We start from the raw sequence: 139,838 nt of genomic DNA, 5'->3' as shown, positions 1-139,838 counted from the left end.
GTGATTTAGTTGCATATACGAAGTTAATGTTTTGTAGGATAGAACAGTCAATACAAATAAAAAATAAACATTGACAAAACAGTTGGTAAAATTGTCCGGAATGAGAAATATTAAAGACAGACCAGATCCATTAAGGAAAGGATAAAGGGGAGAAAGAAACACAATCCAAAAAAATCTATCTTCTACAGTGAGCAAATGAAATACAACAAATATAATTATGGAGATTCTGTCCAACACATCTCTAGAGGAAAAAAAACAGAATCTAAGAGAAATATGTTGGAAAGATAACAAACCATATTATAGCACCAGCAGCTGCAACTTTGCCAAGCATGCAGAGGCACTCAACCATGGTTTGCAAATACCTCACATGAAGCGGAGCATCACTCTTCTTTATTGTCTCCTACATATAATATAACACCTCAAGCTTCATCCTAGAACATGAGAATAGCAAAACAAAACAGAAAATGAGATTGAATTATGAGAAACCTTACAAGAAATTCATCTGGAGTGGAATTCAAAAGCCATATTGGTGTCTGGCGAGGAAGAGTTTTGGCATCCTTTAGATTACCATTTCCACCATTGACCCCAACTGACGACATATGCCCATCTGAGGCAGCATCTTCCAGAGCACCCTCCTCATCATGGTCATCAAAAGAGGAACTGCAAGCACGTTCTGATGTATATTTAGAGGGGGGAATTTGCACATGCTTATCAGATAAAAGTGTAGCAAAACTCAAAGTATAGATTAAGAAAAAGGAGTAGGTCAAATATGGGTTAAAAGAAAGGTCGTTCAGGAAACAGATAATAAAAGAAACAGCACAGAGAGACAGTTAAATAGTACTGTGCAATCTTACCCTCCATCAACAGAACTCGGCCTATATGATCCATCTGTTTGGAAACCAAACTGGTTGTCACCTTTCAGTAGCCTGGTTCTTTGTGATAGAGATTGTGAATTATCCACAGATAACACAACAGCCGTGGTAGTTGGCACTTCGTCATCTCTTTCATATATGCTTGAGGCAGCTGAGCTGCAGGATATAGCTTAAAGGCAATAAAGTTCATAAAGCAATGGCTGTTAAGAAACAGCGGACATTGTAACTAAGAAACTTATTTTTGATAAGTTGTAACTGAGAAAAATTGTGGTCCCAATGATAAACAAGTTCACTATTAAACCTAAACGTAAAAATCCTTCCAAAGAACAAGCCCCGCACTCCTACCACTAGCTTTTTGTTAAAACACCAAAAGAAGACTAAGGGCTTGTTTGGGAAGTAAGATGATCTCATCTCATCTCCTTTTCTCAAAAGTTCTCATAATTTCCTTCCCAAACATCACTCAAATACTTTTCCATTTCAAATCTTCAACCTTTTCATCTAATCATTACAAATTGCAAAACTTTCAAACAAAATACAAAAACAACACAACTTTTTCAAATTTCAAAACAAAAATTATATTAAAAAATGGAAAAATCTATTTGGAGGCTAGTTTTCCACAGCACACCCGTAGACCGGGTTTTCCACATCATGGTTCAAAACCAACTTATTTCTCGCCCCCCGTTGCTTCTCTTTCTCCCCCATGCTTCTCTCTTCTCTTCAAAAGCCAACTTCCCTTTGCTAAGCCGTTGCTTCTGTTTCTCCTCCCATGCTTTTCTCTTCTCTTCAGAATCCAACTTCCCTTTGCTAAGTAAATAAGCATCTTTATTTATTTCTGTGTTTTTATTTTGCCTTGAGAGAAAATTGGTCCGGTCCCTATGGGTGTTCGGTCCGGTCCGGGAAAATCAGTCCATCACCCCCCACCGGACTGATTTACACCGCAGCACAATAGCTAGAGTGAAAGAGAGAAGTATGGAGATGCAACTGCCAAGAGAGAAGTAGGAATGATGACTAATGTTGGACCCCATTGTGCAGGCTTTTTCAAGTTAATAACTAACTGGGAATTTCAAATTCGGGAGAAAAAAAAAGATGTGCCAGACACAGTGTGCGGTGTACAAGGCTTCTTTATAGAAGCGCTCTTAAAAAATTATATTTTAACTAGGGCTGTATAGGAACCGAGAAAACCGGCTGGCTCCGACTCAGACCGGCCGCCGAAGCACAGAACCGGCCAAAACCAGCAGGGAACCGTTCAGCATGCGGCAAGAATATATGAAAACCGATGTCGGCAAGTTTGGCGCTAGTTTGAACCAGGAAAAAACCGCTAAACCAGCCGACCATTTATATATATATATATATATATATATTTTCGAAATATATGTAAATGAAATGGCATCGTTTCACTTAAATAAGTGAAATGGCGTCGTTTTAGGGCTTGAAAGTTAAAAAAAAAAAAAAAACATAATAGAACAGCGTCATTTGGCTTTTAAGCCAAACGGTGCCGTTTCAAAATGGATTAATAACCACCCCTTCTTTTTCTTCCCCACGTCTTCTTCTTCCTTAGTTCATGTTGTTTCCTCGTCTACAACTTTATTATAAACTCTCATGGCAGACGATGTGGCATCCCTCCTCCGTCACAGAGATGCCAATGGCAGACTGAAGAACCGAACTGCACCGCATTGAGACTGATAATATCGGTTCTCTCCCCAATCGACCGGTTTCGGCCAATACTGAGTTCTCATGGCAAACGTCGGTGGGGTCTTGGTTTTGCCCAAAAACCACACCGAAGGCATCGGTTTTCAACTTTTCACCCCTAATTCTAACAATATTTTAACTTGATAATATTTTTGTTCAATTTTTTCTCTCTCATTTTCCAAAATCCAGTAGAAAATCTTAACCCAAATCATTTAAGTAATATTTACAGAATTCTCATATCATCTCATTACGCAAACAAGCCTTAAATCAATTATTGCAATCTGAACAAAGTAGCATGCCAAGTTACAAGAAAAACTATAGAGCTGGATCAGCTTCTAAAATTGTGTGCGCTTAAGGACGTTTCTCTTTCAATCAAAATCTCTAATTGGTTACAAAAAAAAAAACTAATCGGAATGGATTTGAGTAACTGCCACGAGCATATGTAAACAAGCCCAAACGACAAACACCACTAATAGGGTAGGGAAAATTGAATACCTGTATTCACCTTTGTTGTACAGGTGTACATGCAAATCCTCCAAAACCTTGTAAAAAAGAACTCCTCGCAACTTTGTCAACTCTGACCGGACATCTTGAAGAGCACCAACCTGGGCCACGTAAAACAGAATTAATAAAATGCACATTTTTCACTTGGTACTAGAACATCAAATGTGAATAAACAAAGAAAAATATTTGCAAGCATTATTATTTGCAGATACCGTATATAGTTTTTCTGAGTGGTTGTCTTTAAAGACAGGACTAAGGTGGGACTTTTTGAAGGCTGTGTGAACCGATGAGAAAGAGTGAAATCTTTGTGGTCAAGATACGGTTTTCAGATCTTGCAAACATCAAAGCATCCTACAGTATAGACATTTAAAAAACTCCTAAAAGTAGAGTGTGAAATGACATATGGCTGGATTACTGCATGATAAAACAGTATTCTCCTGAAGTGAACTGATGACTTGAGGCTTTATTGAATACAACTAGGTTATTATGATATAGGCCACCGGCCATGATATCAGGTATCTGGATGTAACTTCTATTTTTGGAATACAAGTTCCAAAAATAAAGTAAAACAAAACTTTTCGCGTGACATTACAGGAATGGCCATAGCAAAAGGTTAGAAAACCTACAGTTTGAAGCCCCTCTCGCTCAAGCATCAATGTTGATTGAACATGCAACTGAACTGCAGCATAAAACTGCTTGTCAGCAATTAGCTTTTCAATACGAGCTGGAACCTGAGCCAATTTCGAGTGCACAACATGGACATTTTTCAGAATCACCAGAACTGTGAAGAGCAGATAATTCGAGCAGAATAACTGTAGTGGTAGTTTATAAGTGGCAAGGTCAGAGTGCATGTACATTGATAGCTAAGAAGTTCTTCTGTTTTTTTTCCAAGTAGAGGTTTGAAAAAACTTAGTAAAGTCGCAATGATATATGCATGCATTTATATGTGAATAACAGGCAACTGAAGAGCAAAAAGATTCAAGCACAGTTGCGCAGGCATTGCATTTTTAATGTAGGATGGGAATTAGGTGATTGAAATTTTAAATTGAACAAAGTTCCCCAATCACTGTTGAATCTGGAAGCTGGAAAGAGTATAGACAAACCTTGGCTATGCCCTCAATTTGATCTAAGAGGGAAATTATGTGACGCAATGTCACCGATCGATACCACAATTGATGCAATTGCTTATTGCGGGTGCTAAGACGCTTCTTTGCCTCAGCCAAATCAACCTTTAAGACAGCTATACTTTCAGTGGATTCCCCAAACAACCTCAAGATCTGAAGCAATAGATACATAAATAAATAAACTAACAACACAAAATATAGCTGCAGATCTAACTGTTATTATTCCCCAAGGTGCCTGAGGGGACTGAGGGATAAAAAAAATCAATGTTGAAAATCTCCATCACAAAAATACTAAAAGATGAATTGAGATAAATATATTTTTTTATAAGATAGGCTTTATTAATAATCGAAAAAACTATCAAAGGAAACATGGTGTATACATTAGATACGCCTAATTAGTCAAAGTAAAAATATCACGAAATCATGAAAGCTAAAACTAGAAAAGCATAGGTGAGCTGTCGAGAAAGACGGATCGTTTAAGACAGGACGAACTCAAGTCCAGCCACACAACAACAATGGTAAAGGGAAAAGAAAGCCTTGAGGCCAACGGCAGTCCTTGTGCAATCCAGTAACCTCCAGGCATTTCTCTCTGTATGCACCACATAAAACAAATTGAGAACATTATCCATAGCATCTCACTGTGGTGACCATCAAACCACCCTTTCCAGCATGCTAACAAGTCTACCGCCCCCATTTAGGCATCACCAAGTGTAACCCAAAGAAATTGAAATCAATCTATCATAAACTGAAACCACCCTTTCTATCTACCTCATCGTGGAGTGAAAAAGAAAAGTTTTTGAAACCTGGGAATAATTTTGAATTGCTTTGTTGAAGCCACTGTGATAAGCATGCACCACTTCATTCACAAACTCCTCAACAATATCACTTTGCTCCTTCAAAGATTCAACTTCGCCTTCACGATCTTTTGATGTCAAAATATGGACAACATGAGGTAATGAATCAAAGCGTCCTGCGGCCCAACTCTCATCTATTCTTGTAAGTTCTTCCCTAAGATACTGCATTATACCATAAGATCACAGGAACATTGAGAAGAAGAAAAATACAGAAGATTATACATATAAGCTATACACATAGCAGCTTATATAAATACGGTTCAAACAGAGTCTCCAGGATTAATAAATATGTTGCATTTGCACAGTCCTTGGAATTCCTTGTCATAAAAAATAGGTATGGTTGAAACACAACACAGTCAGACAGAGTCTAGACTCTAGCACATGCTCACATTTCAAAAGAGGACTACCATTCTAGTTGCTACAGCTGTTAAAACATGATCAAAATTATGTTGGCGAAACATTTTGCATTCTATATTAGTGCTCTCAACATCGGTGCTCCCAACCAAACAGGGCGAGGAAACACTTGTTTGCTAAGTACAAACGAATTTTATTGTGGTACTCTTGTCGGAAGCTATACAAAGCATCCAATAAAGTTATACAAAGCAAGCTGAACTTACTGATTTGTCGGAAGACACGGGCAAACCATCAAAGATCCCCATCTTGAGCCTTGCGCCTCAACAGATGCCCTGGAAATGAATCATAATTCAACTCATCCGGACAAAGCTTTAATCCCAGGGAAAGAACGTTAGACTTGCAGACCCCTTTTATGAGTAATAATTTGATAAAAAATACGCAAAGCGTGTTGACCTGGCAGACACGAACCATTCAAGAGATAGAACTGAAAGCTGGGGTATTACACAGAGCTTCAAAGTAACACAAACCCAAAGCATTCGACAAGGCTAAGTTTGCTAGAAAATATAAATGGCGTATGTGTTCGTGTGCATGTGCAAGTTATATGTGGTCGAAATTGAACAGATCCCGGTCAATTGAGCTCAATGCGGCCGTTTGGAAAATTGGAGTTGAATTTTCTCCCATTCTAGAGACAAAAGGCTACAGAGAGAATAATGCGTTTTTCTTGTCGTCCACTTTTTTCAAACGTAACCGAGCTGAGGATAAAATTTGCGAAAAGTACCTCCAGATCCAGTACGGGAAGCACCGAAAACGTACCAATTCCGCGCAATCTTGGCGCCTAGAACTTCAAACAATATAATAATTGAACCAGCATAAGAATAATATACAAGTCATATAGAATAATGAAAATCTCAAAGGTACTAGAATTCATATTTGCAATAAGCGATATTAACGAGCTACGTTTCACATTCTCGGTTGGCAGATAAATGAGATTGAATTGAATCATGAGTTTCAGAGTACCTATGAGTGGGAAATACGGATAGGGAGGTGCAATGCGGCTGACATAGAGCTCCGGGAGAGACGAATCGCTTTGATGATCGAGTACAGAAGAACATGAAAATCTTTAAATACGCGAAAGAAAGAAAATATGGAAAACTGTAGCAGGAGACCACGGCTCACATAAGTTATGATGTACTTTTTTTTTTTTTTTTTTTTTTTGTACATCTAAATTATAATGTACTTAGGGATGTATAAAACTCGCCAGTTTATTATTATTATTATTATTATTTGTTTTAAGTCAGGCCCAGGAAGTAATAATTTATTTCCTTAACAGGATCTAATCTATAGTCTATACTGATGATCCGGCGATATAATAGCCGTCAGCAAAACTACCGTTATTATGTGCGAACTATGACCGACGTGGCAAGTCCTTAAAGCGTTGCTGTTCAAATTTTTCTCGGGAACCAAGCAGTCACTTTTCTTTTTCTCTATTCCCCCGTCTTACATGTCTCCAAAAATCTAAAGATGAATCCACTAGATCAAGCCGCAGACCAGTTCTCTTCCTTCCCTCCTCTCCAGTTCATTCCATATCCACCTCCACTAAACCCTAACCCCAACCCCAATCCCAATCCTAATCCGAGTCCAAATAATGCAAGTAACACCGCAATCCAAAACCCTAACCTTGCCTCAACGAACCTTCTATCATTCACAGTCCCCAAGAAGCGAAGGCGAGGCCGGCCTCAACGCAAAGCGACGTCGTTTCTTCTTCCTCCCATCCCCAACATTACGCTCAACGGTAATAACGGTCCCATCCCCTCTTCTATTTCTTCGTCTACTTCTTCAGTTTCAGCTCCTTTCGGACCCAACGAACAAAATACCAATTTTTTAACACAAAGGGTATCCGATACTACGGACGAGATCATTGTGATTAATAAAGAATCCACGGCTGAGGCCTTGATTGCGCTTTCGGCTGGGTTTCCCGCCGATTCTCTCACCGAGGAGGAGATTGATGCCAGGGTTGTCCCCGTTATCGGGGGGATTGAACAGGTCAATTACATTCTTATTCGGAACCACATTATTGCGAAATGGCGCGAGAATGTGTCAAATTGGGTCACCAAAGAGATGTTTGTCGATACTATACCTAAACATTTCCATGTTCTTTTGGATTCTACTTATAATTATCTAGTTTCACATGGCTACATTAATTTTGGTGTTGCCCCGGCGATCAAGGAGAAGGTCCCGGCTGAACCCACTAAGCCGAGTGTGATAGTGATTGGTGCTGGGCTTGCGGGCCTGGCTGCCGCTCGGCAATTGATGAGATTCGGATTCAAGGTGACTGTTTTGGAGGGTAGGAAGCGAGCGGGTGGGCGGGTTTACACAAAGAAAATGGAGGGAGGGAATAGGGTGTGCGCAGCGGCAGATTTAGGGGGTAGTGTTTTGACTGGTACTTTAGGGAACCCACTCGGGATCGTGGCTCGACAATTGGGTTCGTCGCTTCATAAGGTGAGAGATAAGTGCCCACTTTATAGTTTGGATGGAAAGCCAGTTGACCCCGATATGGATATGAAGGTGGAAACAGCTTTTAACCGTCTTTTGGACAAGGCAAGTAGGCTTAGGCAGTTAATGGGGGAGGTCTCGGTGGATGTATCTCTTGGTGCAGCATTGGAAACCTTTCGTCAGGTTTATGGGGATGCAGTGAATGATGAGGAGATGAACTTGTTTAATTGGCATCTTGCAAATTTGGAATATGCCAATGCCGGTTTGCTTTCAAAACTTTCCCTTGCATTTTGGGACCAAGATGACCCATATGATATGGGAGGGGACCATTGCTTCTTGCCTGTAGGGAATGGAAGACTGGTTCAGGCTTTGGCTGAGAATGTGACGATTCTATATGAGAAAACAATACACACAATTAGATATGGTAGTGATGGTGTGCAGGTCATTGCAGGGAGTCAGGTCTTTGAAGGTGATATGGCGCTTTGTACAGTTCCACTAGGGGTTCTAAAATGTGGTTCCATAAAGTTTATTCCAGAGTTGCCTCAGAGAAAGCTCGATGGAATAAAGAGGTTGGGATTTGGGTTGTTGAATAAGGTGGCAATGCTGTTTCCTCATGTATTTTGGGGCACAGATCTTGATACTTTTGGGCATCTTTCCGATGATCCAAGCCGTCGAGGGGAGTTCTTTCTCTTTTACAGCTATGCAACAGTTGCCGGTGGTCCTCTCTTGATTGCTTTGGTAGCGGGAGAAGCAGCTCACAAGTTTGAGAGCATGCCCCCCACAGATGCTGTGACCCGTGTTCTTCAAATTCTTAAAGGTAGCCTATTCTTTCTTCTTTTTTTTTCTTTAAAAGTATCTTGTTTTCAATTACTTATAAAAATCGAAGTATCTTATTTTCTGATAAGAAAGAAAAAAGGCAACTATGCATTTTTCAGTTATCTTCTATATCCTGTATGCTTAATACGCTTAATATTTAATTCGCTCAGAGTTAGTTGTGTACTTTCTTAAATTTTTATGTTATTCTGAAAAAACTTCTCGGTAATGATATTTACTTTTTCATATTCAGAAGGACCTCTACTACAACACCATTATTTTTCCTGTAAAAATAGAAAAAGAAATGTACTAAAGCAAGTGGGATGAGTGTTTCCTATCCTAATCATGGAAGTTTCAGCAAAATTTTCTGAATATCACTGGTGAGGAAAATTTTTAAAATTGGGCATGAATACATGCAGGTATCTATGAACCACAAGGAATCAATGTCCCAGAGCCTATCCAAACAGTTTGTACCAGATGGGGTGGTGATCCCTTCAGTCTAGGTTCTTACTCTAATGTCGCAGTTGGGGCATCAGGAGATGATTATGATATTTTAGCAGAAAGTGTGGGAGATGGAAGGCTTTTCTTTGCTGGGGAAGCCACCACTAGGCGATACCCTGCATCTATGCATGGAGCTTTTCTCAGTGGGTTAAGAGAAGCAGCAAATATGGCTCACTATGTTAATGCACGGACCTTGAGGAAAAAGGTTGATAGGAGCCCATCAAAAAATGCCCATTCTTGTGCTTCCCTCCTTGCAGATTTATTTAGGGAACCTGATCTAGAATTTGGTAGCTTTTCTGTTATTTTTGATCGGAAAAATGCTGATCCCAAGTCAACAGCAATTTTGAAGGTGACATTTAGTGAGCCTCGAAAGAAGAGTCATGATGGGTCAAAACCAGATCAACAGCATTCAAAGAAGTTACTTTTTCAGCAGCTTCAGTCACATTTTAATCATCAACAACAGCTTCATGTTTACACTTTGTTATCAAGGCAACAGGTGCTTGAGCTGAGAGAGGTGAGGGGGGGTGATGAAATGAGGTTGAATTACCTCTGTGAAAGGTGGGGAGTGAAGCTTGTGGGAAGAAAAGGTCTGGGGCCTACTGCAGATTCTGTGATTGCTTCCATTAAGGCTGAGAGGGGCAATCGAAAACCTGCTTCAACTGCTTTGGCTCTTAAATCAGGTGCATGGTTGGAGCTTTGCTATTGTAATTCATACTACTATATTTAGTTGTTGTAGAACCTAAAGCATTTATTTCATGGCTGTGGAAAAGGGACATCAAAGCTGAAAACAGGCATTTTGAAGCGAAAAATGGTGAGGTATGAGTTAAAGATCTTGAAAACGTTCAATTGCTTGAATATATCAAATATCTGTTCTACTAATTGATCTTAAAGAAATCTTTCATCTTCCATAATTTTTCCAGAAAGGCCAAAATAGTGCGCAGCAGCAATGGGTCAACAGCCCCTGCTAATTCAAATGTGGTAAATGGTAAAGTGCCAGGGGAAACTAGGACAGCAGAGGAAACTAGAACCACAGATCAAATGCTTCTTGACACACTTGGTTCAGGTAAAATATTGAGGGTTGCCTTTTTGTTTTCATTTCAAAAGTTCTTATTTAAAACTTTCATTGCTCTTATGCATCTTGCTGCATTTTGATATCCAGAGGAAAGGAATTTTTTCCATTGCATTTTTATATGTGAAACAAGTCTTAACGTTTTCTGTGTTCCCCCTTTTCTAAAGTATTTAGTTTTCTCACGCCCCTTTTGTGTGGGTGTAATCTACTATTTCCTAATATAATGGGGTTACAAGCTTATATTATCCGCAGTAGTTTTTAGGTGTTTCCGCTTGTATACTTCATGTGTACTTGAGCTATGCCTATTTACTTGCATTAATAAAATCCCTTATTACTTATCAAAAAAAAATTATCTGCAGTAGTAGGGCTTTATTATTCATAAAAAAAGTAGTAGGGCTTTATTTTCATTTCGTTTTATAGGGGATGCCAGTTGATCTGAGTCTTTACTCTTTCTTTTCCCTTTTCTAAAGCATTTAGGTTACGTTTGGTTATGCAGTTCAGATGAGATGAGATGAGATGAGATATTTTGTTGAATAAAATATTGTTAGAATATAATTTTTTAATAATATTTTTAGTTTGGAATTTGAAAAAGTTGAATTGTTTATTATATTTTGTGTTGAAGTTTAGGAAAGTTGTAACGATGAGATGAGAGGTTTTGTGTATCCAAACCGAGCGTCTTTCTCCCTCTATTTTATGATCATATGATGTAATGGGGGGACAAGCTTATATTTTCTACTGTGGTTGTGGCTTCATGGATCTCCTTTTTCCAAGGGGTGGTGGTGGCAGTCAAAACCCACAAAAACCAATGTTGTAAGGCCCATATTGCATTGTGGTTATTTTTTGGCTTTTTTCCCCTTCAATTTAGAGGAGATGTTAGTCATGCAAAACCACTGAAGAATGGTGTCTTTTCTTGCAATGAGTGAATATGCCTGTATAGTAGCATTGCTCTTTGGGTATGATATCAACTTTTTCCCACTGAAAATCTTATATCAATTTTCGTATTTTATTAGGGCAAAATCAAGGTGACATGCTGAAGAAGTGAGTTGAAAACCTGGAGAGGTGAGATGCCATAAAACCCTTATTGACTCTTCATGAACATTGGAATGTATGTTTTTGTGGTTCAATCGTTTTCCCCTGTAACCTTTCTGGCAGAAAACAATTATTGTATACTAACCTGCTTTTCTTCTCTAGATCATCGTCATCTTTGGTGGGGCTAGTAGGTAAATATGCATTCTTGTAAAGGTTATTTTGCAATTTTAATTTAACCTGACAAGGCATTGTCTTCTGTTTGAAGATCTGACTAAAGAGAATGTTTTTCCGTACTTATTTTGTGAAATTCAAATGTGATTTTTTTTCTTTTTTATCACTAAACAAGAATTTTATTGATTATAGATAGGCATAGCCCAAGTAGTGAGGTTCAAATGTGATTAGTGGCTAGCATGTTAATAAGTCTCTTATTTCGGTTTGAAAAATGAGTGAGGGACACGTTTCAAGAATTGACTTTATGTTGTGGTTGGGCGTTCCTGGGAAAAATGGATTGTCAATGTTTACTTTTGAGCACTAGCAGACTAGTAGATAGTATGAAAAGAATCTACTAGAATTTTTGCCGTGGGCCTGTGCACCCCCGGGATTAGTCGGGACGTTGTCCCTGGACACCCGTTGCCAATCAAAAAAAAAAATCTACTAGAATTTTAATAAAATTTAGTCAGTTAAAATCTCGGGCCATATGAACCATAAAACATCAACTCTGGATCCTCCTCCTCACCCCCATCTGCTGCGAGGGAATTACTTGCTTGGTTCTTTATATATATGAACTCTCTATCCTTTTTGTCTGTGAATGCATTGCCAAAAAAACTAGTGAAGGATTTGCCCCTCCACCTATGGATCTAATAAGGGCTAATGTGCAATCTGTGTTCAAGTTTTTTGCCAACCTCTAGCTGTAGAAAAATTATATTTGCAAGTGGAGAGACGGTTTGTATGTAGGACTCAGCTATATTTATTTAGTATCTTTGGCTGGATGATTGCCAGTGCTATTGTGAGCTGGGCGAAAATGTCTGCCATTTGCAGGAGGACAATGCTGCTGCTGGTTGGCTTCTCTGGTAATGGGTCACAAATGCAATATCAAAGAGAGCATGAGCAATCTGCAAGCCAACTTCTGTAGATGCCCCTGAATTGCTGGGAGTTTTGTGATCAGACCAGTGTTTGCCTATGCCACCAGTGAAATTCATGAAACCGATGATGCCCCAAAAATACCGATCGGCCACAAAGTTCGTTGCTGAGGTGTAGATATTCCATGAGGAGTGGTCGCATGAAGTATATACAACGGGGGCAACTGCCTCGATGTTGAGATGCATTGTGTGTTCGAGATATTTGAATTACTATCTTGTCGTGACTTGTGTGTATTGGAAGCCAAATCTTATTTCCGTCATTTCCAAAGAAGAAAAAACTCATCTAGAGCAACATTGAACACGGTATTGTTTTTATGAACTTTTTCACTGTGGACCATAATGTAACTTGAATAGAATTTGTTTGTCTTTTCAGTAAGAGTCCTTCTACGTAGAACCGGCGGTGGGGAACTGTTGGGTAGTTGCTGACGTGGCATAAGCTTATATATTAAAAAAAAAAAAAAAAAAAATTAGAAACTAGATTTCAGAATCTTAGTCTAGATTTCACACTTGCACTTGCTTTTGCAGATTTCAGATTTCACACTGCTTCTGCAAAAGCAGTTTAAGCAAAAGCATAATCGCATCTGAAATCTGGGTTGCCGAGCAAAAGCAAACTATCGGGCATTGAACCTATCGATTTTATTGCTGACAAACAGGAGGATAATACATCATATTATGATTTTTTATGCCTTACCTATCGATTTTATTGCTGACAAACAGGAGGATAATACATCATATTATGATTTTTTATGCCTTTTTGAGTAGGCAACTGGTATCCATAAATTACAGCTAAAGAAAAAAAAAAAAAAGAGAAATTTTGATTAAAAAAAATTCAAGTTAATCGTCATCGTGTTCATCATTTTTTTGCAGATTTAAGAGAGAGAATTATTTGACTTGAAATTTAAGATCCTCTTATCAATAAAAGTTTTGGGTACTTTCTCATGCTATCTTAAATGATGTTGTTATTGTTCTTTTTTCTCTGATGATGACGATGACCACAATGATGAAGGCAAGGACGACGATGATGAGGATTCGATTTCGTGGAATAGCTGAAGACGAATGGGAGGGAGGGGAGATTGTTGAAAGCTAGAAGGGGGATGGATTCAGGGTAACAATATGAAGAGTAAGAGGGAGGAGAAAACAAAATGGAAAGGGAGAGGTCTAACGTTGATGGAGGGAGGGAGAAATAAAATTTGTAGGGAGAGAGAGGGGGAACGAAATGGAGAGGGAGAAATGAAAATGAAAAAAAAAATACTGTAGATGACATGGACACGCCAGTTGCAAGTTGGTTGCACCAGGCAGTTGTATCCATCATTTTCCTTTCAATAAAGAGCCAGGGTAAAGGTTTGGGACTTTGAATCAACCATTCAACAGCTCCTACTATCTACCATTATTGGCAAATTGGCATAAGAAATTCAGAAAATTATGAAAAAATGATGTCTCTGTGCCGTGTATATCCACTCAGGCAAATCATATGGTAAAAATTATCGGCGTGATAAAATTCCCATGAGAGGATTGGTGGAGGGGGTAGAAGGAAAAAAGAAGTTAAGTGCCGTATGGCAATGGCTATTTAAAACTTCAAAGGAGTGTGCTAAGCATCTACTTGAGAGTCCCATCTTCAATATGTCATATCACATTTAGTAGCCATCTTTCTTGCCCAAACTCAATAATCTATGAATATTGCTGGTGCGGAGTGCAGACTACCTGCTGATCATCCAGTATTAATCTACAACCAATTGGAAGTAATGGAAACTTATGTTAACTGCAGAAGCATCAAATACATTGCAGGTCCACATATGGCGAATTATGTCAAATGCTTAGATTGGATTGAGAAACACTCTCAACCTATCTCATCTCATCATTATAACTTTCACAAATTTCCACATAAAATACAATAAACAATTCAATTTTTTCAAATTCTAAAATAATAATAATATTAAAAAATAATATTTTAACAATATTTTATTCAATTTTCAATTTTTATCTCAACTCATCTCAACTCACTATCCAAACCTAACCTACTCTTTAGCTTCCAGCATCATGCCTTTCAGCCGCTTCTAGAGGCGCTCTTGATCCATATACCCAAAATGAATGCATCAGCACCATACATGTTCTATATGATCTTCATCCAGAGGGATTTAAGAAGCAACAGAGCAGTATACACATGTAAAGCTTTTTCAATAGCCGAGTGCTGCCAAACTAAAGCCCTTTTGCATCACTGGCGTCTCTATATTGATTCAGGTTGTCAGTTCCTTCCAACCACTCCTTCAGTTTGGCTTCTTTATTAGCCTTTAAGTCATCGAAATTTCCAGGCACCGACAATAGATTACGACTAGTTACACTGACATTAGTCTCTTCTTCCTCTTTGAGTGGTTCATCTTCAACCTGACTTGACAATGGCAGACTATCTACTTCAGCATCCAGCAAAGATGAGCTAGTAGTAGCAGATGTCACTGACACTGTTGAAGTAGGATATGGCAGCAGCATCTCACCCTCAGTCTGTATTGATTCCTTGGGATCAAGTTGTGGCCACTTGAAATGGCTGGCCTTTTGTTTTGCTGACTTAAATACAGAAGAAAAATAACTACCTCTTCTTTCATTATCCTCTTGGGCATAAACTGCACTACGGCCCCATGTGGTTGGTCCCCAAGAGTTGGTTCTTCCCATCTGAAAACCTGAAACTTTATGGATTAACCCTCTTTTTGGTTGTGTTGATATGATCACTAGAGATTTCTTGATGTCTCTAATCATCTCATCGGCAATGGGGAATCCACATTTTTTCATTGAACTCACCATGGTGATAGAATCCTCTAGATCTTCAGTGTGCAAAGTCGTTTCTCGAGACTTCTCCACAACATTATTCTTGAGAGTAATGAGGTTGGGCACTGCATTTTGAGTATGCTGCTGAACATAGAAAAGCCCTACTGAGGGTTCATTTGCAATGTATTTAATCATCTCTGCCAAGCATTCCGTTATCTCCACAAAGCCATCAACAATGGAGAACCCATGCATCTTTTCCAAGGCAAAGGGCAGTTCATCACTGGTTTTTTCGAAAAGTTGCAAAAACAAATGCATTTCAAGGAGGGACAAACAAGGGAGTGAAAGGAAAATAACAAGAACAGATATTAATCGGTCCTCCATGATTAATCTGGATCTAGTAGCTTTATAAATAAACAATTTCGATCTAGGTCTGAGTCCTAAAAGGATTAGGTCTCGTTTGAATTCAAAACTCACATCAACTTATCTCATCTCATCATTACAAGTTTTTCAAATTCATACATAAAATATAATAAACAATTCAATTTTTTCAAATCTTAAAACAACTTTCTCAAATTTTTACACAAAATATAATAAACAATTCATTTTTTATTCTACTATTTACAAATCATCTCAATTCATCTTTGAATCTAAACTACTCCTAACTGTCTTCCATGATTTCTGTTACAGGATAAGAAAATACTGATATATCTAAATCTCACATGTGGCTCGGTTTGGATTGAGAGAGGCTCTCAACCCATCTTATCTTATCTCATTATTACAATTTTCACAAATTTTCACACAAAATATAATAAATAATTTAATTTTTTTAAATATCAAAATAATAATAATATTAAAAAATAATATTCTAATAATATTTTTTTTAATTTTTAATTTTCATCTAAACTTATCTCATTTCAACTCAATGACTAACCTAAGTCTATATGTTGGGTGGGTTTGAATATACAGATTTGTTTCTTCCGTTCGAATAAATAGTTTGTACGTGTTCCAGACAACAATACAAACAGATCCAAGACCCCAAGTGATCATCACATGCCAATATTCTGACACTTCCCACATCAATCACTTCGATTTGATCTCTTTCCCACAAAGACCACTCATCTCAGCATAGATTTATCAAAAAGATGCAAGGAAAAATATTTATCTTTATAATTTTAAATTCAGCACTACATAAAATTTTGCTTCGAAATCTCCCCTCGGAAAAGGGCCAAACCGGTAACATTATGCATTTAAATCGATACTCACCTGGAAATCTTACAGAAAGCTATTTACCCAGTTCTGAAAAAACTGGTTTTTACCATTCATTGGATTGATGGAGCATAAAAGCAGACAAATTATAAAGCAAATCTTACAAATTTAGCAAAGGAAAAGAAGGGCCAATGATGACTTACAGGAAACCCTAGAAGTCCAGGTGTTGCCACGGAAGTATCGTCAAGATTTTTTCAATCATCTAGGGTACTTTCTAAAGCTTTCCTGAAGACAAGCAGGCAGATTCAGGCTCGCAACACGTAGAAGATCCTCTGTTCTTTCGGGGACATCGATTCCTTGTGGTTCATAAATATATTTAAATATTTTTAAAAAATAAAAAAATACACTAATACATCTAAAATTATTTTCTTAATTCTTAAATTAAAAAAAAAAAATGACCGCTTTTCCTTTGTAAGAATAACATGTTCGACAGAGTAGCTTGACTTTTTTTGGGTTGAGTTCTTTATTCGTGGAACTGCGGATATACTTGCGGGGCGGTGTTGTTTCATCGCTAATTCCCTGGTTTCTTGTACTTGCATTCACGGGTCCCTATCTGTTAAAAAACTTAAAAAGAAAACGCTATTAAAAGATAGACTGATTTAGGCTGCATTTGATTTCAAGATCCAGTTACATTCAATCTAATTTTAAATTGAATTTAATATCTAAATATCTAACTCTCAGAATCTCAAATTATTAAACTTATCTTAATTCAAAATTTTTTTACACGTGAGATTCACAACTTTTTTCAACTTAACACATCTTTATATGTAGGATCCGTAACTTTTTTTAACTTCCCATAAAAAGTATTAAACTCATCTTAACATCCAAATATATTTTAAGCTCAGTTTAGATGGATCATACATAACTCTCTTCATTACTCAACTCATTACTATTCATAAATAACTGAGCTCAGCTCAACATCTAAATATAGTCTTAGACTCAGTTTGGATTGAGAAACACTCTCAATTTATGTTATCCCATCTTATCTTATCTTATTATTATAAATTTTATAAATTTTCATATAAAATATAATAAATAATTTAACTTTTTCAAATTTTAAAACAATAATAATATTAAAAAATAATATTTTAATAATATTTTATTTAACTTTTAACTTTTATCTTAATTTATTTTAGGGGTAATTCCCGCCCCCTACGGGGAGGGGCCACCCCTCCCCCGCCCCCCGCCCCCGCATATGTAGGGGTGGGGAATTTCTCCCCGTGGTGCGGGCGTGGACCCCCACCCGTCCGCACCCCCCGCACCTCATACTGAGCCTTCGGCCCAGTACATTTTTCTGGGCCCTAAATGGCCCAGAATTGATTTTTGGGCCACTTTGGACCCAGAATTCGTTTTTGAGCCATTTGAGCCCATTATTTAGATTAAAAAGTATATAGATTTAAAAACAGGAAAAATATATATATATATATATAATCATAGATTGAACTATTAAGTTATTAACTAATTAAGTAGTAATCATCACTAAGGCAGTAAGGCACTATGCTAAAATATTTTGTTTACAATTATACAAGTTAAGAGAACTAATAAACTATTACACTATTACAAACTCCTCTAAAAGAAATAAATATTACAAATTGTACAATTAACTATTGTAGCAACATTACAATTAATTATAAATTAACAAAATCATAATTTTTCAATTTGATCAATTTGATTTTGGGGTGGAGCCGTAACGGTGAGTTCACTGAGTGGTGAGTTATGTCAATTGCTGTGAGACTGAAAATCAAGATCATAAAAGTCAATAAGTTATAAAACCTGAAATATTAATAAGTTAAAAATAAAACAAATTAGAATTAAAAAGTTATAAAGATGAAACAAAATTTTAAATGCAAAAAATAATTATGAAAGAAATTGTGCAAACCATGACAATGGTGGGTCCAATACAAAGTCATACTGCATCGGAGGTAGCCGTAGACGTCGTCTCATGTATCACTATAAGTATTAAATTTGAAATCAAATTAATGAATACCAATTAAATGAAAATAAATAAATTAAAATACAAAATTAGAAAATGAAATTAAAATAAATACCAGATCCAGACTGATCATTACCATCCTCCTCGACGTCGGCCTTCTCATACTCAAGAACATCCGGAACATGAATTGGAGTTCCCTTGATCCAATTCTGCGTGCAAATCAAAGCCTCCACAATGGCAGAAGCTAATGAACTCCAAAATGAATCTAATACACGTCCTCATGTGCTAAAGGCCGACTCTGAGGCTACTGTGCTAATAGGGATGGCCAAAAGTGTGCGGGCTATCTCTCCAAGGATGGGATACTTCACGGCATTCACCTTCCACCAACTTAATATATCGAAATCTCGTGAAAATGGTAGAATCTCTGCTGCTAAGTATCTGTCTATCTCTGGCTGAGCCTCTACAGAACTCCGGAGGAAGAGGGTCTGCTCATACCTCTCACCCCACTCCAATCTACGTCTTTTCCCAACCTCGACTTCAGGAAACTGTGAGCCTGAGGCTGAGGGGTAGGTGTAGGTGCCGCAATATTACCACCCCGCAGGGTGGAAAACTCATCAAATAATCTAGTAAGGGTTTCCCGAACCCTTGCTGCAATAAGCTCTGCCCATACTTGCCCGTACGCAAGGCCCAATCCAAATATCATGCCATCCAACTTATACCTCGGGTCAAAAACGACAGCTACATATAACAAAATATTAGCCTTCGTTAAATCTCCTCAATACTTGTCGTACTTTGTCCTCATAATCAATTACATCTCCCACATCCTAATGTGACCACCCGCGACCATGTCATCTAATTCTTCTTTTACCCTACATATTTGCTGACATACAACATTGGATGTATGGTACAAAGTTCCAGATAGCCTCGTGGTGACATTTTTAAGCCTAAAAAACTCTACAAAATTAGTTACAATTTCCCAATCATCCTCTACGGGTTTTCCCAATCCCCCGTGATCATCAAAATATTTAACATATTGGATGTTTTTGTCACCCAATAATGTAAATGCCAGCTTATATTCTTGGGCCGCCTCCAACATCAGAAATGTTGAGTTCCATCGTGTAGACATATCAGTACAAAGGCCCATCTTAGATGTTAGGCCTGCAGATCTCGCAGCAACCTTGAATTTGTCCAACCTCGAAGGAGAAGATCTCACCCATCTCACAGCAGTCCTAACCCGAGCAATCGAGTCATGAAGATCCCTCAAACCATCAGTGACAATCAGATTCAGAATATATGCCGCACATCTCACATGCAGACACTCACCACCCATGAGTGTCTTATTTGCCTCTCTAAGATAGGTCTTTAGATGTCTCAATGCAACATCGTTATACGAGGCATTATCGACTGTGACTGTAACCACTCGGGTCAACCCCCACTCCTTTATTGCGGCCTCCAAGGCCTTTCCAATTGTCTCACCCTTATGATCGGTGATTTTATAAAATTTTATAATTTTCTTTTGCAATGTCCAATGATAATCAATAAAATACACAGTCAAAGACATATAATTAAAATTTTGGATCGATGTCCAAGTGTCAGTGGTGAGACAAACAAATTGATCTGCCAATTGAACCATCAACTTCTCCTTTTCATTGTAATAATGTTTGTTTACATCCTTTACCACCGTGTGGCGAGAAGGAATATTAAACCTTGGTTCAAAGTAGCGAGAATACGCTTGGAACCATTTCCCATCAACAATTTGAAAAGGTAGCTCGTCCATTATGACCATACGAGCTAGGTGTCTTCTACACTCATCGGGATCAAACTTAGTATACTCCCTCAAAGTTGCACCCCCACTAGTCCCATCCGCCATTTTTTTAAGTCCAATTTCTAGCCTAGATTGGCTTTTGTCTTGTAATGATCTTAATATTGGACTTTTTTTGCATTGCTCTTCTAAGTGCACCTTTAATTGTGAGGTGCCATGTTTCCTATAGTGACATCCATAAATTTTTCCACAATAGTTACACTTGGCTTGGGGGTTACTTGAGTCACCACCCTCTAGTTTGGTGAAATGACTCCAAACTATTGAAGCAGGTTTCTTGCTGGGTTTGGGGGCGGGGCAAGGTGCCATAGGGCTAGGGGTAGGGGTTTGAGTAGGAGGGGTAGGTGTAGGTGTAGGGGTAGGGGTAGGGGTCCCTTGGCCTGGAAAGGAGAGCTCGCACTAGAATCTGCTAGCATATCCATGAACTCAAGCAAACAACAAATATGAAATTATAGAAAACATAGCAAATATATAATGAACATAAAAAAAAAGTAGAATAAAAAATTAGACCATATAATTCATCAAACAATTGTAAAAAATTTAAAGTCATAAATTTTAGGCATTAAAAAGACACATGAATTATTCAAGTTATAAAAAGACTTGTAGTGGTTTTAGTTATTTTTTATTGTACTATTTTAATTATTTCCCCGAACTCAAAACAGACAAATTTGAACTAACATATTAAGAAAAATGATCACATCGGAGCATATTAAATTAAATAAAGAAATTAAATACAATACAATAAAAATGAAACGTCTAGAAATCAACTCAAAACAAGGGATGAGATGTTGATATGAATGAATAATAATGATTATGGTCGCTTTACAAAAGGATGGATGTCCATATCGATAATGGGCATGCACCATAATTATTGTGTTAGTATGAATGTTTCAAATTTGTTGAGGGCTTTGTCTTGTCACCCTAAATGCTTTCTTTTTACTAAAACGACATATTTATGCAAATTCTCTTTTGTGTTCAAATGAATTTGACATTCATAATATATATATATTTATAACTTGAAAGACTATAAGCATAGCAATTATATAAATTATAATGAACATAAAAAAAAAGTAGAATAAAAAAAAGTACCACTTGACATTCATAATTTCATATATATATATATATATTCCATCTCAATTCATTATATTGAATTTCGAAATAACCTAGTGCATTTTTTTTTTTGTTCAATTTGGTAGGGAACATGAAATTCTGTTTTTAAACTCCTAAATTAATTTTTTAAACCCCTAGTACATAGCAATTTTAAAGATTAAATCCCTAAATTAATTTAGAGTTTTCAATCTTTGAAACCCCTAAATTAATTTAGGGTATTTCGAAACCCTAAATTAATTTAGGGGTTTCAAAGATTAAAACCCCTAAATTAATTTAGGGTTTCGGATTGGAGCCCTAAATTAATTTAGGGCTCCAATCCGAATTAATTAGACACAATAATATTAAAATTCAGTGATTTACACACATTATATAATGCAAACAAAAAAAAAAAAAAAACAATTCACAGCACACAATTCACGGGTCACGGGAGTCATTCAAAATTTCAAAGTTCAAACCACATGCACAATCTAAACTCCATAGCACACAATTCACAAAATCCCATCCTCCATCTCCGATAAACCCCATCTTTCCTCCAATCTCCATTAAATATGTAAATCACAAAAAAATTAAAGTGTCGAATTTGGGTTTCTTACCTTCGAAGATGAAGAGAGAGGAACCGGGTGCGAGTCCGAGTCGTGCGACTGGGATGGCGATGCAGATAGACGGACAGGGCGACGGTTGCGAGAAGTAACTCAGAGAGAGAGAGAGGCGAGAGCGACTGAGAGTGAGCGAGGCTGCGAGGGAGAAGAAGAAATCGGGAATTTCCAAGACTAAGAGGCGAGAAAGGGGGGCTGGGTTTCAGTTTTAACTTTAAGTCTGGGAATTTTAAACCCAGGCATGAAACGCCGTCGTTTCATGCCTGGGTTTTTTTTTTTTTTTTAATATATATGTAAATAACGTATATAATATAATTATATATATCCGGGGCTGGGCGGGGGTCACCCCAGCCCGCCCCCGCCCACGGATGTTGCCCCAGATGCGGGCGGGTGGCCCCGCTGCCAGTATCTGACGGGCGGGGTGATCCGCCCCGCCTAACGGAGGCGGGGCGGGGCAGTGGGGGCGGGGCCCGCTACCCACCCCTAACTTATCTCATCTCATTTTACTATTCAAACTTAATCAAGGAAAAATGAAAAGAAATGGAGAAGAGAGCAGTGGGTACGATCTGTAAATTTGCTTAGCAAGCATACCACCTGAAACAATAATGTTTAGCTCCTTAAAATGCACATTTTTTTCCCATTAGGAATGCGATTCAAAAATATCTCCGTTTAAAGTTTGGAGTATTTTGAATGGAATCAATGATTAGTAGGCAATGCCACCTCGTTTTATATTTTTATTTTTTTAAGCAAGTAATTATATTTCATTAGATAAGATGATACATAAGGAGGGGGTAAGATTCCCCAACAAAAATCTCAAAACAATAACAATACAAAGTAGTGGATAAAAAAGAAAAAAAAAAGTTTTTAAGACCAATTTATTGATCTTCACCCATGTTCTAAAAGGATGTCGTCTTAAAAGACGAAAATAAACTGTTCACAACAAATTGTGAACAATGGAACCACCACTGGTAGTGGTCAAACCTCTGCTAAAAGTAATGAGAGTGGCAAGTACGCTGTTGCTTGTTGTCTTGAGATAATTTTTAGAGAGATCCCCAATTCTTTCTTCGAGATCACAGTTTAGAGAAAGTGGTAACATAGTAGAAAATTCGGTGTCAGGTGGACTGATCTGCTGATCATCTGCATTCTTGCGCTCCTATGATGGCGCGTGACAGCCACGCGCAAGTGAGATGAAGACGAGGTGACCCAAATTTGGACGATCTCGGTAGGACGAAGCTGCTAGTACGGTGCGTGTAGCCGTCGAAAGTGTAGTTGCACGACGGCACGTGAGGGCCATGCACCGAGCTTTTTGGCGTGACTCCGTTCCGTCCCAATAGATCGGTAGCTGTAGGATGAGGTGGTGGGGTGCGTGTAGTCGGATGGCAGCTGGAGAGCGACATATCTGACCAAAACTGAACCGATGGAGGGAGGAGGAAAAAAACAGTACCTTGAAAGTGTATGCACAATGCAGAAATGCAAAAGAGAAGGAGATGAGGGTAAGAGGCACAGCTCTACCCTCCACTCTGACAGCGGCTCTACCTTCTCACGGAAGGTAGATATTTTCTAGAGAGAAGACACAGAATCTCTCTCTAAGAAAGGGTGGCAATGTCACCTCGTTCATTATTCACGTCCAAGCAATTCTATAAAGATGCGACATATTGGGCCATTGGCCATGGGATCAAGCCATAAACCATGAAAGGAGTCAAAAGACGAGATAGCCATTGCAACTACTGCTATTTTTTTTTTTTTTTAAGCACATGCATGGTGGGTACTAACACCGTGGTGAAGAATCTGATAACATTGGAAGTTTGCAGGACCTACGAGCGAGAGCATTCATACTTATATATGCCTTTGTTTCCAATACAACAGAATGTGTTATTTTGAATGAAAACTGGATGATCCACTAACAGTTAAAAAATCAATCTCATGAAGAGAAGCAATACTCTTGCAAGCATCTGATTTGCATATGACTAAGTCGAGCTGGATTGATTTGCAGTCTGCATAAAATATAGGTATACCAGGGGTAAGATGGAGGTGATTACACAGAAATTCACATAGAAAGCAGGGAAAATTTTTACCATCATTTCATGGTCACCCATAATCTCTTCTATCAACTCCTGCAGTGGTTTATCAGCACTGTTGGGAACAAGAGCTGCAAATACAGCTGACTCTAGTCCTGTGCAAACAGGCAGTTCCAAATTTGATGTATAATAATACAAATTAATCCCAAAGACAGCAAAGGGGTCACCCACTAGAAGGAACGAAAAGTCCACTTACGGCTCAGAAAGAGGAGAGGGGTCTGTGTGGAAACCACTATCTTCAACTATATACAGCGAAAGAACTAAACCACTAGGAGTCCACCATATGACTTAAATGCCAGTACAACGGTTATGCCAGTACAAGCATAATACCCAGGCCATAATATTGGTAACAATTTCCGCAACTCTAACATCTTTTCGTATTAAAGCATCTATTATTCTTTCCATGGTGAAATTTCTAACGATTTTGATTTGGTTATGTTGATATTGATGTATTGAGATAAGAATTTATAGAACTTCAAAATTTCAGGTAGCCTTTCAGTTTGAGTCAAAATTCTCAAAATGACTACTAGTCAAAGTGAATGAGAAGTCCAATACCAGTTTCAGGAAAAGCATCAATAAACATCATCATCTCCTCTCCACTAAGACCAGATAAGAAGCAGATCCGTGGTAGTGACTTGGCTACCTGCAAAACAGAATACACCAGTTACACATACCATTTGAATGCAAGTTAGAACTTAATTAGTGATCATGTGAGGTGATCCTTCAGTTTATTAGCCACTAGCGCACTGCCTTATCTTTCTGAGAAGTTTTGCCTTCTTGTCAAATGGGTAAAATGCCTACATCAATTATTTGGTTGATTGGAATGAACTCAAAGAATGTTGAGAAGTTTTGGAGTTCAAGGCAGCCAAAAAAATAAGAGTGATGTAAAAAATTATCCAGCAAATTACATTTTCCAAAGTGATATATAAAAATATTCAACAAATTGAACAAATAAATAATCTACTAAGATCGTAAGATGACTTTGTCTATGTGAGAGTTCTATGAGTAAAGATGGACTCATTTATATGCTAGAAGAACATGATGTATTTCTGGCAAATGATGTTAAAACCTGATTGGAAAATTTACCTTCCTTATAGCATGTTAATGACAAGATACGATAGGTATAATATAGATAAAAATTCGAAAGGATTCTGAATGAGAAAGAATGAGTAACTAGCAATTTAAAGAATTCAACCTTTACTGTTTCCAAATGAGTTTGCCTTGTATGCATTGCTTCCCATAAGGAACTAGTAATCATGTCTTCAGTACAGAGGATAACCTACAATAATGCACATAAGAGAGATTGGGAACATGTTCAGACGAAATGGATCTTTGTTTCCTACCCATCATGATAACTACCATGTCAAAGAGAAGTTTACTCTGATAGATGAGCATATAAAGAAATGGGAGTATAAACACCTGACATGACATGGTGCACACTAGTTTTGGCCTCAAGATACATTACACAGCAATATCTAAAAGACAACATAAAGTTAATTAATGTCCCAACCTCTGCCCATTGTGATCCTCCTTTTAGCCAATCTCTAAACAATTTATTCATCCATGCCAAACAAAAATTCACTCCCCTCAGAAAGAAAAAATAAATCACAAGAATTACCACGAAAGTTTAGTTTGAAAACAACAAAATCACAAAAACAATGTTTAAGCATGGAATTGCGCCCTTATGGTACTCAATTATCTTCTAGAGTTTGTTGGCCAAAAAAAGAAACACTTTATAGGTTTTGTTTACAGTGAAATTTCCAATATAATTTTAAGTCAAGCCCAAATGTCAAACAGAAAATTATAGTATAAAGGAAAAAAAATCATTTCTCTATTTTAGGTCAACGCTAGCAGCCAAAACTCCTTCATCAGTCTCTTTCCTTAGTACTTGAAAGGAAAATAAGCACAATAATACATAATAGATATTACCTGCAGGAATTCGCCATCCAACTCTTTCAAAAGTTGCTGCATCTGCATATAGAATACACAAAAAGGAATTTTAATTCATGCAGAGACTGATCTCTTCAGAAACCACTATAACTACTACGATAGTCAGGAAAAGATCTCAAATATGTCAATTTTAATGGTCTTCACAAAAGGATGAATGACCTTTGTGTTGCGTTTTCGTGCATTTGGTTGCTGTAGAAATGACAGCTTATGTTGGATGGCCAGATGGAAGCAAAAGAAACATGAAAAGCAAATTTCAACAGATGAAAGACAAGAAGTTACCTTCACAGTCTCCTCCACTTCAAAGCCCAATAACAATAAAGCCTGCCAAAATTAAATTAAATTTTGAATCATCAACCTTATTCCGCCAAAAAAACCAAAAAAGAAAATTACATCAGTTATACAGCCTTCCAAGATTATGACCCCCTCAGTTTCTTGTTCCCATCAATTTCATCCAAACATAAATCATTGGTCTCCACTTTCAGGGCAAATCACATAGAAGGAGAATCTGAATTTCAGATTTATTCAAATTAAGTTCACAAAACTTGTATCTTAATTCTTAGGATTGATACATGTGGCAAAAGGACAAGTATGAAGTATCTCAAATTATGTGCAATTGCTTTCATCACACCGAATAAAACATATAAAATATTGGGAACGAAACTAACCGGAACTTACAGGTGGACCATATATGGGATCATCAGCATTCAAAGGTACAAATTTCGAATCTTCAATTAACTCACTAGAGGCTTCTGTAAGATGAATATAACTATTCAGAAACAAAGCAGTTATAGAAGCATCAACAAAATAAGATAGAAACTTTTGAGTATGTAAATCAAAACCATCCTCTAATGCAAATGGCTCTCCATGAAACAAGCAGAGTGACATTCAATTACTTCTAACATCCCACCATCCGTCTACAATTCTCACTAATTCAGCCGTAGTCTCTGCTCCCCAAACCGAAGCTCTTTATCTTCGAACAAAGTGCTGGCACATGACAACAAGCACAAATTCAATTTGTTCTTTTATCTGATGTCATGTGCTCTTTTATCTCGGATTTTTTTCCAATTAAGAAACAGTAAGACACAAAATCAATTGTTCTAGGTATCTGGTATTGTTTCAAAAGCAATATCAAACAACAGCGGCAGTAAATCTCCAACAAAAACTGAATTTGCAAGCAACCAATAAATGCAAAACCTAACATCTGTATAACATTAATACCATGCTAATTAACGCATACCTAAATGCAAACTGCCCATCTTAAATGAAAACGAGAGAAGATAAAAGACGAAAAACTTAGCCCCGTTTGGATTTAGAAATTCATCTCATCTTATCTTATTAATATAATTTTTTCAAATTCTCGCACAAAATATAATAAATAATTTAAATTTTACAAAATTCAATTTAACTTTTATAAATTTTAAAATCATAATAATATTAAAAATAATATTTTAATAAACTTTTTTAACTTTCATCTTTCATCTAAACCTTATCAGAATTCAAACAGCCTTATAAGCCAGAAGGGTATAGCTTACCTTCGGAAGAGGATGCTCGTGGTAGTGGAAATTGCTTGAGCTTCAGCTGGTTGATGTGGTTGGAGGATGAAGATGAAACTGTTGAGACATGCGACTTTAAGAAAGGGTGGTTTAAAAAACCTGAAGTGACCCAAAGTGTACGAGAGGGCAGAGAATGAATAAGAGTGAACCCAAGCGTTGAAGATGCCATGAGAGAGCGCACTCTTCTTTATCCGTGCATGTTCACGAACTGACCCATTTTTATGTTTTATCGACGATAAGGTACACGTTGGAATCAGACGGCAATGGCTTTTTCTTCGTGTTAGATAAACTTTAAGTATAACCCGTATAAGAGCATTACTATTAAATTCATTATTTTTATCTTTAAAATTTAATGAAAGTTATATATTTTTTATAAATTTAAAACTTTTCTATTTATAACCATATTGGATTAACTATTAAATTTATTAACATAATAATATAATATTATTTTATTAATAATAATATTTTTAATTTATTTTTTTATATTTTATAATTACACTAATTATATGTTAATTAATAATTTAATTTGATATTTAAAATTATTATTTTCTAACTTAAATATATCGTGGCTTAAAATTGGAAAACAATAATTTAAGTAAATAAAATAATAGTTATTAAATGTGAATAATGAGTTTTCAAATTTAAAAATAAAAAAAAAAATATACTGTAACTAAAAACTTGACATTTGAGCATATAGTAAATCTAATACTAAGATTTTAAAGCTAAAATGATCAAATTTTAAAAATTTGACTCATTTGATGAGTCGAATGCTAGTGTTCTAACAACGCCATTTACTACCATTACAAAATCGTCGTTATGCTTGTAGCGACGATTTTTTCTTTTTTTAAACAAAAATTCTAATTTTTTTAATACAGTTATGGCTCCGATTGGTCTTGGAAAGGTGCGTACATACGATTCATAGTAGTACTATAGGAAGCTCTGAATGAAAAATTGCAATCTTATAAATTTATAATTTTGCACTCAATTAATTTACTTACTAAGTAAAGACAAAATGATAAAAATGTGATCGGCTCCCATTGACCCGAGGTGAGACATACATACGATGAGGTCATAAAGGCACCATAAGAAGCTCCAAAATCTCCAACCACGTAAATTTACAACTTTGCACTCAACTGATTTCCTTACTAATTAAGGACAAAGTGATTACCTGCTCCGATTGGCCCGAACATGCGGCATACATACCATACCACAAATACATATCAACTAAATTAAAGAAAATCAACCAATCACAATATTGAGTGTTGGACCCAAATTATAGCAGGCCCAATAGTTTTCCGAACTACAGCTCATAAAGAAAGGTGTAAGCCCAATTAGCTACCCAATTAGTACGGCCCATTTGGTTTATTTGTTACATGCTTTGTGGAAAGATAAAAAAGGACCCATGACCGTTAGTTGGGCGACAGAGGTACACGAACACACGACGTACTTAGGGAATGGGAAACCGTTAAGACAATTTATTTAATTTTTTTTTTCTTTTTAAGGTAACCGTTAGACAGGTATAAATACAAAGAAAAGAGCACAAATATTTATTTGAAGGAAATTCACTTATATTAGAACAGAAAGTAAGTTAATACTTGTTTAAGAAGTAAGGTATTACATGACAGATCAAACACAAACGGCCATTGCAAAGAAACTACTTTTGTCACAATGATGTATGCATTATGTAGTATGCTGGGTTTGGAGCCCTACACTGCCAAATAGAACGATTGGCTCCAACAATAATTTACAAACTCATATTTTCTAATACGGTGTGAATAAGCCATGCTCACAATGCAAAAAACTATGATCTCACTTTCGCGAGCCGTGCTCTCAACTCTTCCAGCTCTTCCTCATCGTCTGCACCTTCTGCAATAGCCTCTTCCTGTTTAATCACCAGATCGAAGAAAGAATTAGTTCCATCATTTCTTGAAGAAAACATCAAGTGGAGATATAAAAGGGAGTAAAGTTCTACTCACTTCTTGAGAAGTGCTAGCTCTCTGGGCAGGTAACTCTATCCTTTCCTTCCTGGCAGCTTCTGGAAGCTGAGCAGCCGTCTCACCAGCTATTTCAGTCAGGACTTTGTCAACTTCTTCTTCAGTTTCTTCCTCTATATCTTCCGAATCCAATGCCGAGTCAACAGCATCAGTCACGAATTCTTCAATTACCCCTGCCTGAATTGAAAATAAGTGTTACAACTAGAGAACCCAAGGAAGCAAGAACCTATAACAAAACTTATTACTTTAGAAACAAACCTAAAAATTAGTGCTTAACAGCTTATATACTGAAACCTTAGCATGCAAGAAGGGTCTCTTTCTGCTTAGACAACTAGTTTATAAATTAGATCTCTGGGAAGAAAGATGCTAACAGTCAATTTTTGCAGATTAAATAACATCAGTTTAACCCCAGTGGGTACTAAACAGATCAGACACACTCACAGACATGCAAAAATGCCATTCAAATCTCTCCCACAGGAAAGTAGATTGGTGATATGCTGAAATAATTAATACCAAAAGAATATAACAAGATGCAAAAACTTAGTTCACTTTCTAACTATAAAGAAAATATTACCTTGATAATTTCTTTGCTAAATTCTTGCATTGTGAGTGCCATTTCCGGAGCTTTCATGAGGTTATTCACAAGTTTCATGACCTCGGCACTCTTGGACAAATGACCCACAGTACGGGCAATTGCTGCAAGTTTCAGAACATACTAGTTAAGTTGAGTTGACAGTAAAAAAAAGGATTGTTAAGTAATAGTTAAACAAGGTAGCGTGTTATTTTACTCGAGGTGATATGCATATTTTGCTTCAAGACTATAAATAATGTTCAGATATGTCAAGCATCATACCGACACTTTCTCCAAGATGCATTGAGATTGAGTTCAGTTGGGCCTTATTCTCATGAAGGCGATTCACAGTCTTTCTTGACATCACAATTTCCTTCGCAAGTGTCTGACATATGATTTGCGTAAGGAATGGAACATAGAACACGTGGAGGAGATGATAGCTTTATTATAACAACGCAACACTAGACATCTAATTCAATGTAAGAAGCAGATCCAAGTATCCTATGTGGCTAAGCCTATGATCAGATGCAGTTACACGTGCCATGGTTTACCTTAGACAAAAATGCAAGGGTGCTATGATGCTTTATCAGTCCTTTAAATCACTCTTGTAATAAACTCAGTATTTTATATTGAAGACGTTATTTGATATTACAATTCGAAAGAGGCTAGATTTCTTGATTGAACCTTAATTAGTGAAGCCTTATTAGCACAAGGATAATCATTTCCAAATTCAAATGGGATAAGAAAAAGATTCTAAAAACTGAATACAGAAAGACATAAATCTGGTGGCATTCTAAACCAGATAAGTGTCCTAGGCTACACAATACACTTACATTACCAAGATACACCCTCCCCAATTAATTAAATGCATTTCTTCTCAATTGCATAACCTGTTCATGACCCACATATAGTTCAAAGAATGTGACTCTAGGAACCTTATGAACTAAGGACCAACCTTTGTTTTTTTAAATTTCTAAGGTCCTACCTAATGAGCCCCCAAAATCACTAATGTAAAGGTCATCACGCATATGAATCCAGGAATGTTCAAACAAGTTCCCAAGCTTTTCCATAAATGATGTCAAGTAAAAAACAGGACATGAAAAGTTTTAACAAAGAAACATTAAATTTAACAAGTATATAAATAATCAAACCGTACAGGAAAAATAAATTGGTGATACCTTTGCTGAGCCCATGTCATTTCTCTTGGCAGCTTCTCTAATTGCTTTATGCACGATCTTTTCCTCCCTCTGAACATCTAAAACAAACCCATGTTTTCTTAGAGGAAATTCATCATCAAAACAATAATTCAGACAACCCATCGATTGAAAACCCGAAAAAATAGTATTTAAAAACATGCCTCTGATTTGGCGCTCGATATTGCGGCACTCTTGGCGTAGCCGTCGTTGCCAATCTCTCACTTGCTCTTGCGGGCTCAGTTTGGGCTTCAACATGCCCTTAAGCTTGTCCATTTTTCTTCGGACGTTCTACCAGCAAAACAAGGGAAAAATTCCGAGAGAGAGAGACAGAGAGGAAACAAAAAAAAAACTCTTCAGAAGATGATGATAGTCTGCTTAGGATCAAAGCATCTTCTTTATTTCAATTTTTTGTTTTCCCGGATAAAGTAGCCATCTCCTTTATGCGTTTAGCCGGGGGTGGCTTTGCAAATTAGAACCGCGTCCTTTCTGGGTATCAATTTCTTGGATGAGCAAAAGATGAATTTTAAATTTTATCATTTTTAAGATATTAAATATTTTAATTAATTTTTTTTTCGAAAAATATTTTAATTAATATTATAAATTTTAATATGACTAGACATATGAAAATATGGATAATATAGCACTCCCATCACGATATGATGGAATTCAAATTACTTATAAATATTAAATTTTAATAACAGATAAGGTAAAAATATCGGGAGCAAAAAAAAAAAAAAAAAAAAAAAAGAACTAAAAACAATGAAACATCAGATATCTGTACTAAAAAAACTTTTTATTAACATTAAAATCATTTATTTGGTAATGGCCAATAAAAAATAATTATTAATTTTTTCGAAATTTTGAATTCCTTTCAACAAAAAAGACTTTTCATTTTAAAAAAAATAAATATCTAAGCCTAGATTCATCTCATCGACTTGTTAGAGCAGTGGTAATGGTGTAAGCAAACAGAAATATTTTTTTTATCAGTCATTATTTATTATCTTATATCTCACGCTTTATAAAAAATATTCTTACACCCTATGAAAAAAAAATATAGATATAGAGACTGGAGTATAAAAGTAAATAGTGACCGATGAGTATAATTTATAAATCAAACACCAATGTAAACCAATATTTAGCTAATAAGCCCGTTAAATCTACTATATTGGAAGAGCTAAATGCAAATTTTTTGCTTACAAGCTACAGTATTTTAACATATTTTGATAGGTACCGTTCACCATTTGTTGATTATTTTATTACTTATTTTTCTATCTTCTAAAATTTTATTAGATTAACAAAAAAAGATAATTGATAAATAATAATTTAATTATTAATTAACATATCATCAGTAAGATTATAAAATATAAAAAAATTAAGAAAAAAAATATTATTATTAAATTAATAATATATTATTATTATTTTAATTAACATATGAATCTAATGTGAGAATTTCTCATAGATAGAATAGATAAAAGAAAAATTACGTTATTTTAACCAAATTTTACCTTTGCCTACGCAAATGTTAATGCTCTGAATTGAGGCCCAAAGTTCGGCCCGAAAGGCAGAACCCGATCCAGTTTCCCGTACCATCTAGGGTTTCGTTAAAACCCCGAAGTCTGGAAAGCTAACAGAATCACGCTATTTAATTGGATTACTCTACCATAGAGCGAATCTTCGATCTCTGCAGCAGCGTATAGAAGCCTGAGGTCAGCACAATTTCCTTTCAATTTCTATTTCCCTTTCTTTTTGGGAAACGAACACTACTTAGGGTTTTTATTTGATACTATCTGTTGAATGCTCGTCGAGTTTTTATTGTTCTAATGGTTATTTGTTTTGTTACATAGACGGAGGGAGAGAGAGACAGCGATGGCTGGTAAGGAAGAAAACCGAATATTTGTTGGAGGGTTGTCGTGGAACGTCACCGAGAGACAGCTACAGCATGCCTTCGGTCGCTACGGCAAAATTCTCGAGTGTCAGGTACGGATTTCTTGATCCATTTTCGTGCCTTGTTCTTTCCTTCTGTTTGGTTCCTCAGAAAATGAAGAAAACGAAAAGATCTGATTTTGGATTTGATTCGGTGTATGCTTATATCTGAAATATGGAAAACTTCAGTTGTATTAGAAAAGTAAGAAATAGGCGAAGTTGATACTTAGACGATATCTTCGAATTGCTGTTCTTTTTAATCTCAGTATGGTGTATTTATTTTTTTGATAAAGTTAGAGTGTATTTGGTATCACTTCCTTAATGCTTGTGAAAAATTAAACATGAAAAGGGAAGAAAAATACAAAAAGATAAGTCTCACATAAAACATGGTGATCTTTGATTTTCTATATTTCTGGATTGTAGGTTGATTGCTATTGCGTTATAGTCATGGAACCTATTCTGTTCTGTGAAAGAGTGAGACCTGCTCTCGCACGTGTGTCTTCTCATATTGGCTCAATTATGTTAGATCTTACCACTGCATGTTTTTGCGTTTCCTCATTGTACAGTGAATGTATATTCATGAATTTTTGCCGCAATCTTGGCTAGTGAAGAACCATGCCAATGCACTTGCACATATGCTTGATTTGCTCCTGTTTTAGATAGTTTGAGACAGTAATCTTGTTGGATAAACCATGGACATAGTTATGGATATGCGCACTCCTACTTGTTTAGAGAGAATAAAAGTAAATTTATTTACTAATTTTTAAATTTCAGTAGTTTTCATGTCTTTAGAAGCAGTTGATTTTGCAAGTAATGTTTTTGTTTGAAGTTCAAGTTAAACAATTCGTGTGCATTACAGATTTCTGAGAGCCTAAAACTAAGTTCCTCTGGAACTATGTGTTACTGTGCGTTTAATGTTTTAACTGAAATTGCAAAAAAGAAAATCTTAATATGTTTTTGAAGTTTTATTGGTTTTGAAAAAAGACTTGTCATGAATGCATTACTGATTTGTAAATAGAGAATATTGAGTTCTATTTCTGTTGCTTATCCCTCCTCTCCTTTTCTTGGTCATCCATTGATCCAAGTCACAATGGTCAATCTGTTGAATTGCATGTAGATGTGTTGAATGATTCTCTTGGTGCAACTCGTGTGCTTGTGTTTTGAGTGAATGGTTTCCTTTGGGTAACCCTTTCGTTTTTAAGAATAATGATTCTATGGAATTTAGTTTGGGAAATATTTTGTTTATTGTTTGAGTTATTTAATGTGTTGGGTTTTTTGTTTCTTTTCAAAAAAATTTGAAACATAACTTGGCTTTTGATGTTGTTGTTTTCTTCAGTGAATAATTTTTCTTGATTCTTCCTTCTCTTAGTAACAAGCTACTTGTTTAAGTTTTTTTTTTTTTTCCTGGAGATGGTGGTCACAAGCTTTTGATATCTCGTAGATGGATGTTTTAGAGATGTTTTGGTCAGAGTGATTGCATTCAAGTTGCTGAACCTGAATGTTATTCTTGTGATTAGATTAAGCAGGCTGTTGTGTTTAGAATTTTCAATTCAGGAAGTACTCAAATGACAGATGGATTTTGGATATGTGGTTGGGATCCACAAGAGAATCTCAAATTTGGAATGGATATATTTATGGATTTGAGAACTGGTGGACAAATAAAAAGACTCGCATGATGTATTGGACATTGAGAAGTACTGTTGCAGAGCTTACTGAGGTCTGTCCTGGTTTTTCTGACCAAGGAACTGAAGAGTACTAAAATGATTGTTGTTTGGTCAAGTGGTATCTCCAGTCATTCACTTGAAGAATCTTATTCGTTGTAGCCAAATGAAAGGATATGGGTCTTCTTTATGAATTAGTTGTATCAGTTTTACACTAGTAAGGCTAAATTTCGAATATCTAAGGCTTTGTGAGGAAAAAAAAGTTTAATGGATTCAAACTAATGATGGTTCTTGTCAGTTTGATTTTTGTATCAGAGGATCAAAGGGGTATATTTCATTCTAATCATAATTTGATTTGAGGTCGTATCTACAATGGTCTTAAGATTTTGAATCAATTTTAGTTGCCTAATAAACAATGCTGCAGTTTGTCTGAGCCTGTAACTGCTTTTGGGCGGCAATGAGATCCTCGCATCTGCTAGTGCAGCTGGCTCATGGTGTCCAAGGTTTCTGATTTTGAGCTGTGTCCAACAAAATCTCTCTGCTTTTAGTGAGTAACTTCATTATTTCTTTTTGAGCATGGGTTTGGTTGCATGGATGGACCATACCTTTGTCTTTACTTGTTAAACCTGTTTATGCTATGGTCCCTGTCAACAACTCTCAAACTATCAATTTCAAGTTTTGCCATTCCATGTTACGCATTTCTACTCGGGCAACTATAGACTATCCCTGCAGTTGAGCTTAATTTATTACAAATTTTCCGCATATACTCATCTCGGCTGGACTGCTCTGGTGCCTGAAACTATACGCGTCTAGATTAAACATTGATGCTTCATGACTTGGAAGTAATGACTGGATCACCGACTTCATAATCCGTAAAGAAAAGTTTCGTGTTAGTGCATCTTCTTTTGGCTGCCTGAGATGCTATATCGATTCAAATCTGATGTCTGGGCATCTTCACAGATTTTGTCATCTACTTTAACTCCTTGGCAATGCTATATCCAACAGCACAGAGATCTAGTACATATAACCTGTTGTTATGCCAGTTGAAAGTTTTCCATATTAGCGATAGCTTGGATGCCTAGTCTCTGTTTTCTAAGGTTAGATTTGTTCAGCTTCAATTTTATCAGCTGGAACAGATTCTTAATTTCGCCATCTTTCGACAGTGTTAATGACTGGTTTTTTGTAATCATTTCACATTTCTGGTTGATGAACCGTTGAGGAAAGCAGCAGCATTATCAGAAAAGTTAGGCAGTAGTCTCCAAAATGAAGATCTGGTCCGATTGGTTATATTCTGACGGTATATATGTGTTTATTCTGGATTGGGGACAGGTTCATGGTTTCAAAAAAATGTCTTGTTCTGAGGTTATCGCTGCCTGATGTCCACCCTATGTTTGTTTCTGGAGAGATTGATTTTGACTGATACATGGGTACCTCCATATTTTTCGTCTTTAGATGTTTGTTGTTGAAATTAATGACATCTTGATCAGAAGATACCGAATCTGTTTGTACACTGTCACTACTGAAAAGATTAAGTGGGATTTTCTAATCATTTGTTTACATTCATTCTTGACTGTATGGTGGGTTAAGACCAGTGTTTATACTCCAACTGGTATCTCAGATTTTGTGGGAAGTTCAGTTCAGTGTCATGTTTATCGTCAGATGACAGACATTTACCATCTGGCTGATTCTTCTGGTTTGTTTAAGAATTCTTTGCAATATGAAACAAATTGCATTGCCTTATCCTTAGTGGAAAAGAAAAGTAAGTCATCTGCTTCAGTTTTGAGCTTAATATTATATTTTGTCCAAGTTGTATGCTGATCTTATACTTTTGACTGAATTTCTTTCTCTCCTATTATTTTTAGTTGATAAATATTATCTTCAAAGACAACTTATCAAAAAAAATATTATCTTCAAAGACAACATCTAGCATTTGTTATTCTTGTGTCCTTCACAGATTTCTGAAAATATATCTGCAGTCATTTCACATTGATTCATAATATCGTGAATGGCATCTTGATGGTTTACCAAAATGATTTTTCTTACCCCAATACACTTTTCACTGGGATTATCAGTATTATCAGCTCACTGGGATTGTCAGTATTATAAGCATATAAGGTAGATAGAAAACGATTTTCTTCAGCCTATTAACCATGAACCTCTAACTTGGTCACTAACATACTTGATCTCCGTGTCTTAACGCCCCCTCACTTTGAGCAGCGGTGCTAATAATTCTTCAAATGGCCTTTTTCTAGCCTAATATTATTAGAAGTTCAAGTTGTCTTCAAAGTTAATGTTCTCATATCCATTTCCTTTATAGGAATTCATATATATATATATATATATGTTAACTTATAAAAAAAATATATATATAAATTCCTTTATAGAATCACTATTTTATCATATTATGATTTTTCTAAATTTTTGTAATATTGCTCAAAACTTGAGGAGTCAACTGCTGGAATACTGAAAGATGGTTCCTGAAATGCTCATTATAGTGGATTTATGGAGCTTTCTTATGCATTGTATATTTTCCTGCTTCTCATTCATCATCTGAAAATTCTGTCATTCATTAAATTTTTCTTGCATAGTTTGCATCAGCTTTTTGTTTGCATCAACAAATTAAGTAGTCATGTTCACGCAAAACCTTGTTTGGAAAGACATATGTTAGTACCTCTTATTTACTACCCCCCCCCCCCCCCCCCCCCCCCCCCCCTCTCTACTTACTACTACTTCAGTTGCATTTTTTAATATACCGTTTTATCTCAAGTCATGACATTTATAAGGTCATGTTTGGCTTTTGTCCTGCTTATTGTTTCTTCATTAATTTCCAACCTTTTAGTGTTGCTTTATCCTATCAACTTATGTTAGTTACATATATATAACTGCTTGACATGATTTCCTTTATTGTAGATTATGTTGGAAAGAGATACAGGCCGTCCACGTGGATTTGGGTTCATTACTTATGCAGATCGTCGTGGAATGGAAGATGCAATACGGGAGATGCATGGACAGGAGTTTGGTGACCGGGAAATCTCTGTGAACAAGGCCCAACCCAAAATGGGGGGAGAAGATTTAGACCATGGCTATAGGGGGGGAGGTTACTCATCTGGTGGCAGAGGAAGCTATGGAGGAGGAGATAGGTCTTCTGGGCAAGACGACTGTTTCAAGTGTGGGCGCCCGGGTCATTGGGCCCGGGACTGCCCTTTAGCAGGTGGTGACCGAGGTGGGGGTGGTTCATTTTCTTCTCGTTCTAGGTTTGGAGGGGCGGGTGGCCGTGGGGATCGCTACATGGATGATCGTTATGATGGAGGTCGCTATGGAGATAGGGACCGTTTTGACAGCAGAGACAGCAAATATGGAAGCCGTGATCATCGTCATGTTGGTGACAGGTATCCTTCTTTAATATTATTGATAAAACTGTAACAATAGTAAAAAATCTGATCTCATCTCCTTTCCAAACATCACTCAAATACAAATACTTTTGAATTTCAAATCTTCAACTTTTTCATCTAATTATTACAACTTTTCCAAACTTCCAAACAAAACCAAAAATCAATTCAAACTTTTTTAAATCTCAAAACAAAAATAATATTAAAAAACTATATGGTAACAATATTTTAACTTTATAATACTTTTATTCAACTTTTCCTCTCATTTTTCAAAACCCAAATAAAACATCCTAACTCAAACCATTTCGTTATAGACCATCTTAACTGCTAGTTTATATCAAACAACAAGGTCATGGGTCTGGTTAATGGTGGTTTGACTTATTTGTAAACCATGCAGGTATCCTCCTGGTGGGGATCGCTTTGCAAGTGACAGGTATGGTGGTTCAGATCGTTATCCTCAGAATGGTTATGGCAAAGACAGGGTCTATGATAGGGACGGGGGCTCACGAGCAGGCAGCGATAGGTATGGAAGTGGAGGGCCAGCAAGGACTGAGGGAAGAAGTTATAAGAACAGGTCGGGGCCCTATGATCGCCCTGACAGGGCAGGGCGCCCATCATCCTTTGATCGCTACTAGATGTTTTGTGGTCATGTCCTTTTGAAGCTTTGAGATGTACACGCTATGCTAGTAGGCTTTTTTTGGTTTTTTCTGAAGGTAGGACAGCAGGTTTGATGGATTACTTGCCCCTTTCATCTGTTAATTTCCCTTATTGTCGTTGCAAAACTGAATGAATGCTTGACGACCATTCTCCATTTGGATTAGGCAAAACCCCCCCTCCCTTCATACAATTATTTTATAAAAATGTGCTCAATTTAGAACATAATTGTAAAAGTTTGTAAAATTATTTTTCATGTCAAATGTGCGTGGAAGTAAACAATAATCGGACAGCCTGAATATCAGAAAGGCAGACAACATCTGGGAGCATCTTACACCATCCCTCCATTCAGGAAGCTAATATTTTAAAAAAATAACGCTTCTTGGTCCTCGTCGATTTTAAGCTTTTCACCTCAAATTCTGCCGCGGCATTTCTCTGTGTTTGTTTCATTTCTCATTCTATCAATCATCTGTGGGTGTATGCTATTTTCAATTTCTTGCACTTTCTAGTTTTATCTGCCCTTATTCTTTCAAACTTTCCAAATTCACGAGGGCTCATTCTACTTCTCTAACAAATTTACGGTTCTTTATATGAAGAAAGACTCTCTGGAATTTAGACTTCTCACCAGTAACACTTAGCAGTGACTGAGATAAAAGCTCACGCAAAATTCCAAGGTATGAAGAAGTCCACAATCGGCGGAGAGCTGCAAACGGTTTGATATAATGGAAAATGTATGTCGTGTTCATATTCTAAACCTTTACATCACCTTTATATTCAGCAATCGATTCATTGAATTTAATCAAATGTTTGCATATTATTATTTCACCAACCCACAATTGTCGGATTATGACTCCAGCCCTGAAATTCGGAGTAACTTCGAGGAATTGTCCCTCCGCCCTATATACGTCAATTGGTGTCTCTGAACTAATGTAAAGCTCTCGAAAGTCCTTAACCATTCTCATTTTTTCATTAAAAAAAAAAAAATGCATTGTTACATTCTCTTTTCTTTATTATAATTCAATTTATTATGCACTCTTGGAATGGGACTTTTACTTTCAGGATAAATTGGAATACTTGAGCGATAATCATGTGGGGTTTAGAACAGAAGAACAAAATAAAAATAAAATAATAAAAAATAAAAATTTACGGTACCAAGATAACTAGAAACTGGAAACCTTTCGGACTCGAAAATTGTCTGTCATGTTTATTTAATGAAAATTGGAAAGAAAATGTATGTGAGTTGCTTCTTTTCCCCACCACTACTACAACTATTTCCTCCTATTGCCTTGAGAACTGGGAACACAAGGACTAAGATTTCTTGCTTGATTAGTGGAAAACGAAATTATGTGTGCTTGACCAATTAAGCTTTGCAGCTTTCCACTCTCTTGGTTTTCTCTCTCACACTTCCTGCTAAAAAGATAGTAAGTAACAGTGACTTCCCTTTTCATTTTCTTCGTTCAACCATTTTTTCCAAAGCAAACTTTAGAAATTGAAGGATGCCCGAGATGATCGATGTTGGGTTGTTGACTTGCTACACTTTTTCAGGGATAATGAGAAAGACCAATGTGTGGAGAACAAAAGCTCGGCTTTATTTCTGCCCCGGCCCACATGAAAATTAAAAGTTACAAATTAAATAAAATATTCTTTTTTAATATTCTTTTTATTTAAAAAAAAATTAAATTCTTTATTATATTTTATGTGAGAGTTTGAAAAAATTATAATTATTAAATTAATTAAATGAGACAATTTGCGTAACTAAACAAAATCTAAGTGTGGAAAAGGCAAAACCAGAATTTCTTGTTGTCTGATCTCTTAGTGGAATTATGAGAACACCGACGGTCTGATGCAAGTGGCCGGGAGAATGTATGGCCTACTCATGAGGTCCCTGGCCTGAAGATTTTTATTCTCCAACAACACTCATATGGCCGTAATTATATTATTGAAGAAAGATTCCAACCGTTTATGTGATACGTCAAGGACACAGATTTTCCTCTCGTTAGCTATATATCATGATCAGTACTACTGGCATTGATCCGTATAATAATAATAATAGAGTAAGAGAATGATGCATGGGATCTGAATTCTTATCCTACAATCTTTAATGAAAAATAAAATGATAAATTGAATGACAAACGTCTGAGACTGATATTGATGAATTAATTCTTTTAAATTTAATTACTCGACGTGAGAGTATATATCTGCAAATTAAGAAATTAAGATGGCGCATCTTATAATATATATCCTTCACGGAATCATCATGAGGGAGGAGGGATATCATGTGAATTATCTTATGATCAGGACGTCATGGCCAATCAAATATGGGGGTTGTGTGTCCAAATTAAACATCCGCCACAGAATATAAATAAAATAAAAATTGAATTTAAAACAAGGAATATTATACATGAGTTTAATTCCAAATAAAATTGAAACCCAAATCAAGTATTGTATCAAGCTTTTATTATTACTAAAATTTTCCATCTCTCTCAACAAAACTAGATATTAAAACACGAGAAATTATGTTCGGCAATCGCTCCAACTTTTCTACACCGTAGACCATGACGTGTAGGGCTGTAATTGAGTTGAGCCTGTTTTTGACTTGCCGAGTTCGGCTCGACTCAAAATACTCGAGTCAAGTCCGAGTTCGAGATTTTTATTTATTCTTTATTTGAGCTTGACTCAATAAGCTAAATTTTCAACTCAAACTCAATTTAAACTCATCCCAAAAAAGAGCTCGAGTCGAGTCGAGTCGAGTTGAGCTCGACTTCAAATTGTTTATTTTTTAATAAGATTTAATAATTAATAAATTTGATAAATAAAAAATTTAATATTGAATTTGTACAACTAACAAGTAGAACCTCTATTGAATTGTAAGATTTTTTAAATTTATAAATAATTAATATCTAACTAGTTAATATTTATCGATAATAATAATATATTATATGCCTATAGAAATTATTAATACATACACATAATATGATAGTATATATCTATTTAATATATAATTCACACATTAGATCTCATCGACTAATTATTGTACAAATTATAAAATATACCTATGAAGTATATTCAATATATAGACATAAGTAATTAGGTTACATATTATATATTTAATTATAAAGTGTTACACTTATATTATTAGCTAATACATATATATACACATAGGTGTATGTTATATATTTATCAATATATGAATTAGTTTTAATTGAGTCGAGCTAACAAGTTGATTCGAGTATAAACAAGTAAACCTTAACGAGTTTTAGCCGAATCAAGTCGAATTTTGTTAGGTGTATATTATTTACTAATTGAGCGGGTGTTTGCTTTCACGGGTGAATTTTTTTTTTTGCGAGTCAAATTCAATTCAAATTTAATCGAGGGAGTATCGAGTGAACTATCAAACAGACTGATTCATTTACAATTTTAATAATGTGACAAATCCGACCTAGACGCCGCGTCACGGTTTTCAGCAACTAAGATGAAAACCCTTAGCTTGTGGCCCTCTCTCTGTGAAGAAAAAAAAAAAAAAACTCGCCCCAACCTTTCTCTGCCCGTGCTCCTGAATCCAGACGAATTTATTATGTCGTACTGATCGATGTAGTGAAGGCGGGGTTTTGATATAATAGAACAGATCTATCAAATGATGATAAAGTGATCATCACTACAGACTACCAACGGATTAATAAATTATTAATTTTTAAAATTTTTCTATTTTATTTATTTTAATGTGTTTGAGTTTAAATAAAAATATATTATTTAAATATGTAATAGTAAAATAGTTATATTATACTGATTGTCTCTTCTGATAAGCAAGCTGGTAATTCAATATTCTACAGCAGTACCGATGATGATCATCACGAGAGTTTTCCTGCGCTTGGGCATTATTGCAAATTTTTACCAGTCAAATTGATCCTACTAACTGGGGAATTAAGCTTATGTAATTTACAATCGACACGTGCTCCAAGAAATAAATTTTTTCTATGTTAATTTAGAATTCAAAGTAGTATGGACATCATGCATGCATGCAGCCAGTCAAGCCGATCGATCGATCGACAGAGAGTCACAGAATATATTAAAGTTTCATATTATATATTTGTGTACGTATGTCTCGGTCTGACTGTCATAGACTCATGGCAAGAAAAGCGACCCATATTAATGACCTTTATCGTCTGAAAGCAAGCCATCTGCCAATGTCTCTCCTCCAGCAGGCAACAGATTCCTAAATGCATGCACGCATATATCTTTTTCATATATCAGTATCGAATACAATAATATAGGATTACAAGGAGAAAGTTTAGGAAACTATTTTAGTCTGTACGCTTTCTAAGGCTAGTATCACGGTCGACCCTTGAAAAAAGGGATTTTAAAATCAAACTGATCCTGCAATTTCTCCACTCTGTTTTCTATTGACAATAGCATCGTCCCAGTACCTACTAGGCACATGTGCCCCGATCAATAGCGTACGTGCTGTTACTAAGATATGCCTGTTCTTCTTTCGGCAACTCCATTTTATTGTGGGATTTGACTCGTTTGAGTACACGAAGTTTTATGGAGAAGACCATGACAGCTTGAAATTGCTGATTAACATACTCGGCACCATTGTTAGAATGGAGATCATTTGGATTTTAGCTAAAAATTGAGTCTGAATCATTACATGAAAGTATTGAAAAACACAAAGTACTACATTGTCTGCATGTTTCAGCAAGTAAAGCCAAGTAATTCGAGGGCAATCATCTACAAATATCACAAACCAACGAATGCCAGAAGAAGTAGTAATTGGAGAGGGTCCCCACACATTCGAATGAATTAAGGCAAAATGAATATCACTTTTATTCAATCTTACTGGATAAGGAACTCGATGACTTTTGGCTAAAATGTAATTATCACATTTAAAGTTTGAATTATGTAAATTTGAAAATAAATCTGGAAACAAGTGCTTCATATAACTAAACGATCACGAATGCCCTAAACGACGACGCTATAGCCAAATCTGCCTCTCCTTGACATAGTCATGTGTTGCATGTGATTAGCTCTACCCGAATTGAAATCATCCATGTAATACAATCAATCCTTTTAGTACCACGCCCAATGATCTCCCTGGTGAGAATACTTTAAAGAAGACAAAAAGTAGGATATATGAGTACAACACAATTGAGTTCCTCGATAACTTGACTTACAGACATCAATTTAATTGTGAGAGATGAATCTAGTAAAATATGAGATAAAGAGAGGGAGGGTGAAAAACCAACAGTTCCAACCCCTGTAACTGGATATGTGACACCATTAGCATTAGCAATACTCGTTCACCTTGGTTGAGTGATCTGGATAAAGTCGTTTGAATCGAATGTATGTGGTTTGTTGCCCCTGAGTTAATTATCCAGTTACTATCATCACTTTGATTAGAGAAAAGTAATGCTTGACCACAATTACCTTGATCATTGAAAGTCATTGAATTGCTTGAAGGTTCTACTTGTGAGGTGAAGGATAATTGAGGTTCAACAGTTACCAAAGCAGCCCTACCCTTGCCTCCATCGAAGGCAGCTTCACGGTGTTTCTGTTAGACATATCAGCTCCGAGATATCAGGACCTCATCAAGATAAATCTGTTACGATGGTTATCTAGTTGTTAATGTAGTTATCTAGTAAATCAGAGCAGATTTCATCAGTATGCTATTAGTGTTCTATAGTTATCTAGTTATCTAGTTCTGTTAGTAGAGGTTTTAAATATTTGAATTGTTGTATCTATCTAGATAACATAATTTGAACTACTTTGTACTCATCTATATATATATGAATACACTCAAGAAACTGGTATTCGATTGAAGCCAGACTTCATTTTATTTTGGTATTCTGACTTTCATTTTATTTTGGTATTCTGACTTGGTATCAGAGCATTAAATTGCTCACGCAACTCGATCCAATATGGCCTCATCCAATCCCTCTTTTGTTATCCCAAATATTACCTCTCTGGTTTCTGTCAAACTAGATGGAACCAATTATCTGAATTGGATTACCCAATTCATTCCTGTGCTTAGAAGCCATGACTTACTAAGCATTGTTGATGGATCAGAAATCTGTCCATCTCAATATCTTCTTGATTCCACTGGGAAATCTACTTCTGATCTCAATCCAGATTACTTGGTTTGGCAGAAGAAAGATCAATTTATTTTGGCCTGGTTAAACGCCACTCTCAGTGAGAAGATCCTATCCACAGTGTATGGATTGACAACATCTAAAATGGTATGGAATACATTGGCTAGCAGATTTGCTCCTCAGTCCAGATCTCGCATTTCCCATCTCAAAAGACAGCTTCAAACATTGCAGCAGGGCACTAAAACCTGCTCTGATTACTTGATCCTTGCCAAAAACTGGTCTGACCAGCTCACAGCAGCAGGTAAACCTGTTGATGAGGAAGACTTGATCTCCTATGTCATCGGGGGTCTTAATTCCATTTATAATCCTTTCATCACGTCTCTTAATTTTGCCACTCGAGACAAATCAATTTCATTTGATGATTTTCAAACTGAATTGCTCAATTATGAGCAATTACTTGAATCTCAAAACAAGACCCTTCCCAGTGATGGCACTCAGTTTGCTTTCTTCACAAACAAACCAAAGTTTACCCATGGCAAGAAATCCAAATACCCCACCCAGCAAGGCAAGTCTTCCAACTATAATAGACCTCCTGCCAGTTCACATCCTAGCAACTTCTCCCTTAAGCCACCATCATCCAGCAGCCCCTTCACCTCCACCAAATTCCCACCATGCCAAATCTGTGGCAAAAATAACCATCAAGCCCTTGATTGCTATCACAGGATGGACTTTACTTACCAAGGTCGACATCCACCAGCTCAGTTGGCAGCTATGGCTGCCCACACTCATGGCACACAAGAAGTTGAACAACCTTGGTATCTTGACAGTGGTGCCAACAACTACATTACTTCTGAATTGGACAACTTGACTCTACAACAACAGCCTTATCAGGGCAAAGATCAGGTCACAGTGGGCAATGGAGGAGGCCTGTTCATCACCAACACTGGTTCTTCTATGCTCCTTAACTCCAAAAACAAGTTTCTTTTACACAATATCTTACATTGCCCTAATGCATCTTCTAATCTTTTATCCATCCAGAAATTTTGCAATGACAATGATTGTTACTTTGAGCTTACATCATCTCATTTCTTTGTGAAGGACCTACAGACCAAGGAAATACTTCTTCAAGGGCAGAGTGAAGCTGGACTGTATCCCATATATCTTAAGCAGCTGAAACTCAAGAAATCTAATCCTAAAGCTGCTCATATTTCCTCTTTCACTGCATTACAAGGTGTCAAAGCTCCAATAAACATCTGGCATTCAAGATTAGCTCATGCCTCTGAGTCCACAGTTGCTAGGGTCATTCGAGAAGCTTTGCTTCCTATTTCTGGTCCTGTAAAACAGAATAATCTGTGTGAGTCTTGTCAAGTTGCTAAGAGTCACAAACTTCCATTTTCCGAGTCCAATAACAGATCCACACATCCTCTTGAGTTAATACACTCAGATGTTTGGATCTCTCCAGTTGCTTCTCTCAGTGGATGTAAACTCTATGTTATATTTATTGATGATTTTTCCAGATTTACCTGGTTGTTTCCTTTGAAATTCAAATCTGATGTATTCTCTTGTTTTCTTCAGTTTAAACAACTTGTTGAAACTCAATTTTCTGGAAAAATCAAACAACTTATGACTGACAATGGTGGAGAATACCTCTCTACTAATTTCAAAAATTTCCTCTCTATCAATGGAATTTTACATAAGCTCACTTGTCCTCATACTTCTGAGCAAAATGGGATTTCAGAGAGAAAACATAGGCATATTACTGAGACAGGTTTATCACTTTTAGCTCAGTCCCATCTTCCATCATGCTACTGGGTTGATGCTTTTCTCACTGCCATATATGTCATTAATAGGCTTCCTACACCTGTCCTTAACAATCAGTCACCATTCTTCACCTTATTCAACAAACCACCAGATTACTCCTACCTAAAGACATTTGGTTGTGCATGTTACCCTTTGCTTAGACCTTACAACACCCACAAATTAGCCTTTAGAAGTACCAAGTGTGTCTTTCTCGGGTATAGCTCAAATCAGAAGGGATATCGATGCTTGGATTTAAATTCTCAGAAAGTCTACATCTCTAGACATGTCATCTTTGATGAATTGAATTTTCCTGCTTCTGATACAAGGGCTCCAGCTGCTGCTTCCTCACCCTTGCAGGATACTTTTCCCTCCTCTGTCAGTGCCTCACAATCAGGTTCTTTCTCTAATCCCTTGCCTCCTAATTCAGTTTCTTCTTTTCCTATTATTACACCTCCTACATTCACTGTCACAACCTCTTCCTTTGATACATCACCCTCATCTATCTCACCTGAACTTATTTTTCCCAATGACACAAGCCCACCTAGTCCACATAATGCTCCCATATCAGAAACACAACCTGCTCTTTCTCCACCTGCTCTTCATAATGATCTTATCTCTGAAACCCCACCTGTTTCCTCCTCACCTGATCTCCCACTTCCTTCACCTAATTCCACGCCTCTCACCACCATAAATCTGCCTGCCTCCTCCTCCACTCAAATCATTACACGATCCATGACCAACTCCTCCAAACCTAAACAATTTCCAGACTACCATCTCTACTACTCCACCAAATATCCTCTCCAAGCTCTCTCTACCATCACCTTACCTTCTGAACCCCAAACCTATAAGGAAGCAGTGAAGAACCAGCATTGGCTTGATGCTATGCAGGCTGAATATAATGCCCTCATAGCCAACAAAACATGGACTTTGTGTCCACGACCTTGCCATAAGAAAGTTGTCAGGAATAAGTGGGTGTTTAAGCTCAAACAAAAATCAGATGGGAGTATTGATCGTTACAAGGCCAGATTAGTGGCTAAAGGATTTGATCAAATTGATGGGGTGGACTTTAATGAGACATTTAGTCCTGTTATTAAACCAGCCACAATTCGATTGGTACTAGCATTAGCTGTTCATCATGACTGGTTTATCAAACAACTTGACATCTCCAATGCCTTTTTACATGGTTTTCTTGAAGAGGAGGTTTACATGGAACAACCTAAAGGGTTTGAGGATCCTCATCTCTCTGATCATGTGTGCAAATTACATAAGTCCATCTATGGACTCAAACAAGCTCCTAGAGCTTGGTTCTTGAGACTGTCACAAGCTTTACTTGCTCTCGGGTTCAATGGCTCCACAGTTAATACATCTCTTTTTACATTCCATTTGAACCACATTTCTGTTTATGTGCTTATTTATGTTGATGACATAATAATTGCAAGTAATTCCTCCTCTTCCATTGATCATCTTATTACTCATCTTAGTGCTGAGTTTGCTGTCAAAGATCTTGGTTCCCTCTCTTATTTTCTGGGAATTCAAGTCACAAAAACATCAGAAGGTCTCCATCTCAATCAAGGAAAGTATGCTACTGATCTATTGAATCGCACAAGGATGGCTGGTGCTAAACCAGCTTCCACACCATGCACCTCAGGTTCCAAACTTTCCAAATTTTCAGGGGATCCACTCAATGATCCTACTGAATATAGAACTTTGGTGGGAGCTTTACAGTATCTCACACTTACCAGACCTGATCTATCCTTCAGTGTGAACCAACTATGTCAATTCTTACATTGCCCAACCACTGACCATCTAGTAGCAGCTAAGAGAGTGTTACGGTATCTAAAGGGCACCTTACAGTTTGGTCTCACCTTCAACAAGGGCTCCCTGCAACTTAATGGTTTTTGTGATTCTGATTGGGCAGGGTCTCCTGATGACAGGAAATCCACATCTGGCTATTGTATATATCTTAGTCCCTGCCTTATTTCTTGGTCAGCCAAGAAGCAACCCGTTGTAGCAAGATCAAGCACAGAAGCAGAATACAGGTCTATGGCATTCACTGTGGCTGAACTCTATTGGCTTCGCATGCTCTTGAAGGAGCTGCACATACCACTAACTAGTGCTCCATGTCTATGGGTAGATAATCTTGGTGCTTTGGCTCTATCTTCTAATCCAGTATTTCATGCACGTACCAAACATATTGAGGTCGATTATCATTTTATCAGAGAGAAGATCTTTAACAAAGACATACAAGCAGGTTACATCTCTACAGCAGCTCAACCTTCAGACATTTTTACAAAGGGTCTCACTTCAGCCAGATTTTTGTTCCTTCGTGACAAGCTGATGGTTCGAGATCTTCCCATCACCTTGAAGGGGAATGTTAGACATATCAGCTCCGAGATATCAGGACCTCATCAAGATAAATCTGTTACGATGGTTATCTAGTTGTTAATGTAGTTATCTAGTAAATCAGAGCAGATTTCATCAGTATGCTATTAGTGTTCTATAGTTATCTAGTTATCTAGTTCTGTTAGTAGAGGTTTTAAATATTTGAATTGTTGTATCTATCTAGATAACATAATTTGAACTACTTTGTACTCATCTATATATATATGAATACACTCAAGAAACTGGTATTCGATTGAAGCCAGACTTCATTTTATTTTGGTATTCTGACTTTCATTTTATTTTGGTATTCTGACTGTTTCCGTGCCTTAAGTTCATTCCACCAGTCTGGATACCCATATAACTTAAAACAAGTTTCACGGGTATGTTTCATGTTTCCACAATTAGTACATCCCCCTTTCCGATTGTACCTTAGTCTTGGAGGTTGTATTCGACTTTCCACTACCCATTGAGGGAGACCCTGTTTGTTACATTTGGAGTGAAGGTGGGTGTTGTTGTCCCATCTTGACTCCTTTAGAAGCCATAACAGCACCAATTGTGGTTTTCATGCATGTTATCATTACTGCCTACTTGATATCTTCTCGTTGAACGTGAGCATAGGCTTGTTCTACCGTTGGAAACGCCCGCACATCACTCCAAATTTTATCCAACCAGTCATCCAATCCAGCAGGGAAGATATAAACTCTATCTTCTTGTAGGATGGAATTATATTTCTACATATCAATAGTGAATTCCATCGGGTTATGACGACAAAAATCAATTTCTCTCCACAAGCCTTGAAGATCATTGTAATATTTTTCAATAGATCCTCCAGCTTGTCTCATTCTAGTCACTTGGGAGGTCATACACTTGGGAGGTGTCAGTCCCATCGAAATAGGTTGTAGCAATAGAATCTCATACCTTTTTGCAGTTGGAAAGCGAATGAAATTGCTGATCAAGGGCGGGTCCATAGAGTTGATCAACCACCCCTTTACAATTGTATTCTCGGTTCTCCATTTTTGAAAAATTGGGTATGTTTATTGAGGCTGTGGAAACTCTTAATTAATATATCACAACTTGTCTTTACCCGAGGTATACATCATAACAACTTGGGACCATAAGGCATAGTTGGTGCCATCCAACTTAATGTCGATTTGTGCAGCAGAGGATTCATTGCTTGGTGTGTGCAGTTGAGTCTGATTTTTGGTCAAGACTTCTGTCATCCTTGCTGTCAAATCTTCTAAGATGGAGTCGGTATAGTTGCTGGTGTGTTGTACCGCATCAGTTGGTTCCACCATTGTTTCTAAACAGTTCTGAGTTCTTTTCTGGTCAAGTTTCGGTTGTAGCATAGATCTTAGGATCTTGTTCTGATACCATGTCAAAAAGTCTCCCTTTCATATATTTTGTTACCGTATCGAATACAATAATATAAGAGAAAAAATTCTATTCATTATCTCTATACACTACATTTTTTTATTTTCTTATCAAATATATTGTATATGAATGATGAGTAAAAGAATTTAATAAGTTTAAGAAAAATAAAATAAAAATAAAAAATAAAAAAAATATAATATACGCATGATGTATGAGGATGATTAGTAACAAAACTCATTCAGGAGTAAAAAGGGTAAGTTTAAGAAACTATTCTAGGATGTACATTTTCTAAGGCTAGTATCACGGTATACAGTATTGAAAGACAAGAAGGGATTTTAAAATCGAACTGAACCTACAATTTCTCCACTGTTTTCTATTGATTACCCACATGTTTACATTCGTTTTTGAAAAAAGAGTGAAAGTTTCTTTTCTTAATTACCTACATGGCCTGGCTGTGAATTGACTTTATAATCATGATCATATATAGATTCACTGATCAGAATATTATAGATTCCATCAAGTTTTGTCTCGAAAGTGTGAATGCGAAATTTACATTAGTCTGTGACGTTATTTGCATTAATTAATTAGATGCTTTAAGAAGATACCAGCAGCTAGCCAGATTCTAGCTAGGAAGAGATATTATTGTAACTGCATGGGTTTATTTTATATTCCTTATAGCATCTTTTTTGGTTTGGTCAAAATTCTATAATAGGTAAACTTTAATCAATATGTGCAAAAAAACCATTACATTGGTTTATATATCTCTATAAAATTTTAAATTTTTACTATAGTGATTCTCTAAATTTGTAAGTGAATAGTAGGTTAGTCAAATATTAAAATATTCAATTCTCACTCCTCTCACCAAATATGTAGGTATTTTTTGTAATTAAGAAATTTAGTTTGATTTATTATTATTAAATATAAAATGTGATAAAAATAAATAAATTAGTTAATATTAATTAGAATATTAATTATTAAGTTAATTATAATATAATTATTATTAATATTAAATTGGTAGAATTATAAAATGTGATACAAATAAATTAAATAAAAAAATTATTAAATTAATAATATTTTTATTATTATATAGAGTGTAAATGGCTAATCCAATGTGGAGATTGAATTTAAATGGAATAGGCAAATGCAAAAAAAAATGTGATATTGACTAAATTTTAAAAATGAATTTGGCCAAGCCAATAGAGATGCTCTTATATCTTAAAAGCCGCTATGCGCAGATGAACAGGAATGAACAATCTTTTTGTTTGCACTTCCTTCTTCCACTTTTGTCCTTCTGTCTAGTCGAGTGTGTACATTTTTGCCCCTTGAGTTCCTTATATTTCATTCTTTTGACCAAGGGTGTTTTGGTCCTTTTAGTGAAGGTCATGTGCATTGTTTCCTCCTCTCTCTCTCAACTCAAACCCCCCCTCTCTTCTGTTTTCACTTTTGTTTAACGTGTTTAACGCCGGACAGCATTTCTTCTTCAAGGAGCAGGAGCTCTCTGTCGATTTCTCCGATGTCGGCATGCAGTCACCATAAGGAAGATCCATCGACATACACAGCTATCTTCAACATACATGGCTATATGAAATCTAGAACATGCATAGCATACACGGCATTAATTAAATAAATTCCACAATGCATTAAAAGAGGTAAAATTTGAAAAAGATACGAGCTTTCAACTACAATGGCTCGGTTTTGCATCACAACCACAATCCAACGAAAGGAAGTCAGGGTTAGGGTTTATACCTTTAGTGGATCTCTTCCCAAAACACAAAACGCAGAAGAGGAAAGGCAGATTCAGCTTGGGAATTAGAGAGCACACGAAATCCTTGGCTCCTCTTGAAAAGATGAAATAACAAGTGCTTGGGCTTAAGATTGGAAGGAGAACAGAAATGGGGAGAGAAAGAGAAGTGTCACACAGATGGACTTGAGGACTTGAGAAAAAAATTTTCCTTTTCCTTGCCTTGGAAGCCGACGGGTATGGTTGGGGAGGAGGGGGTGGGGTGGAGGGTGGTAATAAGGGCTTAAGTGACTTTTGAAACTCCTTCCCTTAGAAGCTAAAATGGATGATGGAGATTAAATTTGGGAATATATTTTCCTTACCTAACAAATCAATGGCTAGGATTAAAGGAGCTTTATACTAAAATGGTAAGACTAAGGGTAATATTGTAAAATCATATAATTATACCCTTCCATCATTTTAATAAGTCCCATTTAAATAAATCATTCTCATCTTAAAATAAAATAATTAAAGATCTTTATTTTAAAATGTATAAAATAATATTTCATTTAAATAATTAATAAAAAATGACGTAAAAGAACATTATTTATTAAATATTAAAGGAAAGAAAATGAACGGCATCACATTGAAATCTCTAGATGTGCAAACCCACTTCTATAGTTCTATAGTAAGGGATGTAACATGATTAAAAATATGAATTCTAGGTACTTAATATACAAATTAATATGTACGTGTGACGCGTTGCCTGATCACAATATATATGCATCTTCCACGACTTGACTTAATTTACACAATGATCATAAAAGGTGTCATGCATTGCATGGTCTGCCACAAACTAGCCAGCCAGCATTTTGAGCTAATCTTTTTGCTAAATTTGTATTATTTAGCAAAATAATCAATTTGTAAAGTTTGTATTAAACTATGGCGTAATTTGAATTAATCCTTTTTTTTCTAATATATCCAAACATGTAATTGTTATACTTTACTAACATATCATTATCCAAAGATATTTGCTAAAATTTGTTAGATCATCTATTAATCATTTTTCTTCTATAAAAAATCATATAACTTTTGTAAAAAATCTAAATTAGGCAAACGTACGTTGGACGTTGCTCTATTACTAGTGTGTATATATATATATATATATATATATATATATATATATATATGTAGACACGTGATCTGTGATCCTTTTTCTTTGTTTAGATCAAGTTCTTTTGACGTTTTGGTTTTGGCCAAAAGTCAAGAAAAACAAGAATGCATGCAAGTTGAGAAAATGGACTAGCGTCAATGGTAAACTAAAAACAAAATCGTGTCCAAATTGGTGGCTTGAATTTCCACATGGACATTCATGGACAACAACATCCTCAAATTAAGTTTTGAGTTGTCACAATCCTATATTAATATATTTATATATAAATTAAGCTTAGAGATTATATTAATCCCTTGCCAACCCCAACAAACTACTACCATGCATTCAGTACTAGGCGTTGATACGCATCACTATAACGTCCCAAAAGGGACACCCTATTATATAAACGTCCAATCTGTTATATACAAAAGAAATGATATTTGTGATTGTGAAATACGTAAATATCGTATAATATCTTTAAAAAAATAAGTAAATATAAGACTCACATAAAAAATTATTTTTTTAATAGTAAATATCACTCTTTCTCAAAATGATTGTGCGACGCTTGTACGCTTCACGACTCTAAATAACATTATTCTTAAGAAAATATGTCAAAAAAAATTATTTTGAACTTTCTTCCTAAACATGATATATTTTTTCTTCTCTAGACTGATATTTTGTTTGATATTCAATTATTGCTAGGAAATTCAGGAGAGGCCGCAAGCTGTCTTCTTATCTTATCTAAATAGAAATTAATTCAAATTAGAAATATGCTTTTTTTACTGCTATTTAAGTGTGGAGTCCGCGTGGATTCTGCAAGTCAACTATGAAATTTATAATAAGAGTATCACAAATGATCTGTCAATAATAATAAGAATAGTTGTAAATAGTTTTAGAATAATTGTGACGTAATCTAGGTGAAGTAATGAATATCGTAAACAGTTGCGCAACGAAATACACTTTTTTGTCTATATATTCAAGAGTATCTAGGCCACCACATCTAACTACTTCTCCGCAACAAATTTTCAATATCTGTGTTTCTGCAACAACAATAAAAAGAGAGATCGAGATCGATGGTGGTTGCCGGACCAGGTAGCGGTGGCGCCGGTGCTGGCCTTATAAGGAGGGCGGACATGAAGGGCCTGACACTCCAAGTCATCACCGGGAGGTGGTTCGTGGTGTTTGCCTCGTTTCTGATCATGTCCACCGCAGGTGCCACCTACATGTTCGGCCTCTACTCCAACGACATCAAATCCGTTCTGGCCTATGATCAAACCACCCTCAATTTACTCAGCTTCTTCAAGGACGTGGGCGGTAATGTTGGCATCCTCTCCGGCCTAATCAACGAGGTCACACCCCCATGGGTGGTCCTTTCATTAGGTGCAGTCCTCAATTTTTTCGGCTACTTCATGATTTGGCTTTCCGTGACCAAAAGAATCGCGACGCCCAAGGTTTGGCACATGTGTTTGTACATTTGCATAGGGGCAAACTCGCAGTCTTTTGCCAACACTGGCTCCCTTGTCCCCTGCGTTAGAAACTTCCCGGAAAGCCGTGGCGCTGTGTTGGGGATTCTCAAGGGATACGTGGGGCTCAGTGGCGCTATTATCATCCAACTGTACCATGCTATCTATGGGGAAGACACAAAGTCACTGATTTTGCTAATAGGGTGGCTTCCAGCTGCTATATCCCTTGCTTTTCTTCGAACCATTCGGTACATGAAAGTCATTCGGCAGCCGAACGAACTCAAAGTTTTCTACAATTTCCTCTATATTTCACTCGGTCTTGCAGGGTTTTTGATGATCATGATTGTAGTACAGCAAAAGGTGACGTTCACGCAGAGTGAGTATGGTGGGAGTGCCGCGACAGTGCTTATCTTGCTCTTTCTCCCACTTGCTGTAGTTATTGTGGAAGAATATCAACTTTGGAAGAGAAAGGAGCTAGAAATGAATGAACCAGCGCCATTGAAAATAATCACCGAGAAGCTGAACCCAGATGCACCCCCATCTGTACCTGCACGATCATCTAGTACCACAACAAATTCACCACTTGCTGATCAACCCAGCACAGAAAAGCAGGTTTCCTGTTGGAAAACTGTATTCAGACCGCCGGACAGAGGAGAGGACTATACCATACTCCAAGCACTTTTTAGCATTGACATGTTAATTCTTTTCATGGCAGCAATTTGTGGTGTTGGGGGAACGTTAACGGCCATAGACAACTTGGGACAGATTGGAACATCATATGGATATCCAAAAAAAAGCATAAGCACTTTCGTATCGCTGGTAAGCATCTGGAATTATCTTGGAAGAGTAGCCTCAGGATTTGGCTCCGAAGTTGTTCTAAAGAAGTACAAATTCCCTCGCCCCCTCATGCTCACTCTGACCCTGGTATTATCATGTGCCGGCCACCTTCTAATCGCGTTTAACGTCGCAGACGGACTTTATGTAGCGTCAATCATTATTGGGTTTTGTTTTGGTGCACAATGGCCATTAATTTTCGCAATAATCTCCGAACTTTTTGGCCTCAAATACTACTCTACTTTGTACAATTTTGGGGGAGCGGCCAGCCCTATCGGACTGTATCTGCTGAATGTAAGGGTCACTGGGTATTTGTATGACAAGGAGGCTGAGAAGCAAATGGCAGCATTGGGACTCAAAAGGGTGGCTGGAAAGGAGTTACTTTGCATTGGGGTGGAGTGCTTCAAGTTGTCTTTCATTATAATCACTGCGGTGACATTGCTCGGAGCACTTGTTTCCCTCGTTTTGGTGCTTCGAACAAGGAAGTTCTATAAAAGTGATATTTATAAGAAGTTCAGAGAACAGGCTGAGGCTGCTGAGGTGGAGATGGCGATGACCAAGAATGGTGCTGCTGAACGATAGGAGGAGATCTAGAAAAAGGTAGCTAGAAACTATTGTTGAAGGCGATTAACAATATTATATATTGAGGGTTGCGTTCTAGAAATAGAAGATGCTGATTAAGGGCACGCATATAGGTGTGGTAGTGGGATTTGCTCTGATTTTTCCTTGTTATCGTAGGTGTACTTTCTTGTCCTCCGTCTAATTTCATTTTATTTATGCACAATATTTTTTTTTAATATTTTACGTAATTATATTTTAAATGATACATATTTTTATAAAATATCTTATAAAAATAATATTATTTTATAAAAATATCATTATCTTATAATATTATTATAAAATATATTGTATATATCATTACTTTCTATTTTTGAGGCTCTATACCCTCTCCATTTTGGATGATTGGATTGAAATCCAGCTGTCTACGCCACATGGGCTGTGTGGTGGTGGTGGATCCTAATATTATATATCATATTCTTATCTTAACGTGTATGAAATTTATAAAAATTTTAAAAATAATAATAATAATAATGATTATTAAGTAATAATAAATAAATATATTAAATTTTATATAATGGCATAAAAATGTAATGAATTGGTGGGCGTTACTGCCAACTTGACAACTTGGAATCTTGACATTTCTTCGTTTTTATTCGGTCATTTTGGATGGATGTTACTGACGTATACGTAACAGATCCAGAAGGTGCCGACATAACTAAATAAAGCTCTAATTTCTCGACCAGTTTTTTTACCTTAAATTTTTAATCAATAACTAAATAAATGATATTCAGCTTTACAAATCGAAAATCTATTTATGTTATAATCGTGATGTAATTATTTTTTATATATGAGAATAATAAGTCTCTTTTTTTTTATCTCAATAATCACGTCATAATTTATACATATATTATAGGAAGGTATATTCTCATTTTTAAGAACAATGCTTTTATCACCAAAATATAAGTGTGAGGGATTTTTCCAAGCCCAAAGTAATTTTCTAGGCCCATCTAATTGGAAGGACTTATTAGAAAACAAAATATAAGAGAAAGAGATGGAACAAGAAAAGACTAGTATGAAAGTGTCAAGACATGAGAAAGTAATGCGAAGAAAATAGAGGATTTGACATAAAAGTAAGAAAAATCATGGTGTCATGAGAGAAAATGAAAGAAGTGATTTAAAACAAATGAGTGGTAGGAGATAAAAGGCAATAAGAACCTATGGATTGGGGACTTCGACTTCTTTTGGATTTCGGACTTATTCGTTTCTTTTTCGACTTCTTCTTTAACGAGAGAGTTTTATAGAGGACTTCTTCTCCAGCAAATAGATTTACAGTTTTCATAGTACAATGAGAAACTATGAGAGACTGTAAACAAATTTATTATAGAGAAATCTCTTATTTCCAAACTCTCATAGACGTAGGTCTAGTGCCAAATCACACGTAAATCTGTGTTCATCTCTTTATTTTCTGTTTTTCTGCATTTAAATATTGTTCATCGTCATGGATGTACGAACTGACACTATACAGCCTCACCGAATCACTACCGAGAGTTTTGCACATCACCGATCGAGGCCTAACCCATCTAAACGCGTCCCGAAAATGGATCTAACTTTCATTTCAAACTGTGGGTATTTTGATGTTAACAATAAGCAATTACAATTATAACACTTTTAACATTTCTATGACACTATTGATCGTGTGGTAAATATGTATTGAAGTACGTTATAATATTATGGTTTGTAATTCGCTACCAGATCAATAATATTACGTGGAAGTTATGTTGGAGGTGTTACTCGGAGCAATGTTTTTTTTTTTATATATATATATATATATAATACTAGGAGCAATGTGTTAAAAAAATAAGAGATTAAAAAAATAATTTGGTCATGAAGGAATTTTATAAAAATAAATTAATAAAATGACGTAATGTGATGTGTTATATTTTATTATATAATAGATTTAACGAATCCTATTAAATTATGTGAGTTTATAAATTTATTTTTAGGATATTTTTTTCTACTATAACAGTAGTACTCTATTTGATCTTCGTCTCGGACTCAAGTAATTCGTATTTTTTTTTTAAAAATAAAAATAAAAAAATAGATTGCAATTTTATTAATTACCTTTTCTTTTGACCGAAAAATACATTTTACAAGTAAGAGTTGGAGATTTGTGGGGACCACCCAACTTAAAGACGATGTATACGTCTTGGGTTTTGGACGTTGGCCTTTGGCCCTTTGCAAAATGATATATACTCTATGCTTTTCTTTTCTTTTTTATTATTATTATTATTATTATTATTATTGACTTTAAAGGGAAGTTTATGGTATCTCTGAAAAATTCTTTTATGCCCTGAAATAGAACGTGGAACCCAATCGACCATAACAAAAGGAGAGCTATATTCAAATCGTAGGAGAGTAACAAAAAATAAAAATAAAAATAAATAACAACCATATAATTAAGTTTATGGGACTAAATAATTCTAAAAATTTTGGTCCGCAAGTTTAACTAAAGCTTACATATTAGTGTACTAATAAGTAAGATTTATTTAAGAAGATAAACAACTTTACAATCTTATATATATATATATATATATATATATATATTATATATATATATATATATACAATTCGTAGCTTTAATTTACTTTTACAAAAGTTATCGTGCATGAACCAATCAATATTAATGAATAAACAAGCAACAGTCAAATGATTATGAACAAATCAATACAACAGTAGTTGAAAGCAGAACTGACTAGTGACAACGCACTTTGGACCATTAAACAAAGCACTTAAAACTCAACTAGCCTAAGTAGTACTTTTCCAACAGCTTTCGATCAATCGAACAACTCCGAACATGTAATTCCTATCAACATATTTAACACTTGTTTGACTGATCTATGTTCCATGTTGATTCCGTCCCCACCAACACATGATGAGTCATTGCAATCCTCGTGTGTTTCTCCTTATCATCTCCCATTCAAACTGAGTCGCCCTGATTATGCACCGCGAAACCACAGAAAATTTGTTGCGATAAATGGAGATTTTCGAGTCCTCAATTATTAGTAAAAGATCTAACACTCTTAATTAGACACAAAACATATATACATACATATATAGTTGAAAGGAAACTAAAGACAACGTGCAATGATCTATTTTCTCGATATTTTCTTCACATTTATATATAATAAGAGATAATACGCGCTTTTATAAATGAGCTATACCGTAGCATCGATCGTAGAAAAAAGGGGACAAATCAGGATAAGCATTAAATTGGTTAGACGGAAGGGTTTCATACACCTAAGAATTATCAAAAGCTTGTCTCCTGCTTAAAAAACAAAGCATGCGTACTTCAATGCCTTCAAAGCAAATTTCTTCCCACGTGGATACGAAGTCAGGACACTTGACAACGTTGGAGATGGATATGCCCCAAACACTCTTCCCCACATACGAATTAACGGTACGTACGTGGTTTTATATGCAGTACTCTCTCCTTTTTTCTGGAAAGACATTGCCTTATATTTTTAGTTCATTTACTAGTCCTCTCTCTCTTCCCCTATTCCTCAGGACATATAATAATTGCAAAAGGGTTCCCAGCTTGCTAGCTAGGACATAAACAATCCAGAAGAAATGGTGTTTACTGCTGCAGGAGGAGGCGATGGTGGTTGGGCAGACGTGAGGAGCTTCGCTCTCCAAGTGCTCAGGGGGCGTTGGCTCATGGTGTTTGCAACATTTATACTGATGTCCGTCTCCGGCGCGAGCTACTCGTTCGGCCTTTACTCCAACGATATCAAATCCACACTCGGCTACGACCAATCCACTCTCAATTTGCTTAGCTTCTTCAAGGACTTGGGCTCCAACATCGGAGTCGTTTCAGGCCTAATAAACGAGATCACACCCCCCTGGGTTGTCTTATCTGTGGGTGCAGCTTTCAATTTCTGTGGGTACTTTATGCTATGGCTCGCCGTAACCCAAAAAATTGCTCGGCCCAAAGTCTGGCATATGTGCTTCTACATCTTCATCGGGGCTAATTCCCATACCTTCACCAACACTGGAGCCCTCATCACCGGCGTTAAGAACTTCCCAGAAAGCCGTGGCGTCGTGATCGGCGTGAATGAAGGTTATATCAGTCTGAGTACTGCAATTATCACGCAGTTTTACCACGCCTTCTATGGCAACGACACCAAATCTTTGATTTTTCTAATGGCTTCTCTTCCTATGGCTGTATCGTTCGTTTTTATTCGAGTCATCAGAATAATTAAGGGTGTTCGGCAGCCTAACGAGGCCAAAGTTTTCTATAAGTTCCTCTATATTTCACTCAGTCTTGCTGGGTTTTTGTTGATTATGATCATCGTACAGAAGAATGTCAAATTTACGAAAAGCGCATACGGTGGTAGTGTTGCCGTTGTGCTTTTCTTGCTCTTTCTCCCACTTGCTGTCGTTATTAAGCAAGAGTATATGCTTTGGAAGAGCAGTAACAAAGTTATCAATGATCGTTCACCGTCTACGAGAACGTCTGAGATTGAGAAACAAAACCCTGAGACACCTCCATCTGCAAAAGCACTACCGTTTACTTCGCCAACCTTTTCGCCTCCCAACCCAAGTGCAGAAAATCAAGATTCATGCTGGAAAACCATGTTTCAGAAGGTAGACAGAGGGGAGGACCACACCATACTCCAAGCGGTTTTCAGCATCGATATGTTCCTGCTGTTCTTGGCTACAACTTGCGTCCTGGGGGCACATTAACGGTGATGGACAACTTGGGACAGATCGGACTTTCCTTCGGATATTCGCGTGCAGATATCAGCATGTTCGCGTCCCTTATTAGCATATGGATATACTTCGGAAAGATCGTCGGAGGTGTGGTGTCTGAAATCCTTTTAACCAAGTACAAGTTCCCTCGTACTCTCATGCTCACTCTAGTCCTTTTATTATCATGTGTTGGGTTTCTTCTGATCGCATTCAGCGCTCCATACGCACTTTACATTTCATCAGTCATAATTGGGTTATGTTTTGGATCACAATGGCCTCTAATTTTCGCCATAATCTCTGAACTTTTTGGCCTTAAGTACTACTCCACTCTGTACAATTTCGGGGTAGTGGCTAGCCCAGTTGGGTCCTTTTTGCTCAATGTGAAGACAACAGGGTATTTATACGATAGGGAGGCTAAGAAGCAACTGGCAGCGTTGGGGCTCGAGAGAAAGCCTGGGGAGGAACTAAATTGTGTAGGGGGTGATTGCTTTAAACTGCCTTTCATTCTTATTACTGCCGTGACCTTGTTTGGGGCGCTTCTTTCGCTTATTTTGGTGCTTAGGACTTCAAACTTTTATAAGGGTGACATCTATAAGAAGTTCCGAGAACAGGTAAAAGCGGCCGAGAGCGGACAGGCGATGGCGGACGACAATGGAGCTGGATTGTCAAAGGTGAACGAAAGCCAGAATGCTGTCTAAATATAAACTTCAATTAACAGATGAAAGGCAGTTTGATAGGTATAGACAAAATAAGAAATATGGAAGTCCTACTGTTGCACTCCATATGTATCCGATGGCAACAAGATTCTCGTCTATTTTCTTCGCAATTATATGTTTTCTACGTTGATATTCAGCTGTCAAAAAAAGAGAGGTATGTATTATTTGTATATGAGAAGTAGGTATTGAGACACGTTTCAAATACTCCATTTAATATTAGTCTCAATTTAGCCTTAAAATCAAATGAGTAGTATTAGTTATGAGCTCTCCAATGTTACGATAGTCCCCTTTTCTACTTAGTGATGTTGACACGATCGACAGGCGGTCGGAGGTGACAGTCTACATCGTTAGAAAACGTGTAAGAGGGAAATTCTTAGAGCCGATGAATCATGGAATCCCATATATAATTGAACGGTTCGGGAATTTTGTCCCACATGGAGACATGCCATCTCAAATACGTTATTATTACAATTTACGACTAACAAGAAAAACCCCAAAATCATTGGAGGGGAGAAAGGCGATTAATCTGATACACAAAAGCGCCATAGATTGACTGAGGCATCCCAAATGCCACCTAATTCAGACCTTTCCTTTCTCCTTGATGGGCTCTACCTATCAAACGGCCTGAACATGGCTTTCTCGAGTCAAAACGAACCAAAACAAAATCAAGTTTCGTATAATAGAGAGAGAAGGCCTACGAAAACAAGCTATAATATGCGAGCGATTAAAGCCCCCAACAAAATGGGGCTCATGATTGGTGATATCATTCACCTCGATGATGATCAGTTAATGGCACAAATACAAGAGGGCTGGGGGACCCAGAAAAACAATACTAAGGTCGAGTTGGTCATATGTCTCGTTGACCAAAGAGCTCCTACTACGCCGTCATAAGATTTATATTTTTTAACAATAATAACAACAGGCAAAGCTCTTTCTCGTACCATTTTTTTCCTTAAAATTTTAATCATTAACTAAATAAATTATATTCGGCTTTACGAATAGAAAATCTATTTATTTATCATAGGTTATAATCGTGATGTATCTCCTCTTTATATATGAGAATAATAAGTCTCTTTTTTTTATCTCGATAATCACGTCATGATTTTACACATCTATTATAGGAAAGCGAATCATACCCTGATTTGTAAGAATATTACTTTGAGCTTGAATTTTGAATTTTATGATTTTTAATATATTAATAATTAACATGTGAAGAGAAAAAAAATTGATAAGTATATCTTAAATACACTTAACATTTTCCTATTACTTTTATCACCAAAAAATGAGCAATGTTACAATTCTTCTAACATTTATATAAGTTTATAACACTATTGATGTGGTAAATATGCATTGAAGTAAGTTAAAATTTGATTTTTTTTTTTTTTTTTTTTTATGGTTTGTACATATATAACTACCAGATCAAGATATTACATGGAAGTTAATAGTTATGTTGGAGGTGTTACTAGGAGCATTATTTTCAAGAAATCAGAGATTAAAGAATGCTTGAGTTTTTTTTTTTTTTTAATAATAAAGATGGAGGTCAAGCCTCTTATATAAATCATCCTCATAGAAAGGTTGAGGTGAAACCCGTGGAACAATAATGAATAATAGTTTTGCTACAGGCAATCGAATCGGAAAACCACGTCAGTCAATATATTATTATTAAAAAAAAAAAAAAGATAACACAGACGAAACGAAGAGGAAAAATTCAGAAGAAGAAGAGATCGCGTCTGGCTCTGGAAGAAAAGTATGTGATTTTGGGTCTGGAAGAGCTCTGCATCATCATATTCGTGTGGGTGTCTCCATGGATGTCTCGTCCATCTCTGCTCCTCTCCTCTTCACATGAACAAGTGGTAGTTCTCGTCCATCTAGTTCACGTAAAGAACTGGTAGCGTCGATTGTTTGAAGCTCCGCTTGCAGTTCACTTGAGCACTTAATGGTTATGGTTTCTTTGATAACTCCATAATCTGCAAAGTTTATCATAGCCGTCTCCAAGAGTTGACATTTGACCGCCTTCTCCTTTCGAGCATCATACACGTAAAACTCTAAGTTGTTCTTCAAAAAACTTTCACTGGTTGTGTTTTTTCTGGATACTTCCATACATAAAGTAACCGGAAGCTTGAAAGACTCACCGATTCCAATTCTTCCATCCCCAACATCACAAGTAAAGGACTTAAAAAAATTCTGATCACCATTTTCCCACTGAATCAACAGTGACTGAGATTTCAAAGATTCTAATGGTGGCCATGGCTTCACCTCCTGCACATGGAGAAAGTAATCAACCTGAACTGAAACACTTTTTCGACTCTTTGATCTTAGCCCAAGCACCTATGTTTATGAAACCATAACACAATTAAACAAAATCAGAATTGCAAACTCTACAAGAACCATAAAACTAGCAGAGAAGTCCACCGATTTATTATATAAGGTGCCTATATAAAAAAGAAAAATCTTTGATTCTAAGAATAAGAAGGAGAACGAAACAAATCTAAAATTTTTTAACAGTCTTGCTTGCATACATATAACCCACTCCACTCATTCAACTATACTAAACATCATTTTATATGTCAGGAGACGAGTCTCACAAATGATTAGTCAATGAAGAAAATAATAATAGTATACCGAACCAAAACAAAATAATAGCAAAGTAAACAATCATTTGTAAATGCATACGCTTCATAGTCTCTGGGATTTAGCAAAATAGCAAAAACAATTCCAACTCATGTAGAAGCAATTACATATATATGAAAATTGTAACATTTAGGAAGAGAAGAAAATGAAAATGAAAAAATCTATTTAAAAAGTTCCAGTCACAGACAATACAATTACTTGAAAAATAAGACAAAAAGAGAAGATCAACATGACATTCAGAGCAATGAATTAAGGACGAAAGAGGAAAAAGACGGAAACAGTAATGCATAGTAAGGCTAAAAAAAAGTATCAGATCTGGATAAAAGAATCAAACACGAGTGGGGAAAGGGGGTGTCGATTTCGAACTGTGGGGAAGACGAAAGATGGAAGGGAATTCTGAAATGAGGGAAAATGGAGTCGTTTACATTTTGCCACGTGGGATGCGGTTCCCTAGCCGGTTGATTGTAAAGTTCTTTACCAAAAAAAAAAAAAAAAAAAAAAAAACCCAACAAAGCCAAAGCATATTAAACCAAAACCAATCTAAGGCCTTTACTCAAAACACATTTTTTATCTAATAAAAGAACAACCCCCTTATCCAAACGAAAATGACCCCAGAGACAATGAGGAAGCTCAGAACTATCATTCCAAATCATGCAAACACCTGCAGCACCCATGCGTGCAAATCCATCTGCCAAAAATTTGCACTCCCTATAAATATGGCGAAAACAATGACATAGCCCATCAAACAGCTATACCAATTCCTCTTAATAATCTTCCAAGTACCAAAGATCACATCTCTTTTTTCTAAACCATTCGGGCCGGTTTGGATAGACAGTTTAAATGAAACGAGATAAAATATTTTAAATAGTAGTAAGATTTTTTGAGTTAAGATGAGATGAAATAATTTATTAAAAAAATTATGTTTGAATAGTGAGATGAGAGAAGATAGTTTTGACTTTTTGAAATTTGATAAATAATTTTACTATTCATGTAAAAAAATGTTTGAAATGAGTTTGAAAATTTATAGATGAATGCTAACCGTTTGGATGTCCAAAACCCTTTCATCCGTACAAACTAAACTATCTCATCTGGCCATCCAAACCGAGGCTCAATCACCACCATAGAATCCATCCCAATCTCCACATTTTGCAAACCCAAAAATCTCACTAAGTGCAGCCCTTGTATCAAACCCATAACTCAGCAAAATTATTAGATCGAGTATGAGTAAAAAAAAAACCAAAAATCAATTTGCCCCGACGATCTAGGATAGCACCTCCCGCACCTGAATGACTTGGATTTCTTAAGGAGCTTCCATCAACCTTCAGCTTAAATCAACCTTGTGCAAAATGAAAGTTGATGCAACCATTTAACTATCTAAGCAGAAACTTTCTTTTAAGGCTTAACAGACAGATTGAGAAGCTGCAATATTTTCTCATCTCGGCGACTCAAATTCGAATGCCCCTTAATCTTCTCCTCTGCTACCGCTAGACAATATTTTATTAATCTCCAAACCGCCTGCAGAGATTCTTGTTCCCCTCCATTCTTATCTTGCACCGATGCCACCAAAGTTTTCAAGTGATAATAGAATGAAGGATGCCAATTAATTGACCACTCTAATTAATGCTTTAGTCATAAATAGATTTTGTAAAAGTAAACTCATAAATTAACATGATTTAATGTGATACGTTAGATTGTAAAATTATTTTTATTATAAAATAGATCTAATATATCATATAAAGTCAAATCAATTTGTAGATTTATTTTCAGAAAAATTTTATTATATCCCTTACTCTATATCACTCATTATGCCCCTTGATATGACAGTATTGTCACGTGGCTTATTAAAAATCTTAAAAAAAATTAAAACACCGACATAAAATAGTAGAAAGAATATAACATCTTAATATTTCTCTTTTCATGTTTTCGAGAGCAATCTTATTTTGAATATATATTTTTAAAATTTTTTTTAATAACTCATATGGTATCACATTGTAGTGCCAGGTTAAGAGATAAAATGAGTGGTATACGTTAGGATACAGTAACATTACCCATGACACTAGAATATTCTTAGCCAAAATTTATGGGGACCACCCAATTTGAAGACGATATATACGTACTATTATTGGCTTTGAATGGAAGTACTTTATGGTATCTGTTTAAGATTCTTTTAAGCCCTGAAATAGAACATTGAACCCCGATTAAAATCGACCATAAGAAGATTTCATGAATGGAAGGAACAGCTCAACGATTTCGATTTACTCAACGATTTCGATTGGCTACAAAATTGACAGATTAAGCTTAAAGCATCAGAGCTATATTCAACTCGTGGGAAAACATAAATAAATAACAACCATATCATTAAGTTTATCAGACCAAATAATTCTAGCTCTTACTTTTATGAAAGCAGAACTGACAACACACATTTTTTTTGGGCCACTAAACAAAGCACTTATAATTCCACTAGCCGAAGTGGAACTTTTCCAACAGGTTTCTATCTAGCAACTCTGCACATGCAATTCCTATCTACATATTTAACACTTTGTTTGACAAATCTACGTACGTTCCATGTTAACTGCGCCCCCGCCAACACAGTCATTGCAACCCCCGTGTGTTTCTACTCATCTCCCATTCAAACTGAATTGCTCTGATTATACACCGCGAAACCACTCATTTGAGGCCATACATGGAGGTTTTATATGCACTTTCTCCTTTTTCTGGAAAGACAACGACTTACATTTTCAGTTCTTTTACTCATCTGATCTCTCTTCCCTATTCCCCAGGTCATATAATAATTGGCCATCGCTCTCGTTACTTACAACTAAAAACAGAATTAATTGCAAAAGTCTTCCTAGCCTAGCTAGGACCTTAAAAATCAAGAAGGAATGGTGTTTCCTGCTGAAGGAGGAGGCGACGGTGGTTGGGCAGACATGAGGAGCCTCGCTTTCCAAGTGCTCAGGGGGCGTTGGCTCATGGTGTTTGCAACATTTATACTGATGTCCGTCTCCGGCGCGAGCTACTCGTTCGGCCTTTACTCCAATGATATCAAATCCACACTCGGCTACGATCAATCCACCCTCAATTTGCTTAGCTTCTTCAAGGACTTGGGCTCCAACATCGGCCTCGTTTCAGGCCTAATCAACGAGATCACACCCACCTGGGTTGTCTTATCTGTGGGTGCAGCTTTCAATTTTTGTGGGTACTTCATGCTATGGCTCGCCGTGACCCAAAAAATTGCTCGGCCAAAAGTCTGGCATATGTGCTTTTACATCTTCATCGGGGCTAATTCCCATACCTTCACCAACACTGGAGCCCTCATCACCTGCGTTAAGAACTTCCCAGAAAGCCGTGGCGTCGTGATCGGCGTGAGTAACGGTTATCTCAGTCTGAGTACCGCAATTATGACGCAGTTTTACCACGCCTTCTATGGCAACGACACCAAGTCTTTGATTTTCCTAATGGCATCTCTTCCAATGGCTGTATCCTTCATTTTTATTCGAGTCATCAGAATAATTAAGGGTGCTCGGCAGCCTAAGGAGGCCAAAGTTTTCTTTCAGTTCCTCTATATTTCACTCAGTCTTGCTGGGTTTTTGCTTATTATGATCATCGTACAGAAGAAAAGCAAATTCACGCAAAGCGCATACGGTGGTAGTGTTGCCGGTGTGCTTTTCTTGCTCTTTCTCCCACTTGCTGTCGTTATTAAGCAAGAGTATATGCTTTGGAAGAGCAATAACAAAGTTATCAATGATCGTTCACCGTCTACGATAACGTCTGAGATTGAGAAACAAATCCCTGACACACCTCCATCTGCAAAAGCACTGCCGTTTACTTCGCCAACCTTTTCGCCTCCGAATGCAAGTGCAGGAAATCAAGATTCCTGCTGGAAAACCATGTTTCAGAAGGTAGAAAGAGGGGAGGACCACACCATACTCCAAGCGGTTTTCAGCATCGATATGTTACTGCTGTTCTTGGCTACAACTTGCGTTCTGGGGGCACATTAACGGTGATGGACAACTTGGGACAGATCGGACTTTCCTTCGGATATTCGCGTGCAGATATCAGCATGTTCGCGTCCCTTATTAGCATATGGATATACTTCGGAAAGATCGTCGGAGGTGTGGTGTCTGAAATCCTTTTAACCAAGTACAAGTTCCCTCGTACTCTCATGCTCACTCTAGTCCTTCTATTATCATGTGTTGGGTTTCTTCTGATCGCATTCAGCGCTCCATACGCACTTTATATTTCATCAGTCATAATTGGGCTATGTTTTGGATCACAGTGGCCTCTAATTTTCGCCATAATCTCTGAACTTTTTGGCCTTAAGTACTACTCCACTCTGTACAATTTCGGGGTAGTGGCTAGCCCAGTTGGGTCCTTTTTGCTGAATGTGAAGACAACAGGGTATTTATACGATAGGGAGGCTAAGAAGCAACTGGCAGCGTTGGGGCTCGAGAGAAAGCCTGGGGAGGAACTAAATTGTGTAGGGGGTGATTGCTTTAAACTGCCTTTCATTCTTATTACTGCCGTGACCTTGTTTGGGGCGCTTCTTTCGTTTATTTTGGTGCTAAGGACTTCACACTTTTATAAGAGTGACATCTATAAGAAGTTCCGAGAACATGTAAAAGCAGCGGAGACCGGACAGGTGATGGCGGACGACAACGGAGCTGGATTGTCAAAGGTGAACAAAAGCCAAAATACTGTCTAAAAAGGGCGGTTTGATAGATCCAGACAAGTAAGAAAGATGAAAGTCCTACCGTTAAACTCCATATCCATTATCCGATAACAATAAGATTCTCGTCTATTTTCTTAGCAATTATATTCTCTCTACTTTGATATTGACTTGTGAAAATCAAAATAAAATGAGGTGTGTATTGTTTGTATATGAGAAGTAGGTATTGAGACCGCATTTTCCTATTCTAAGGTCCTGTTTGCACTCTAAAAATATTTCATTTCATCTTTATAATTTTCTTATATTTTTATATAAAATATAATAAATAATTTAACTTTTCCAAATCTCAAAATAATAATTATAATATCAAAAAATTAATATTGTAATAATATTTTTTTATTTTTTATCTAAAATAATCTTAACTCAAATATAACTACCTAGCCCATGTTTGGCGTGAAAATCAAAGCAAGGTTACTTGGTTACAGTTATGCCCTTTTCTACCGAGTGATGATTACATGCGGCCAGAGGTCACAGTCTACGCTGCTAGAAAACGTGTGTGAGGGGGCATGCAGAGCACGACGAATCGGAACCCCACTAACACTTGAACGGCTGGGAATTTTGTCCCACATTGAGACATGCCATCTCAAATACGTTATTATTACTACTAACAAGAAAAACCACAAAATCATTGGGAAAAAAGTTCGATTAAAGATACATTATGGGGCCATGTATTGACGAGATATCCGTAACGCCACCTCATTCAGACCTTTTCTTTCTCCTTGATAGTTGATGGGCTCTACACGGCTTTCTCGAGTCAAAACGAACCAAAACAAAATCAAGTTTCGTATAATAGCGTCAGAAGGCCTAAAAAAATAAGCTATAATATGAAATAAAAGCCCCCAACAAAATGGGCCTCATAATTGGTGATACCATTCACCTCGACGATTAGTTGATGCTCCTCAATAAATAATATATACTAAGGGGTGGCCAAGAAATCAAATTGATCAGGAGGTTCCTCTTTTTCTCCTTAGATAGTGATGAATTTAACCTAAATATTCTTTCCCTCACCACTTTCATAATGCCAATAATAAGGGAAATGATAATAGGAGATGAAGATCAGTGGTAGTGTGCCAAATTAAAATAATTACAAGGGGTAAAATGATTGAAGTAGAAGATGGGGCTGCGGGTGGTGCCGCAGCCATGGCGCCTCCCCCAAATATCATTCCAAAGTAGTCCCCATCACCACCGGACCCAGAATTTCCGGTGTAGGTGGTTCCGGTGCTGGCCCCACCACCATTGTATCCTGGGTATGATATGCTCTGACTGCTCTCCCTGTAACAGAGATTTGAAGACAGAAATAATGCTAAGAATTATTTTTCTCCTCCAAGCACGATATTAAGAATCATAACATTAAGAGTCATTCCCTTTGTCTTTACATAATACACAGTACCCTTTGTCAATTACATTTTCGACAAAATAATACCAAGAATTTTTAAATGTAAAAGTAATGGGCGATGTTGAACTGTTAACATGTAGATAGAAATCATGCTGCCAGTTATATTAACATTATAGAAATCATATGCTCCCTCGAGTCCTACAGTCTTACACAACAGTTCATGGCTTACGAGTGTTACAATTGTGGTTACCACTATGGAGGAAAAGTTGGTATGTAGGAATATCAACTCATCATAATAAACTCAAAAATGAATGAGAAATAATTTAGTCGAAGAAAGCAAGGAGAAGAAAATAAGAGACCTTAACTGTCTACAGCCTAGAGACCTAGACCGAAAAAATATGTCATGTGAGACTCCTCCACATCCAGGGTGAAAGATCATAAACAAACAAATAACGCATAGGATACAGCAAAAACAGTCTTGGGAAAAAAGCCGCCCCTTTTCAATAGGGTTTGCAGCAGCTCCTTCTCCATGACAGGTCTCTATCAAACAGAAGTGGACCCTCGAACGGGCCCACGTTTACTAGCTGGAAAGCATGAGATAACTGAATCACCGAAAGATGACCTGGTGTACTGTGTCCTATACCACTCACAGACATTTACAGCCTTACAGGTCCAAAATTGCAACTACACTTTCACTCTGTCTACACATGCTTATGGCATTAGAGTAATCTTACTCATTATTTTAACTTTTATCATAAAATGATGTGATGATTAAATTATTAAAAATTATTTATTATATTTTATTTATAAATTTATCATTTAATATATATTATAAAATAATAAAAAAAAATAAAAATTGAGATCATAAATAAATTTTTTTCATGGCATTGTAATGTCCACTCGGTTGTGCTAATCACTCATTTGCCTTTTTAACTACACACCGCCACCAGCAGGCAATGTGTACTGTTGCCATCCCATCTACTGTTTATGCTTTTAGATAACATGGCACCTTTGACTTTTAGGTTTGTGTTTGGTAGTAAAAATAATTGAGAATATTTATAAATAATAATAAAATATTAAATAATAGTAAAAAATAAATAAAAAGTAATGAATAATAATAAAAATAAATAAAAAATAATAATAAAATAATAATAAAATAATAAATACTAATAAAGAATGTTGAGAATATTTGAGATATTTTTTGTATATAAAATAAAATAAATAATTTAATTTTTTCAAATAATAAAATAAAAATAATATTAAAAATTATATTAAAATAATATTATTTTATTAACTTTTTTAATGGACAATACCTTACTACAATCTCCTATATATGTAAGTTCGGGTTTAAGAAATAAGCTTTTTGGCTTTGATACCGTGTGGTAGCATTGCATAGACTATATGCTGAAGGTCTATCTATATCCACAAGTAAAACAATCTTCTTAAGGGCCGGGGTGGGCTATTTTGTTTCAAGGAAACAAGTTTAGCACTGAGACAAAGCTTATATTAAAAAGAAACCAAAAAAAAAAAAAAAGAAAGGTCTGTGTATTTTTGCTATGCAGCAAGCAAGAAGGAATGCAGCCAGAGCAAATGAGATTCCCAATGCCAGCATGATCACGTGCACCGATTGGAAGTCTTGCAGTTGGCATACATGTATATTCTATTGGCATCTCAAGTGAATTTAGCAAAAACACATGTTGTGAAAGCATTAAAAATTGCAAATGGATTATGCACGAACACAAATAAGACAGTTAACCGTCTATAGACACTATTCCCGACCAAAACAACCTGTACCTTTGGACACACCCAAAAATCAAACTTCATTTCAAGGAAGGGCAGAAAAAGAGCACCAAGTAGTATCCAGTAATTATTCAGAACATAAAATGCCCTTCGATGAGACAGTCAAATTGACAGGTAGTTCGGTAATTTTTGTTTTTGAAGATACAAGAGCGAGTAGAGTAAAAGATATAGAGGAGTTGGGGGGTAAGATGAGTGGTGTGTACCTGGGCCCACCAAGAACACCAGCGTTTATAGTGAGCTGGTCAATTAGCCCAGCGGCCTTGGGCTCCACACTGGAGGCCATGGCGTACTGGGCGCTGAGGCCTGCCCCTGATGGCACAAAGAACGCTCCATTTACCATTATGTCCCCCTCCGTCCTCCAGTTCCAGTCCGTCCACTCACTCTCGTCCGTTTCCACGCGCTTCGTCACCTGTCATTCTCAAGTATACATCACTTGCTCCAACGGTCAAAAAAACATACACATTATGATCTACGCGCCCAGGGCGTGTGCTACTCCTACATGCAAAATGTGTCCATGTGTCCTGTCAGAAAATATTTCGTATGCTAGCTCTGGGATGGCTGGCATGCACCGAGTCTGAGGTGTGCTTTTGCTTTCTTTCTTTCTGTTTCTGCGGTGTCAGATCATTGGCCTCTAATCTCTAAACAATTTATTACTCTTTAACCACCAAATACAGCCTCGTAGTCTAAAGCCTACTTTCATATTTAAAAAGTGGACCCCAAAACCGCAAAATATACAGATTTTCTTGAACCGCATAAATGAGGCGAATCTTTTGTATAAAATGTTGCCCCACAGTCCCATCTTAATTAAAATGACAACCAGTAGCGTAATTCGAACGCGCCGCCGCCGAAAGTTGAATAACAGGAGTACATACTGACACTAGTTTCAGACTTAAGTCAAAAACGGTTCACGAGGTGGTGGGGTCGCACCGAATAAAAGGCCAAAAGATAAAAAAGAACAATAAATTAATTACCTCCTTGGCGTTTTGGTCCGGCGGTGCATTATACCGATTTCCCTGACTATTAATGGTGGGGTTAGCACTACCCCCGATGGCGTACATCTCCCACTGCGTGAAATCGTTGTTAACGACGTGTATGTACCCCCGTCTACATCGAGGCATACGCTGCACCAGCGCCTCGCCGAAATGATTGAACGCTATGGTGATCTGCATGCCCGAGTCCAAGGCGTAGCGGTCGTTGTGGCCCAACAGCATCACGTCGTTGTGGTGCGAGAAATAGTTGTTGGAGATGGTGATTCCCGTCGACCCCATTATGGCGTCGATCAAGCCGTCCGTGCAGTAGGACAAGGAGCAGTGGTCAATCCAGATCAGTCGCCCTCCGGATATGGATATCCCGTCGCCGTCCGATTTCCCCCTCCACCCGACGTGCGTCGGAGATGACCGTATATTCGTGTTCCCCGACGGCTTGCAGTGGTGAACGTGGATGTTGTGGATGATGACGTTAGACACGTACTGCAGCGTGATGCACCCGTTACCCACGATGTGGACGTTCGCACCGCGACCGTCGATGGTCTTGTAGCTATTGACGATCAGCTCGTGTTTCAGCTTTATGGTCATGTCCGCAGTGAATACAATCCTGTTGGAAGGCACACATTAGCTTGTATTTCATAAGCTACAAAGAGAAAATGTGTGAATTAACTACATTTGACTGACTATACCAGAGAGGTTCTTCTTGGACCACGGCGTGGCGGAGCGTACCGGGGACCGGATTAGCCGGGTCACGGTCGGACGAGTCAGTGACTATGTAGATCTGACCTCCTTTACCACCGAGGGCGTTATGTCCGAATCCGATGGCGCAGTCGGCAAGCCTTTGGCGGTTTTTTTGCCAGTTTGAGTCGCAGCGCCAACAATCGTCGATGGGGTTGCCGGTGAGGCATTTGGAACGTTGGTCATTTCCTCGAAGAGAGAGCATTTGTCTCCGGGAGAGAGAGGCATTGACGCTCCTGCGAAAAAACAAAAAATTTAAAAAAAAATTTAAAAAATGGAACGGTGAGATTGTGGGAGAAAAGTGATGGGAAATGCAGAAGAAGTGAGAGAAAATGAGGGATCCCCAAACCGGGGTTTTGTTGTTTTGGAATGAAATAGGGGGAAACAAACTCCCTATCGAGAAAAAGATGGGATTTTTTTTTTTTTTTAGTGGCAGGGATTTTAAATTTTTATTAATAATGGAGAAAGCCCAGATTAGGATATTTATGATTGCGACTAAATCTTGGCAACCCAGAAAGTAAAAGCAGGGTTTTTGGCTCGGTGTTTCTATTACCTTTGAACTGCTTGGACAACAGCTTCAGGGTCGGGGTGTTGGTGAGGGAGTGTGAGATTGAGGGTAGCTTTGGTGAGGAAGAACGGAGAGCTTAAGAGGAAACATATGAGAAGAATGCAGGTGGTAGGAAGCAGCATCCTTGAAGCCGAAGGAACAACAATAATGTTGCTGGGATATTTGTTGTTGGATTTTGCTCCAGCTTCTGTAAAATTGTCTTTAAGCCTCTCTGCTCTTGGATGAGCAGAGCAGCAAGGCAACAACTTAGGTAGCCGCAAATTTTGGGAAAATGTGACCGCTATATATAATTAATAAAGCAAGATTATTGTAACAACTGTAATTGAGATTAAACTACAAAAAGCGACGCTTTGAGCTTTCTGTTCAGGGTTTTCGATGGGAGGTTTTGTTTATTTCGAGGAGAAGAAAGGAAGAGCCAGGAGGGCTTGCTGTAACGGAGAGGACACCATGGAAGGACTTGATGGAAACGGGAGAGAGGAGATCTCTTCTCTCACATTCTTAACTTGGTACGAAATGATTCTAGGCACAACAGAATTAGTCATTGGAAGAGAGCTAGGCAAAAGGCTAATCATGCAGATAGTGAGTTAGTGAGTTGAAATAACATAAATTAAATTAAAAATTAAAAATTAAATAAAATATTATTAAAATATTATTTTTTTAATATTATTATTATTTTAAGATTTAAAAAAATTAAATTATTTATTATATTTTGTATAAAAATTTAAAAAAAATATAATGATTAGATTAGATGATATGAGTTGAGATCAAATTTAAATCCTAACGGAACCTTAAACCTTTTTTTGCAGAATGAGATTCATTGGCGCAAGGATGTGAAAGTGTTTAAAATATCATTTGGATAGTGAGTTAAGATAAGATGAGTTGAAAAAATAAATAATTAAAATATTATTAAAATATTAATTTTTAATATTAATTTATTTAAAAATTTAAAAAAAATTAAATTATTTATTATATTTTATGTGAGAATTTAATAAAATTGTAAAGATGAGATAAGATGAATCACCTCTTAGAGCATTGACATTAGTTTCATCAAAAGTCATTGCATATTCAAAATTTGAAGAAATGTAGATAAAATCATCTATATTGACTTTATCAAAATGTAAAAGTTTAAACTTTGAGCTACAGTTATTTCATCAAAAGTAATATTTTATTATTAAAGCTAAAACTAACTTCTTTTCTGCATAAATGATGTACAACAATATAATTGTTTGTTCTTTAAATAATAATCCAATTAAATTCCTATAGAGCTAATACTATAGGATTATAGCTACAATAATTTTTATTTATTATAATAATATAATATGATATTATTAGCTAAAAAATCTGATGCTCTCATATAATTCCAAGCCAGCAAAAAAGTTATTGATATTATCGGAGATGTCTTCTTTTTAATCTTTGATTATTAATCGTATTAATCATTAAACTTTCTTTAGATGGTGTAGTTGCAAAATAAGAAGGAAAAAAAATTAAAAAAATTATTATTAACAAATAACATTATATTATGATTTTAATGAATCTAAAAGTTAATTCAATTCTGAGTTATGGATATGAAAATTTTAGACTTATAAAAAATATATATTTTTCATCCAATTTTGAACAACACTTTGTAAAGCCAATGCTCTTAATATCTAAATGGGACCTCACTCGCTTAAAGACAGATACTTCCCCTTAGTGCATAGCACGGAAAAAGCTTGAGGGGTAGATGGATTCTAGTCCAGGTTGCAGCTTTAGGTAGTTTTCTTTTTATGGTATGGAAGAGCGCCATGCTTTTTATAAAGGGTGATGCTTCATCATATTCTATTAGGCCTGCAATCCAAGCTCAAAATATTAGCTATGTGCCCAACCCGATCCGAATATCTCCATTTAAGAAGTCAACCTGACTCGAACTGGACTTCCAAAACAAAATCGGATCGAACTATTTTGATCCAACTAATCTAAAAAAAAAATTGAAAATACTTCTCTCTTTCTTTTTCATCGGCGGAGGGACATTTATCCATTTTGATCGAAGCTTCAACTTCCAAATCTTATCTACAATTTCTCTTATACAAATTGCTTCCTACTCCTTTTACATTTTCTTGGAAATCAAACAAGAAGTAAAAACATGATCCAAAGCACTACATTTCCAAGAAAGAAGCCCAAAAAAAAAAAAAAAAAAGATACCGAACCAACTCTTCCGCATTGTCATCTCTTTCTTACTCCCAAGTTCATCCTCTAAAACCACGAATTTTGATGGCTTGCTTGAGGGCCAGGGTGATAAGGCTGAAACCACAAATGGCTAAGTGAGTGAGAGTTGAGAGTGGGGAGATCTGGACCTTGTGGAGAAGCAATAGAGGTGAACTTGATTTGCCTCTCCTTATAAATACCAGCCCTTCCTATCTCTTCCTTCTCAAGCTCACCTATTTTTCTTTTTCTTTAGCCTTCAATTTCCTGTCATGCCCAAAACTTCCTAATTAAAGGCTCAACAAAGAGATTTGAATAAAGAAACGAAGCAAATATGAGAAGCATTGCCAGGATGAGCGCAACAACAAAAGCTTCTTCCTTTATGTCACTAACACCATCCGTGTCACACACATAGCCGCAACGCTCTCCATGGCACTCTCTGGTGCCTTATCTCTTTGAAGGGCTGGCCGCGATGCTGGATCTCATAGCTTTCGCTTTATTGATCTAGGCTTGTTCATACTAGAGGTTCGTTGGGCAGTTGGATGAGAGGGAAGGCCAGGACAAGAGGGATTTGGAGAGCGGCGTCTGCAAAGGAAAAGAAGCAGGAGACTCGCCAAGTCAGCGAACCTGTTGGTTAGGATTTAAGGAGAGAACTCGATTCAAAAATAAATTTGTAAATGATTTCTTCGGTTTAGACCGATATAATACTTAGCTAACCCGTTGTTCCACTTGACCCGATGAACCCGACTTTTGTTGGGTGGGCCAATAGCAGGTCTTGCGGACGGATCGGCCTAGGGCCTCTTATGCACATGCTTATATTCTATCAATTTTTTCTATTGAATAGTATAATTTTTTTTTAAAAAATATTTTTAAACTCCTACAAATAGTTTTAAAAATAAAAAAAATTATAAAATCATTAAAAACACTTGTAAAAAAATTAGAAAAATTTTGATACGAAAAATCTATACAAAATTTCAATGACTCTATCATTTCTCTTTTATAAACCTCCAACATGCATTTAGGTCAAAATAAATAGAAAAGTGTTGCAGTAACAAAAATAACAGAATATTTATCATTGAAAAATGTCAACATGCCGCTTGACTTTGTCTGCTCATTTTGACTGTTTATATTTTTATTTTTTTATTTAATGATTAAGGAATTGATTTTTAGTATATTGATAAATATTTTTTTTTAAAAAAATATTTAAATATATTAAAAAAGATAAAAAAAAATATATAAAAAAACACAAAAAAACAAAAGGAATATGTGTGCTTAACAGGCACGCCCAACAATTAAAACTGGACAGCAAGCTAGCACTGCCCTTTACCATTAGCCAAACCGATGTGATGAAGTGTTTTTAAGTTGGAATCTCCATTTTTAAATTCTACCCTTTTTTTTTTTTTTTTTTTTCTTTAATCTCACAACGTGGGTTCCAAGTAAAAAAATCTCAATCTTGAATTCCCGACATTGTTATCTGGCAATGAATATTATTTATTCTAAGCTAACAAATTGTCCGTAAATTTTAAGGAACAAAAGTATAGCCTAAAGTGCATCTCATCATAATCTGTTAACCTATTTAAACCGATTTTTTTTTTTTTTAAGTACTATCTTTATTTACAATTTTACTTGTGTCAAGTGTTGAAAATAGTAAAAATCTTAAAATTTAAATTAAACAAAAAATTGATAGAACGAGACTACCACTCATACTTATAATATTATATGCATGTGTTACACTACTCCTTTTTTTATTGAGTAATTATAGATACCAAGTGTACAAGTGTCGCATGCTCTTGTTAAAAAAATAGATTCACCATTAAAAATAGAACTTTTTATAATATGAATCGTAAATTTATCTACTTTTTTTAAAACAAACAGATGAAACTTAGACACCCTATAAATATATTTAAAATTATTGTGAGACAAGGTCCATGATTAAAATTAATTTTCTAATTTTATCGTTTGCAAATTTGCATTTGTGTGACTGCTGACAAGTGTATTTTCCTGATTGCAAGCCAAGTTGATGGAGCTGACAACAATCATGGCTTTTAATCTGGTTGGATAGCACAAAATCTAATCAAGGGAATGTTGCAGGGGACGTATTTACGAAATATATAATGGGGAATTTTGCAGTAAATTAAACCTATAAAGTCCGTTGTATATGGAGCCCCATTCATGAATCATAACACCTTAATTAAAAAGAAAATAAATAAAAATAAAATCAATTTAAGATTTAACCATATTATACTTTGATCCAAATAAATTGCTGATGGTTACTTAATCCAATATGCGACTGATTTTGTGGTATTTAATATTAATCTTTTTCATATCTATTGATTTGAGGATTATTAAACAACCTAGGATAATGATAAAAAAACAGTGTAGATTTTAATATTTTCTTAGCCATAAGCCTATATTGTATATACAGCATTTAATCGAACTTTTAAGATTTTAGCAACATGTTTAGATGATCTAATTTAATGTAATGAACACGCTTTATCTTGAAGAGGACATCTTTTAAGAGTGTACCACTGTCTTTAGATTGTCGGTGAATTCAAGTTTTGAAATAAGACTCTTTCTATTAAAGAAATCTTTATACGCATTAACATTGGATCTTTATTTTATGTCAAAATTGGGGGAAATATATATATATATATATATATATATATATTATATATGAATAAATATTAGTATCCTATATATCTATTTTTTTCTTGAGTTTGTCATATTTATTAAGTAATTTTTATTTAAATAATTGAAATAAAAACCTACCCAAAATCGTAAAGGAATAATCTATTCGCTCCCGCTTGATATTATTATTTATAAGACAAGCCAAGCCAAGAGTTAATTAATTATTTCACCTACCAAACAAAAGGGAAAATTATTCAATATTTCGAGGACTACCGACTGCAAATTCAATACTCCGTATACTTTGCCCTTAACTGGTTACAAACTCAGCTCAGATCCGTATAATTTTAAGTTAAATTTAACATTTAAATATTTAATTATTAAATTATTAAATTCATCTTAATTCAAAATTTTCTTACACTTGAATCCACGATATTTTTTCAACTTAAAACATTTTTATTCGTAAAATTTTTAATCTTTTTTAATTTTTTATAAAAAGTTTTAATTTCATCTTAACATCTAAATATATTTTAAATTCAGTTTAGATAAACTCTATATAATTTTTTTTATATTTAATTCATTACTATTTATAAAAAATTTAATTCAACTCAACTAAACATCTAAACGTAATCTTAATAACCCAACATCATGGTTTATAAAATGTAAAAACCATGGGCTGTGAGAGTCGTGAGAAATATTATGTTCAATGAATGGAATCGTTCTGACTAATTTCTTGCTGTTGCTGATGGAAATTAAAAAAGAAAAATTGGAAAAGTTGCCGTCCTTTTTGTCTTTGCGAATATATACTTCCGCACCACCGGCAACAAAAGTTAACTACGGGATAAAAAGCTATGGGGTTAGTTAAAAGTCGATATTGATTCGATGAAAGGATAAAAATCATTGGGGGCGCAAACGTGCAAAGCCAACTTCAATTTTCTAGTCATAAGTGCTTCTCGTGAATGAGAGTGAAGTGGTAAGGTTTTGGTTTAAATGTCAAGATAAAATGAGATGGGATAATTTATAAGTAATAATAAAATATTTTATAAATAATAATAAAATAATTTGAGTTAAGATATTTTATGAGATTTTAAAAATTAAGAGAACAAATTAAATTAAAATATTAAAATATAAATTTTTAATATAAATTTTATTTTAGAACTTGATAAAATTAAATTATTTTTTATATTTTATTTGAAAGCTTGATAAAATTGTAATAATTATATTAAAAAGTTAATATTTGAAATTTAAAAATATTTGAATTTAAATAATATTTGAAAGTTGAGAAGAAATGAGATGAGTCTGTTTATTTTAAAACACTACGTTTAGAAATTTTATTCATGATTATTTTTATAATTATTCTTTATATCAAGAAAATAATTTATTATTTATTTATCATCATGTTAAAAAATATAATTAAAAAAATGATGGAGAAGTTTATAATTCTCTTTGAAAGGCGCCAAACGTTTAAGCTAAGATCTATCATCCTTCACGAACAGTTAATAACAATGACTTTTAGCATATTGTATTTTAGGATTCAGCTTAAATTATTCAATGGCAATATTCTAAAACGGGATTTATTGAGTGAATTGTCGAAATAGTTGTTATTCATTCGTGAAATATTTGGATTATGCAAGACCTCAAATTGCAAATCATTTTTTTATTATAAAATAAATTTCAGATTTCAGATTAAATCACATCAATTTTACGTTTATAGACCCAACACTTGCCTTCACTGGATGCATTGAAAATATGTGTATACCCATGACCTCCGTTATAGAAGTCGGAAAAAACAGTATAATTAGAAAAATTCTTTTGATTAGTCATTATTCACCATATCACATTTTACATTTTATAAAAAACGCTTTTACATTTTATGAAAAACATTTTCGTATATTATAAAAAAATTATAGATATAAAATATGAAAATAAATAATAATTGATGCATATCATTTCTCACCTAATTATAGGTTCAATGGCTCGACAAAGGCTACTCTCTCCTACTTTATTTGGTCGCATAATACAGCGGCTAGCAAACCTTGGATTCAAACTAGCATAATTTGGAGTGGCGCTCTAGTCGCTGGACCCTACGTCCTCACATGCAATACGCTCAAGTTTGAGCTTTTGTTTTATTTTTGTGATATTATTTGGTAATTGACGGAAACGTCGCAAACTCAATTACTTTTTGCAAAGGAAAATACTTTAATTATAAAGAGATTATATAAAATTAATTTTATAAATTAATGTAGTTTGAAGTAATTTATCAAATTATAAAATTATTTTTATTATAAAATAAATCTAACGAATCAGATAAAATCACGTCAATTTATAAGATTAATTTTATATAATTCTTTTATAGATGTAACAATCCTCATTCGCAAATACGATCGCATTAAGGTGGGAGACTGCCTTCCAATCCTCTCTTTGTATGAATTACATTTCGGGAGAAAGATAAATGAAATTTCTAGTTTTATAACATGCAATTTCTATACACTATTTTTGAAATAGAAAAATGATATTTACAATTATAAACTGAGTAAATATAGTATAATCTCTTTAAAAAAATAGTAAATACTAGATTTACATAAAAAATAATAATTTTTTAATAGTAAATCTCACTTTTTTTTTTTTTCAAAATGATTGCATGGAATTTGCGTATTCTATGAATATATGTCATGTCACTCTTTGAAAAAAGTGGAGAGTTTTAAAATCTATATGAAAAATTTATCTTTTAATAATGGATCTTACTTTTTTTCTTTCAAATAGAGAGTGCGAGATTTGCACAACTTAAAATAGTACACACCAACATGTAATTTGTTATATTTGTCATTTTATTTAAACACGTATTTACACATCAATATATATGATGTTTAAAGAAAAAATTATATTCATCATCTTCATACCACATATCACATATATTTTTTTTTCTTACCAAATGTGTGGTGTAAAAATGATGAGTAGAATAACTGAATTAGTTTATGATGAATAAAATAAAAAAATAAATATAAATAATCGTGATATGTGATATGTAGGATGTGAGATGATGATTAATAAAGTTGTATTTAAATAGAAAACTAAAAATAATAAATTACATATTAATACGTAAGGTGAGGATGATAAATAGAAATTTTATTTTGAGAAATATTGAAGGCTTCTGGTCCTGTGCCACTTTGTCCTGGTGCTGGTAGGAGTAGAAAAGCTCAGAGATCCGAGGCATTCCCTGCTGTTTGAGAAAGTAGAACATACAGGCGTGCCTTGGTAAGCTTTGCGATTTTTGCATGACTAAAAAAGTTTTTAAGGATGAGAAACTGTCTTTATTTTTTTGTTTATTAAACAAAACAAAACAAAAATGTAAAGGGAGGGTTGGAACTTGGCAGAGACGAAGCTTGAGGTGGATAGATTGATCATTTTAAGCAAAGCAAATCTGTATCAGGGAACAAGAAAGGGGGAAAAAGCCTTCTCTTTTCTCTTCTAAGCAGAAAGATGAATGCATTGATTCTAAACCAGCTAGCAAATAAAAGTTTGTTTGGGATGAGAATCAGATTGTCTACCATTATCATATATCATAATTATACATGTCTTCAATTTTGTGCAGAATGGATCTAAAAGTTTCAAAGACCTTGTTACCGACGAGGATGACACACTCCACGACAGTAATACTAGTTACAAGTTTTATACAAATTTTTTTTAAGTGGGATCCAATTTTTTACAAGGACTTGTATGAAACTTATCTATTTGAAACGTGTACAAATTATTTCTCTAACCGAAATCTGTTTTCAATTGTATTTGTGTTTTATTTTTATTAATTATTATAATATGTCATGTTGTTAGGTTAACTATATAAACACTATTATTTAATGACATGCCATAATATAATAAGATAAAGTATTATATATCAATATTTCAAGACTAATATTATATACTTTGCGTTCCTTTAAAAAAAGAATGGAGTTTACTTTTTAAAAATTAATTTTTTTTATATGAGTCTTATATTTTCTCATCTTTTCAAAAAAAAATTCACAACATTTATATACTCTATAATTATAAATATTATTTATCATATTTTAACGATACGTCATAATTAATATTGCGTATCCCAAAAGTGAGATCGATCTGGATGAAAAAACATCTGTTTTTATTATTATTATTATTATTATTATTTTATGGGGCCATAGAAGTAGGATGAAGCCCAATAAAATGTAGGGGAGAGGAGATTTCTCTCCGCCGTTATCAAGGCCCACTCGGCCCAACAAGTTTCCGTGACAGCCCGTAACTCTATTACGATGGTCCATTCAGGTCCGCGCCGTTCTTTAGGTTTAAACAGCCTCGGACTTGCTTCGGGAAGCCGTTGGATTCTCCAAACCTTCGGTTCCTTCGCGCTCAGACAATTCTAGTTTAGAGAGAGAGAGAGAGAGAGAGAGAGAGAGAGAGAGTTAGGGCGTTCGATTGGACTCGACTATGGACGTTGCCATTGTACTTGATTCAGAAATTTGCGTGGCTGGAAGTAAGCAAAATCCTTTTTTTTTTTTTTTTAAAGCACAAAATACTCTTACTCTAGTTCTTGCTTTACTTATTGATTTTGCGACTCTTAAAGTGTAGTTTTATCTTTATGATTACAGGATTTAAGTTTTGAATTTTTTGTTTGAAATTCATATTTTGATAACCCGCCAGGCCCTTAGGGTTAGAGTCTGTCAAATTACAACTGAGAAATGCGGTGCCTGTCGGGTTTCTGGGATTAGAGTTCTTGATGGGATGAAGGATTTGGTATTCGGGTTTGTGCTACGGTGCTAGGGGTAGGTTTCCGTAGGATGACAGTTTGTTGAATTGAGATGAGAACTCGTCACATCGTCTGTTTCGTTGCTAACGAAACTCGTTATATCGTCTGTTTCAATTTGGGCGCGTTATTGACTTTTCATCAAATGCAACATTTTGTTTTACAGTCCCTTTTCTTTGGTTTTCTTGGACCCCTAACCGGGGCTCAGGTCTTTTTGTAGTGCTTCCATTGTTCGATTACTAAGAAAAAGTGAGTGCAGATGATAGGATAAAAGGAGCAAAGGGACCCAAAATTGGAAGTGCTCCGAGGAAAAGGCTTGCTGACATAAGCAACTTGCAGAAGCAGCCTAAACCAGTAAACCAAGATGTGAATCAGCTGCCCTTTTCGCTTACGGCTAAAGAGTATATTGAAAAGCTACAGAAGGTATGCTTACAGAGGTCCTTATTTTATCTTCATGTCTCTGTTAATTCATGCTCTTCCTACATGCGATATCAGTTTAATTTATCAAGGTCACTGTGAATATGATTTCAGGAAAACGTGACACTGATGAAGCTTGTTGTAGAAAGAAAGTATCCTTCTCTATCAATTTCATTAATTGATTTAGTTTTTTTCTCACCTGGGCTTTTCCGGGTATGGTTCTGGTTTATACTTTCCTTAGTGTTGGTTGACAGTAAAATTATTGAACTGAGCAGAATTGAGTTACAGAAACTGAGAATCAGTCTGCAGAAAGTGCAGCAACAGAATTTGCAACTTGCCCAAGCAAACAGTCAGATGTTGGCGGTACCTTCACGTCTTTGATGCTCAGTTTTTCAGTTCTTTAATGCCCAAAAAATCTGATGAGAGTATCGAGGCCTTGGTGAATTTGACATTATGTTTATCATCCTGCAGGAGCTTAATTCAGGTAAAGATAGGGTAAGTATTCTGCTGCAAGAAAGTGATGCAACTTGATCCCTTATGTTGGAATCTGTAAAAATTGCAATTTGTTTATTTTTAGCTAAAAGCACTTCAGCATGAGCTTGGATGCAAAAATGGCTTGCTCAAAGCACAAAAACTGGACTCGGAGGTCAGCTTGTAGTAGTTAATTCAATCAGGTCCATTTAAGGTTATCAGAATAGAAATCTACTGACTTATAATCTTTTGTGTCTTCCAAGATCAAAGCGAAAAGAGTAACGCTCCAAAATTCGGGAAATGAGGTACCTCTATAAAACGCCTCAGCGGTTCTTAAAAAAGTTAACAGTTGATATTTTCCTGTCTTCTGTGATATTTAAACCTTCTCTTTTACTGTTTTAAGGTAGCTAAAACTAAGCACGATGAGGCAGGGGAATCTGCTCAAACAGCAGGGGGGGACTCTAATACTTGTCATAAGAACAGAAGAAGACGGCAATCCAAAAATCAATGTAATTAGCATACTAGGCCTTTCATTTGAAAATTTGAATCTGTTTAGATAGAAGCATTTATCTTTTATGATTTGGTTGCAGCTTTGGGTCCCGCCACTGGAAATCAAATCAACAATAAAGAGACTGTTGAAAATAAGAGGTTTGTCTCTGCATGTTTCATTGCTGAGTGTAAGATTGTAGTCAACAAGTCCTTTGGGTTTTTACAAATGATCCAGAGAATTAAAAATCATTTCATAGGATTTGATGTTCCAACAGAAATTGTTTGAGAAGGCAATCTGCAAGGTTTAAATCTGAAGAACCAGAGCCAAGTGAAGATTGTTTTGTGACAGATAGGGATTCAGGTCCTACCACTCTTAAACCAGTCCTTGTCAAGCAGGATATAGGAAATAAGAGGTTTGTTGATGCATGTTTCATGGCTGTGTGTAAATTAATGTTTTCAACGGATTTTCACAAAATAATCTAGAAAACTAATGGAAGCTTTGTGGTGTCCTTGACAATTTTCTGACAGGCATTGTTTGAGAAGGCAATCCGCAAGGTTTAAATCTGAGGAACCAGAACGAAATGAAGACTTGTTTGAGATAGATGATGCTAAATTCCCTGCATCTCCTCCAGTTGATGATGTGCATGACAGCAGTCAAATAACATCAGAATTGCCAGTCAAAAAAGAAGACGAAGGAGTCAAAGCTCAAGAAATTCGAAGATCATCTGTTGGAAGGCCATTGCGCCGAGCAGTTGAGAAGGTTCAGTGCTACAAGGAAATTCCTCTCAGGATGAAGATGCGCCGACAGGAGTGAGTGAGTCAATTCTTTCCAAACTCCTCCATTTGTTGTTGAGTGCTTCCTGCCAATTTGTGTCCTCATGATGTTCTTTGTTCTTGCACCTTCTGTCAAACAACTTTTCCCCCCTGTAAACATGTTTGTAACTTGCTGTATTCTTTTTCTTTATAATCATCTGCAGATGATAACTAAGAATCCGAAAATTATCTCGATTTTGGTAATTGAGTTGTATCCGAACAAACTATACTCATGGATTTGCATGTTGAGCTGTTGTTGGTGGTGGGGGTGGGATTTCTTTCTGAATCTCTCGGTCAGTTATTATGAGAATATACACGTTGAAGATGATTGATTACTACTTGATTTCATTGAAGTAGAGTTGCTAATTTGTGGCTAATGGTTTTTCTTTAACGGAGTAATTTTGGACATATTCAAGGGGGAAAAATTAAAGAACAAAAGAAATATATATATATATATATATTATTTTACAGTTTAAGATTTATTATTATTATTTTACAGATGTTTTTTAATCTCAAAGTGGTCTGTTCTGATCATTGACATATTGATAAAAAAAGAAGTCAAATTACGCTGTGATCACATTAGTATCTTTTTGTTATGTTTTTTATTTTTTCTTACCACCACCCAATGAATAATCTTCCCTCTTCCTTGACGTGTGGGTCCAGCATATTTCACCCCTCACGCATGCAAAAGAAAAGAAAGCTGAAAAGATTTGATCCTGTATCATATGTCACTCCTACAACTTACAAACCGCGTTAGCGCACGAACAAAGCAAGGCGCAAAGGAATAAAATTTCTTGCATTTAGTTGTTAATTGATGCATTATTAAAGCAGTTGTTGATGGCATACTTATGATTCTTCCCATGAAATAATTAAAATTCTCTAATGATTTCATAACGAATGATAGCATGAAATCGTGATGGCCATGCATGTGGGGGGTTCTACAATGTGGACGATATCTCACGCAATTCTTGGAGTGAATATAAAAGAGAATATGGTTTTGCTTTTTATTATGCCCACCTACCTGAATTAAAATGTCGGTCTAAGATAAAGCCATAGCAAATAATAAGTCAGGCTGCATGCCACCTCCATCTCAATTCCTTCCTGAGTTCATCACCCAGAGATATCAATAAGGAATTTGATGGGGCCTTAAAAGTTTAAAACATCCTCCTTTGATTTTGAAAATTCTATTTTCCCAAAAAAGTGGGGAGGCATATGGCATGTAAGTGGTAATGTGCATGCAAGAAGATTGTGGCTGCACCGCGCGTGAGAGTTTAAATACAAATCACGGATTATAAGGCTTTATTATTTTCGTCGGTTGAAACTGAAACTTCAATCCTACTAAAAATGTAGAGTGAAATGCACCGTAATGCATGTGGATGGACAGGCCTATAGATCGTGGAATGGGGATGCAAAACGCAGGGCAAATCTTCCCAGAACAGGGAGTTTTGAATGGGTCAAATTGGACAGCCAATCTTCTTTTTCCCTATTAAAGGATAAGCCTGTTGTCCAAAAGATGTCCATGAGGACCCTACCATTATCTCCTTTTGCTATATTTTTTGCTGAAAATTTTCGGTTCCGCTCCCTTTTCTGACTAATAATATGAAAGATGAGGAGATGGGTGCATTTGCATGCAGATGCAGACACTTATCTCAAGCCATATGGGCAGACATGTTTCATTCACAACAATCTATGACAGGATACATTTTAGTGGCTTACAGCTTTCTTTTGAGTTTCACAATTTAACTACATAAAATCTGGAGCTGGTTTCATTGTACAAAAAAGAGAAAGCAACAGATTTCGATTGTATGTGATTTTCTGAGAACTGAAAACTGGATTTATTTTGCTTACCAATCAGTTCCTTGTACTCCTATTCGGGTTTTGGGCCTTTGGCTGAGGTCTGGTAGAGATCGTGGGATGGGAATGGGGGAGGGGAGCTTTCTAAGTTCAACTCTTACTGGGTCAAAAGTAGAAAGAAGGAAGAAGAAGAAGGAAAAAAAAACCTCGATTGCTGAGCTGATTAGATAAATGAGCCAAAATAAGAGATGGTTCAACGCTAAGAGAGTTAAAAACTCCATTTTTCATTCATTTTCTCCACCTATATCTTACTGAAAGAAACAAAACTTTGGGTCATGTGGACCAAGTCCAACATTAGCTTACTTTAGAAAATTTGGAGGTTAGAATGCTACTTTTGAGATGAATTTGGGGTTACACTCGTGGGTTTCATCCATTCATCTCCTTTCCTTTTTATCTATAAGGGGGGAAAAAAAACAAAAAACAAAAAAAGAAAGAAGAAGAAGAACAGAAATCATGAGGCAAAACTAGCTCATATCAGGGCAAGACTTATATATCTTATATTCCACTTCGAGAGTCAAAAAAGAAAACTTCAGCATAAGCTCTAGAAGGGAAAAAGTGTTTGAATCAAATAGCTTTAATCATTCATTAAATTGCACTTTATCTTTTAGCCTGACAGATTAGGAGATTCTTACAACACTAAACTTTCATTAGGATTGGTTTTACTATGTTCTATTTTTTAATTTTCCCCTCCCTAAAGCGGTTGGTTTCACTACCACTCAATTCCTTTTGCCATCTGCTTGTCCCTTGCCAACCTTTAAAACCTTGATTTGACCTTTGTTGTAGACAGCAAAGCTAGATTCCACCTGAATTGGCCCTGTTTTACCTCAAAACATGTATATGAGTTTCCATAAGGAATTGTGGCATATTTTTTCTATTTAGTTCGGGGGTTAGCTTTCTTGTGATGGCATTTTACAATATATTATAAGGATGTCTGTAGATAATGTGAAATGGAATGAATAAATCCAGAACTCCATGAAAAAAACAAAGAAAGAAAAAAATACAGGACAGTTCAACAACCATATATTAAAGATTTGGATGTTTTTCATCAGCTTTTAATATGCTTGTTCAAGGGGACACACATCCTCAAGCCCTCATTGCAGCAACATCTTCAAATTTACATTTACAGTCGCATGTGCCTTTTTTTCGACAGGTAGTTACACCAAAAAGGTGCAGTATGAAGAGGAACTAGCTCTAACTTTTTACTGCAGATTTCACACCCCTTCCCTCCCGAGTTTAGTCACTCACACAGAATCCAAATGCATAAAGATGTATGCACTCCGCAATTTGGCCTTTCTATACTTTTGGCCTTTTGTGTTTTTTGTCCAAACTCATGTCCTTTGAAAGAAAAGAATTAAAGTGAGAATAAAAAGAAAGTAAACAGAAACAAAGTGCTCCAATTCTATAAAAGTTGAAGAACCGCACATAAAGCCCCCACCCCATCTACTTCGGCTCAGACCACTACCAGAAATGGAGGTTCAATGCAGTCCTCTTGGATGGGAATTCTGCTACCAAGATGATCGGGTAAGAGATACTCTTTAGGCCTCTTTGAGTCCAGTGCTTTCTTTTGTTAGCAACTCTTTTTCTGTTTCTCGTGATTGTGCTGTCTTTGGGGATAATAAAAGTTGCTAAAATTGGCAGGGAGTTGAAGAGTTAAGACATTCTCTCTTGTACACAACCTTGGAGTTAGAGACAACACTTGTAGCAGCTAAGGAGGAGATCACAAGAAGAGAATATGAACTGATCCATCTCAAAGATCTTTTGAGCAGGACCATCAAAGAGAGAGATGAAGCGCAGGCAAGATGCCATAAGCTAATGTTGGAGAAACTCGTGCTCCAACAGCAGCAGCAACTACTAGAAGAGCAGCAACTAGCTGCTTCAAACATTGAAGATGAATCAAAAGGCACCGACTCTAGCAAGCATTCTATCTCTTCTGACTGCCATGGAAACATCATGTCCTCTCCGGAAACTGACCCAATTTCACAACCGCTGCCACAAGCCGCCTTGCAATTAGTATCTGAGAAGCCATTGCCAGAAAAAGGGAAGCTCCTGCAGGCAGTGATAGAAGCTGGACCACTCCTGCAAAACCTCCTCCTGGCCGGACCACTCCCTCGGTGGCAGCACCCACCTCCCCAACTTAACTCCATTGAGATTCCACCAGTGTCTATCTCTTCCCCATCACCACGTCTTGCACGCCAAGATTCTTGCATTAGTTTCAATGGTTGTTTTAATAACATATCTAATGCTCTGTGATGGCTCGGATTATTCCCCCAGGGCCAAGCATTTGAGAGGTTGCTCTCCGTTGACCAACACCTAGCTAGCACTTTTGTCTAATTTCTTACTACCATCCTTTTCATACTATCAAAACATGAAAAGGTCATTAACATGAAATGGATGGTTAGCTGTTATGCATCATTTTCAAAGTTTGTACACAGCTTTATCTTAGAAATTAAAATCCTAACTTCCCTAGCATCATCTTGGATGGAAAAATTGAACCTTCTTCTAACTAACTCTATTTCAGACTAATTCAAAACAGTAAACTACTTTTTATGTCGTAATTTAATAAAAGCAATTGTTGGGCTCATGTGATTTCATTTTGCTTTTGCTTTTTATGTCGTAAAAATAAAGTAATATTATAATGATGGTAAGTATGACCAAAACAAGCAATCAATCATAAATCTTCCTAGGGATTTTCCTTTCCATGAAGCACACCTACCATGCACTCACGGTGAGTGTCTGCCACTAAAAAGTGCATCCAATTAGATTTCCCCATCATAACTAATGAGTTGAGCACTTGAGATAGATCCGATCAAAAAACTCAGGCTTGATCCACACCACCACAACCTTATCTGCCTGCACTTGATCAACAAGCTGTCCTAACTCTCCTAATAGTAAAACCCAGTACGAAGTTAAAGGACATGGATTGATATAGACCTCTAACGCAACAAGAAGTCAATGAAATTTGTAGCAGCTAAACAAGTTTAATTAGGATGCTGCAGGTGAAGTTACAACAGCATTCAAGTGACCGAATAATCAACAAGCTATGAAAATTAAACAAAGGTAAAGGAGGATCTTTAATAGGGCTGTAAAATTGCAGCAAATACGTACGTACGTTGTCCTGACTCCTGACCCCATAAAGCTTCGTTCTGTGACTGCGAGGCATGCGTGTGTGTGATCGATGGAGGATAGGCCCAACAAGTAATAACATGACCACTATCGAGACCACGCCCAACATGATCTACCGCTATTACTCTTAATTAATATTATGATTTCGGATTTATTTACCACCAATTTCATTCGATGAAAATAATATTCATTCAGGAATATCTCACAGGCCAATAGATGTTGGTAAGATTTTTTATTTTATTTTTATTTAATTAACCACTTTTAATAATTCAGAGAAATATGAATACAGTTAATCATGTTCGATGCATATAATTATTTATGAATTAAGAATATTTAATAATTTGTAAAGTTTATATATAATCATATAATTTAATTATCTCTCTTAAAATTATAGTTAAGTGTACGTTTAAATTGACAACTCATGACCAACTGATTATTTGGATAAGGATGATAGAATAGTCAGAATTCTCTTCATTTACAAAATGATTAATTTCTACGACTCCATCATGATGAGATCGAATTTCATAACAAGTTTGGGCTTCTTTTTTATTTGTCGTATGTTTGATTTATTCTCATACTACGTACATCTGTGTTTTTTATTTTTTATTTTTCCTTCACTTTTTTTTTAGAGATGGTGTCAACGATTGAGATGGGTTGTGTACGAAAAAAAATTATTTTCTATAACAAGCTCGCGGGCCGTATAGGGCCTAATTTATATATGGGACTAGTACTGGCTATATAGTATATATAACGGAAATATACATTAACATCCGGTAGATCGATCTACCAATATTTGATAACCAATGAATTAAGTGAAAGTAAATATTGTATTAAATGTATGATCATCGAGGTCACAAATTAAGACCCTTTCATTAATTTATTAATAATAATATTGGTTATAAGAACTCAAAAATGATATTCTAGCTCATAATAGTAAAAAAGATCATCATAACCCTTAATTGTTACGCCCTAGATCATGGGTAAGTACGTAATTTTATAATTAATTAACTTGATCGAATTAGCTGGATTTACATGATTCTAATTAATATCAATATATAATTACGATATATTATTATAAAATTGATGGATTACCATCCAGGGACGTCTGTTTAATTGATTATTTTCTTAGGGTTAATTTATTAGGGGTTTGGTTTTGCTTGGTACTGCCAACGTCGACAAACATACCATATATATCGAGTGGCTCAGTACAATTAACTACGCACTGAATCTGATCTCTCTGATCTCCCTATGTATGCAAATACACGTACATAAGATCAAGTACTGCATCTATAAAAAGATCACATAAAAATAAATCTACAAACTACCTTGGTTTGATGCGGTATGTTAGATCTATTTTATAATAAAAATAAATTTATAATCTAACGTATTATATCAAATCATGTCAGTTTGTGTGTTTATTTTTGTGTGTACAATTTTTTTGTGACTAAAGTACTATTTCTCAATATATATATATGTATATTTATACACACACAAATTAATAGTTTGATCATGAGGAGATGCTTCATGCATGTCTTCATGTGCTAAATGATGATGATCAGGAGAGGCATGCAGGCAGAAGGTGACCTGGAAGAGAAAGTTGGAAAAACAAACCTGATGTGGAGAGCTGGCCTGAGAGGAAGCCATGACGAAGATCTTGATCCCTTGCTTCCCCCAGCCAAATCTCTTACTTTTCTAGCTCTCTAGGCCGGTTGGTTTTCTGCCTCTGATAACGTCGTGCCGCACACAACTCGATCTATGGCACTCCAATATGAACTTCCCCCCTACCTAGCTAGCTCACTCCTTAATTATAAACCCAACCATAATTATAACCATTGACTCACCTCCTTCAAATATATATATATATATGCCCCCCACAAACCATGCACCAATAATGCAGGCATGCATCATGCCCCGGTGAACGGTGATCGATCATGTGATCTATACTTGATTAACAAAAAAAAAAAGGGATAATTAGAAGACAATTAAGTTGGTAAAATGGAGAATTATTCTACATTAAATTATATATAAATCGAAAGAACCTGCAAAGCAAGCCAAATAAAAATCGTATCAACTAACTAGATAACTATTTACTATATAGCTAGGTACTATTATTGTTAGATTAATACTTAAGAAATGCAAAACATTGAATATATATATATATATATATATATATATAAATATACCAGCTTAATTAATTCATAGCTAGTGTGTATGATTAAGTGTAGAAGTGGTCAGATTACAATTTAAGAACGACGTATAGATTAGGACATAGGATATACATACCGTATACGTATTATCAAACTTATGAATAAAATATGTATATATATATATATATATAATCATCATGTATATAATATGATCGTGCTAGATAGCTGATCAAACTTATAACTATATATGTTGTCCAAAGACGTTATATGATTCCCGAATCCTGCAAAATGAAGATATATAGTAAGATCATATCGATCTAAGCCGATCAAAATGAGCTTAACCCTGCACTTAGTTAGCTAGCTTACCTCTCGATCGAGTTGATCATCTATTGTATAATTAAGCTCAAGCTGGAGTATAAAGCACAAATTTGAAACGTAGACATTCTTAAATATCAATTGCACGTATTATATATGCATGCGTCATGATGCTATATAATGTTGATGGAGGAACGATCGATCGATGACATTCACGATACCTTTCTTAATTTTTCGGCGTTTTGACTAATATCTATCAAAATACAAGTACTAGTCAGCCATGCATTAATTGATCAGCTTTTCTTAACAAAAATTTAATTAATTGGGATATTTGATACTGAATAATATCTATGCCTTCTTCTGAAGGGAAGCTAATTTTCTCGTATCAAATTAATTATACTACAATTCAGTCGAATATATATATATAGTATGTACTTCAGAATTTTTAGCTTTTTCCAAGCCTGTAATTAATATTGGATTTACCTGTTTTTTTTCTTTTCAATATATATATATATATATATATATATATATATATTACTTGATAGTGTCACATAAATGCCGATTTTGTCCCTAAATTTTTCCCCAAGTACGTACTGTCTTTTTATGGAGCAAAAGTGGACTTTTATGTAGCACTATTTCGATCTTCATTAATATTACACATGATGATATACGAGGCCACGTCTATATATATTTATTTTGCATGGAATTTCAATCCGCGTACGTGTACACTTGGTGGCCATCCATATATAAATAATATGATGGACCCAATCAGATCAACCACGTACAACGATTTATTTGTTTCAGCACCACAACGATATATATGTATATGGTGGGTCAGCACCACATTATAAATCGACTGATTGCAAAGTTGCATATAATTATATGCATGTTATAATATATAGTTAGCGTGATGTGAAGATGATCACAAGCATACTTTAACCAATTAATTTTGTGGATGCTATATATTGTTTATGAATGAGTTAAAAGCTAGAATTCACATCGGGCGTTACTGGATATAATTACATGGAAAAGAGATCGATGATTATAATGTCTTGGTTTCATTAATTCATATGTATATATCCATGAATTAGCCCAGAAATTAATCAAAGTACAGAATGATAAAAAGAAAAGAAAGAAAAGGAAAGGAAAGGAAAGGCGTGGAGCACCGCGGATGCCGTGGTTCCAAGCTTGCACTCCAATCATCTCATTGGAATCGTTGAGGCAAAGTTATGGGCTTTGCTTCCTCTCTTGCTTGCCTTCACATCGCCATCTCTCTCTCTCTCTCTCTCTCTATATATATATATATCCTCTGTAACTTGCGGCATATTTTCTTCATTTAGACGTGGCTAATGTTTAGCATGCAGATAGTTAATTTATTATATATTTCTGATCGTTCTTTATCGATCGCGTCTGCCGAAAGAGAAGGATCATTCATGTGAGACGCATTATAAACATGCAGTCCAAGAACTACGAGACTAATAAACTTTTAATTGGCTCACAAAACCAACGAAATAGACCCATTTTTTGGTCACACATCAATGAATAAATGATCTATATGACAAGTTTCTGCATGCATTCACTGATCAGTTCTGGAATCAAATCAATATTAGTTTTAGGCACGTTAGAATTTGGTAACATGTCAAAGTCTCCCTCTTGAAAATTAAAGGTCGTTGATGAATAGTATAGCACGTGATCAATACGTACGTACGTGATCAAAGAGCATAAAAAGGAGGTGGATTTTTATGGGCAATTAAGGAAGATGAGTAACACGCTAATTAATTAGATATGTAGTGGCCAACTAAGCTTAGGTAGGGTTTGTTTTGATCAATTCGTGAAGTGCGTTGGCGAAGTGTGAGAAAGAGAGTGTGAAACGGACTTTTATACGTTCAACAGCTTTCTCCCATCTAATTAAACAGTTTAACACCACCCCCTCCCTCCCTCCTCTCTCTCTATTTTTAGCTTCTTCTTATTCTTTCTTTGTTTTTTTAGTCCAACTTGTTCCTTCAATTAATTGTCTAAATCTGATTATCTCTATTTCCCAATAACTCTCTCCGTTACACTATAATTCCATAGTTTTCAACTCCATTTATAAAGGCTTTATATATCCAGACAGCTTCTAGAGGTAGGAAACTTAACAAGGATTGGGAGAGTAATTCGCTGTTACTGTTATTCTATTGGGTGGCTTTTTTCACTTCAAACCCTTCCTCTTCACTATATAAAAACATTACGTACACAACACAACCCCCCACTCTCTCTCTCTCTCTCGCTTCCTCCTCTACCCCAAAAAAACATCTCTTTCTTTCTCTCTTTGAGGCTACCTCGATTGATCTCTTTGGGTTTGTGGTTGCGGCGGTGGTGGTGGAACATGGAGGCTCAAGAAGAAGTTATCGTCATGGGGGGTCTAAGGAGAATACCCACATCGTCAAAGGGAAGCGCACCAAGCGCCAGAGGCCTCAATCACCTATCCCTTTTGCCATGATCAGTACTGTTAATTCACCGACCGGAGAAGGAGGCGGTACTGGCGCTGGTGGAGGTCTCGATGGTGAAAAGAACTGCAATATTGATACCATTAACGATGACAACACCAGCTTCTCGCCGGCCACTTCCACTGAATTACTACAAGATAGCACTACCGAGGAAGAAGAGGACATGGCCAATTGCCTAATCCTTCTTGCTCAAGGTCAGACCCGGCCTGAGACCCCAAGACAAGTCGAAGTAGATCACGGTGGTGGTGGTAGTGGTGGTGGTGATGCTTATAAGTTTAATAGTCGAAGATTCTTAGAAGCAGCAGCAAACGGCACGGGCAAGGCCGGGTATTATGTCTACGAGTGCAAGACTTGCAAGCGGACTTTCCCTTCCTTCCAAGCGCTAGGTGGGCACAGGGCTAGTCACAAGAAGCCCAAGGCAATGGCAGCCGCGGAGGAAAGGGAAAGGTCATCGAAGCAGTTCTTGTTGTCGTCGGATGATGATCAAGAAGCGCAGTCCAAGAAGAACGATCTCATCTCTTCTCTGTCTCTCCAATTGAGCAGTAGTAGTAGAGGTTTGGGTAGCAATAATAACAGGTCTAAGGTTCACGAGTGCTCCGTTTGTGGGGCGGAATTCACGTCCGGCCAGGCCTTAGGCGGCCATATGAGACGGCACAGGGCGCCTAATATGGGAACCAATACCACTTTGTCCTTTACTTCTCCATCATTGGCGTTGGAGCCTGATCATCATCATGATCAAGAAACCAAGAAGCCAAGACAGATGCTTTCCTTGGATTTGGATCTCAACCTTCCGGCCCCAGAAGATGATCACCGAGAACCCAAATTCCCTTTTGCAACAAAACAGCATCAGCAAAAGCAACAGCAACAACCACAACAACAGCAACAACCTCTTGTCTTCTCCGCTCGGACTTTGGTGGATTGTCACTACTAAAAAAACAGGGTCAGACTTCTTATTTGTTTCTCCGTTTATCTTCAACGCTTGATCTCAAAGCTAAGACGAGGGGAATTACCACAATTGTTTTTCTTTTATTTACCATTCAAAAAAGTAAACGATTCTTTAAATTCTTTTTTCTAATATCTTAAGCAATTGTTTCACGGACAAGTTAAAATTCTTTGTTAAAGCCATAGTTTGTGTTCTGAAAGGCTTATAATCATGGAAAGTGCATGATCAGCATCTTTTTCCTCTTCTTTTGGATTGGTTTTTGCCTCATTTTCAGTTGGAAGGAATGTGATCATAAACACTTTTAGACAGAGAGAGAGAGAGAGAGAGAGAAACGAGAATGGGTGTTCGGTTTGGATGTCACCCCGGCCCTCACCGTCGATCTCAACCAAAAGTCATGGTTTATGTTTCATTGTTTCAGTTACAAGAAAAGCAAGCCGTTCTCTCTCTCTCTCTCTCTCATATTAGCCAGTGACAAGAATAGAATATTAGAAAGCCAGTAAGTAACTGCAATTCCCACATGAATCCACTTAATGTCCTTTCCTTTTTTTCTTTCCATAACAAAGTGATATTGAAAAAAAAAAAAAAAAATGCCTTATCTAGCTATTTTTGTTCTTTTCTTTGCTTGGTCCACCACCTGTTAGTTAACAGCCTGCTCATTACACCAAAGCAAACATCTGCTGTCATCCAGACCCACAACCTTTTTAAATTGCTCCATAGGTTCTGAATCTTCTCATACCCACTTGATTCAACTACTAACTTTTAGAGTACGTGAAGTTAGGTTGCATCAAATATTAATCATGCAAGTAGGTTTAAACCCATTTTCATTTCTTGGAATTGAGGTTGGTCGGCAGAGAGTACTTCATGTGTTTAACTTAGAGCGCAGTTAAGTTGGACAGATTGTTCACGTTTGATACGTAAATGCAGTCTATATCTCTCTTCTAATTGAAACTCTTAAAATTCGGACTCTAACGAGAAGATATTTTTTCATATATATATATATATATATATATATATGTCTTTCGTTATAATCAATGAAGACAAGTACTAAATTTGTGCCAAACTGTCGCCATTGTTTTGTGGCATTGTTAAATCCTCATGATTAGCTGTTGTCGAGTAAGTGTACATCGATCACAGAGAGAATGAGGTCGTGAGAGCGGCAATTTGTGAGGTTGCCAATGACTGCCACATGTATGTTGACCAGTGTTCTAATTTGGGAGTTTGATGCATACGTTGAGCTGAAAAAAAAAAAAAAAAAAATTCACAGGTTACAGATCAAAGTGCCAAGTTTAGCAAGTTTGGAGATTTTCATTGGGGTAGACGAGGTGAAATCATTATTTTAATCAAATACTTTGTGGGTAAGTTCCAGATGCATTTTAGAGAGCGAATACACGGAAGGTTATATGTACATCTTATAAATTTAGTGAAATATTTTAGTCATAAAAATTTGTACGAAAGCATAATTATATCGTATCATATAAAATCATGATAATTTGTGAGTTAATAATTTTTGTAAAATATTCTTTTTATGACTATAATAATTCTAATAAATTTAATACTTATAAAACATTACACTAATCATAAATGAATATTAAAATATCTAGGCACTATATATATATATATATATTTCTCTTAGAACTACTAATTAATTCTTGAATTTATACAAAGACATTTAGATGATAATATGATATCAATACGTAAAACTGACAAATTTATCAGATTTAATCAAGGATAGAGATACAATCATTTTATAACTTTTTGTAACGCTATTTTAAATAAATGATATTTTTATAAAATAATAACTCTTATAATTTTATTTTACGAAATTAGTTTCCATTAAAAACAAAATCGTAAAAAGAATTATTTAAAAAAAAAAAATCTCCTTACAAATAAGTTCACACATCAAACTACGTATTGATATTAACTTAATACATCCGTTTAATAAAACGATACAAATTAAAATTAAAAATAATTTTTAAGATAAAAGATTTTCTTATTCTCAAAAAAAAAATAATATCAATAAAAAAAAAATCATCGATACGTAATTTAATACATCAAACCGCTTACTCTTTTAAAAATGGTCGTCTTTCGTCGGTTTTCATTAATTTTTGCAATTAAGATGTCAACTTTTTTTGAAGCTTGTGGGGTCCGGCCTACCGCCAGAGTGTTGCGTAATCGATCGATCATGACAAGATTGAGCATCAATGTTGGGTCTGTTCAATCAGCAAGTAGATGAAGTACTGTTCGAGGCTTCCACAATTTGTTATGTACACGTGAGGTCAAGTGGTTGTTTGAATAATCAAGTAGCACGAAGTAGTGCAAGTAAACTCGGCATTTATTTTCTAGTTACAAGATACAGAAATTGCGTGAAAAATGAATTGCGTAAGCATCATGATCATGGACCAAAAAACAAAACTGGAAGTTGTCAAAGGGACTTACCCTCAAAGCATTTGTTTTTTAGTTATTTTATTCTTGCTACAATGTATAAAGCATTTGTTTTTTAGTTATTTTATTCTTGCTACAATGTATAAAGCAGACCATCAACATCATATAAATGATTATGATGATATTTAATTTGTAATATTAAAATTTTAAAATTTATATTCTAAATCAAATTATGCAACGTAAATATTTTACTAAATCTGCTCTATACATCGACTTGAGAATATAATTTTTATTTTATTTTTACGAATTTTAAAATACTACAAAATTAAGGATAATTCGGGTTTGCATGATTGTATCATAAGTGCAAAGAAGGTGAAATCCGGAATATTTTTGTCTTTGGCATTCATACATTTGGTCAAGTCTTTGCCAAGTCCAACTATCTAATGCAAATTGCAAAAGCAATTAAGATGACATTATCTCGAAGCTTGTTATTGTCTACTAATATTGAACTAGCTAAATGATGAAGCACAAAATATGGCTAGTTTTTTTATTAAATCAGTTGCATTGTATTAGCTAAATTTATTTAAATAAGACTATGAGCAACAATAAATCTAAACCTTTCTTTATCTTTAGCTAGACATTGGTTACGGACAAAATACATATTTTATTCTAAAATATTGCTATCTCCGATTATTAATTAACATTATCAATAATAATATTAATTAATTGATTTTGTACGTGATTATTAATATTGTTATTTCTAATTATTAATTAATATATAGGTAGTATAGTTATAAATTATGAAAAAAAAATGTTTAAAAAAAATATTACTATTAAAAAATAATATAATTTAATATTTTGACTAGACAATTACCAATGCTATAAATATCATATCTGATCATGAATAAAGATTATTATGGTATCGAATGCTATTCAAACAAATCAAGATAATTACTTCTCTATATTTTTTGGAACGAGGTAACAACCGACAACCGTTGGTTGCAGTCGGCAGAATTATTTTATTGGGGATGGAGGATAAATTAAACAACCAGGTGGGAGAGTACTACGCAACTCTCAACAAAATAAATCAAATGATCAGTCGTTTTCGTTGGCCAGTGAGTACTTCTCATTTCTAGGGAGAAATGTATTCCAGTCTAGTATACCTTCCGCATTCATTTTTAAAATGAAAAAATGATTTTTTTAATAATTAATATATTTTTTTTAAATAATATATGAGATTTACACATTTTAAAATTATATATAAGTATAAGACTCATTGGAAGGTGACTCATAGTACAGAAATAAAGCAACCGTTTAGAAAAACCACTGCTAGACTATCAACAGTTGTATGCTTATGAAAGATCGATGACACAGATCTGGTTTACAGTTCATACGCCTTCGGTAACGCTCTAGTCCCAAATGAGTCAGAGAGTTACTAACGGTCATCTAAAATCATATCTCACATTACATATATAAACTCAAACATCTTAATTACACATAGATCTCCTTGTTTTTAAACCAACTACTCCAAAACAATTAACTAGGAACACCACAAAGTCTCAAAATTAACATCAACCTTCCAAAATATCAAGATAATAGAGCAAAACAAAATTTCTGAATAAGCTGTCCAATAATCAAAGTACCCTCTTTATACTTAACATGATATGTTAACAGAGTCTTACCTATGCTTCATATTCTTAATCCTCAGCTGAAACATCTAAAATATCTAAAAATATTGTAGAGACAAATGGTGAGTTATCAACAACTCAGTAAGTAAAAAACATATACTAATATGTAAACATGAGCATTCTCAAAGAATTCAGAATGCAGAGCAAAACATTTTTAATTTTAGAGTAGAGAATCAAAACATATTCTCAAAATATCAGCGTGACAATTTTGGAAATATTCATATTAAAAAATATATTTTGACATGGCATAACTGAACATTACTATCATATTATCTCATATCATATCATATCAGAGTATTATATCAGAACAGATGCCATGTTTAACCTTCGTAGTAGGGTTGTACTATTCTCGGTGGCCAAATCGGGCAGAAACAGAAGTGAGTCTTCCTTTTATCATTCTCGAAGCTTTGAGTGTGCATATGTGACGCCCCGACTCCCACGTACAAAAACAAGGGAATCGAGACGTCAAGATGGTGACAACACGGTCACGCATCCCAACGAAGTGCCAGTGTGTGTACATGCAACAGTGTACAAATAAAATAACGCAGCGGATAGTATAAATAAGTCAACCAAGTACCAGAAATTTAAATACAAATATTTAACACAATTTATCTTTAAAAATATACAATCATCCCAAATATAATACAAAAGGTAAATACATAAATTGATAAAAACATAACTCACTAAACAGGAGCAATCCCAGATCACTCCTCCAATGGAGCCAAGCTAAGGTTCGTCATCATCATCTGCATCAAAATCTGCGATACCATAAAATGGTACCACAGGTAAGTATAAACCAAACAACTCTCGGGATAAAAATACATTAATGCAACCAACAATATAGCAAAATACATTTAGCCATAAAATACCATTTTTTTCCAGAAAAATGATTATTTCCAACACACGCCAAAAATCCCATTTTGGCCCAAAATATCCGTAAAACATTTTCCCATAAAATGATTCACACAAACAATCCATTTATCGGACACTGTAGGCGGGAATCACAGGCGGGACTCTACCACCGTCCCTGCTTACCACCATCCCTACCGCGTGCACCGTAGGCGGGAATCACAGGCGGGACACAACCACCATCCCTGCTTACCACCATCCCTATCGCGTGCACTGTAGGCGGGAATCGCAGGCGGGACTCTACCACCATCCCTGCTTACCACCATCCCTACAGTTCCTTTACACACAATGAATACTTAACAGAGCACTGTAGGCGGGAATCACAGGCGGGACACAACCACCATCCCTGCTTACCACCATCCCTACAGTCTCTTTTACTTTTACTCACATGAAAATCCAATTCCAATAAACACATGAACATGTATGCAATCATGCAAAAACCCAGTTTTCTTTACAAACATGATCATGCATGCAATATGCGATGTACATGAACAAGCCATAACCAACAACCAACAACCATAATTCACAATGCAAACAAACACACAACTCCGTCCACAATCCATCCGACCCCCGAAACTCCTCGGACTCAGTCCGGCAAAACAAACCAATTCACAGATAATATGTGTTAGTGCAAAAATATATTTAAATCACGAAAGTTCTTTAAGGAAAATACTTACAGTGCAATATAACAATTTCCGAAGGATCACGAAGTTGCAAGTGGTGATGTCTGAGCAACACCACAGTGTAAAATACACTGTGGCCGTGGGTCACAGATACCCACTTTTCAACGAGGACAAACGAAGACCCAAAAATGGTAGGGTAGGGCCTAGAGAGGTCGGTGAAGCCAATGGTGGTGGTGGTTTGCCGTGAGTGGCGGCGAAATGGGCGATAGAAGACCAAAATGCCCAAATCGGAAATGTAGATGGTGGAGCTTCACCGGTGACAGATCGGAGCTGGGGTTGGGTCCAATGGGTTGCCAAGAGGTCGGGATGAAGTGGTAGGAAGATGGTGGCCAATGGCGGTGCGAAGGCGGCGCAACGGCGGAAAGAGTGCCGCGGCTTCGAAGGGCTACTGGTGGTTAACGGCGGCACGGATGGAGGTGAGGTTGGTGGGGTGAGGTCGCCGGCGGCTGGGGAAGCTAGCGGGCTGGGCGGTGAAGGCCACTGCCGGCTCACGGCGGCGCTGGCGTGAAAGTGGCCCGCGGCTTCGTGGGGTGCGTGTGGGCTACCGGCGGCGAGGTAGGGGCTGAGATTTGGGGGGTGAGGTCGCCGGAGGGAGGGGGAGCTGGTCGGCCGGGCGGTGTCACGCACGGCGGCGCGACAGCGGCGGGCTGGGGGAGAGGAAGAACGGACGGAGAGAGAGGGAGGGAGAGGGAGTTGCGCGCACGGGGAAGGGAAAATAAAGAAGAAAAAGAAAAGAAAGAAAAGAAAAGGAAGGAAAGAAAAATGGAGGGAAAAGAAATGAGGTCCAATCCTCATAACTTGGGTCACAAAAATGATCCAACGGAGATGATTTTAAAACCACAAGTTAAATAAAATAATTTAAACGTAATGGTAAAGTCAAATTGAAATAATTAAATCCCACAGTAATTAATTTAAATATTAAAAGCAATTTAAATGCATAACAATAAATAAATATTTGGAAAGCACATAAAAATAATTTTCACCAAATTAAAATCGTAGAAATAAACTTACTAAAAATCCAACCAATTTTAAAATAAGAGGATAAATTTTTGAACAATCAAAAATAATCATTCAGTAAAAATACACTAAAATACGGGGTGTTACAGCATACAGGAAAGACTATACAGAAAAACACTTTGTTTCTAATGTGGGTGTACTCAGAGACAGAAGTTGGTATCAACCCAAACAGATGCCACAGTTTTACACTTGTAGTAAGGTCTAGGGGTGTAAAAAAAATGGGTAAACCGAACTGGTGGGTTTGGTCTATTACCAAGTTTGGTTTGGTCCGGTACCGATTTTATTTTTCTTAAAACTAATCAAAATCGGTCGGGTTCTGATTTTTCTTTTTCTAAAATCAGATCGGACCAAACCGAACCGGTTCATATATATATATATATATTATAATTTTTTATATTGTATATAATTTATGTATATAATCTATAATTATATAAAAAATATTTTATATTATAAATTAAATTACTAATTAATATAATATTAAATTTTAAAATCTTATATGACTATAGTCTATAATACAATTATAATATATATTATACTATACTACAATATATTATTACTATAGTAGTATACACTATAATATATAATATAGTATATTAAGATCGAAAAACCTGACTGAAATCGGTAAAACCGGAAGTACTGGTTTAGGAGGTAACAAGTGCAGAATCGATTCTTAAAAATACAAAATCGATATATATCAGTTCGATCCTAAATTTTGTTCAAAAGTGGACTAAATCAGACCGGTTATACCTCTAGTAAGGTCAGAACATAAATAGAATCAGATACATAATCAGGATTTCATGCCAAAAGTTTTTAGATGCTTCATCATGACAAAAAAAGTACAAAACAGATTCAGATAATTTCACATATAAAAAAAAGACTCAGAGCATCCTTACATAAATATGCACAAATATCAAATTTCATAATCGCTCTTTCATATATCAGAAAATTGAATGATAAAAGTTGCTCATGTCTACGTCTATCATGACAGAAAATATTTTATTCTTTTATACAAATTTCATGAGTAATGCAAAATACATAACTGATGCATTTTTTTTATTTTATAAAATCAACCTCAAAATATTAGTTTTATGTAAAGTCCGGTATAAGCATCCCACTTACCTTAACTTTTTAATTTCTTTAAATTTCTTCGTAACAATATCAAGCGAATTACAATTGTCACCTATAAATAAATACAAAATTTGGAATTAAGCAGACTTTATAAATTAAAAACCCTGAAATGCTTAAATATCCCATATATCTAAAACCTAAAATTCTCTTATCCTAAAGTATGGTCGCTCCAAAATATTTTGATTTTCACATAAATTCTCTAAACCATTACATGATTAAACTCTAATATATATGTGTGTGTATTTAACGTAAACCTATGATTACCCGAAACACTCGAACACATGAAATCTAATTCCACCTATTCCTAAGCCTACCACCTGCAGCACGTGTCTATATATATATATATATAAAATAAATAAATAAATAACTTATATATACCTCCAAGAGTATTTTCAATAATTCTTTTATTCCATTCTTCAAAATATATCATTAAAATTTATTTTTTCCATTTTACATACTAATTTTTATAATAAATTATGTATCAGCTTATCTATTTTTTCTTTATATCATTTAAATATTTATTTTATTTATTTTAAATATTTCTTCTAACTACCAATAAATTTGTAAATGAGAAAGAAAATAATTAAAAATATTTTAGAGTTGTATATTCTCTGCCTATAGAGGATTATTATAGCAAAATATAAAATGATGAAAATACAAAATCTTTTAAAAGGATCTTTTAATTAACTTTCTTTATATTTTAGAGAAAAATATATTTTACCAATGCTCTAACACTTGCACTCTTTGTATTTCATTATTTGCATATTCCAGCGTAATTACAAAATAATACATACTCACTATCCGGTCATACGTGGTGCCGAGAGAGAGAGAGAGAGAAAGAGCTCTTACGTAGAGAGGGAGTGTGTGTGTGGATAGAAGGTGAAGCTGAGAGAGAGAGTATTCCGACATAGGCAACCGAGAGGGATGGAGGTCGTGCACGGTGGTGCAACCATGGGCGGAGGGGCTGAGCATGGCGTCGGTGGTGGTGAAGCATCCAGTGTGAAGCAAGCTTCCACCGGTGTGGCGATGGAAGAATCACGGACGGCGTACGCGGGAGTGGTTCATGCTCTGTTTTTCTTTCTTAAAAACAGAGGCTTCCGTGTTGTGGGTGCAGGAATGCCGTGGGTGTGGAAGACGTGTGGCGGTGAAGGTTACTTTCGGTGGTTTTTGCTTGGCGTTGGCCGTGGTCCTCACTCGGCCCACCGGTGGTCTGGTGCAGCGGACTGGCTACGGTTAACGTTGGTTTCCAGTCGTGTGGTTACTGGCTGCAGTGCAGTGTTTGCTGCACTTGTCCTCCAGTTTTGGCTTCGTCTGAGAGAGGCCTCGGCAACCTGAGGTGGTGCCGAGCATGACTGCAGAGTCGAGGGAGATAGAGGGATGAGAGAAACGGGGGCATGTGGGAGAAAGTGAGGCTCGAAGAGAGGGAGTGACTGTGAGAGGGAAAACAAAACTGCAGGGAGTGGGGCGATGGGGTGGGTTTCGTGCATATGGCCCTTTGGGAGTCTGTTCGTGCAGGGAAGGAGGGAAAAATACAACAAAGAAAAAAGAAAAATGTAGGGTTTCAATGGGCTTGGGCTTGGGCTTAACTGTGGGCCTGGGTGTTACATCTTTGCTTCTTGTTCGTTTATGCAAATAAAATCATTCAAATCTCTTGCCAATAATAGTTTCAATTCATTTCTACCTGCAAATCTTTGATGCATATAGTTGCAGAATAAGAACTTATCCCATCATGCAACCATACTTTGTAAAGATAGATGATCAGTCAATCCCTGCCATATCTTTATCAATTTGTGCCTATTTATGTATGTGCCATGCCCTTCTTCGAAAAGAAAAACCATTTCTGTATTGAGCAGTTTCCATCATCTCAAACGTACTTGGAAACAGCGATTATTCACTACATGACCCATGTATTATTTCTTTTACCTGTTTACAATGAAACCAATGCCAAGCTAAGCCTAACAGCATCAAGTAGAAAAGATCAACACATCCACATATTTACATGAACTAAACAAGATGTCATTCACACTCACAAAAATTTATCATAACTACTATATATTTGAGAAAATGGCTTGGAAAAAAGCTTGTTCATCTGATGGTGAATGTGTCTGAGATTATGCAGGTTGTCCAATTGCCATTTCAACCGCTTCTTGAGGTCTTCGGTTTTGTTGTGGCGAGTTCTAGTTGTTGTATAATACCTGCATCATTTACATCAGGAGCAGCATCCACCACTACGAGGAGTTGGGTCTACCTGCTTCTGTTCTAAAATCTGTTTCTTCACTACTGTGGATCCATTTTCCAAAAAATTCGGAACCTCAAGTATCTGTAATCAACTAAACTGGTTTAAATACGTGCCATGAAACATGACTTACATTGTCTGGTGAATAGTACAAATATTTATAGCCAACAAAACAAATTGAAAAAAGATGATGAATAGATTCTGCTAATGCCATTGCAGCCGTAAAATCACATAATGTTTCATTGTTCATCTTCGTGAGCCTATTTCTTTTTAGATTAGAGAACAGGGCAACACAACCTCCGACCTCAGCAGAAACCAAGCTGACATCTTTAGTATAAAATGGCATGTTGTTAATGGCCAAATGCTTTTCTTAGCATCATGGGCCGGACCAGTTGTAATATTCACTTTGCTCAACTGCATCAGAGCAATGCCTGATGTTTAGAGGTCAAACCAGACTGATGGGACATTCAAGGCCCAAGACTTCCATGATCCAGCGGAGCATACTTATCTTGCCAACTTAACCAACTTACTCAAATAACTTAGGTGCATTTTTCTTCAGTAAGCATTAGAAGTCTTTCAGGTTGTAAGCAATCAAGTTCTAAGCTAGTATTTCTTTACAACTCTTGCACTGGGGAAGCAAGAACATATAATGGACCTAACTACTCTTTTTTCTTCCACTGAACAGCTTCATTCTACTATTATCATAATACATAGGCTGGCAGGTCTAAATGAACCACCATCAGTGAAACACCATCAATCAAAACAATTCAATTGAAGTACGCCTTAATCAATTTAAGCTGCAGTCAATTATCATCAGTCAAACAGTTTGCCCTCCAATAAAAATAAATGAAACTTGAGGACGAGTCTACCAGGTCAATGAGACACATTGCTGATATGAGATGACAGTTAAAAAATGCAAGCTTTGTTGAAATAGGATACCTTCAATGTAAGATCTTTAAAGCATTGGTGGACATTCTCTTTAGTTTTAGCACTACATTCAAGAAACAAACATTTATGTTCCTGAGCAAGAGCCAACCCCTCTTCTCTCGTTACAGCCCTCTCATTCTCCTGGAATATGTTTCACGCTATAAGAAAACAAGAAATCCCAACTGCTCGAACGCACATAACACCACATGGCAGGAAATTAAGGGAAAATGAAGCTTATATCTATTCTTGAATATAAAGATTATCATAAAAATAAAAAATAAAAATTGAATGGTAAATATATGGGTAACCACATATATAATTGTGTCTGTCTACCCCGAGAAAATATAGTGTGAACATACAACTCACCCTATCGACTTTATTCCCAAGAAGAATTTTGATACACTCATGATTAGTGGAGTAGAGCTGTACTTCCTTTGCCCATATATCCAGCAGGTTTGTGAAGGTTTCGCGCCGAGTCACATCATACACTAAAGTAAAAATAGATCAGACCAGTTAGACTTCCATTCATCAAAGTCAGAGCATGATACTGGATTCATGGAGTTTAGAAGGCTTAGAAGTTGATAAACACAAAGCAACATGCAAGTATGCTAGACAAATATACGTCTTAACTTCCAAATATAAGACGAAGATGACAGCAAAGACAAAAGGTATATTTTATACATATATATATATATATATATATATATATAAAGTCAATAAAACTGGACATGGCTCAAAGGGGAAAAAAGAACTGGGCATTGTATCTAAAGAAAAGGGGGCTAACGGTGTTAGGTAGCTATCCTAATAAGTAGAGAGAGTAATATGCTCACAATACAGTAATCTATTTAATCAAGTTTTCTTTAATTAATTATAAATATTAAACATCTTCAAGAGAGTAGATATCTATATAATTTCAGTGGCATACCAAGAATAATTCCATGAGCACCTCTGTAGTAAGAGCTCGTTACTGTTCCAAACCTTTCCTGCCCAGCTGCAAACGCAGCACATATTGTTAGCAAACCAATTGCATTTAACAGGCAAGATGAAAATAAAATCAAATATGGTATTTTCCATACACAGTAGAATAAGCAAATATTTAACAGCTGCTGGAACTGATTTTTTCCACATGCCACCATATAAAAAGGGAGCAAAGAGAGTGGTGATTTGTTCTTATCATCTATCACTAACAAATGCACAGTAAATCAAATTCAAGCGAAAAAAATTCAGCAGTTACCCGTGTCCCAAATTGTAAGCTTCAATCTTTTGCCACCAATAGTGAGCTGCTTTACCTTAAAATCCACACCTGGAAATAGTCAAGACGGTAATGAAAGTTCAATGGTACCACAAAAATGGACATTTATAGAATAGTTTATATCAAATGTAAAACCCTTCATTACTAAATATGTTTCTTCCTGGCCTTTCATGCCTATATCACCCTTGCATAAATGGTACTCGCTAAGGGAGCTTATTACCTCCCCTGATGACCTCATTGTGTTTCTGAAGTTTATATTGACGATTTTAACTCAAAACGTTTCTACACATAATGGATAACTGGGACTTAATAGTCGAATAAATTGAAACATATAGGATATTGATAATGAAAAGCTTAGTCAATTTTTCAACTTAAATTGGCAGCCACGAATCATAATTCAAAATGTGCAAACCTTACAGCACCCCTATGAATGCAGATTTATAGATGCCCAAGAGCCACTGTGCATAAACGAGAGCCAGGAGTCACGCAACCCAAATATTATTATTCCATTCCTGATTGAAAAAATCATCTTTTCTAAACCTTGCATTATTCAAGCCACCTAGCTACAACGCTAAATGGGTCTCCCAATTATAGTTGCAGAAAATTTACATGCTGAACCCAGAAAGCAAAAAAGAGCAACCATTACGCCCACAAAATCGTACACAAATCTTCTAAGTTCTAATGCTGTACTTTTTAAAGAAGCAAGAAATAAATTGCAACTTGGAAAGAAAAAACTTGCATATTTCCCTAAAGTTTAGAACCAGGTTTTTTGAAGTTGGAACCGGATATTGAATATCATACAGAACATGCAAGAATTGTTCGTGGAAATCTGGGAAAGGTGATATATACAGAGAGAAACAGAGAGAGAGACAGACAGACAAAGAGGTACCAACGGTGGGGGACAGATCATGAACAAAGTTGGAGATAAAACTGAGAAGAAGGCTGCTCTTGCCAACACCAGAATCACCGATCAACAGAATCTTGAATGAGTAATCATAACTGTTATTCCTTCCTTTTGAAGGAGAGCCCATCACTCTTTATACCACTCGAAAACTTTTTTTATTCTCTCTCTCTTCTCCTTTCTCAGTTCTCTGTAAATTGGTCAATCTCATTTCTCTTCTCTGTCTTCATCATTAACAAAGCGCTATGAGAGAGAGTGAGAGAGAGAGAGAGAGAGAGGGGCTCAGAACGAGAAACAACATGCGAAGTTTCGTGGGGTGCGGGTAGCGTACGTGTGAGATTTGTAGTTAAACAAACGAAATGGCAGTGTTCAGAACTCTTGAGTTTAGGACAAAGGTCATCCTATTCCTTTCCTTGAACGGGTTTTCGGATCATTCGATGCCTCCACGCGCCTTCCTGCGTGCCGAGAATTTTTTTGGCATTTATTACTTTGTCCTCTCGTGCGTTAAGTTCCCCGTCCCCACCGCTTCGATAGAATTTCTCCTACACTCACCAGCTGCTACGTTTAGGCCGCTAGTAACATTTTCTCTTCCTTTTCTTTTTCTCTTTTTTTTTTTTTTTTATTATTTTCAAAATATAAAACATAACATTTCAGTAGATTTGATTGAAGCCTCGTTTGTTTTCAGCGAAAAAATTTATGAAATTAACTCATTTTATAAAATTAAAAATATATTTAGATGTTAAATTGAATTGAATTAAATTAAGATATTAAAATATTATAAATATTATTTTTTAATATTATTATTATTTTAAAATTGAAAAAAGTTGAATTGTATATTATATTTTATATTAAAATTTAAAAAAATTGTAATGATAAGTTGATATGAATTGAGTTTGATTTAGTTTCCAAACGTTTAATTCTTTAAGAGATGATTATTCAACATACTTAAAATCTTATCTATAGATAATGTATGATTATTTCTCAACATCATCTCTCATTTAAAGGTCAGTATTTTTCTTGATCCTTGTAATGGGATAAATAGTATAGATTTTCATTCATTCTATGGCAGGCTCATACTATGAAGAAATTCATGAATTTAACTCATCTCATAAAACTAGTTCTCAAATAGATGATTGTTCATTCCTTATAAACATGCCCAAAACCTTGTCCAGAAATAACGTGAGATTATTCTTCAACATTCACAACACTTCTCAACTCATCTCATCTAATTATTACAATTTTATCAAAATTTCATACAAAATAAAATAAACAATTTAATTTTTTCAAATTTTAAAATAAAAATAATATTAAAAAATATATTCTAACAATATTTTATTCAAATTTTAATTTTAATATCAACTTATCTCATATGCAAAAATAAACCATGCTTGAAACGACAATATTTTAAAGATAAATAAATAATATTTTCCTGACACTAATAACCAGCTAACGAACCTCTATACCCAGCTTCCATTTTCCTTATAAAGTAGAAAATAAATTTCACAGTCAATGATTATTACTATGAACACATAGTTGTAATACTCAATCATCACCCTACCATTAATATTAGTGGCATTTGCATTATCCACTTATAGTGCATAATGCAAAAAAGTAATAGATTTTCCTTTTATCTTTTCCTCTGAATGCACAAACACTGTATTAAATGAGCAATGAACTAAAATCTTCAAATGTTTCAGTGGAGAATATGCATGGGCCGGTCCCTTCCAAGGAATCAAGCCAAAAACGGGTGTTCAGTGGACGCGCCCTGCAATATTGGCAATGAGCTAAGCTATGTTGGCAATTAAGCATGAATTCCACTATATATATATATATATATATATATATATATATATATATCAATGCCACGACTAAACAAGTGTTCACCATATATGCAGCCATGCATGTTCGCCTTACAGCTAGCTATCTGCATAATCTTGCTCATCATGGCAATTTCTCATTGTCACCCATTAATTAATGTCTCAATCCACCATGGCCGGAGTGCTAGTATTTCTAAAAAAGAAAAAGAAAAGGAATTAAAAAAACATATATCTTATAAGACTTATAAATTGCAGTTATCCAGCAAAAACAAAAGAAAATGTTCGGTTTACAGTAACAGAATTAACTCTTCAAAATCTCCATTAATTAATCTCCTCCCACAAAAAAAAAAAAAGACGTTTTAGCAAAAAAGAATTAATAAAACCCTCATTTGTCAAAAGCGTTTATCCGTTTTAAAGCTATATATTTATTAATTTAGATCCATATATAGTATTTAATAAATTATGCTGATTGGAAATTTTAAATTACGACTATGTTAAGATATTCTAAAATAAAACGTAATAAAAATTAAAACCGACTAGGCCCGTTTGAATGTTAAATTGAGTTAAGATAAATTAAATTCTTTATAGATAATAGTAAGTTGAGATGGTGGAGTAAGTTTTGTAAGGCCTACCTAAGATAAGTTTATATGTGTTTAAATATTAAGATAAATTTAAATGTATTTATGGAAAGTTAAAAAAAGTTATGAGTCTCGTGTGTAAAGATGTATTAAGTTAAAAAAGGTTACGAGTCTCATGTATAAAGAGGTTTTGAATTGAAATGAGTATAGTGATTTAAAAATTAGGTATTTAAATATTAAACTTAATTTCAAATTAAACTGAACAGAGTTATGTGAATCGAGACTAAGTTCCAAACGGGTCCTAACTAATTTAGGCACTCGAACACAGCCTCCACGGAGAAGCAGAACCAAGGCTCCAGCTTGACATTTAACGCGACCAGCCGACCACAGACACCTAGAAGTCGGGGGCAAGCTTTCGTCTTGTTTGATCATTTCTGTATCTTATTGCGTTCGCGATACGTATGCATACATGCTAATTAACTTGGAATTTGGAAATTTGCTAATCACCTGATCTTAGCCTTTATTCACGTAAAACGACAACGTCGACCAGTAAAGTAACAGTTTCGTCGTTTTATCTTTCATTATTTTATAAAATAATGTGACGTCATATTATTTTGTTATTCTAAAAAAACGATGCCGGTCGTGACCCCCCCGTACAGAAGGTCTGGTGCTTGAAGTACTGCAGATGGCGTGGAGGATTAATTAGTCAATGAAGTAAATGATAATTTGTTTTTTTTGGGGGTGGGGGGTGGTGGCGTCCCCACGAAAGATGACTTGCCTTAGAGGTCAAGAATCCGATGATAACGTATAGTTTAGTACTCTTTTCTTTGATATTGTTGGATCCCCACGTAAGTGCGTGCTGCTGCTGGCTGCTGCTACTGATACCCGGACCCGTCTGGTGCTTTTCAGGCTCATCAAGCAATCTGCTCTTATTGCTCAACCTTTTCCCCGGTCTTCTTTCCTTTTCTTTTCTGGAATGTGCCATGTCCACACGTTATCTAATGGAATATATTCTGATTTCAGACCGTAGGATGCTGCCTCTCTCTCGTTGGATCCATGCCACGATTATATTATGACATCCATGGTTCATTAACTTCATTTACTTTTTTTTTTTTTTTTTTTAGTTGAGAAAATAACGGTTATTTGCTAAGTTGGGTTGGAGGAGCTTCATTGTTCTCAAGGCATTTTTACTATTTCCTAATTGGTATTTACTATTTATATATAGCTGGATTCCATCCAATACAATAATTACAGCAAAGGTTTTTTTTTTTTTAAGACCATAATTCAGTGGTTCTAACCAACTGAGAGAATATATAACATTTATATAATTTAAATAACTAGTTTTTAGTACAATTTCATGCTGCTTTAAAAAAAAAAAAAAAACCTGCAGTTTGGAAATCACTGGCTTTTACATATTTACTAGGAATTATGTGAAATTTCATAGATCAATAATATATTAATTATCAAGTATTTTTTTCACACAAATATATAAATAACATAAAACCCATATCAATTTGGAATATTCAATTGAATAATCATAAAATTCATAACATTTTTAAAACTGTAATATTTATCAAATAACATGTTTGAATGATTATTTATAAGAAAAAAGGGCATAATTTATTATTGGGGTTGTTTTATATAGTTTTTGTATAATTAATAGGTTTATGGATGTTATATTATATACACGTTTTTTTTTTTTATCATAATGGAAGGTTTTTATTTTTATTTTTTATTTTTTTTAAATTGAAAAAACCGAAAAAGGAAAATAACATTGTGCCTTGTAATCGAAGGTACATCGTTTCTTCAGCCTTGCTCAAAGGCATCGTCCTCCCTCCCAACCCCGAAACCCTAGTCATCATTCCCTACCAGAAATCTCGACGATGGGCCGTGACACGCTGGCACTACCAGCAACACCCTCAACAGCGCCGACTGCGCTGGCACCGGGCTTCAGATTTCATCCGACAGACGAGGAGTTGGTCATATACTACCTGAAACGCAAGGTCGACGGCAAACCCTTCCGAATCAATGCCATATCCGAGGTCGATATCTACAAAAGCGAGCCTTGGGACCTAGCAGGTTAACCCCTCCACCCTCTCTCCCCTATTTTCCTTACAAATATACTCGCCAAAAGAATATACGCTTATAATAGTCATTTCTTTTTGAGGAAGCTATCTTATTGTTTTTGTAATTTGTTGTTTCTTTACGGGTTTTGCCTTCGCATGATTGTTGGCTCTGTTTTTATTCTTCTTGTCTCTGAGTTTTTTTATTTGGTGGTTTACTAGTGGTTGTTTTGTTAACTTCGATTTTGTTGTGATTGTTATATTTTTTTTCCACTTTTTGAAATGGGTTATTCTGTACTTCTTTCATGGGTGTTTAGATAAGTCGGGTTTGAAGACCAGGGATCAAGAGTGGTACTTTTTTAGTGCATTAGATAAGAAGTATGGCAATGGGGCGAGAATGAACAGGGCTACAAGCGAAGGTTACTGGAAGGCGACGGGGAAGGACCGTCTGGTCCATCACGGATCTAGGAAGGTCGGGCTGAAGAAAACTTTGGTTTTTCACAATGGGCGAGCTCCCGGTGGGATGAGGACCAATTGGGTAATGCATGAGTACAGGCTTGCTGATGAAGAACTGAAGAAAGCTCAGGTGAGGCCATGGCAAAATTGTGGTTAATGGTTTTATGTATATTTATGCCTTTGTTTAATTGTCGAGAAAAGTATATGAAATGTGAGTTTGGAACACTTGTGGATTATGACGTTTTGGTTTGACTGAATGAAAAAGCACAACATTTGAGATATCTAGGTGATGTTAGGGAATTGGAAGAGAGAATCAATGTGGAGTTCTCCAAGAAGTGAGAATCTCAATTTAAGTCAAAGTTGTTCGTTTCCTACACTTGCTCAGCATCCAGATAGGATTTTTGTTTTGTATTGTTTTTTCTTGATTTGCAAATTGGACTTGTATAGATACCATTATTGTGATCGCTGCGTCATCGTCGTCGTCATCATAACCATTATTACTATTTATGTTAACCGTCTTATGTTTTGGATTCTTGTTTGGGTGGAGAAGGATGCGTATGTGCTGTGTAGAGTTTTTCTTAAGAAAAATATAGGGCCACCAAATAGCCATCGATATGCACCTTTTATTGAAGAGGACTGGGATGATGGTACACCAGCTTTTCTTTCGGGGAAAGAAGCCAGAAATGAATTGGTAGCTGGCCACGATGCACGTGCTGAAGGGGATGACCACGATGCACGTGTGGAAGGGGATGACCATGATGCACGTGCTGAAGGGCATGACCACGATGCACGTGCTGAAGAGGCAAGCCATGATGCATGTGCTGAAAAAGCTGGCCATGGTGCATTTGTTGAAGGGAATGGCCATTGTGCATTTGTCGAGAATAATTATGATGAATGTGTTGAGAACTGTCAGGATTCATTTGTTGAAGGGAATAGCGTTGAACAGGTTTGTACTTTCCTGACTTTGATTCTCTTACTTAAATTTAGCAAGTATTTCATTGAGGTAATGTGTTATAGATGCTAAATCGTGCCATGTTCTAATTTCGAAGATATGAAGTGATAACAACAAGTAATATACTGACAATTTTTTTTTATAAGCAAGCAATATACAGACATTCAAACAGGCGGGTGGAGTGTGCACCAAAATTTTGATTGAATTGCATTGGATAAGGAAAAAAATAGATTTGATTGAAAACCTTCCCCATTTGCATATACCCATTTGTGTATATATGGATATTATATTGTTACTTAGGTTTCTTACTATATTGGTTATATTTCTTACTAGATTTTATTTTATTTTTTCAATGGGGGACGCAAGAAGATTTTATTTCTTTTTCTCTTGCTGCTATCTATCCTAAAGGTCTTGTTTTAAATTTTGAAACATAATTGTGAGTTTGGAGCCCATGCCATTTAGTCATGCACTCTATGATTATTTGAGAATGGAGCACTTTTGAGTTGAAGGTTCAATGAGTGTCAGGGAATAGACTATCCTTTGGTGCCATGGAGGAGGTTAATGTTCTTTGGTTCTGTGAGAAGAATGAATTTTTATACAATTCTTGACGCGGCATTTTATTCCACTCTATATGATACTTTTTTTTTTTAATAAGTAAATATGACACTTATTAAAAATAATGATATGTTTGGTATAGGGAATAGACCCCTGGAATGGTATAGTTATTCCTAGCTATTTCATAGTTAGATTAAATTTTTATGATAATGAATAGTTATTCCATGGGAATAGCTATGCCTCAAAATGAGGACATGCCTAATCCTTTAAAAATAAGAGGAATAGCTATTATTGAGGTATGGGAATAGAAAATTTTAAAAAAGCCCTGGAATGATATGGTTATCCCTAGCTATTTCGTAGTTCAATTAAATTTTTATGATAATGAATAGTTATTCCATGAGAATAGCTTTGCCTCAAAATGAGGATATACCTCTTCCTTTAAAAATAAGAGGAATAGCTATTATTGAGGTATGGGAATAGAAAATTGTAAACCTGTTGGACCACCCCTGGAACGGTTATTCATCTACGATTTAATAATTAATCAACAATGGTTGAAACTGCAGGATGTCTTGATTTTGTCTACATGTGAAGTTACTTTTTCGAGACGTACTTTTGTACCTAATTTGTCTATCTCACCATAGTATTGTTTTGCTCTGTTCATATAGTGTATGTGTACCATTTGCACACGCACGTCGCGCACACACATCTGCAAAAAAGAAAAAAAAGCACTCGAATATATAATATTTACATATGTATATATACATTCGATATCTTTTGATGCCTTAGGCCATGTATTGTGTAGCTCCTATACTTGGTATTTTCAAGTCTCATTACAGCCAAAAATTACTTTCCAATGCTAGTTGATTGTTTCAGGATACTCAGTCCATTAATGAGGCTCCTCTTAGGGCTAATGAAGTCCCAAGGGACTCTCAAAATGCTTTGGTCGTCTGCAAGTGTGAGAAAACTGATGATTGTCGTTTGCCCTACATGGATAATCAAAGACCCTTCCCCCTGATCAAATATAAAAGAAGGCGTCATTACGAACTGAATTCTAACCATTCAAATCCTTCAGAGACATCACCTAGGATGAGTCAGGATCATGGTTCCTCTACAACCACCACCGCAGCAACAACATTGATGACAACAACAAGCACCACCACCACCACCACAGCAACTACAAGAAATTTTCTTTCTGCACTGGTGGAATATTCACTGTTAGAATCTTTTGAACCCAAAGATAGTCTTTCAGTTTCTCCTGAATTTGATCCTGCTAGTCTCGATTCATCCGTGCCTCCTAGCTGCTTGAAATTTATACAAGATTTGCAAAATGAGATTCATAAAATTTCAGTAGAGAGGGAGACATTGAAGTTTGAAATGATGAGTGCCCAAACCATGATTAACATTCTTCAATCTCGAATCGATCTTCTGAACAAGGAAAATGAAGATTTGAGGAAGAGTAACCGGGATGTCAAGTGAACGGCGGTAGTGCGCGTGTAATATCATCTCTTGTTATGTTGTATGAATCTTCAGCTTCCAATGTGGCCTTGTACCCCAAGTGAGTTGATGTGAGATTATGTAATCTTTTCCAGCGCAAGTTTTGAACTTCGTTGTAAGAAAATCGAACTGAGTCTCTGTGAAACAGTTGAAATGCTTTTCCCTATTAAGTACTCGATCCTACAGCTGAGGTTCACTGAATAAAACTGGATCATGGGCCAACTTTTCCCTTGATCGCTTGGCGTGATATATAAATCTCAGGTCATGTGAAATTTTGACAATCTGGTTTTGTTACATTATTACATATTAAAGTCGCACAGGTCTTGTTATGAACTGAGTGAGTATATGACCTGAAATATTGAACTTCTCATCTTTTCAGCCTTCTTAAGGCCACCCTCAGGACCAGCTACATAGACAACGGTAAAACACAAACAGCTGGTTTACTTCACTGTAGTCTTAACCAGTTAAGGGCATCAAAATTTGAAGACAATAGTGCTTTCCAGGTAAGTCTGTAAGATGGAGAAGCTGTTCTGGCATGATCTGTTCTGGTGTACTGGTTTTTGGCTGATCTGTTTTGGTGTATGCGACTTCGCTCTCTCTCTCTCTCTCTCTCTCTCTTCTTTTTTCTTTTTTGTGGTTCTTGCCATTTCCTTTTATAAACTGTTTTTTCTTTTTGGATTTTAAATTTAAAGAATAAAGATGATTACTTAAAGGAAAGTTCAAGATGAAAGACTTCTTATGCAATTTATTTTAGAATATTTGAGAATTTTCTTGAAATGTATTGTTTATTGAGTTTTGAGAAATGAGAGATAAACTAGATAATTTTTTTTTTTTAAAAAAATTAAGTTTTGTACTGGTTTTTGCAAAAATGGACAAATAGAGTTGAAATGCCTACCATGACTAATTATTTTGGTTGTCTACTAGTAGTTTTAACTATAAATTTAGCTCTATTGATTAATTTGAACAATATATTTTTTGAAAGTAGTTTTTTTATTAGTATTTGGAAAGTTATTTTGGTTTTTGTATTTAGATAATAATTAAATAAAAAGTTTAAATAATGTATTTTGTTTAGATTAAAAGAAGTAGAGTTTGACATCTTCAAATTTAATGAAAACTTTTGAAAAAAACTTGGCCTTAATGAGTTGGTGAAGGCCTTTTGTGTGTGTTTAATTATTAATAGACATGCATGGTAATTGATTTTTTAAGAAAAAAAATTAATGAAGAAAAATTTTATTTGTAAACCTATATTTTAAGGGAAATACTTTTCCCACATAAGGATGGTGGCCACCGATTGGATTTTTTTATTTTTTATTTTTTTTTACTTAATTGTTAAGTAAGGATTTTTAAATAAATTTTTTATTTTTATTTTTTCTTAAAAATATTTAATGAATTTAAAAAAATGTTTGAAAAGAAAAATAAATTTTCTTCTCCTATTCGGTGGTTGTTTCAATGGCCTCCCTCTATGGGAGTAGCACCGTCCATATTTTAACTAGGGATGACAAATCGTGTCTTTAGATTATATTTGTATCATGTCAAATCATGAACATTTGATTATATAGGTCAATCCAAATCTAATCCATTTAAACTAAACGTATCAAACTTTCAAACTCTAACTTAACTTATTTAGATAACGGGTTGTGTAATTCATTTTGACCTATTTAATAATTAATTAGAAATATGTTAACGTGATGTGACTCGTTTAAACTTGTTTGTTTTATGTAAATAAGTTGAACTAAAATGCATAACTCATTTGACCTGATTAACATAATTTTACATTAAAATTGAAATCTATATTTATTAATAACCACAATATCTTAACAAATATATATCAATATTTTTTAAATTTTAATATATAATAAAATTAATATTACAAACCATAAAATAACAAATATGAGCGCAGGTCTAAAATTACAATCTTAACAATAAAAACAATAAAAACATAAGCATATTGAAAAATATCAATATTACAACTTAACAATAATAAGACTTGAATAATTCTACTTATCATCCTCACACATCACACACCACACACCACACCTATTTTAATTTTTTTTTTCATTTTTCCTAAAATAAGCATGTGGTGTATGAATAATAAGTAGAACAACTCAATTAGTTTAACACGAATAAAATAAAATAAAAAATAATTTAAAAACATGTAAAGTGTGTAGTGTGGGATGATGAGTAGCATCCCTCTTAATTTTGAAATAAATTATAAACGAGTCAAAACGAGTTGATTTCGTGTTAAAAACACGTTGACCCATTTATAAATTATGTCTTAACGGGTAACTTAACCCATTTTGATCCGAACCCGTTAACATTAAAGTCAGACTACTAATTTTGTGTTATGTTTGTATTGGATTCACGGATCATGTCACATATTAGCACCTCTAATTTTAACTTCTCAATTATGTGAAGTCTGTGCCATATTAATTAATAAATAAAGTTGTGATTTGTTTTATATTTAATTGGAATCCCACAATAAGTTATATATTAATGCACCAAACTTGCAAGTAACGTAACTCCCTGAAGTATGCAACTCAAATCCATTAGATTAGAAAGGAAATCATTTTGAAACTGAGAACCGGAGAAACAATTTTTAAAAATGTTAGTATGCTGCTTCCCATTAATTTTGATAGTTCATGTATTTAAATTATTTATTGTATTTTTTAAAAAAGTGATTTTTAGTGTATTGATATATATTTTTTATTTTTAAAAATATTTAAAAATGTTAAAAATATATAAAAAATAAAAAGGAAGATTTGTGCCGGCGGGTACCACGCTGGCACTGACCAACAATTTTTGCGTTGCGGCTCCCGCTGAGTTATTTTGTGTTTTTTTTTTTTGGTTCTGTTTTACATGGATTTTTTTAACATTTTTAAAAAATAAAAAAATCATAACATCATAAAATAAAATAAAATAAATAATCTTCCCGTTAAGATTTTTTTTTTTTTACTTTGTAAATAAAGAATTGTTTATTAATAATATTATGATTTTTTTTACTTTTTATAAATATTTAAAAGTGTTAAAAAAAAGCTATGTAAAGAATTGAAAAAAAACACACAAAAAATATTCTAGCGGGAGCTCCTACAGCGGTGGCTATTATCCAAAAGGAAAATATTACTATGCTCACTTTTTTTGATATCTTTATTTGACTGTTGATTAGTTTTTTTTTATTTAATAATTAAAGAAATGATTTAAAATATATTTATGTATTTTTTTATTTTTTAAATATATTTAAATATATTAAAAAAATATAAAAAAAAAAATATTTTAGGTTGAACGGTATACTCAGAGGTCAAGTTAGAACGGTACATAGCCGCACCCTATGCAAAAATGAATGGGATAAAGGTCCGTTTTCCAAACTCCAGCATCCTCACGTGCGAGCTAACGACCAACGACCCAATTAAGAGCATTCTCGAATCCTCGATTGATCAAATGTATTTTTAAATTTTAATTAATATTACATAAATTTATATTTATCTATTTTATTTAAATTTAATTCTCATATTAAATTATTTATTTATTTTCTATATAATAATAAAATATTATTATTTTAATAATTAATTAATTAATTTTATTTTTATCACATTTTGTAGACTTGTAGTTCTACCAATTCAATGTAAATCATAATTATATTCTAATTAAATTAATATTAAAAAAATATTATTAAATGTTAACAATAATTATATTCTAATTAAATTAATATTAAAAAAAGTATTATTAAATGTGAATGATAATTATATTCTAAATGTTAAATATTAATTATATTCTAATTAATTTAATTTATTTGCTTGGAGTGAGAAATTAATATTTTAATATTTGATAAAGTAATTATAGTTAGTTATATTTAGTGAAGTATTGTAACTGAAATCTAAATTGTTTTAAATTTAACCATTCTAATATGGTATCTTTTTTATACAAATAATCTAAATTTTAAGTATCTCTCAATTTTAATCAAGCTAATGATCTAATTTTTAACCATCTTTTAATTTTAGTCAAGTTAACGAGATGCTCTAAAAGACACTCGGCAGTTGGCACCTCAATCGGACTTTCATTTCATTTTAATGACGTCACTGACGAAGCACCTTTACTATTCCAGCCTTCCCTCCCCCCGCGCTCATTGCTTGTACCTAACCCCCTCTCTACTCTTGCTAGGAAGACTTGCCTCTCTCTCTCTCTCTCTCTCTCTCTCCATAGAAACCCTAACCGTAACTCCGACGTCGATCACTGCGATTCGAACTTTATGGGCCGTGACACCGAAACCTCACTTGCCCCCGGCTTCCGATTCCACCCCACCGACGAAGAACTCGTCCGTTACTACCTCAAGCGCAAAGTCTCTTCCAAGCCTTTCCGCTTCGACCCTATCTCCGTCGTCGACATCTACAAATCCGAGCCCTGGGATCTTCCAAGTAACTCCTCTCTCTTTCTCTCGCTTTATATATTGCTTTTATTTATTTTTTTTCATTTTTTTTTTTTGTTTGTTTTGGGGATGGGGTGGACCTTTTAGGCAAGTCAAAGCTGAAAAGCAGGGATTTGGAGTGGTATTTCTTCAGTGCACTGGACAGGAAGTATGGAAGTAGTTTGAGGACCAATCGGGCCACAGAGAGGGGTTATTGGAAGACCACGGGGAAGGACCGGCCGGTCCACCAAAACTCGCGCACCGTGGGGATGAAGAAGACTCTCGTTTATCACAGCGGCCGTGCCCCCCATGGCGCTCGTTCCAATTGGGTCATGCACGAGTATCGCCTCGTCGACGAGGAATTGGAGAAAGCCGGAATCGCAATAGTAAGTGTGTGATAGAACTGTAATTTTTCCTTTTTTATTTTATTTTATTCGTTGTTTTGAGATTCTTGTTGATTGAGGGGATTGGAATTGAAGTTTTTTTTTTTTTTTTTTTCTTTGGGGTTGGGGGCAGGATACGTTTGTGCTGTGTAGGGTTTTTCAGAAGAGTGGGACGGGGCCAAAGAATGGTGAGCAGTATGGGGCGCCGTTTATTGAGGAGGAATGGGATGATGATGTGGCGACTTTCATGCCCGATGGAGATGCCGCAGTTGACAAAGTGGTAGTTGGTGATGGTGCAACTGACCTTGATCAGGTTTTTGATTTGTCCTTTTCTTATTTCTTTTAAGAGAAATTTGTTGCCCTTGGACGAAGGCATTTTGTGAGTTGGAGACAATCTTCAACAACACCGTCTTCAGCCTATTAGCTAAAACCTTGGAGAATTTTTTAAACACTGCCAATCAAATAGTTCTTGATCTCCATTGCCCCAGCTTTGTTGGGAATGAAGATTATAAAAGTAGAATATTTCGTAGGATCTCAAACTTAATGTCAGATATATCTTTAATGTTAGTATATCAACTATCACATTGGTCTTAGGTTTTTCAAATGTTCTTATTAGTTGTGAGGATCAGTCGGGTGCTCTCCACTATTGCTTAGGATGTCTTGTACCGAGTCATGCTTAGTGTACCTCTTCCCTGCCTGCCATATGTATTTTTTTTTTTTGTTAATTCAGATATTTGAATTCTTAAAATTTTAAGCATGCTTCATTTTTCCAGGATCTTGAGATTAGCATTCCATCCGAAAAAACTCCCTGTCCTTTGAACTTTTATTATGGGGAGACAAGCAACTATGATGACCATTGTGGGGATTTCATTGAAGTTGATCAAAAGCCTATCATAGTTCGTAGTGAAACTTTTGAGCCACGTCATGACCAGCAGGTGGCTGATATGCCAGAGCAATATGAGATGGACATAAAACCAATCAATGATGACTATTTTGTTGAATTAAACAATAGCATGAATCCACTGGAAGTCAATTACTCCCTCAACAAACCCTACTTGGATGACATTGATAATCCTCTGTTGGGTGATGGATTATTCCTTGAATCTAATGATCTTTTAGATCCTGCTGAGTCTGATCCTGCAGGTTTTGACATGCTGGATGAGTACCTGACATTCCTTAATTCAGATGATGACGTAGTTTTTGATCCATCTGAAATTGTGGGGAGTGAGAAGCTGGTGTCTGATCAAGCACCCCTCACACAGAAGGTAAATTCATACTTCTGAAATACAATGACTATCACTTGTGCTTTGGGATTTTGCATTGTAGCTTTTAATGAACTTAATGCTTCATAACAGCATGAGAATGGAGGAACTGACCTAGTGTACCCAGGAAGTATACATCTGTCAGAGGCACAGGGGAGCAATGATGCATCCTCTTCAACGCAGAAGCCAGAGGCCACTATATATGAGTCAGGTAGGATTTGAAGTATCAAATCTCCCCTGGTAACTTACTTTTTTGGTATCCCATGCCATTTGTATATAAATATGTGATCCCTTGAGGGTTGTATTCACTTCGGTCTAGTTTTTCCCCTCGTCTTTTGCTCTTGGGCTTATTCTTGTTTGGGTGATTTATGGTGCAGACATTAAGAATCCATTCATCAAACGGGCCACTGACACGATGGACAGCATCACTGCTCCTCCCGCCTTTGCCCCAGAGTTCCCTGCAAAAGATGCAGCTCTTCACTTCCATTCTGCTGCACAATCTTCCAGCTCCGTTCATGTCACTGCTGGTATGATCAGAATAAGAAACATGACTTCAACTGGAAATGGGACAGACTGGTTGCTTGGCAAGAATGTTGACATCAACCTCATAATGCCCTACTCGCTCCTGCAAGGTGACATTAATTCTGCTTCTTTGGTGGCAATGACCGACTTACATGCTGGCAAGACATCATCCGTAGTCTTACGGAGCTGGTTCTTCTTGATGTTGTTTTGGGTCGTGATTCTTTCTGTGAGCTTCAAAATTGCAAGCTACATTTGCATCAAGTAACGCTGCAAGATTATGTTGAGCATTTTTTTGACCACGCTTTTGAGAAAGAAAGGTTGCGATAGAGGAGTCTTAACAATGTAAAATGTTATTAGTCGCTTTTGTATATGCATTTTAATCAGTCACAAAAGCTTGGCGCTAACAGTGCATACGCTGAAGTATTGAACCTCTCAATCTTGTTTTTGCCTTCTTAATTTTACTTTTTAGCACCAACTGCGACAACAAAGGCGAACTTGAACAACTGTTTACAACAATGACAATCAGTGGAGGGGTCTCAGAGCAACATTGGGAGAAGCTTTATAAATTTATTGGTGTATTGTTACGGAATTTTTATTGATTGCAACTTGCATTGCCGTCTAGATCGTTTCTCTCTATAGAGGGCTTCCAAGTAGTGCTACATGTATTTATATTTTTTTCCTTTCAATTTTACTTACAAAACTTATTTTGTTAGCTTTTTTTTTTTTTTTTTTTTAATTCAAATTTCATGAGTTTCAGTATATTTCTAACTGACATGTGGAGAAGTAAGTTTTTTTTAAGTATATTTAGCATTTTTCATATAAATATATATGTGTGTGTATGTGTATATATATATCCATGATACAACAAGCCAGATCGGCTTCAGATCGGAGAGCAAAGAATACGCATCGACCAAAAAAAAAAAAAACTCCAATTTATGCTAGTTCTGACATCAAAAGGCGACTTCGAAAGTCAACAAAGGGCTCAACATACCGAATCTCTATTACAACCTGCCCAACTATATTTTGTTCCATACTTAATTTTAGATAAATAATGGCATAATCTTAAATTCTGTATATATTTTCATACGGCTCACTGTGGTAGCTTCGTCTGAAATCGTATTCCTCAGATATAAAGCAGTTGGATAAGCGTTACATCTCCCCAGGAAGCATGGTGTCCTCAGGTATATCACAGAAAGCGATGCCCTGCGATATAATAAAGTCAGAGCGTATGAAGAAAAGATGACATGTACCTTAACACAAGGAGGCAATGGCGAGAAATGAGAATATCTACCTCCCCTATAAGGTGGGCCACGCATCTCTTCTCAGCTAGCAGTTCTGCTTCTGTCTGCAAAATAATTGTTACAAAAATGATTAAAAATAAAACAAAGGATTTTGTAGATATGAAGATCCTAATGCTAACTGGCCATGACTTGTAGATGACAGTTCAGTACACGAATGTGGACTCTTTTCATCCGAGTAAGATTCAGTTCGATGCATCCTTAACCTCTTCATTAGGTGATTATTTCTTCCATCATTCCTCGGTGTATTATTATGATATTGACATAATAATATCATATGAGGATAGCTTACCTTGGTTATTCGCTCGAGAAGGTAATCATCAAATATTACATTGTTGACAAATTCATAATCACCATCTCCCTGTAGAATGGGAAGCATAACTTATAATGGTAAAGTCAATTAAACAGTATTTTTTAAGAAAAAGAGAAGGAATTCTGATCTAAACTTACTTTTGATCTGCATGGCATACTGAAAACAATATCCTCTGCTATTCCATAAGGATTTCCGTTGGTGTAAACCTACAATGGAATTGTAACAATGAGACTGGAGACTAAAGCCATATTATTTAATTGGTAAGTCAAGAAGCATGACTCTGATAGTTCTTTATCGTATTGTAGTACTGATAATTAGTGCGGGTAGGAATTTTCAGTAAAAGTGACGTTCAACTTGCAGTTTCACTTCAAAAAACAACTGTCTCTGATAATAAACATTTTAGTGCCACCATATAATAAACATGAGAGTCTTTGTTTGGAAAAATTGTGAAAAAAGGAAAAAAAATAAATAAAATGGAAAAACTGAGATGAACTGCATTTTTTCCCCAAAAGAATCTTCTGTTGGTTCATCTTATATGAGTGGAGTTGCTGGATACCTGGGCCTGGAAATATGATTTTGGTAGGGAATTTCTGATTTGATTCTCAAAAAAACCAGACAGCATAAACAAAGCATATATTTGTATGCCTGCAAGTTACAAGAAAGTGAACTCACTCCAGATGAAAACCAATCACCCTCAGGAGTGGGAGTAACTAAAGATCGTATTGCATCGGCAATTGACACGGCAGTTGATGCAGCTGAAGATCTTCCCCATTTTTTAATCAACACACCGCCTCTCTGCAAATCAAAATTTACTTTTTAGCACCTGAAGCTGAAACTCAAATAGGTCAATAGTGGACTTTGCAAATTCTTTAAACTAAGTTCACGTCTTAATCTATTATTGTTCTGCAAAGCTTACCTTCTGGACCTTTTCTGTAAACTCCACCTCTAACCACTTGCGAAGCTTGATAACTTCTATGACCGGCATGCCATTGATTCTAGCATTTAAAAAGTCCGGAACCTGATAAAGTTACATAAAGAGTTTCTTTAGGAGACGAGTGGGGGAATATTTTTTTCATCCACACTCTTACAACAGAACCTCTTAATGACCTGAGTGGTAGAGTGGTTTCCCCAGATGGTCACATTTGACACTTTATCATAGAAGACACCTGCCTTGAGGGCCAGCTGCATAAATAATGGCCATTATTCAGAACAAAAATTCCCTTTGGCCATGATAATCAAATATGTTTGTAATTGATGCCTGTGATATTCATGAGCTAATTTTACCTGACATTTTGCTCTATTCTCATCTAACCGGATCAAAGCATGAAAGTTTTTTGCTGGTATTTTTGGAGCATTTTTCAAACAGATTAATGCACTGCATAGAATAGGAAACACAATGCAGTTACAGGCACGATATGAAACTCTTAACTGCAATATTAAACTCAAAACTGTATGTCAAGGACCAAAAAATAAATCCTCTTACTTAGTGTTACAGGGGTTGCCCACAACTATCACTTTGACATTACGGGATGCAACAGCATTGAGAGCCCTTCCCTATGAAGTTAAAATTAAAAAAAAAAAAAAAGATATAAGAGCAAACTTTACAAGCCTTTTGAAAAAACTAAAACTAAAAAAAAAAAAAAAACTAGCAGGAGATGTTATTTTTGCAGTCATACCTGCTCTGCAAATATCTGGCCATTTATGTCTAGCAAATCGGCTCGTTCCATACCAGGCCCTCGAGGCTTTGCTCCTATTAAAAGGGCCCATTCTACATCTTGAAACATATCATATGGATTAATGCCTATACTTACCTCCCTCAATAAAGGAAACAAGGAATCCTCCAATTCCATAGCAACACCTACATGAATCAACATGGAGATCCATAGTTATCATTGAGTTATTTTTCTAGAAGTCTTCTTACTTACTAGAGTATATTGACTTAAGAAACAAACCTTCAAGAGCATGGAACGACCTTTCAGACCCCAATAATTTCAAAGCAATAGGTTGATCAGGACCAAAAACCTCACCAGATGCAAGCTGGAAAAATAAAGTCAGATTCCATGTCCGAAGCAAACAACTTTCATTTTTTCATAAAAACTTCAAGTTGTTTTTCAAAAGCAACTTTCTTTTGTTCCAGTTTTTTCCAATTCTTTCCCTCTACTAAGCATTTCGTTTGGACTCTGTTTTAGTGCTTCAAATGCTGTGGAAAATGGGAATGTAGATTCAATTTCTGTGAATTTTCAAAAGGAGCCAATAAGATTTTAAAAGAGAGCTTAATAATACATTGGACTGTCAGTGGTTGGCAAATGAGCTCAATGCATCACAACTTTTTCAGTAATTTATCCAAATGAGTAAGGCATATTCCCTTGATGTAATACATATATGTTTAACAACATTTTTTTTTTTATAATGGGTTTATTTATTATATAAAAAGTCAACAAGTGGGGGCGAATTTTACCTCCCTCAATCTCTAGATTCAAAAGACTTCCTAACTTTGAACTCATTGGCTCAAACTGTGGGCTTAATAGAAAAAACCCACAACAACCTTTCAAGAACAGAAGGAAATGATTCTTAAGAGTTGGATTTAAGAATGTTAAGATATAAAATATTAATAAAATTTACTTCTTCTCATCATCTTAAACTTTTGGGACAAGTGATATAACATTATATCACAGCAGAGACTCTGAGTTCGAACCATAACTCTATACTTCACCATATTTAATTAAATATTCTACGTGTTGGACCCACTTATTAATGGGAGTTTGGCCCACATGTATGGGGTACTGTTAAGACTTAAAATAACTAATAAAATCTATTTCTTTACATCGGTTTAAACTTTTGAGACAAGTAGTGATTTAACGAAGAAATTCTTACTTTGAAAAGCAGATGGTTAGATATCATCCCAGCTGCTCCTGAGACTGCAACATTAATCAATTTCTTCCAGGTTTTTGTCTCTTCTTCCTGAGACCATATGATAGTAGATTTGTTAGGTGTAAGATAATATGGACTTAAAAAGGCGAAAACGGAGAACTTAAAAACAGAGTCAACTGAATCTTTCAGAAAAAGAAAAGGAAGAAAATTACTACCTTATATCAACAACAAACGATTACACATATTGACAAACAACGTCAATGCACTTATAGTAGACAATGGAGCTCAACATAAAAATTCAATTCTCAACATAACTTAATTCGAAACTTTAGATTCAAATTCAAGATAACTCATTGTGTTAGCATAAAAAAGACGAACACTTTTTGGACAAAAACTTACAGCCTTGAGATCATACGTGAGGCAGAACACGCCAAAGCATTCGGACTTGTTCTTGGGGTCCTCAGCTTGCTCTATGACCGGAGCTTTAACTTCACTGAGAATTATAAAAAACCATATGATTATTAAGAAGCTATTGTTGTGGGACAGAACTAGTGGGGTCGAAAAAAAGCTTACGTTGTTGCAACAGAGCAAGAGATTGTGGCGCTTCGTATTTGAGGGAACGGTCGAAAAGCGCAGCGACGGTAATTGACGAGGCGAGTAGATTTGAATGAGACTTGGGATGAATGCAAGTGGGTTTTGGTGAATGAATGTGATAGCTCTGCCACCGCCATGGCAGCAGAGACGGACATTACAGTGAGAGAAAAAGTTTTAGAGAGAGATAGAGAGAGTACTCCAGTTCAGAGAGAGAATATCTCTTTAACAAGAGAAAGAGAAGGTCTTTATTGAGTATGGGGATTATGGAGGCCGGAGCGAAAGGTGAGGGGGAGACGAGAATGAAGAGGGTAAGCACTCGGGAATTAATGTTTGAAGAGATGGTAGTATAAGGCCATGCAGACGCACCTGTCAAAAAAGGTGAGCTTGGAAATCTCTTTGTTGTTATTGTTAAGCTTTTGGTAGGCTGGAATTACAGTTGTGGGGACTTTCATGTCTGGGTGGCTCTCGTTTTTCAACATGTTGTACCCTCTGAAATTATCTGAAACCAAACCTCTTAGGAGAAGAACATGGGTTGGGGCATGACTCTGGTGCCAATTGTTTTGGTGACCAGAGTTTGGAAAAACTTAACAATTTAAGAGGTTTGACACAAATTCAACACAAATATTCCTTTTACTTTTCATGGATTATTTTATAGATTTTGAAACTTGGATGATTGGTTATAAACAAAAAATCCTCCAACTTCTTTTCCGAGTTCCCCAACAAAACTGGTTGCTGCAATCCCAAGATTCTGCCATATCCGCTGGGCAAGAACTTCTGTTTCTCAGCTGTCCGTCAAGCCGCCTATCAGCAGCTGTTGCGGGATTTGAGGTTCCTATTAGAATCGGATGCTCATCTGTCATTTTATCACGTGCGTTGTTTTTTAACATTACATTCACAAGGAGTTTAACTAATAAAAAGAAGAAGAAGAAGAAGATACGTTTAAACAACCCAAGATTCGGGGGCCCATAAAATTATAAAGGACAGTGCTAGCGGGCCTACCGCTGGCGGCCTGCTAGTCTATTTTTTTTCTTTTATTTTTTTAACAAATTTTTAATATTTTTAATCATTAAAAAAATAAAAAAAAATACACAATTTCATTAATATTTACTTTCTTAACTATTAATTTAAAAAAAAATTAAAATAATTGAGTCGTAACTTTGAGAAACTCCACTAGTGTTTTCTAATTATAAAATCACTTTCAAGTGGGGCTCCTTTATGTATTTAACCCGCTAATTAAGATGGTGGTAAACGGTTTAAACGATATTATAATTTCCATAGACGCCAAAATTAAGGATTAAAATTTCTGGAATTATTTTGTTGAATATAGTTCTGTTTGAACTAATTTTGCAGCCAAGCAGAAAGGAAACTCCTTTTTTTCTTTAGAAGAAGAATTTTATAGATTAAAAACCTTCACTTATAGCAGTAGAAACCGTGTTTCTTGGCAATGACAAAATGTTTAAGTACGACTACATTCTATCTATGGACTATCTATACATTAGCAACCTCATTTGAGCCGAATAACTGGTATAGTACCCAACTTGTTTATTCTCGACGTGCCAATTAAAACTCGTGGTAAAACAGAATTTCTTGAGAAAACACCATCGTAGCCACTTGCCCCTTGTTTTGTCAAAAAATCAGCCGCTTGGTTGATGACTCGTAAAATATGTTTGAGGAGGATAACTCTTCCTTCATTAGCCTCGTTCTTGATTAGATCCCAATGTTCCCAAACTCACCAGGATACCTCTTCCTTCTTCTACCACCACGCCAAGATTAGCATGGAGTTAAATTTCAACTTCAATGTCAAGACTCCGGCGGCTGGAAGAAGAGAACTGAAGGTTAGAAGGGATGGAAGTGTGTAGAAGTGTCTAAGTTCGTGAAGTGAAAGTAAACCACCAAGTGTTGAAGTGGAAACAAAGTCGTGTTGTGTGTGAAGTAATGAAACAGTGTGTAGAGACCAAGCCTATAAGATGGGATGATATGCAGCGTTTTGAGAAGTCACCGTGGGTCTGGGCCAATAATTGTAATACTCATCGTTTGGGAATTAAAGACTCCAAATGGTACATTTTGGGGGGTTAGTGGGTTAGTATATATCAGTTAGACACAACGTTTGGTGATGGAAATCCAAACAGTTTTAGTGAGTTTGTCATTTTTTTCGAGTCAAGTCTGGTCATCTTAGCAAATAGTAAAGTTAGTTACATGTCTTCTTAAATGTAATATAAGGAAAAAGATGTAAAATCAGTGGGATCGGAAAAAAAAAAAAAAAAGAATATATCTGTAATGAACTTTTGGAGGTTAAGGAATTCTCTCAAAGAACCCTATTGACAATACTATCTTCTGGCCTTTGAGCCATTTCCACAAACAGCTTGTGTGCATTTCATCTCCTTCATTCTGCATCCATTATTCCATTATTCCTTCACAGCGCCCCATCCTAATTACATACACAGACAGAAATGAGTTCATAACATTCAACCCGATTGATTTGGAGCCTTTCACGTAGCTTTAATCCGTCCGATAGGAAACCTAAATTATTCAGTTTGTTTGTTTGACTTTCCATTCATCAAATCATTCTTAGCCCGTTTGGATGTGGCTGGTTACGAGTAATCTAACCTTCGATTCAATGCCCATAAAAATGTTGTTTAAAAAAAAGATTCAAGGGGCCGGTATGTGTAGTCCCAACAGCCAAAATCCAAAACATATATAGCCATCGTCTTGAAATGTTGTGGCTCCCATAGGTTTTGGCTCAGAAAATTTGAAGGGGCAATTTTTATCTGATGCCTTGGTATGAAAGAAACAGGTGCATGCATCGTGTCTCTTATATTTATTTATATATATATATATATATATATATATATATATATATATATCTTGATCTTCGTCTGCATACGCTCACACTACAGCTGGCCAATTCTGGCCTGTTGTTGCTCGTGCATTAATGAAAGCTACTGGAAATTATTGCAGTGCTAGCTGCTTTAATTTCTAACTGGCAGTACATGGCACAAGGTTCTTTGAGAACTTCCCACTGATAGCTTCTTCCTCGTTCTTTGATCTCTTTTTGTTAGCTACAAATGCCTATTACTACTACTACTACTCTCTAGTACCGTTCTTTCAGAATAATTTCACAGATCAAAGAAAAATTGCCTTTGTTTCTAATTAGTCGTTATTATATTTATTAACGTCAAGAAACGCAGAGTCCTAAATAGAAGTGAGATCTATTCCCGGGATGTGTTGAGATGGCTTGGCTTTGATTTGTGATGTGTGGAGTCTTTGGTGGTCCGGTGTGGCTGTACGGTACCAGTGCGTATGTTTATAAAGATGAACAATATTTAAATGTTGAGAAAATAAGAAGAGATAAAAACACCAATTTACGTGATTTGGTACTACGCTTACTTCCACGAGATTTGGGAAGAAAAAATTTTATTATAATAAACTTGTTTATAGTCTCTCATTTCTCATTATACAATGAGAGTTGCAGATCTATTTTCTAGAGAAGTGGTTCTCTCTTGAGTCTGGAGCCCTTAGGTTGAAGAAGAAGTTCAAAAGTCGAAAAAAGTCGAAGTCTCCAAAACCATAGGCTTTTATTTGACCATTTTCATACATGCACTTCGGTAGTAGTGAGAGATTTCTGCCTTACATGTCTAACCGTCTCTCTATTTTTTACTTTCTCTTGACACTTTCATACCTCCTGACACCCTCACCCCTTTGTCTCCTCTTGTCACCTCTTCTTTTCACTCATTTTATCTTCTAGTGATAACCTATTTGATGGGCTGGATTTTGGACATGGTGTATTTTTACCCCATCACAATATTAATAACATATGTATGTGTCCTCCAACCCATGCATTTAATGATTAATTGATAGAATAAACGTTAGAGAAATAATATATTTGCAATTGTGAAATTTGAAAGCGCCACATGATCACTTTAAAAAAAATGAATAAATACGAAATTTAATGAAAAAAATTAATTTTTTAATGATAGATATTATTTTTTTTCAAAACGATTACGTAGTACTTACGCATTCTATAGCTATACGTTGAATTACACTAAACGTTATCATTATCAATAACGTGCGTCGAGAATGCGATACAGATTTCGCTCACAAAATGCGGTTGATGATCATTCATGTCCAATTAAAAAAAAAAGATGGCCATTATAACATGAAGCCCATGCTTTTTGGCGTAAGAGTATAATAAAGGTTATCATATATTGCTATGATTGAAGACAAAGTGCAAGCAAGCTAGCTTTGCATATATGGCCACAAAGAAAGCTGGCAAAGTATGAAAACATGGTGCCATTTGTCATTCTAAGCTTAAAGTTGCAGAAAAGTAACGCACTTCAGCAATGGTGATTTGGAGGAAGGACTTGTGGTACTTTGGGGTAGGTGAGTTTTAGTGGGAGCTTGTGGCGTTGGATTTTAGGGTTTCCCACGTGTATAATGTCATGATTGGCTTACCCGGTAGCATCACTACACTCCAGACACGTACGTTCAGGTATCTTAACAGTGTACTCAACTTCGTCAATTTTTGATTAAAATTTAGATAGGTTGTACAAAGATTTACTATAATAAACTCAATAAATAAACAATAATTTTAATCCAAGATTTATTCATTGGCCAAATCTAACCAATCCCTTGAACTTGCTAAATATTATTTTCACTATAAATAATTATCTTCTCGCTACTTGCTGTTCCTCTCCTGCAAAAATATTATAAAAAAAAATATATTTATTATAAATATATGACTGTTGGAAAAATATGAACTTTGAAAAAATGTTTCGGTTGAAAGAATATGACCGTTGTAAAAAAAAGATCATTAGAAAATTATATTCGTTAGGAATAATATGAAACGTTAAAAAATTAATATGCACTTTTTTAATAAAGAATAAATATTCAAATTATAATTAAAATTAAAATAAATAAAAATTTCAAAATTAATATTTTAATAAAATAGTAATAGATTTGAAGAGTTTGTTATTTTATATTGTTAAAAAGTGACTAATTAAATTTATAAAAATAAATTCTTTAACTAAATTTTGGTCAAACTTTCTTGAATTTACTGCTAATGCTCTTAGAAGGTCTTCATTATCTACACCGACATCACGTTTATCTTACGAGAAATATATGATTTATACGTGATTTAAATAGATAAGTCCTAGCGCAATTTTTTTTTTTAATAAAAAAACAGATCTTATCTTAAAAAGTGCAAAAAAGTTTATTACTTTTAATATGACTTACATTTTTACAAAGCGTTTGCACGCGTGAAGTTTGTTTATTTAAGATTTTTACTTAGTATCACTTATATTACTTTAGCTATAAAGTGATTTTATAAAACTAAATTTATAAACTGATGTGATTTGATATTGTACGTTAAATTATAAAATTACTTTTATATCAAAAAAATTTAACATATTATATCAAGTACTCAAGTCAATTTATATGTAGACTTTTATAAAAAAAAAAAAAAAATTTAAAAAAAAAAAAATTTGTGGCAGTAACACTTGTCTTGATTTTAGGTTGATATTCCCATTTGATAAAAAATATATATATTCATCAATTTCGACTAAACTAATGTCTCTCTCCACCCACATGCCTGGTATATCAATCTCATTTTAGGCCTTCATATATCCAATACTGTATTCAAGGATGCCGCATGCCGTTTATATTAAAAAACAAAAGAAAAATTGAGTTTCTAGTTGTTTCTAATTAATCCAAAAAAACCTTGTAAATATACCTGTGTATGATTTGCACAGAGATTTACTTCAACTGAAGTACAAGATCAATATCACGTTTTTTTTCAAAGAGAACTCCTCCCCCACAACAAATAAAAAAAAAAGAAAATAATGCCTTCCTCCGTCCGTGTGCAGTGAGGACTTCAAGTATGAACAGATTGACGAAGTGGGGATTTCATTTCATGCATGGGTCCCATCTCCAAAGCTACGTTTCAGGATCCATCAAGTCAAAAGTGGAGGTTAACTTGAACATTCTATAGAGAGAATTTGCATGCAGACAAGATCAAGAAGGGAGTCCACCAACATATGATCGCGCAGAATTGCACCATCTCTACCCCCACTACCAACACCACTAACCAAGAAGACAAGGCGTTTCGAATTATCTTTTTATAATCCATTGCACTGAAGTGACAATAAATAAACGAAGCTACCAGAATGTGGGAAAATGTCACCTTTACGATGCCTATATATAGACGCCCTGTCTTGACCTTTTTCACTCGCAAGGTACCGATTGCTCAGAGTGATCAGTAAACACGGAGAAATCTTGATCTCCATATTAATCTTAGTCAACCTACGTTGACTTTTGGTATTTCAGAAATGGCCAGCTCTAGGCTGGTTGCTGCTGCATTCTTGGCTTTGCTCCTTGCTGACCTTGCCTTTGCTGCGAGATCACCAAAGGTCATAGTTGGGAAGAGTGGAGGCGGTGGTGGAGGAGGGGGAGGTGGTGGTGGTGGTGGAGGTAGTTCAGGAGTTGGGTCCGGTTCAGGCTATGGTTCAGGGTTCGGGTCTGGGAGTGGTTCTGGATATGGTATTGCAGGAGGAGGTGGTGGTGGCAAGGGAGGAGGTGGAGGTGGTGGTGGAGGATCTGGGGGTGCTTCAGGGTCTGGATTTGGGTCCGGAAGCGGTTCTGGGTATGGGTCAGGTGGTGGGACTGGAGGTGGAGGAGGTGGCGGAGGCGGCCAAGGCGGAGGAGGAGGTGGAGGTGGAGGCTCAGGAAATGGAAATGGAAATGGATCTGGTTATGGCTCGGGATATGGAAGTGGCAGCGGATATGGAAGTGGGGGTGGAAGTGGAGGAGGTGGCGGAGGAGGAGGTGGTGGTGGAGGAGGAGGAGGCGGCCACGACGGCAACGGTTCTGGCTATGGCTCTGGCTCTGGCTATGGTAGTGGCTATGGCTCCGGAGAAGGTTATGGGGGCGATGAATTTCCATGAACATAATAAATTTGATCAGTTTCTTCTGATCATTTACAATTTCAGAATAAATTGCAGCGTCTTCACCCTCACTTTATGCATGTTATGTGTTGGGTGGACGTTGCAAACATCCGTACCCGAACATTTGCACCCTCTTAGACATTGTTATTGTTATTATAATTATAATTATTATACTTCTACAATATAAAATAAAATGTTACTTTGTTATTGTTAAATTGAGAGCGTGATATAATTTCATGATTTTCGTTGACCATATTCTCAATCACATGCCAAGGATCTCAACTATCTTCCACATTAGGTTCTTAGCTCCATCCCAATGATAAAACTGAAAGAAATGTTCTTTCCTTATTCTAATTCTTGTCTTCTCGAGTCGACAAAATTTAAGATGAAAAATGATATTGCTAAAAAAGAAATAAGGCCAGAAGTTAGTAGTTACGAGTTTCCAACGACTAACTAGGGGCACCCTTCCAATTTCACAACTCGGGCTTCAAGATCGTTCCCAGCTTCATTAAACTCATTGCTCAGCAGCAACTGGCAGGTATAATGACGATGATAATGATTGACTACAATGGCATTGATTACAACAGAAAATTTGAATCCAAATAGAGAGAATTCATTATCCTGAATTACAGAAATGATTCTTTTTTTTTTTTTCTTTTTTCTTTTTCCCTAATCAAGCTTGCTTATCATAGATAAATAAATTATTACGAACTATTAGAGGGAGGGTCATTTCCACTATCTATATATAGAATACAAGTAAGTAATTTATCTATGGGTATGCGATCAAATACAAGGTTGGTTGCTGCTCATTGCGCTACTGAGTGCGCATATCGATTTTGAGATCGATATATTTTTTTAACGCTCCAGCATAATTTATTTTCCCGCATTCGAGCAATATCTTCCATTATAGGCCTAATTTTCCAAACTTGATCTTCACCTTGAATTGCCGAGATTACAAGTTGTGAGTCTCCTTCTATGATTGTGCTAACTTTTTGTAGTTTTTCTACCATTTTTATTGCAAGGAGAGCTGCATAGGCTTGTGCCATTAGCGGATTTGTGGAGTGATTTTTTTCTGTCTAGATTTCTATGATTTTTCCATTTAAATTTCGGCTTAGCGTTGATGAAGTGGAGAAAGTATCCCTTACTACTGCACCAAAGGATATGCTTATGTGCCCTTCTAGTGGATTTTGCCATTTCATTATTTTTGCAGAATTGAGCTTTGTTTTCCATGTCTGTAAATTTTCTTGGTATAAGAAATCCAGTTGCTCTTTTGCTTTCTTTAGAGTGATGACAGAATTGTTGTGAACAACTTCATTCCTCGTTTGCCAAATGAAATCTAACATCAACACTATGAATATTTGGAAATGATGTTCTTCTTAGGCTCCTAGCCCCATATTTGACTCGGGCTTGATTATGATCGAAATCCATTCTTGTATTGTATTAATCGTCATAGATGTTAGGCCCCGTTTGGATTTAGAGATAAGTTGAGATAGTTTGTGAATAGTAAAATAAAATATTGTTAGAATATTATTTTTTAATATTATTATTATTTTAAAATTTAAAAAAGTTGAATTATTTATTATATTTTGTATGACAATTTGGGAAAGCTGTAATGATGGATTGAGGTGAGTTTCCAATCCAAATATGGGCTTAATGGCCAGCTACTTTGGCTTCATAATATTCTCGTAAAAGAGCATTCCATAAAAAGATGGAATTTTTTTTCTTCTTGATCTTCACATAATGGACAGTTGGAGGAAAGCAGACTTGGAATATAACACTTCGGTCAATTTCATGTGGGTAGCATATTCCAGATGATTTTCCATAAAAGGAGCTAATGGCAATCATGAATTTTTCCCTGCCAAAATTTTCCCAGCAAGCTACTTGGAAAGTTTTGCGGTGGGGAATATGCAGCTCCAGCTGTTATGTGGTAGGCTGTTTTAATAGAGAATTTCTCATTTTAGTTTTTTGTCCAAATCAGACTATCTATTCGATGATTGGATTGGGGTAATGAGATTTTTTGGATTTCTCTTATACTGTCCTGTTCAAAAAGGTTGTGTAGTTTTTGTTCATCCCATGTATGAGATATTTGGTTAATCAGATCAGAAACTCTCAAGGTGGGAATGGCTTCTATATTTTGGTTCCGAGGTTTGGGTCTAAAATTTTCTAGTATTGGTATGCACGGATCCGACCAAACTTTGACTGAGTTGCCATTAAAAATTTGAAAGCACATACATTTTTCCAGTGTCTCCCTTGTCTTCAGAATTCCTTGCCAAAAAGTTGAGTCGCCTATTTTTTGTTTATTTTTTGTTTGGCCTTCCAGAAATATGAGTGGAATTTATGTACTTCTTTGATAGGATTGAGTGCAACATACCATGATTTGCTTGACTTATTTCCCATCATGTTTTAGCCAGAAGAGCTAAATTCATATTCTCCATCAGTCTTAAGCCCAGACCTTCTGCTTTTTTTGATTGGCATATCGACTTCCATGATTTGAAATACAGTTTGTGCTTTTGGTCTTTTTTTGTGCCCCATCAAAAAATTTTAAAACTTTTATCTAGCACTTTGCAAATTGATTTTGGCAGAAGATGTGCTGACATTTGATATGAGGGAATTGTGCTTGCCACCATTCTTATGAGCATTGTCCTACCTGCCTGTAATAGGAGTTTTGATTTCCATCCTTCTAGTTTTCTGTTAATATTGTCCATTACAAGAAGAAAAGTACTACATACACAAATAAACCTACAAATTTATGCGACTTCATGTGATCTATTAGATTTACTTTATAATAAAAATAACTTTACAATCTGACATATTGCATCAAGCCACGTCAGTTTGTAAGTTTATTTTTGTATAATTTTTTTGTGGCTAAAGTATTTCTCTTACAAGAATCTTCAAACATTGAACTGAATATCCATGAAAATCAGACAAATACTTGAGAAAGTTTAGTAGTTTAAAACTGTAAGTAAAGCTGATCATTCTATATGGTCAATGAATTATGGCTTCTTTCAACATGTTCTTCCAGATTAAAAAAAAAAAAAAAACATCCTTAACCTCACACAAGTTACCAATAAATGATC

The 139,838-nt window shown here is 35.7% G+C and overlaps 19 protein-coding genes, 1 long non-coding RNA gene and 1 pseudogene across 36 annotated transcripts in view; 12 read left to right on the top strand and 9 right to left on the bottom strand.

Annotated features, from left to right (window-relative positions):
• Positions 1 to 6,575, bottom strand: part of LOC121245944 (exocyst complex component SEC8-like) — a 15,230-nt gene extending 8,655 nt beyond the window's left edge. For 2 of the 3 annotated variants that reach the window (XM_041143874.1, XM_041143876.1), the window contains exons 1-10: positions 6,415 to 6,575; positions 6,176 to 6,238; positions 5,661 to 5,729; positions 4,993 to 5,205; positions 4,169 to 4,342; positions 3,692 to 3,796; positions 3,057 to 3,166; positions 855 to 1,028; positions 492 to 660; positions 294 to 400 (exon numbers count right to left, since the gene is read on the bottom strand). In XM_041143874.1, the coding sequence (XP_040999808.1) occupies positions 294 to 400; positions 492 to 660; positions 855 to 1,028; positions 3,057 to 3,166; positions 3,692 to 3,796; positions 4,169 to 4,342; positions 4,993 to 5,205; positions 5,661 to 5,702 (1,094 nt within the window). In that variant the 5' untranslated portion in view covers positions 5,703 to 5,729; positions 6,176 to 6,238; positions 6,415 to 6,575. Of the gene's footprint in view, positions 1 to 293; positions 401 to 491; positions 661 to 854; positions 1,029 to 3,056; positions 3,167 to 3,691; positions 3,797 to 4,168; positions 4,343 to 4,992; positions 5,206 to 5,660; positions 5,851 to 6,175; positions 6,239 to 6,414 lie in introns of all 3 variants that reach the window. The other variant, XM_041143875.1, reaches the window with a different exon arrangement.
• A 162-nt stretch (positions 6,576 to 6,737) lies between these two features.
• Positions 6,738 to 12,809, top strand: LOC121245945 (protein FLOWERING LOCUS D-like). Of its 7 annotated transcripts, none has more exons than XM_041143880.1 (6): positions 6,739 to 8,707; positions 9,123 to 9,634; positions 9,665 to 9,884; positions 9,975 to 10,020; positions 10,125 to 10,267; positions 11,284 to 12,809. In XM_041143880.1, exons 1-6 carry the CDS (start codon positions 6,919 to 6,921, stop codon positions 11,313 to 11,315), a joined length of 2,742 nt encoding a protein of 913 aa, XP_040999814.1. In that variant the 5' UTR covers positions 6,739 to 6,918; the 3' UTR covers positions 11,316 to 12,809. The 7 variants fall into 7 exon arrangements, 4 of the variants coding, with proteins under 4 accessions (XP_040999814.1, XP_040999813.1, XP_040999812.1 ...); XM_041143879.1 differs by having other exon boundaries at positions 9,123 to 9,884; positions 11,284 to 11,332; positions 12,302 to 12,809; XM_041143878.1 differs by having other exon boundaries at positions 6,740 to 8,707; positions 9,123 to 9,884; positions 11,284 to 11,332; positions 12,341 to 12,809.
• Positions 12,810 to 14,196: 1,387 nt separating this feature from the next.
• Positions 14,197 to 16,754, bottom strand: LOC121245950. 2 transcript variants are annotated; one of them, XM_041143886.1, is made up of 2 exons: positions 16,608 to 16,754; positions 14,197 to 15,450 (listed from the first exon to the last, which is right to left on the bottom strand). In XM_041143886.1, the coding sequence occupies exon 2, from the start codon at positions 15,448 to 15,450 to the stop codon at positions 14,638 to 14,640; it is 813 nt and encodes a 270-aa protein (XP_040999820.1). In that variant the 5' UTR covers positions 16,608 to 16,754; the 3' UTR covers positions 14,197 to 14,637. The 2 variants fall into 2 exon arrangements, with proteins under 2 accessions (XP_040999820.1, XP_040999821.1); XM_041143887.1 differs by having other exon boundaries at positions 14,375 to 15,478.
• Positions 16,755 to 23,618: 6,864 nt separating this feature from the next.
• On the bottom strand, positions 23,619 to 27,787 carry LOC121245952. 2 transcript variants are annotated; one of them, XM_041143890.1, is made up of 8 exons: positions 27,483 to 27,785; positions 26,626 to 26,699; positions 26,230 to 26,271; positions 25,930 to 25,971; positions 25,196 to 25,279; positions 24,556 to 24,643; positions 23,998 to 24,095; positions 23,619 to 23,916 (listed from the first exon to the last, which is right to left on the bottom strand). In XM_041143890.1, exons 1-8 carry the CDS (start codon positions 27,670 to 27,672, stop codon positions 23,890 to 23,892), a joined length of 645 nt encoding a protein of 214 aa, XP_040999824.1. In that variant the 5' UTR covers positions 27,673 to 27,785; the 3' UTR covers positions 23,619 to 23,889. The 2 variants fall into 2 exon arrangements, with proteins under 2 accessions (XP_040999824.1, XP_040999825.1); XM_041143891.1 differs by lacking the exon at positions 25,196 to 25,279 and having other exon boundaries at positions 27,483 to 27,787.
• Positions 27,788 to 29,049: 1,262 nt separating this feature from the next.
• LOC121245951 (vacuolar protein sorting-associated protein 24 homolog 1-like) lies at positions 29,050 to 31,708 on the bottom strand. 2 transcript variants are annotated; one of them, XM_041143888.1, is made up of 6 exons: positions 31,426 to 31,708; positions 31,247 to 31,323; positions 30,351 to 30,453; positions 30,072 to 30,193; positions 29,480 to 29,674; positions 29,050 to 29,385 (listed from the first exon to the last, which is right to left on the bottom strand). In XM_041143888.1, the coding sequence occupies exons 1-6, from the start codon at positions 31,535 to 31,537 to the stop codon at positions 29,305 to 29,307; spliced, it is 690 nt and encodes a 229-aa protein (XP_040999822.1). In that variant the 5' UTR covers positions 31,538 to 31,708; the 3' UTR covers positions 29,050 to 29,304. The 2 variants fall into 2 exon arrangements, with proteins under 2 accessions (XP_040999822.1, XP_040999823.1); XM_041143889.1 differs by having other exon boundaries at positions 31,247 to 31,315; positions 31,426 to 31,558.
• Positions 31,709 to 32,853: 1,145 nt separating this feature from the next.
• Positions 32,854 to 39,048, top strand: LOC121245949 (glycine-rich RNA-binding protein RZ1C-like). 2 transcript variants are annotated; one of them, XM_041143884.1, is made up of 4 exons: positions 32,854 to 32,970; positions 33,109 to 33,241; positions 37,759 to 38,237; positions 38,635 to 39,048. In XM_041143884.1, the coding sequence occupies exons 2-4, from the start codon at positions 33,131 to 33,133 to the stop codon at positions 38,870 to 38,872; spliced, it is 828 nt and encodes a 275-aa protein (XP_040999818.1). In that variant the 5' UTR covers positions 32,854 to 32,970; positions 33,109 to 33,130; the 3' UTR covers positions 38,873 to 39,048. The 2 variants fall into 2 exon arrangements, with proteins under 2 accessions (XP_040999818.1, XP_040999819.1); XM_041143885.1 differs by lacking the exons at positions 32,854 to 32,970; positions 33,109 to 33,241 and adding an exon at positions 35,759 to 36,607.
• A 6,235-nt stretch (positions 39,049 to 45,283) lies between these two features.
• Positions 45,284 to 45,408, top strand: LOC121247909 (annotated as a pseudogene).
• Positions 45,409 to 51,738: 6,330 nt separating this feature from the next.
• LOC121247039 lies at positions 51,739 to 52,514 on the bottom strand. Its single transcript, XR_005937207.1, has 2 exons — positions 52,277 to 52,514; positions 51,739 to 52,089 (listed from the first exon to the last, which is right to left on the bottom strand). It is a non-coding gene; the product is annotated as an uncharacterized LOC121247039 (long non-coding RNA).
• Positions 52,515 to 54,310: 1,796 nt separating this feature from the next.
• Positions 54,311 to 56,484, top strand: LOC121246860. The gene has a single exon (XM_041145171.1). The coding sequence runs from the start codon at positions 54,477 to 54,479 to the stop codon at positions 56,280 to 56,282; it is 1,806 nt and encodes a 601-aa protein (XP_041001105.1). The 5' UTR covers positions 54,311 to 54,476; the 3' UTR covers positions 56,283 to 56,484.
• A 3,267-nt stretch (positions 56,485 to 59,751) lies between these two features.
• Positions 59,752 to 69,233, top strand: LOC121247817. The gene is given in 3 exon segments (XM_041146266.1): positions 59,752 to 60,993; positions 60,996 to 61,697; positions 69,049 to 69,233. Coding segments are annotated over 3 exon segments (1,818 nt in total). The 5' UTR covers positions 59,752 to 59,888; the 3' UTR covers positions 69,060 to 69,233.
• LOC121247818 lies at positions 67,113 to 69,233 on the top strand. Its single transcript, XM_041146267.1, has one exon. The coding sequence runs from the start codon at positions 67,240 to 67,242 to the stop codon at positions 68,353 to 68,355; it is 1,116 nt and encodes a 371-aa protein (XP_041002201.1). The 5' UTR covers positions 67,113 to 67,239; the 3' UTR covers positions 68,356 to 69,233.
• Positions 69,234 to 69,911: 678 nt separating this feature from the next.
• Positions 69,912 to 75,033, bottom strand: LOC121247816 (probable pectate lyase 18). Its single transcript, XM_041146265.1, has 5 exons — positions 74,497 to 75,033; positions 73,895 to 74,179; positions 73,191 to 73,812; positions 72,423 to 72,628; positions 69,912 to 70,355 (listed from the first exon to the last, which is right to left on the bottom strand). The coding sequence occupies exons 1-5, from the start codon at positions 74,631 to 74,633 to the stop codon at positions 70,097 to 70,099; spliced, it is 1,509 nt and encodes a 502-aa protein (XP_041002199.1). The 5' UTR covers positions 74,634 to 75,033; the 3' UTR covers positions 69,912 to 70,096.
• Positions 75,034 to 83,629: 8,596 nt separating this feature from the next.
• On the top strand, positions 83,630 to 86,556 carry LOC121244314 (SHUGOSHIN 1-like). 3 transcript variants are annotated; one of them, XM_041142326.1, is made up of 11 exons: positions 83,631 to 83,815; positions 84,345 to 84,508; positions 84,617 to 84,654; positions 84,757 to 84,865; positions 84,974 to 84,997; positions 85,080 to 85,148; positions 85,237 to 85,278; positions 85,377 to 85,482; positions 85,564 to 85,621; positions 85,738 to 85,875; positions 85,991 to 86,508. In XM_041142326.1, the coding sequence occupies exons 1-11, from the start codon at positions 83,770 to 83,772 to the stop codon at positions 86,274 to 86,276; spliced, it is 1,080 nt and encodes a 359-aa protein (XP_040998260.1). In that variant the 5' UTR covers positions 83,631 to 83,769; the 3' UTR covers positions 86,277 to 86,508. The 3 variants fall into 3 exon arrangements, with proteins under 3 accessions (XP_040998257.1, XP_040998268.1, XP_040998260.1); XM_041142323.1 differs by having other exon boundaries at positions 83,630 to 83,815; positions 84,617 to 84,865; XM_041142334.1 differs by lacking the exon at positions 85,738 to 85,875 and having other exon boundaries at positions 83,630 to 83,815; positions 84,617 to 84,865; positions 85,991 to 86,556.
• Positions 86,557 to 89,499: 2,943 nt separating this feature from the next.
• On the top strand, positions 89,500 to 90,541 carry LOC121244524. The gene is made up of 2 exons (XM_041142632.1): positions 89,500 to 89,650; positions 89,768 to 90,541. Exons 1-2 carry the CDS (start codon positions 89,597 to 89,599, stop codon positions 90,377 to 90,379), a joined length of 666 nt encoding a protein of 221 aa, XP_040998566.1. The 5' UTR covers positions 89,500 to 89,596; the 3' UTR covers positions 90,380 to 90,541.
• A 1,687-nt stretch (positions 90,542 to 92,228) lies between these two features.
• LOC121247477 (zinc finger protein ZAT5-like) lies at positions 92,229 to 97,262 on the top strand. The gene is made up of 2 exons (XM_041145815.1): positions 92,229 to 92,232; positions 95,828 to 97,262. The coding sequence occupies exons 1-2, from the start codon at positions 92,229 to 92,231 to the stop codon at positions 97,129 to 97,131; spliced, it is 1,308 nt and encodes a 435-aa protein (XP_041001749.1). The 3' UTR covers positions 97,132 to 97,262.
• A 6,914-nt stretch (positions 97,263 to 104,176) lies between these two features.
• On the top strand, positions 104,177 to 125,183 carry LOC121246950 (NAC domain-containing protein 53-like). Its single transcript, XM_041145276.1, has 8 exons — positions 104,177 to 104,182; positions 109,010 to 109,014; positions 122,317 to 122,590; positions 122,689 to 122,966; positions 123,097 to 123,276; positions 123,737 to 124,228; positions 124,319 to 124,436; positions 124,603 to 125,183. Exons 3-8 carry the CDS (start codon positions 122,425 to 122,427, stop codon positions 125,010 to 125,012), a joined length of 1,644 nt encoding a protein of 547 aa, XP_041001210.1. The 5' UTR covers positions 104,177 to 104,182; positions 109,010 to 109,014; positions 122,317 to 122,424; the 3' UTR covers positions 125,013 to 125,183.
• On the bottom strand, positions 106,838 to 110,628 carry LOC121246954 (ras-related protein RABC2a-like). Of its 2 annotated transcripts, none has more exons than XM_041145280.1 (6): positions 110,245 to 110,628; positions 109,348 to 109,416; positions 109,039 to 109,104; positions 108,480 to 108,601; positions 108,126 to 108,254; positions 106,838 to 107,270 (listed from the first exon to the last, which is right to left on the bottom strand). In XM_041145280.1, exons 1-6 carry the CDS (start codon positions 110,273 to 110,275, stop codon positions 107,160 to 107,162), a joined length of 528 nt encoding a protein of 175 aa, XP_041001214.1. In that variant the 5' UTR covers positions 110,276 to 110,628; the 3' UTR covers positions 106,838 to 107,159. The 2 variants fall into 2 exon arrangements, with proteins under 2 accessions (XP_041001214.1, XP_041001213.1); XM_041145279.1 differs by having other exon boundaries at positions 110,255 to 110,581.
• On the top strand, positions 114,424 to 118,430 carry LOC121246951 (NAC domain containing protein 50-like). The gene is made up of 4 exons (XM_041145277.1): positions 114,424 to 114,740; positions 115,042 to 115,310; positions 115,731 to 116,126; positions 117,561 to 118,430. The coding sequence occupies exons 1-4, from the start codon at positions 114,545 to 114,547 to the stop codon at positions 118,161 to 118,163; spliced, it is 1,464 nt and encodes a 487-aa protein (XP_041001211.1). The 5' UTR covers positions 114,424 to 114,544; the 3' UTR covers positions 118,164 to 118,430.
• Positions 125,130 to 130,594, bottom strand: LOC121246953 (malate dehydrogenase [NADP], chloroplastic-like). The gene is made up of 14 exons (XM_041145278.1): positions 129,803 to 130,594; positions 129,629 to 129,722; positions 129,233 to 129,319; positions 128,311 to 128,395; positions 128,035 to 128,216; positions 127,842 to 127,912; positions 127,643 to 127,733; positions 127,466 to 127,540; positions 127,275 to 127,376; positions 127,031 to 127,153; positions 126,496 to 126,564; positions 126,338 to 126,406; positions 126,039 to 126,092; positions 125,130 to 125,950 (listed from the first exon to the last, which is right to left on the bottom strand). The coding sequence occupies exons 1-14, from the start codon at positions 129,976 to 129,978 to the stop codon at positions 125,897 to 125,899; spliced, it is 1,332 nt and encodes a 443-aa protein (XP_041001212.1). The 5' UTR covers positions 129,979 to 130,594; the 3' UTR covers positions 125,130 to 125,896.
• Positions 130,595 to 135,854: 5,260 nt separating this feature from the next.
• Positions 135,855 to 136,976, top strand: LOC121245472 (glycine-rich cell wall structural protein 2-like). Its single transcript, XM_041143549.1, has one exon. The coding sequence runs from the start codon at positions 136,147 to 136,149 to the stop codon at positions 136,759 to 136,761; it is 615 nt and encodes a 204-aa protein (XP_040999483.1). The 5' UTR covers positions 135,855 to 136,146; the 3' UTR covers positions 136,762 to 136,976.
• Positions 136,977 to 139,707: 2,731 nt separating this feature from the next.
• LOC121246618 (protein BTR1-like) overlaps positions 139,708 to 139,838 on the bottom strand; it is a 5,452-nt gene continuing 5,321 nt past the window's right edge. For both annotated transcript variants that reach the window (XM_041144810.1, XM_041144811.1), the window contains exon 8: positions 139,708 to 139,838. This exon is cut by the window's right edge and continues 296 nt beyond it. The gene's annotated coding sequence lies outside the window, so the exon portion shown is untranslated.

Source organism: Juglans microcarpa x Juglans regia, chromosome 1S, assembly GCF_004785595.1.
Source record: "Juglans microcarpa x Juglans regia isolate MS1-56 chromosome 1S, Jm3101_v1.0, whole genome shotgun sequence".
Classification (NCBI taxonomy): Eukaryota; Viridiplantae; Streptophyta; class Magnoliopsida; order Fagales; family Juglandaceae; genus Juglans; species Juglans microcarpa x Juglans regia.
This window is presented reverse-complemented; position numbering and strand designations above follow the sequence as displayed.

Bases quoted from the DNA above. Each gene is read 5' to 3' on its own strand.
- LOC121245472 (XM_041143549.1), top strand. From the start codon at position 136,147: ATGGCCAGCTCTAGGCTGGTTGCTGCTGCATTCTTGGCTTTGCTCCTT.
- LOC121245949 (XM_041143884.1), top strand. From the start codon at position 33,131: ATGGCTGGTAAGGAAGAAAACCGAATATTTGTTGGAGGGTTGTCGTGG. The intron at 33,242-37,758 runs GTACGGATTTCT...CCTTTATTGTAG, and splicing joins GCAAAATTCTCGAGTGTCAG to ATTATGTTGGAAAGAGATAC. The intron at 38,238-38,634 runs GTATCCTTCTTT...TAAACCATGCAG, and splicing joins CATCGTCATGTTGGTGACAG to GTATCCTCCTGGTGGGGATC.
- LOC121245952 (XM_041143890.1), bottom strand. From the start codon at position 27,672: ATGGCATCTTCAACGCTTGGGTTCACTCTTATTCATTCTCTGCCCTCT. The intron at 26,700-27,482 runs GTAAGCTATACC...TTCATCTTACAG, and splicing joins ACGAGCATCCTCTTCCGAAG to AAGCCTCTAGTGAGTTAATT. The intron at 26,272-26,625 runs GTAAGTTCCGGT...TAATTTTGGCAG, and splicing joins ATCCCATATATGGTCCACCT to GCTTTATTGTTATTGGGCTT.
- LOC121246951 (XM_041145277.1), top strand. From the start codon at position 114,545: ATGGGCCGTGACACGCTGGCACTACCAGCAACACCCTCAACAGCGCCG. The intron at 114,741-115,041 runs GTTAACCCCTCC...ATGGGTGTTTAG, and splicing joins CGAGCCTTGGGACCTAGCAG to ATAAGTCGGGTTTGAAGACC. The intron at 116,127-117,560 runs GTTTGTACTTTC...TGATTGTTTCAG, and splicing joins AAGGGAATAGCGTTGAACAG to GATACTCAGTCCATTAATGA.
- LOC121244314 (XM_041142323.1), top strand. From the start codon at position 83,770: ATGGACGTTGCCATTGTACTTGATTCAGAAATTTGCGTGGCTGGAA. The intron at 83,816-84,344 runs GTAAGCAAAATC...AAGTGAGTGCAG, and splicing joins AGAAATTTGCGTGGCTGGAA to ATGATAGGATAAAAGGAGCA. The intron at 85,279-85,376 runs GTACCTCTATAA...TACTGTTTTAAG, and splicing joins TCCAAAATTCGGGAAATGAG to GTAGCTAAAACTAAGCACGA.
- LOC121245950 (XM_041143886.1), bottom strand. From the start codon at position 15,450: ATGCATGGGTTCTCCATTGTTGATGGCTTTGTGGAGATAACGGAATGC.
- LOC121245945 (XM_041143879.1), top strand. From the start codon at position 6,919: ATGAATCCACTAGATCAAGCCGCAGACCAGTTCTCTTCCTTCCCTCCT. The intron at 9,885-9,974 runs GTGCATGGTTGG...GCTGTGGAAAAG, and splicing joins TGCTTTGGCTCTTAAATCAG to GGACATCAAAGCTGAAAACA. The intron at 10,021-10,124 runs GTATGAGTTAAA...TAATTTTTCCAG, and splicing joins TTGAAGCGAAAAATGGTGAG to AAAGGCCAAAATAGTGCGCA.
- LOC121246954 (XM_041145279.1), bottom strand. From the start codon at position 110,396: ATGGGCTCTCCTTCAAAAGGAAGGAATAACAGTTATGATTACTCATTC. The intron at 109,105-109,347 runs GTAACTGCTGAA...CTGCGTTTGCAG, and splicing joins GCTTACAATTTGGGACACGG to CTGGGCAGGAAAGGTTTGGA. The intron at 108,602-109,038 runs GTATGCCACTGA...TTTTTACTTTAG, and splicing joins TGCTCATGGAATTATTCTTG to TGTATGATGTGACTCGGCGC.
- LOC121245951 (XM_041143888.1), bottom strand. From the start codon at position 31,537: ATGGACAAGCTTAAGGGCATGTTGAAGCCCAAACTGAGCCCGCAAGAG. The intron at 30,454-31,246 runs GTATCACCAATT...ATCATATGTCAG, and splicing joins ATGACATGGGCTCAGCAAAG to ACACTTGCGAAGGAAATTGT. The intron at 29,675-30,071 runs GTAATATTTTCT...TTTTCAATTCAG, and splicing joins TTAGCAAAGAAATTATCAAG to GCAGGGGTAATTGAAGAATT.
- LOC121244524 (XM_041142632.1), top strand. From the start codon at position 89,597: ATGGAGGTTCAATGCAGTCCTCTTGGATGGGAATTCTGCTACCAAGAT. The intron at 89,651-89,767 runs GTAAGAGATACT...TAAAATTGGCAG, and splicing joins TCTGCTACCAAGATGATCGG to GGAGTTGAAGAGTTAAGACA.
- LOC121247818 (XM_041146267.1), top strand. From the start codon at position 67,240: ATGGTGTTTCCTGCTGAAGGAGGAGGCGACGGTGGTTGGGCAGACATG.
- LOC121246860 (XM_041145171.1), top strand. From the start codon at position 54,477: ATGGTGGTTGCCGGACCAGGTAGCGGTGGCGCCGGTGCTGGCCTTATA.
- LOC121246950 (XM_041145276.1), top strand. From the start codon at position 122,425: ATGGGCCGTGACACCGAAACCTCACTTGCCCCCGGCTTCCGATTCCAC. The intron at 122,967-123,096 runs GTAAGTGTGTGA...GGTTGGGGGCAG, and splicing joins AGAAAGCCGGAATCGCAATA to GATACGTTTGTGCTGTGTAG. The intron at 123,277-123,736 runs GTTTTTGATTTG...TCATTTTTCCAG, and splicing joins GTGCAACTGACCTTGATCAG to GATCTTGAGATTAGCATTCC.
- LOC121247816 (XM_041146265.1), bottom strand. From the start codon at position 74,633: ATGCTGCTTCCTACCACCTGCATTCTTCTCATATGTTTCCTCTTAAGC. The intron at 74,180-74,496 runs GTAATAGAAACA...GTTTTTTCGCAG, and splicing joins GTTGTCCAAGCAGTTCAAAG to GAGCGTCAATGCCTCTCTCT. The intron at 73,813-73,894 runs GTATAGTCAGTC...GCCTTCCAACAG, and splicing joins GTCCAAGAAGAACCTCTCTG to GATTGTATTCACTGCGGACA.
- LOC121246953 (XM_041145278.1), bottom strand. From the start codon at position 129,978: ATGTCCGTCTCTGCTGCCATGGCGGTGGCAGAGCTATCACATTCATTC. The intron at 129,723-129,802 runs GTAAGCTTTTTT...TATAATTCTCAG, and splicing joins TCTTGCTCTGTTGCAACAAC to TGAAGTTAAAGCTCCGGTCA. The intron at 127,734-127,841 runs GTAAGAGGATTT...TATTCTATGCAG, and splicing joins GGCAACCCCTGTAACACTAA to TGCATTAATCTGTTTGAAAA.